This window comes from Lissotriton helveticus, chromosome 1_2, assembly GCF_964261635.1.
Source record: "Lissotriton helveticus chromosome 1_2, aLisHel1.1, whole genome shotgun sequence".
Taxonomy (NCBI): Eukaryota; Metazoa; Chordata; class Amphibia; order Caudata; family Salamandridae; genus Lissotriton; species Lissotriton helveticus.
The window spans coordinates 328,871,225-329,015,403 of record NC_136058.1 but is presented as its reverse complement, the minus strand read 5'-3'; the positions used below and the strand labels follow the sequence as shown (position 1 = coordinate 329,015,403).

The following is a 144,179-nucleotide window of genomic DNA, read 5'->3' as shown; positions in this document are numbered from 1 at the left end:
CCCATTAAGACAACACAATAGCGGACAATAGTAGCATAGCATCAAACCACTGCCGAAAGTCAATACGTTGGTCCAGGAGCTGATGCACTCCCTATTCCTGCTCCATCAGGCCGCCCTCCGCTCCACCGGAGTGTTCCGAATGATCAAATTGTTCCTGTCCAGGGGGCAACGAGTCCAACCAGTCACTAGCAGCTCCAGGATGGTCAAAGAAAAACGTTCTATCATTGTGAACCACACGCAGTCGAGCCGGGAAAAGCATGGCATATTTCATGGCTCTGTCTCTCATTCTCTTCTTCACCCCTTGAAATCCCAGTCGCTGCCTCTGAACCTGTTGGGTGAAGTCCGGGTAGAAGCTGATCGCGGCGTTTTCATATTTCGTAGGGCCCGATGTGCGGGACGCCTGCAGGATCGCATCTCTGTCACGAAAGTTAAAGATCCGCGCAATGATGGGGCGCAGAGAAGCTCCCAGCTTGGGCGGGCCACTCGGGATTCGGTGGGCCCGTTCCATTGCGAAAAACTTGCTCAGGCCCTTGGGCGCTAGGTGATTCAGGACAAGGTCCTCCACCAGTAGGTCTACCGCTGACGAGTCCGTCGTTTCCGGGACACCAACCAACCGGACGTTGTTCCGCCGTGCGCGGCCTTCAAAATCGTCCAAGCGTCGAGAGAGGTAGTCACGGGCGGATCTCAAATTACCGATCTCTGTCTGTAATTCAGAGACGTCGGCGACAAGACTGGACGTCTTCAGGTCAAGGGATTTGACCTTCTCGTTAGTCTTTCCGAGGTCTGCCCTGATCAGATTAACATCTATAGCAACCGTGTCCAGCTTGTGAGTCAGGGCCTCATATTGTTGTCCCAACGCGGCCTTCATCCCAGCAATGGCGCCCATGACGTCCTTCAACGACGGTTCTTCATCCAACAGGGAGTCATCCCCAAAGGTGGCCGGGGGTTTAGTCATACCACTCGGAGAGCCCTTAGTGAGGGTATAGCGATCCATAACGTTGGACTGCACAGGACCTCTGTGGAATTTTAGTTCGTGAACTGAACATCATCTGCGCCATCTTGTCCATTCCTCAGACCCACGTATGAACATACACGATAACCATTTTAGGTACCATGGTCTCCCTGTTCACGATCGATCATCAGCGCACTTCCCTGACCCTGCAAGCCTCCCCCATGCACTCTGGCTGACCCCGCACCCACATGCGCAAGTCATGAACCCTCCTCTTCCACATGACTCTGTCTCTAGGAATCACACCCCGCGCCTGACCAACACCTCCTTTCCTTCCATGAATACCCCTCTTTTGATAAACCCTCCCTCTACGCTCGATTATCCACACTGATCCTTTCTTTCATGAATACCTCTCCTTTGATGACCCCTTCCTCTGAGCCCGATTGTCTGTACGAACCGCTGGTCATCCCTTGGCCTGAGGATACAGTTTATTTATTGCCCACTACTGTATGCACTCAACCCTTTTCAAAGGAGCTACTATTGATCATGACCTCCCCACCCCTTGAGATTCGATCAGGCGCACACATTCCAAAGGAATCGGCGAAACACTCAGCTGCGTGATAGCCCCCTCCTGTTGTATGGGGGGTGAGGAACTCTACTGTAGCCACGTGTTGGAATGAGCCAGAACCGGGAGGGGGGTACCGAGGATGTTATTTTTCACTACTTCACAATGTCTTTATTGTAATAAAGAGTGGTCACATGTCATAAACCAGTGTATAAAAGGCCAGGCCTCAGAAAGGCTGTCAGAGAGCACCTCGAGACGATACCTTGTTGTCTGATCTGATGTGTTCTGCTCCGTCGGAATAAAACGTGTTTCCTGTCTTCCTGTCTCCAGCGCCTGCCTCTTTATTTGATAATCTTCATAAGGTATTAGAGGCGTTTAACGCCGGGCAAAATTACTTAAGAGACATCGACTAAATCGCCTGACCATAGTACTGATCTTCTTCAATTGGCGTCCCCAACGTGGGGCCCATCAGCGACACGTGGATCCGGTGGGAGAGGTCCCAACGACAGAGTGAACGACTGCAACAATCGGAAGAGCTCCTGTCCGATAGACCCTCGTCTGACAGCCGATCATCTGAACTTCACTGGTTCCGAGCAGACCTCTCCCCGAGTGATCTACGGTCCTGACTGGGAACCATCAGGAGTGCCGCGGTAGTAACAGAGAGTGGAGGACGATCGGGCGCTGGAAGCGGAAGACGAGAAACTGTCCATACCGTCCGGGTAAGGTCGTGTAACACGACAAACTAAGAAATATTTGATTGTTTGATTAGAAAATACTAGTATTACTCTCCGAATTGTTGGTTCTCTTGGAGATTCTCTGTCTGCAAACTGAGAGGGATAAAAGTATTCTCTCTTCCTTTGCATGCAGCGGAGGGTAGGTAATGCAGGTTTTTGCCCCCGTTGTAATCCGTCGTGCCTATCTTTTCTCCCCCACTGATTGATTGTTTGCCCGAACATTGTTTGTTCGAGGATTGTTTTTCTCGAGAATTCTCTGTCTACAAACGGGGAAGGGTAAAAAGTATTCTGTCCTCCTTTGCAGATAGTGAAGAAAAGGTAACGCAGGCTTTTGCCCCCGTTGTAACCCGTTGTGCCTATTTCTTTCTCGCCACTGATTGTTTGATTGAACGAACATTAATTGTTCGATATTGGTTCTCTCTTTGGGTATTCCCTATTTGCGAATACTGTAGAATAGAAATATTCTCTCTAGTCTTCGCGAAGTAGTGAAGGATAGGTAGTGCAGACTTTTGTCCCCGTTGTAACCCGTCATGCCTATCTTCTCCCCATTGGTCAGTAGTTGGATCAGCCCGGACCGCTTATTAGAGATGAACCATCCAGCTCCATTGGAAGGCACCCCTAATAAGGACATGTTCACTAAACAAGGACTAGTCGATATAGCTTATAGTAAGTTATGGCATAAATATACGAAAAAGGACCCCGAAAGTCAGTGGCCACTGATAGGTTCCTTTGATGATCATAAAATAAAGGCGCTAGAAGCAGCTGTTAGAATAAATAAGGCAACACCCACTATGCTCGATAGTATCGGCATGTGGCGCAAAGAAGCAGAGCAACGAAGGAAAAGAGAAGAAACAAAAATAGGGAAAGAATTACGAAAGGCAGCCCACCTGGCAGCGAAGGAACTAGATGAAGAGATAAAAAGGAGAGAGGAAGTTAGACAAACGCAAGAATCAGGGTCGACAGGCCAATGCCCTGTTAGGACCCCCTCTACGCTCTACCCAGAGATGCCCTCCAAACAACGGGCAAACGACGAGTTACTGCTAGGTCCTCCGATCATCTACATGCCCCCTCCTTATGCCCCCTGCCAGCCACTGGCACAGCACCTACCAGTTCTGAGTGCGGGCGAGGGTGACCCTAGCGCTAGTGCCCCGGCTCTTACGGCCTCCGCACCAGCCACATTGGTAACAACATCAGATGAACTCGAGACTGGCAAGCAGCCAACAGCCAGACCAAATAGGTTGAGCAAAGACGAGCGGGATGGGATTGATAAGATAGCAAAGACACTGGTAGAACGGAAGGAGAGCGAAGAATATGCGATGGATATGTACAATTCACATGCCGGTAGCCACAGACGGCATTTCATTTTACGGTTCAGCTTCCACACCCTGAACGCATATGAGGATAGGTATCAAACTAAGGGTCCTGCTAAACTGACGGCTCTATATAGAAAGGTCGATGTAGGAGATGGGACTGAGCATGATGTGACGGACCTCTTCATGCAAACGCTTGAGGTCTTCCGCCACCTCACTGAACAGAAACCAGAGGTCAAGATCACAGTCTCTGAAACGGCTGAGCCCCCATTAGAAGTAGCCAACACTATGATGCCTATCAGAGAAGCCGCCCCCTACTGGGTTCCCCCAAGAGGTCAGGGAACAAACGACGATATTAACCACGCAGATGCAAAAGGGAGGGTTGTGTACAACTGGGTTTATCAACCATGGGATCGACAAGATATTTTAACCTTTAGGCAAACCCTGCCCGATTTAAGAAAGAACCCGACAGCATTTTATACCGAACTAAGTACAGCCTTGGGCTCAACCATAATGACTCTAGCGGACATTGATTTGTTTTTTGGGTTATTTCTGCCGGCTGACGTGTGGAAGCAAATCCGGAAGGCCAACCACACAGATCTGTTCGGACATACCTGGAATCAACTCTTTGAACTAGATAGGCAGCGAGAGCCCGGTAAGAAACCTGTAAAAGACATACTGGAACTCCCGGACAAAATAGTGCAGAAGCTAAAGACATTGATCCCAGAGAAAAAGGTAGACTGGTCGATAGTCACGGCTTGCCGTCAGAAACCCCAGGAAGACGAATCAGAATATTTCTCCCGATTTGAGACAGTGTTCTCCGACTACAGTGGCCAAGACATGACCACCGCAACCGGACAACACCTATTCGTGCAAAACTACATAAAGGGGCTATTACAAGAGGTCTCCCAGAAGTTACAGACAAGCGAGAGTAGTTGGGGGGCCTCCAAACCTGCAGCTATCCTTCAGATGGCTCAGTATTACGAACACCAAAAGAACGAGAACGAGAGGGCGACTGAGAGAAAGAAAAAGGACTTAAAAGAACGAGTGATGATTGCTCAATTACAGGGAGTGACTAGAGGAAGGGAACAGTATAGGGGAAACTACCAGTCGAATGCCCCTAGAAATCCACCCCCTAGAGACCGCACACCCACACCCGGCGCTCCACGAACAGACCTCGATGAGAACCAGTGTGCGTTTTGCAAAGGATTTGGCCACTGGAAGTCTCAATGCCCGGTCCTCCGAGAAACGATTAAGAATAACGAGACAAGGGACATGGCAAATGGCCCCAGGACAAGAGGGCAGGGACGAGGGCACACCCACGACACCAACAGTAACCGACCTGGCAGACCGAACACATTTGACCGCCCCCGACAGAATCAGTGCCAACAGTCCGGCTGCGACAATACTCACGACTTTGCATAGGACTGCCAAGGGTGAGGGAGGGATCCAGTCGAGCTCTGTGTTGACCAGCAAGGTCCTTACATCACCGCTAAGGTCCTGGGTACAAAGTCTCCATTTTTGGTAGACACTGGAGCGACACGTAGTGTATTATCAAAGCGACTGATTCCAAGGGCACCCTTGTCTGGCTCACACATTACATCGATAGGTTTCGATGGAACGCCCTCCACTAATCCCCTGTCTGTACCTATCTCCTTTGACCTAGGAAACAACCCCACGGACACAACATTTCTGCTCTCCTCCAACTCCCCTGACGCCATTATGGGTATTGATCTACTAAAACATTTCCGAGCTACTATTAGGTGTTCCCCAGATGGAGTCCGAGTCATCCTGTACGACAACCCGAGCATGTCCAGATCCTGCCCCGCACGACATATGTACTCTATCACTGATGCTGACCTAACCTTGCTCGACACCCTACCCCTGTACCTGTGGGCCAGAAACGACTCGGATGTAGGACGAATGATGATCGATCCTGTGCACATAACTGTTCGACCAGACGCCATACTCCCGAAACTCCCACAGTACCGGATATCGCCCGAAGGCGAGAAGGCATTGGTAGCGATTATTCAGTCCCTGGTAGATGCAGGAGTGGTAGAGGAAGTGGTTAGTAATGTTTGCAACAGCCCTATCCTACCCATTGTTAAGAAGCAAGGTGAGGGAGATGAGAAAGCGTACCGCTTCATCATCGACCTGCGAGAAGTCAACAAAGTGGTAGTGCCACAGTACCCCGTAGTCTCAGACATCACCACCATTCTGACCCTCATCCCGTCCACTGCCACCACCTTCACAGTTATTGAGCTCAAGAATGCATTTTTCTCTATCCCCATCCATCCAGACAGCCGTTATCTCTTCGGCTTCACCTTAAAAAAAACGTTCGTACCGATTTTGTAGAGCTCCTCAGGGCTACACTGAAAGTCCCAGCATCTACAGCCAGGCCCTCAAAAGACAGCTGGACGCCGTCCAGCTACCAGATGGAGTGGTGTTGATCCAATATGTCGATGATATCCTTTTGGCGGCCGACACCACTCCACTTGCAATCACGGCCACTATCCAACTCTTGCACTTTCTTGCGGAGAATGGCCACAAAGTCTCCAAAAAGAAACTGCAGTTCTGTCAACCTCAAGTGACATACCTAGGCCATCTCCTGTCCAAAGAAGGGAGAAAACTTACACCCGACCGAATCCAAACCATCCTAGACACCCCCATCCCAAAAACACAGAAGCAAGTCCGTTCATTGGTGGGCCTTACCTCTTTTTGCCGACAATGGTTACCAAATTTCGCCATAAAACCCCTACTTTCCCTGTTGGCCAAAGATGTTCCCTTCCCACTCCCTTGGACCCCCGTATGCCAAGCGTCCTTTAAGGAGTTGCGAGACGCCCTTTGCTCGGCACCCCTCCTAGGAACCCCAGATTACTCCAAGCCCTTCTCTCTCTTCACTCACGAAAGGGAGGGATGCGCATTGTCTGTTCTAACTCAGCCCATCGGCTCCAAACAACGCCCTTGTGCCTACTTCTCTGCCCCTCTTGACCCAGTCGCCAGAGCTTTACCTGCCTGCCTTCGAGCAGTAGCCGCTGCTGCTGTCTCTATCCGTCAGAGTGAGGGAATTGTACTTTCAAACTCTCTCACGGTGTTAGTACCCCACGCAGTTGACACCCTTTTGAACCAGACCAAGACTCAACACCTGACTAGTGCACGACTGACGGGATACGAATTGACTCTACTTGCACCCCATATCACTCTTAAGAGATGCACGACTTTGAATCCTGCTACACTGTTGCCCTTGCCTGAAAATGACCCCGATGTGCCCCCTATACACGACTGTGTGACCCTCACGGACGAACAGACCAGGAGTAGAATTGACCTTCGAGACATTGCTTTTACAGACCCTGATGGAGAACTATGGGTAGACGGTTCTTGTATCAAACTCCCAGACGGCACCACCTCAGCTGCCTATGCGGTGACGACAGCCCGAACAGTAGTTGAAACAGCCCGTATCACGCAACGATCCGCACAGGCGGCAGAACTAATTGCTCTCACACGAGCATGTATCATAGCAGCAGGAACCACAGCGAACATTTACACGGATAGCCAGTATGCCTTCGGGGTGGTTCATCATTTTGGGCTCTTGTGGAGGGAAATGGGATTCCTGACGTCCCACGGCACACCCATTCTCCACGGAGATCTAGTCTCCGCCCTAATTGAAGCAGTTCTCTTCCCCGAACGATTAGCAGTGATCAAATGCCAGGCACACAAGAAGGTGACGGACTTAGTTGGACAGGGAAACGCACTGGCCGACATCACTGCCCGAACCACAGCTGAGAATAGGACGACGACACATATGTATGTGACCAGGTCACAAGCAGAAAAATGGACTGACGCTAGGGAAACGATTAGGGACATCCAGTCGGCCAGCACACCTCACGAACTGACTGAGTGGGCATGGGTGGGTTTAAAGGACGACGAAGGCTGCTGGCGGACAAAAGACACAAACAAGTGGTTGCTGCCTGACTCATACTTGATCCCCATACTGACTATGGCACACTCCCCTGCACACATAGGTTCTGCCCCCATGAGTGAACTCATTTCCAAAGTCTGGCACAACAACAAAATCCCCAACTCAGCCAAACGCCTGGTCCAGCAGTGCCTTATCTGCCTACAACACAACCCCGGGAAAGGAACTGTGGTACCCCGGGGAGGGTTTGGGACCCCCGACCACCCCTTTGAAGTCCTTCAGATGGATTACATCCAGCTGGAGAGATGCCAAGGCTTGAAGTATGTACTAGTCATTGTATGCGCCTTCAGCAAATGGGTGGAAGCCTATCCAACCCGTGATAACACTGCCATGACTACTGCCAAAGTACTACTGAAAGAGTTTTTCCCTCGCTACGGCCTTTGTCGAATTTTATGGAGCGACAATGGCCCCCACTTCATAGCTGAAGTTATCCAACTAATCTTGAAGGGGCTGGGGGTAAAGCAAAGGTTCCATGCGGTCTTCCATCCCCAATCCGCTGGCCTAGTTGAGCGACACAATGCTACACTGAAACTGAAACTGTCAAAAATAGTGGCCACCACAGGACTCAAGTGGCCAGATGCCCTCCCACTGGCATTGCTATCGATGCGCTCCACTCCCACTAAGCACCACTTGACCCCCTACGAGGTGGTGTTTGGGCGACCAATGAACCTCTGGACTGCCCCCAAACCAACCTCCATTCACGACGTCCCCGACGTCCTGCTGTCAGATTATTTGTGCAAATTAACTAAAACGTTGTCTGTCATTCATCAACAGGTGCAGCAGGCCATCCCCGATGCTTCCAGGGGCCCCGGTCACGATATCCAACCAGGAGATTATGTTCTAGTCCGGAACTTTCAACGGGCGAAGAGTCTGGAACCCCGGTGGACGGGCCCCTGGCAAGTACTGATCACCACTCGGACGGCTCTTCGAGTGGAGGGAAAAAGGCACTGGCTGCACGCCCACCATTGCAAGAAAGTCTCCTCGACCCTGGCCACGACAGAAAACGTCGACACCCAAGAAGAGCTCCTGAACAAAGACCGGCCATCACTGAACTGCTATCCTGATACCGAGGCACTTGAACTTACAAAATTCTCTGATCCCACTGTGCCATCCCGGGAAGGGTATTTCCTGCGTCGAAAGGGGGGAGCTTCGGCTAAGTAGACCACGGACTAAGTTAAAATCTCAGAACGGTGGCCTAAAACAACCAAGGGTCACCCGGAGAGAAGCTAAACAAAGTCTGTGGTTCTGCCCACTACCGAGCACCTTGAAGATGATGGAAGCGCCAGACAAGAAAATGATGGAAGCGCCAGATAAGAAGATGATGGACGCAACCGGAAATACCCACTATAGGAACCCAAAGGCTGACAATTTGCACAGATCAAAGACAATCGCCTTCTTCATTGTCTTCCTCTTTTGCCTCCTCCTCATGACTTCCTTCTGGATCTTGGAGGACAACACACCCGCTCATCAGATGTTGCCGACCACTGCACAGCCAACCACCATGAAAGAACATCACCTGATCTCCCTTTCGCCTCAGCTCCGAGAAAGGCGTAAGGAGTTCTGGAACAATTCCTTCGTGCAACTGTTGCACCAGCACAACCTTGCTACAAATGCCACGAACTGCTGGATCTGCGGGTTGCTCCCGCATGCCACTGAACACTCCATACCTTTCATCCCTTCTCCTTTCTCAGTACACGGCTCCTGCCTCACCTGGTTGATCCTCTTGCAGGAGAGCCACAAGGACAACGCCGCTTCTGGTCAGACAGTGTCACACTTCTACTATGGGTTCTGGCTGAACAAAACAGGAGGAACGTCTGCCCCCTTTTGTCCTGTGGCCTCAGGTTCCGCCTTCCTTATGAACATCCCTGCCAAAGAAAGAGTCGAAATGCAAGTGCTCCACAATCCAGCCAGACCCACCTTCTCCCACCTGCGGAAGCAAACGGCTGCCACCCTGACCGTGGCCCTGTCTGTCATCAATGTCACAGGACTCGTGTGCCTCAAAGGCCAGGGAACGCAGCTGGTGGGTCACAGTTCCTGCCACATCACCAGAACATTGGTCTCAGTTGACCCCCCTTCCTTTGTTGCTTCTCCGAATATGTACTTTGTTTGTGGCACCAAAGCTTACACCTGGCTCCCGAAAGGTTGGAGGGGTACGTGCTACATCGCCTTCATTCTTCCTCCCACGTATGTGGCCTCAGCCTACCATCACCGGCAAAAGCGCGCCGGAGACGTTGGACAAGCCGACTCCACCGGAGCACAGTTCCTGGATGCAGCAAAGGGACTTGTTCCTCTGTGGGGACCAATGGCAAACAGCCGCGCTATCCGACACCTGACTCAGGCAGTAGAAACAACCATTAACATCACGGATGGCATCCTCGCTAACAACACGGCTGAGCTTCAGGCAGTCCGCCTGGTGGCTCTCCAAAACCGCCTTGTTCTAGATGTGATTCTGGCCGACCGTGGAGGAGCATGCCGCATCATCTGCTCCAGCTGTTGCACCTACGTGCCAGATAACTCGCCTTCAGTCTACAAAGCAATTGAACACCTCCACAGACTATCCTCAGAGGATCACCAAGAGCAAGAAGGATGGTCGCTTGGAAGCTGGTTTTGGGACACTTTGAAGGACTGGGGATGGAGGTTGTTTACATTTATATTGATACCAGTCGTGGTACTGTGTGGGTGCTGCTTAGGTATTCAATGTCTGCCACCTTTGTGTTCACTCATTTCTAACTGTATGTGCCCTAAGACTTTGGACTTTAGAACTGAACACATGAGTCCCCTCTATGAGATAGAAAAACGGGGTCTTATGGGGATAGATCCGAATTGACCAGCTGGCGAGACATGTTAAAAGGGAGGACTGTGGAATTTTAGTTCGTGAACTGAACATCATCTGCGCCATCTTGTCCATTCCTCAGACCCACGTATGAACATACACGATAACCATTTTAGGTACCATGGTCTCCCTGTTCACGATCGATCATCAGCGCACTTCCCTGACCCAGCAAGCCTCCCCCATGCACTCTGGCTGACCCCGCACCCACATGCGCAAGTCATGAACCCTCCTCTTCCACATGACTCTGTCTCTAGGAATCACACCCCGCGCCTGACCAACACCTCCTTTCCTTCCATGAATACCCCTCTTTTGATAAACCCTCCCTCTACGCTCGATTATCCACACTGATCCTTTCTTTCATGAATACCTCTCCTTTGATGACCCCTTCCTCTGAGCCCGATTGTCTGTACGAACCGCTGGTCATCCCTTGGCCTGAGGATACAGTTTATTGCCCACTACTGTATGCACTCGACCCTTTTCAAAGGAGCTACTATTGATCATGACCTCCCCACCCCTTGAGATTCGATCAGGCGCACACATTCCAAAGGAATCGGCAAAACACTCAGCTGCGTGATAGCCCCATCCTGTTGTATGGGGGGTGAGGACCTCTACTGTAGCCACGTGTTGGAATGAGCCAGAACCGGGGCGGGGGGGGGTACCGAGGATGTCATTTTTCACTACTTCACAATGTCTTTATTGTAATAAAGAGTGGTCACATGTCATAAACCAGTGTATAAAAGGCCAGGCCTCAGAAAGGCTGTCAGAGAGCACCTCGAGACGATACCTTGTTGTCTGATCTGATGTGTTCTGCTCCGTCGGAATAAAACGTGTTTCCTGTCTTCCTGTCTCCAGCGCCTGCCTCTTTATTTGATATTCTTCATAAGGTATTAGAGGCGTTTAACGCCGGGCAAAATTACTTAAGAGACATCGACTAAATCGCCTGACCATAGTACTGATCTTCTTCACCTCCCCGAGTTGCCGGTCTGGTCTTGCGCCTCTCCGCCTCGGGCTTGGTAGTCATTTTAGGTCGTGCGCCCCGGAGGGTATTCTGAGACCTAGTAAAAATGGTGACACTCTATACGCCCGGATCAATTCGGAGAATAGGTGGAGGGCCAGCCACTGATCAAAGAGCAGCGAAAGTCCAGATCACCAAACGATGACGTGGTAGTGAAAGAAACAAGTGACCAGGGCGACCAAGGCAAAGTCAATGAGGCCAGACCACAGGAATCGAAACTGAAAGTAGAAGACCGGGCATGGGAGCCTCGCCTGGGCCATTGTTATTCGATTACCACCCGGCTGGCAGAGAAGGCAAGCCCGGGGCAGTACCATGGAGCAGGCCAGAAATGTTCAAAAGTCCTTATCTTCGGTTCCCGGGGACCAAATCGCAATCTGAAAACGGATAAATGATCAGCCAGGTCACGACCACAAAAGCCCGTCGTCTAAATCAGGATAAGATACAGGATGATCGGCGGAGGTGGCGAAGGTCCGGGAGCTCTGAGCTCACGCGACCATCTTGGGTGCGCGCTAAGCTCCTCCCCGACCCCCCGCATTTTTAGCTATGCAGATGCCACATATGGTGACCTTAAAGGCCACCCATACTGTTGAATAGTGCAGGACCGAGTTATCGTTTCGGGGGAAGAAGTATGATATTTCTTGTTCAAGTTCTTCTTTGAAAACAGTATTTAATAATGTTTGAGGATTGAGACGCCTGGAGATGTAGGGTGGGTCTTCATGAGGTGGTTCGAGAATAAGGAGTACAGGAGAATGGTCTGAATATGTGTGGGGGAGGTGAGACGCGTATGACATCCAGGTGGCCACAGCCCTGTCCACCAACCAAGTGTCTATGCGAGACCAGGATGAGTGAGCAGTGGAGTAGCATGTACCTTCACGGGTTTGTGGGTGGAGGGTTCTCCAAGCGTCTATGAGGTCATGTCCATCTACAATGTTTTGGAGGGCATTCTGTGTGTTAGAGTAGTGGTGAGTCTATGGGTGCAACCTGTCTAGAGTCGATTTTAAAGTAACATTGAAGTCTCCTCCCCATACCAGATGCGTTGAACCTATGTCCTTATTTTGCCCCATAGGATCCGGAAGAATTCTGGGTCGTCAGTGTTGGGTCCAAAGCAGGAGACCATGGTAATGGATTGTGCGGATAAGCTACCCCAAAGGATGCTTTATCGGCTCTGTGGGTCTCCATAAGAACCAATGGGGGTGTAGGGAGCATGCGTTTAACCAAAATAAGGATTCCCCGAGCGGATGTATGACGTTACAATGCATACTTTTACGTCGCATGCCTTTACAACGCGGTTTTTACATCGCATACCTATACAACGCATAGCGCTTTGGGGTGCTGGATAGTGAATAGTTTAATTTACTATTCCATCTCCAGTCCCCGTGGACACTAGGGATGGTGTTGGACAGTAAATTAAACGTATTCCCTATCCTAGAGCGCCCCCCAGCGCAATGCGTTGTAATGGTTTGCGTTGTAAAAGTTGCGTCGTAAAGGCACTGCGTGGTAAAAGTTGCGTTGTAAAGGATGTTTCCCTCCCCGAGCATATGTAGAATAGGACGAGAAACATCTGCTGATCACCCAGCGGGCTGCGAAAGTCGGGGATGAGGTGGGAGCAAGATGCGTTTCTTGAAGCATGGCATAGTGAATACTATGACGGTCCAAATAGGAAAGGATGTGGCGCCGTTTACGAGGATCCCCCAATCATCGTACGTTCCATGTAAAAAAATTATATTGAAGGGGGCTGCGTTGTGATTATATTGCGTCGGTATAGAATAGTGCGGATGCAGAGTGTTTAGTGTGTACTTCGGGTTCTCAGCATCAATATGCATGTGCAAAGTAGTACGATAAAAAGTGGCATGAAAACAATCCCCAAGTCCTTCCCCTCCCACAACAGCAATCAATCTCGCAGTGACCTGTCCCTCCCTCTCTCCCTGTGTCCCCATCCCCATTGTCTCAACTGGGGACAGTGGGTTCAACATTTTAACCATGTATTTTATATAATCTTTAGGGTTCACCTGTTGGGTGGAATCTAGAGGGCGACCAGTCTCTCCTCATCTGGGCGAGGGCGCTCGGGTGGTATTGTATAGATTCATCTCGTTACTGTGTCACAATTCTTTATTTGTAAGATTCTGGCAATGAAGATGTTGTAGAGCTTGCATGGTGTTTTAGGCGACAGGTTCGACTTCAGGACAGCTAGCCATTACAGAGGTCAGGTTTTGATTGTCTATTAATATCAGGCACCTCATGAGAGGGGCATAGGAGTCTTGTAGGATGACAGTTGAATGACTGGTGAGTGTGTGTGGTCTACCTCATTCCGGTATACGAGTTGTCCATGATCACTCAGGTTTCTGTGCGAAGCGTATGTCCCGGGTACCGCTTGCTGTCGAGCCTGTATAGTATGGGCAGGGTTATGTGGGCGAGTTCGATGTCTGCCGCGTTCCTAGGAGAATGAGCGTGTTTGCAGGTGTTCAGTGCATATCCCTGCAATGTCGGGGTTAGTCCTCCCATGGTTTACTCGACATTGGATGTGTCGCCATGTCCTTCAGGGTGATGTGTAGAGGGTGCCTGGCTGGCAGATGTTTTGAGGAAGTCTTGAGCATGTTGTGAATTTGTAAAGAAATGTTGTTTTCATTGGTGCGTTACCTTGAGGTGGGGAGGGAACAGCATAGCGTATGGCATGTTTAGTTGTAATTTTTGCTTTACCTGGAGGAACTTTTGTTTTTGGGCTTGGACGGCCATGGTGAAGTCGGGGTACAGTGATATCTCCGTTCCCTCATGCTTAAGGGGTCCTTTTTCTCTCGAGAGGGGGAGGGCATTGTCCCTGTCCCTATAATTAAGTAGCTTGCTATTATCGGCCGGGGAGGGGTTCGATGTGCTCACTCGAGAACGAAGACCGGCAAGAAAGCCTCTCTGCCGAATAGTGTTATGAGGAGACGTTCAACGTAGTCTTCCATCTTACCGGTGGCTGTCGATTCCGGCACCCAAAGAATTTGCAGATTATTTCTCCGAGAGCGGGATTCTAAATCTTCGTTTTTGGCAGCTATCACCATCAGAACCCTCTCCATCTCAAGTGTGCGGCTAGTGGTGGCGCTGGACGTGTCTTCCAGGTCCGAAATTCGTCTTCCGCCTCAGTCAGGCGATTGTCGTGCTTGTCCACCCTGTGCGTAGGACCATCCAACCTTGCGTTCATGGAGTCCATTTTCGATTCAATGAATGTCAGGCTCGACTGCATCACTAACAGTAATTCCTTTAGATCTGCGGTAGAGGTGGCCGGTGTAGGAGAGTAGGGTCTGCTTCCCTTGGTCACCCCCACTTTTTGCTGTGATTCTCTGGTTTTTCGACTTTAATGTGGCTGTGGGCCTGCTAATCAGACCCACAGCCCAGCTGTTCTCTCTCTAAATTGATACCATGTACTTTAGGTACATACCAGATTGGTTACTGGGTCACTCCTGTGAGCCCCTGTAGAGTGTACCATAGGTACCCAGGGCATAGGTGCACCCTAGGCCTACCAGGGGCTGCAGCATGTATTGTGCCACCCCTGGTTTGCCTTCCAAACCGACACCACAGGCCTGTTCACACAGCCTGGGTAAGGTGGTGTAATCACCCCTTACTTAGATATAGTATACCTATATCTACCTTTACATATAGACACATATGCACCTATAAGCCACTCCTAGGGTAGGCCTCGACAATCCTGGAGGCAGAGTGCTTGGTTTTATGTGAGAGGGTGCCCTAGCATGAGCTGAGCCTCTCTGCAGCTTTCGGAACCATCTCCTTATAGCTGTTCTATGATATAGCCATACCATATACTCTTAAGTGCATTATAATCCTCGCGGTTAATGCTAACTTTGGTTTGGCTTTATCAAAACATGTCGTGTAAGGTGTCAAACACTTTGGAATACTACCCCCAGCCAATTCTGGTGGTGGGGGTAGCATTCCACCATTCTAGAGGGAAAGGACATGTATGTTACTGCTTTACCCGGTTAAAGTTAAACAGAGCCTCAGCATCACAAAATGGATGCTGCTGCCACAGACACGAGTCTGACCACAAGGTGCTGGGGGAAACTCCAGCAAGGGCAGCCTGGACAATAGGTTTCCTGTCTAGGGAGGTGCCAGCACCTCCCCAGACAGGGGTTTAGTGTATTGGGGCAGGGAGGGCTCAATTCAGAGAATGCATCTAGACACTGCCTGGGGCACACAAGGAGCTCCATGTATAGCCTGGTTCAAACCAGTTGCTGGGGCACTCCAGTCCCAGCTCTGCCGCAAAACTGGACAAAGGGAAAGGGGTGTAACCACCCCCTTCTGAGGTCCAACCATAGGAGGGACCTAGGCAGGTAATCCAGCCCCCATCCTTAGTATAAGTATATGAGCTGTGTCCCCAGGACTTTAGATTATCCTGGAACAAAACTTTGATACAGAACTCTTGGACCTTCAACATCCTATTCTGACTAGAAGATGGAAGACATCTCCCTTGTGGTCAAGGAGTGACTACTCTGTTCAAACAGGCACCAACAGCAACTTTGCCGGTCTGCAGTTCAAGGCTCCCGCCGGAACCCGAAGACTCTGTGACTCAAGAACTGGACTTCCTGACTTCTCTGTCCCCGACCCAGATCCACAGCAAAGCTGAGACCCGTGGCGGACACGAGAGACGTGGGACCGGACATCTTGGACATCTTGCATTTTGCTACCTGCACTCCTTTCCTGAAGCCTCAGTAAGTTGTGCATTGGGGTACGAGAAGCCCCAGTCCCGAGCATCATTTGACCTGAAGCCCAGGCCCCCACACTCCGCGAGTGTCCCATGGGCCCTGCCTTTACATTTGTGCTCGACGCGTCTTCCCGGCTCCTTGCCCGTTGGCTAGTGAGCCCCCTGAAGTAGCCATCTTGAATCTGACTTGCGATCCTGGTTGCTCCAGGCTCGCCCCAGCTTCCCTACAAAGGAGATGCGCCACAGACCTTGCTGGTCTGCAACAGAGCCAATCCCGACATCCTGCGTGGGTTGCGGTTGCCAAGGCTTGTTGGGTCCAATCCTGATACCGACGCCGCAGTCATCTAGATCCATCGTGGGACAGCTCGAATCCAGCTCCTGGTCATCGTCGATGCCTCCTGGACCTCGTGGCTGAAGAGACAAACTCACCTTCACCTTAAAGCACCCATCGCCTGGTTCCTTCCTGGTTCCTTCCTGGTCACTGGCTAGTGACCCAGACTCTGCTCCCTCTGCTTTCAGGTTCTTCACATCTCCGATCCACCCTTGGATCCACCCGGACACTTTTTCTCTGATCGCCTGCAGCACTTCTTTGCAGCTCTCCATAGAAAACGACGACGAAACCCGACATCAAAAGACATCTATGCACCCGGCTTCTGTGGGTGAGGTAACAAGAGTACTCTGGTAGTCTCGAGGGTATTGGCCCTCCTAGTGTCTAAGTCTGAAAGGGTTCTGTACTAGTCCATCCGGACGTGTCCTTAACTTGTAACTTTGTAACTTTTACGAACTCCATAGAAAGTCAATGGGAACCTGCGCCTGTGTTTAGACACTGCACGCGGCTTCCGTGGGTCTCCTACTTCCTAACCTTTGGTCATTTAGTGTAGCCCCAGTGATTCTACAGGTCCTAGGCCTGCTCTCTAACTCTCACGTGGTACTTATACCACTTTCTTAGTATATGGTTAGTGAGGCCCCTAGGGCATAACGTATACTGTGCAACTTATTGTGTATTACCTGAGTGACTTGTATTGTATTTTTACCTCTGACCTCCTAAAGAGTGCAGAGGGGTTGTGTTTAGATTAAATACATATATATTTGATATATACCTTGTGTGTTGTCCTTTCATTTGGTATTCAAGGGATTATATATATGGTAAAACAACTTGCTTAATTCGCCTACTGTAGTCTTAGCCTGAAGACTGCTGGTTCAAGCTACAACTAGGATAGCTTTCTATAAGGTTGACTTTACAACCATCATCAATAAGGGTCGATTAGACTGGTGCAACGTGCCCACTAGAACTAGTGGACATCATATGCCAGGCTAACTTCTCAGTCGGCGCATCAGGCTTGTCCTCCTTCAGCTCTGTTTGGGATCAGGCTGTCTTGCGGGTATCGAAATTGAGTTTTGGTTGTCGCCGGTCTGGCTTCCCCATGGTTACGGAGCAGGGAGGCGCAACTGCAGTCGAGGAGGTTCCATTGTGTGTCCTTATGTTTTGCGGCCCATATACCAGGCTTGGCGCAGGGTGATCTGGTAGATATTCCTGTTAGTTGGTGCCAATGGTTATGGTTTGTAGGAGTGGCAGCCGTGACCTCCCGCGATTCACATGGTTTCTAGCTCTAGTCCTGTCCTCTCTAGCTGCGGGGTTACCAAGGTGGGGTAGGTATTGTGGGAATGAGGCAATAGGCAAACAGGGTCAGAGCAGATCGCAGCCTCCAGCAAAAGAACTCAGTTGTATGCCAGGTTGTAGATTCGAGGGTTCATACTGATCCAGGATTGTTGGGAGAGTGACAGATAAATCTGAAACTGGTAGGAACAGGTCCGGTATATTTACGGATCCAAAATCAGCAAACAATCAACTGTAGGTATTGTCTTATGAAAAGCCCCGAGTCCTGACACTTCAGCGGGCGACGGTGACGGTCACTGGTGGGGTCTCCAGGTGTCAGGCTTACAAGTACATAGACTCCTTTAAAAACAGCTGCTTTACTCACATTAAATTCAGTTTTCGTTTCCGTTTTAGATGTTTAATCTTTTGTAAATTCCATTTTCAGTTCAACATCCTTCAACACAGCACATGTAGGTTCTTCCGGATCGTCGCCATATGTAATAAGATGATTTTATGAAGAACTGGAAGATGACGAGGTGTAGAGGTTGTAGGTTTCTTTATTAAGTAGATGGTAAGTATTTAGGTGAGAACCCCACCAGGAGCAGCCCACTTGCTGCTCAGCCCGCTCACAACTCAAGCTCACGCTCACACACTCAAACACAGCATTCTAACCACTCACCAACATTCCACTCATTCTACTCTGGCTGAGCAGCAAGACCAACTATGTTTACATACTACAAAAGGGCAGTGCTGCTATGTTCCCTTTTTGATGTATGGCCGGTTTGCAGAGCTGTAGGCTGCCAGGCGTGGTGGTTGCCAGGCGTTACTATATCGTGCGAGGCAATGGACGCCGAACGGGGTGGCTCTCAAAGGATTCCAGCAGATGCGGTATGGCCCAGGAATGTTTTTCCACACTTCCCCTTGATTTCCAGTGTCCAGAGTGGAGGTCAAGCGCTTAGAGGGGATCAATTAGGACTACTCCCGTTGTGTTATGCACTATTGTGCTGCGGTGTAGAATTTGAAGTGGGGGGATCATCTTTGCTTCACTCAGTAATTGCCAATTGCTCCATTTCTCCCAGGCTCAGTAGGGGGGAAAACCGCAGAGGTCGGACGAGACCGATACGTGGTGGTGTGGGCGACCCTAGTAGCAGCCAAGCGTTGTGACAATCATTGCCCTCTCCTCACCTCGCACCGGACTTTGAGGCCGCAGCGGGTGATGCACTCAGCCGCACAGTCCCCCGCACGGCCCACCAGGCCCTGGGTATGTGTTCTTGGGAAGAAGGTGCGGCACCAACCCCTGTAAGGCCAGAGAAAGCACACAAGTCCAGCAAGGGTCCAGCGGCGCAGGATCGGCAACGCGGCCGACAGTCGCTTTAGCTTTGAGAGCGGTGATTCAGCTCCGAATGGCTCAGGGGCAGCTCGGCTCGATCATCGGGAACTCGCAGCCGCCATATTGTCAGCTCCGCCAGGTGGAAGAGAAGTTCACTTATCTCCGGTTCTAGGCATAAGTGCGAGAGGCAAAGCGGGGTATTGGGTGCTCCGAGGAGGTAGCAGTTATATGGAACCGTTTATTCAGAAGTTGAAGAGGATAATCAGTGGATGGGCTCCCGAGCAGCAAGAGCCTCACGTAAGTGTGGCCATCTTGCTTTGCGCCCTCTAGCGCCCCCCCCCCAGAGAATGCTTAGTATTGAGTATTATTTGCCAGAGCAATGTTTGGGCATTTCTAGCTTCTTTCAGATGTAAAAGCTAAGCTGTCAGTATCCTATGAAATATGCTGCTTGGATGCCATGCTCTGAAGCCAGGTTTAATTATCTGCTGAAATGTGATACTGAAAAGGGGATAATGCATAAATGGGTCCGTCCTCTGACTGCTCTACCAACAATGTGCTCACAGCAAAACAGAATCTGGGGAAAAATATTGTTTAACTGTTTTGTTCATATTTCATTTTAGGTACCTACATCAACAGTAACCACACATCTAAATGAAGGATGATCAACCGTACAAGTTACAGAAATTGTTGAGAAATGCATTCCTTACATTAACATTATGAAACCCCAATTGGTTAATGCAATCACTGAAGATGTTTTGCGTGTACCCAGAGAAAAACCTATATTTTCCATGTTGGCACAATGAGGGATAGTGACTTCTACATCATAGTGCTACAAGGTACACTGTTTTAAAATTGTATTGCATACACTATAAGACAGGCTGCCACAAAATATGCAGATATTTAGTGTCAATTATGAAGCAGGTGTTAACCTTCCATTTCAGGGGTTTTGCAGCAGTTTTAATATATTTTTAAGGCTCATTTCTCAACTTGCCACTCTTGAAATGATCATAACTGAGCACATGGTAGGACCCGTACAAGTTGGCCGGCGCAGAACGCAGCTCCTGATCCTGGTCCAGTTTTCTTTTTCTTTCTCCTACCAGAATTGCTGTCAGTCTCATGCTATTAAGGCATGGCATTAATGATGATGAGAGGGCTCGGATGGTGAGTGACATTTAATGAAATGAACGCCCTTTCAACCATCAATTACATTCTACAGTTTTCTGTTGGCTGAGGATATCTCGGCTTTCCCGCCAAACTCGTGCTGACTAGAAATTCAGTTTTTCATTTCCTCATCATTTATATTGCAGCATCAGCTGTTTTGGGCCTTTCATCTAATGTTTTTTTCTTTCTCTGCTTGGCATTTGTGGAGAATGTTTTTTTTTATTTTTTACTCAGAGCCATTTCAATTTGTTAATATATGATTTTGACTGGTATTTTCTTTCCTTAATTTTTGCCTCACGAATTTTACCTATGGAGCACTCGTTCTCTCAGATTTATTGCTTTGTCTATGTTGTCCCTTGCCATTGATCCCCTTATTATCATGACTGAGAGTGGTACTTCACCTAAGAATGGTTCTCACCACAATGCCTCTTCAGTCACTCGTAAGGAAACCATGGAGAGTGAAGTAAGAGACTTAAGAAGGACGCTGCTTCTCCCAGGAAATCACCCCTTCCCATTTCAATAGAAGACCTAATGGATGAACTCAAAATGTTAAAACCATTCATTTTGGAAACCACCACTACTCTTCAACACCTTGACGATAAGTGGTAATTTCTTGAATCTAGAGTTTCTGATCTCGAGCACACTTCTATTGAATTTTGAGATACTCCTGTCAAAGTGAACATTATGGCTCTTAAAAGACAAACAGAAGATTTAGAAAATCCTAATCAGCGAAATAATCTTGTTTACGGAATTCCGGAGGGGGGTGCGGGTGGTGACATGCTCACCTTTCTTCAGATGAACTTACCCAAGATAGTGGGTATTATGAGCAGCTCTCACCTTAACATCCGAAGAGCTCTCTGCCTTGGTTCAAAACTCTCTAGTGCCAACTCTTCTTCCAAACCTTGAGGAATTATCATCCTACTTTCTACAATACAGTGACCTTATGCAAGTTCTTCTGCTTGTAAACAGCGCAAACAGATAATTTGGTCAGGTCACAGGATGTTTCTTTCTCAGGACGTATTATCGGTCACTGCAGCCTGCCTCAAAGAATTCCTGACTCTACATCCATCCTTACGAGAAATGGGTGCCAGATATGGGTTTCTACACCCCTGTACATTTAAGGTCATTTATAAAGAAAGAACCACCTCTTTCCACTCTCCAGCACTACTTAAGGGGCTTTATTCATAAAAAAAGAGGCCACAGACAATATTCGAACATGAATTTATTATTGTTTATTAGTCAAATAAAACCATAAACCTGAGACAATACCAAACAATAAAAGAAAGATATACAAAAGCATCATTGGGCTACTTCAACCATAAAACCTCATGTGGATGGGCCTTTACCTTTTTCTTCAGTCCTTCTTTTCAATTGTAATCAAAGTGCCCAATACAAAAACAAAAAGTCTCGCAATGACTTATTCAGGGCTGGCATTCCCGATGGGCTCACAAATTGCGAGAGGCTCATTAATATTAATGAGCCTCGCAATTTGCAGCCCCATTGGTAATCGCAAAAAGTGTTAAACACACTGTTGTACATTGCGAGGCGCTAAATAAATTGGTCATATATCTGGCCCATAGTATCTTTCATTAAGCAGTACCATTGATGTTTCTTTAATGAATGTTCTGTGATTACTTTGAGGCAGGAACCAGAGCAGTAGGGAACAGACCCTTGCGGACATCTATCGCAATAAGAATATCTGGTCTCAAAATCTTAAACTGGGCAGGTTTATTTCTGAAATTACGTACTCATTATTGAGGGAGAATCCAACACCATTGAGTGAAAAACTTAAGTTGTGTCATGCAATATAGTCTTTGGGACCCAGCGGGGAGTCATTGGCACATTGATCCTTAATCTTGAGGGCACATCCTACATATAGTTGAACCAAACACAGCGTTTCACAACCCCCTACAAAGTAAGTAATCTCCTTTCAGTCAGAAAGTCCGGGCGGGAAGTCTGGGTTTCCTAGAACAGGGGGAGTAGTAGGTCGTAAATCCTTCGTCTGGACTGCTTTATGCCAGTCCTGTTGGGTCACTGCTGTGGTCCATGGGTAAATCCAATAGGCCTGGATAACTCTATGTAGTTTGCTAAACTAAAAGATTTCAAACTAGGCCCAAAGTGGACTTGCCAAGTGCGTTGGCCAGGTACGACCAGTCCATGCGATCTAAAGCCTTCTCTCCATCAATAGAAAAGAGTGTCAGTAAAGGTGGCTTTGTCAACCACATTAAGGGCCAATTACCCATATGTCTATTCTTGACCAAGCTAGATTAGTAGGGAGAAACCAACCGAGGTCAGACACCTATCAGCCGAAAAGCCAGTACTTCAGAGAAAATCTTCACTTCGCTATTGAGGAGTGCAATCAGGCGATTCCATCATCGTCTGAGTAACCTCCAGAGAGTCCAAGAGTGAGGTGTACTCTTTCGTCAGGTAGGGATCTATGTACTGATACTGACACCAATGCATGGTCTGACCAAACGTGAGTGGCGATTGCCAAAAGAGCCAACTCAAGGGTAGACAGTCAGGGAAACAAAAAACATATATTTGATCCTGGAATGCAACCAGTGAATGTTAGAATAAAAAGTAGAATCCTTTCCCGTGCATGTTGAGCATGCAAGACGTCTACGAATCTCAAATCATCTAGGCCAAGAGACAGGGAAGGTGGGGGATTTATTGTTTGCCAAGTGGGGTGTAATCTATCAATACTGGGCTCGAGGCCACCCTTAAATCTCCCCCAAACACGAGCTTGACAGTGTTGTGTCATGTACAAAAACAACCCACTTATTAGCTTGAGTACAGGAGATGGCAACTCCACCCGGTGTCACACAGCCATAGGCCCATGAGGAAAGGAACTGCAAAGACCGCCAACAGCAAACATGGTCCCGTGCCATCCCCTGACACTTCGCTCTACCAGCTCCGCGAACCCACATGGGCAAATGTGCCCTCTCCACGGGTCACAGAACTACTGGAGTTATGGTGACAGCAGCCATGTTGTTATGATCCACCTTTGGCCGGAAGGAGATTCATCTTCAGGAGTCTTGTAGCAGAATTAGGGGGTGTCCGGGCCCATGCCAATTGCACCTTCAAGTGCAGGAACATCTACTGTGTGCAGACTGTTGGTCTTAGAGGCTCACCTTTGAACCTTTGAACCTGACTGACCAACAGTGTTACAAAAGGATATTCATACCGAAGAAGACCCTAGACATTCATTTCAAGTGTTCTCCATTCACAAATAAGAAAATCACAGAACAGTATACAGAAATTGAGTTAATGAATCAATATTTGAGAATTTATTGTACATTAATGCAGATTTCATGAAAGTGTTACATAAATAGTACGGATAAATACATCAATGACAAAAATGCAAATTAACATTAGTTAATCAATTCATAATTCATTCATAGTAGTAGGGAAACAAGGAACTGCTGCACCAAAAGTATAACTTGCATCTAATATCTAAAAACTACCTTAAAGGATCCATAGTTTAAAAGACCAATGGTTAAATTAAAGTTGCAGAAAAATGTACCAGCAGCTTCCCCCAACCTATGGATGACATGATTTTTTAGGCTAATTACGTCAATTTATAACTTAAAACTCACATACTTGACCAATTCCTCTCTAGTTTATGTACGTTTCATACTTTCGGCCAATTATTACAGAACACACAGGTCATGTGATATTAGGAGGAGGTTATTACATATTTACAGCTTCTCACATTAGCTTTTTAAAAATTATTATTTTCACTTTAAGGGCAAAAATACATTGATAAAAGCAGCTTGGTTAATTGAAATTCTGTTTTCCTTTTTTTGTTTCCTTGAAGTCACACAACTATGTGCACCTCCTTATTCTGCACGTACACACTGTAAGCAAGGGACAGATTTCTTATTAATCAACTAACCAAGACAATTCTCAGTGAACCCAGCCATGTCACACAGACAAGTAGCCATGTGACTACGAAGAAAAAAGCTAATTACCCATGGTAACGATCTTTCTGGTGCATACTCTCATCTGCCTGCAGATTCCTCACCAGCAGAATAATCTCAGGTGCCAATCTGGATCCAGAAACTTCAAGGTTATCACATAGTCGGTAGGAGGCACCTCCAGTGGCAAGAGAAATGAGTGGTGTAGTTGAAAGTTCCACCTCAAATATTTCCCTTTGGCTCCCATCAACAGATACTGGAGGGCACAGAACTGCTGATGTGCATTTTTGAAGAGGCAGAAAAGTCCACATGAGGAGTATCCCACTGGTGAATGTGTCCTGGATTACCTCCAGCGGAATAGGCCACGCATGATTGGCAGGATAAAGTTGCCTGATGCTGTTGGCATTTAGAGACCCCGCTACATGGCTGGTGGTGAGCCAAATCCCGTGGCAGTGTGTCCATGATAAATCTCAATGCTTGGAGGCAAAGGAGATGAGACCCTACTCTACCTTTCTTATTGACATATCACATCGCTGTTGAGTTGACCATCAAGATCTGGATTGACCGACCTTGGATGGAGGGAAGGATGGCACCAGCACCAGCCAAAGAGCATCAACATTCAGATTTGAGTTATCTCTATGAAACACTCTGGCGTTATTCACAGCAGGCCCCATGTGTCATGGGCATGTTCCATCATAACATCATAGGATTATGCCTCAACATACTACAATCACGGGATGTACCTTAACAACTGTTTATGCTATGAATGTATAACTGTCTAAATGTATTACAATCAAATGTACTGGCTATATCTTAATAACCTTGAGTTATTCATAAATTGTGCCTATTATTGCCTGATATGCATCACTATGTCTCATATCCGTGGAAGCTACAAAGATACCGGATCCAATTACACAATACAATGTAGACTCCGGGTTAGTCTTTTTTCACTTGCTCCTCACCAGAGCTCCACCGGCGTACACGAGCGCAACGGTTGAACGTGCAACATCATGTAGATATGAGTAATCGGTATGACACACCTTGGCAAAATCCACACAGGGGCCTTTTGTGACATTACCACATCGTAAGATTATGTTCTAACTACATCACGATCTGTACCGGAATAATTGCTCACACAATGTAATAATATATTACAACCATAATTAATTTTAATAATATTGCTTCATGGGCTGTGCTTAACAATGTGTGTTATTAAACATTATGTCCTTTGAAGCTGCATATACACAGGTCCTTTTAATACAATGCTGACTCCAGGGTAGGATTTTTTCACTTGCTCCCCATCGGAGCTTCACCGGCGTACACGCACGCAAGAGCAACGTTTTATTAACGCCCTCGCTACTTCACACGGTCCTTGACTTGTGTTGGACGCGAAGTGACAACGCCATTTTCCCAGGTGAGAGGCCTCCCCAGAATCAGTGCCAACGATAGATACCGAACATAGGCACCTAATTGAAGTAGGACCTTCTAACTCAGACCTCTCTTTCAGCAGTGACCCCGTTGGCACACGCAAGGAAGAGAATTCATCCTTCCAGCTGGGGTAAGTGATCGCATCTAGCACCATGTCACCCCTACCCCCACTTTACCCGTGACCAGACTCTAATGGCAGTTCTTGTCACCCCAGATGAGACCGCCGCTATCCCGACTGAATCCTTTGCACTAACCGCCAACTGGCAGTGATCACGCGAGTACCTAATCAGGAGAGGATCACTCCCTTCCCTATAGGGTAAGTGTTAATGTCCATAGTACATCCTTGTCCAATTAGTCCGAACTGTGTAGTCTACTAGACTTTAATGACAGCCGCTCCCCATACAGATTAGGAAGCCCCTACTGACCAACATGTGGGATCCAGCTAACTCCATGAGAAATCTTTGGATACATATGACGATGCCCTGCATCGGTTATTGATTACCCTGACTGCCTTGACCTACATAAAGGTAAGTCACTGACAGTGCTATACCAGCACAGTTTTGCTCATTAATTGTTTTAATCTGTGCACTACCCTGACACACTATTGTTTACACCTAGGAGTCTGATAACACCTTGGTACTGAGGTGGTCCTCCCATCCTGAAGAAGACCCGAAGGCTGAGGCCCCCACTTACCACTAGCAATAAGCTGGGTCAAAACATCGACGCTCCCATTAACCCCTCTTGGACCACGAATAACCCTGATTTGTAAAAACGTGCTAAACAGGATTGTATAATTCGTGACATTAGTGATTTATAACTATGTTTAAATACTAAATGTGGCCAAGAAAAAGCGACTGGAAACAGTGAACCAGTCTGTATTGCTCTATGTTTTTTTTTTAAAAATCACAAACCTTTGCTCTTTTCACCCACCTTTCAATTCTCGAGCACTTCTCTCTTGCACGTTCTTAGGAGTGCCCTCCTTATGTACCAAAAGTGTCCAAGTATTAAATTAACCTTTAACTTATTGTTTAAATTTGGTGGAATAAAATATATTATTCCCCAACAAGTTTGTCGGGGTTGTTGCATAATCTGTTGATTGATTGCATTTATTACAGTGAGCAATTGGTGTTCAAGCTCAAGAAAAGGAATTAACGATTATAGGCTTGCTTTGTTCAATACAAATTTAGGTCTAGGACCATTGTTTTCTATAACGAATCATACCCAGGTCCAGTACCATTTTGGGTCACCCCATTCTTTATAATGGCCACCCTGAATTAGAAGCATCTATTACTACCGTAGCCACAGCTCAACGGGGAGCAAAAGCCATCCTGCAACTCAGGTTCATCTTGTTTCCCCACCAAACCACTTCTGCTGCAGAGCTGGGGGAGATTATGATGGGGAGAGACAGGTTTTTCACATCCTAAAGCCACTGCCTGCAGAGGAACCACTGCAGGGCTCTCATGAGCCAAAGTGCACGTGGGACTAGGAGAAAGCAGGAACCCATCAGCCCGGGATTCAGAGGCCCTTCAGAACTGGGATTCATGTGCTGAGTTGGAGAGAAGGAACACATTTTAGAATGTCGGCAATCCGCTGAGGTGGAGAAAAGGAGTGGAGAAGAGTGATGTCCTGTACTGACCCTATGAACTAAAGTTGTTAGGAGGGCTCCAGATCGATTAAGGCAGAAAAAAACAGGCAGCACAGCAGGGCTACTCTTGACTGTACATGGTGAGATACTGCCTCTGGCGATTCAACTTTAATTAGCCCGTCAAACGGGTTGGAGGAAACTGGTATGCCTGACCTTTGCAGATGGGCTGCAACCACTGCCATCTTTGAGGAAACTCTAGGTGACGATGTCAACTTAAACGGGAGCACCACAAACAGGTAGCGCGCAAAACCAACTAAACATGCAGATACCTCAGATGGGACGGCAAGATCAGAACGTGGAAGTGGGCATCCTGCAGTCATATGACACCATTCAATCTCGATTTTCCAACACCAGTAACACTTCAGCTATTGTCTGTCCATTGAACTTTTTTGTTTTTGAGGCAGAAGTTCACTTCTCTGAGGTCCAGGATCATATGCAGAAAGCCATCCATTCATCTCTGACACTTGCACCATAGCTCCTTTCTGTAGGAGTACTGCCTCCTCTTACTGAGAATGGAAAGATACATCCAGGTGGAGTGGGGTGGGGGGGACAGACAAGTGACATGAGGTTGTAGCCTTGTTGTATGAGTTGGAGGACTTACTGATCCAAAGTAACAGCCTTCTGGGCCAGGCGGAAGGAGGACACCCCCATTCACTCATGCTGTGAGTGTGTAAAGATAAGTGAACTAGATCTGCTATCCTGCTGGTGTAGGTGAGGACTCCGACTCTGCCTGTATACTGTTTGACCAGAGGATGTTGCTGCTGCTGGAATTGGAGCTGGTTAGGGTTGACATGGAGAAAAGAGAAATTCCCTCAACAAGCCATGGAAATGCTAAAATTGGTAATAATCTCTTGTCGGAGGTGGCAGTTGAAGTCTCAAGAAGTGGGCTGTAGCTTTGATGGCTTTGAACATCTCTAATGTCAAATCCAAACAGGCATAAACCTGTCAAACGGGAGGTCCATGAGCTTGTCATGGACATAGCATTCCAGCAACAGACGTCATCTTATGATGCCTCAGAATGCTGCATCAGTGGCATCTGTGGCCCGAGGAAGTCTCATATTCATCACAGACTTTCACCCTTTGCTCACGAGGCAGCACATACTTTATAAAAAACATTACTTCACCAGAGGCGTTTATATAAAAGAGGGTTCCTTTATGCTCGGAAACACAAGCCTGGAATAATTCTTGTTCCTTATGTTATGTATCCAGATTTCTTTTCCATAACCAAGGCTCCAGAAATGTGAAACTGTGAGTCGATGAGTCTTAATTCTAGCTCCTAACAGCAGCAATTCTTAACTGCTCAATATTCAATCTTTACTTAACTGTCAAAGCTTCAGAAACCTATTAAGAGCTAAACTTTTCAACATCTCTTTCTCATAGCGAGAATTTTGCCATCATGCACGAATTCTGCCCTTTCAACAATTAGGATTTGATTGAATGATGCTCTGCAAATAAGAAACTCACGAAATATATTTACATAGAATTAATCTAACTGTGACTCATACATAGTTAGTGATGAGCTAGCAAATCTCCCAAGGATCCAGCTCGATGTCGGACATGTGGAGAAGTGCCACTATAGTGGCATCATTTACAGAAACATGCGACGATGGAAAAGAGTATAAATTCTTCTGCATCGGGGATTGTGGAGAAGGGGAGCGGGTGCCATGCACTGCAAACAACTCAAAGTGACAGCTCACCTTTTCTTACTTTCAATTCTACTTTTGGATACAGTTCTCTGGCCGTTGTCACTGAACCAGCAATGTTGCAGAAAATGACCAAACACCACAGTCAGCTGTGACTATACACCAGTGGGCGATTGTTTAATTGTCTGGAGTGCATAGGGATTGTAGGTTTTAGCACTAATCCCTAAAGTTAGTTAAAAACTCCTCACTGGTTCAAGCATTGTTCATAGAGTCTATTTCAGCAAATACAAACCAACACTGTGTCTATTATTTTAGTCCACACTGTTCTAAAAAGTAATGCGCAATCACTGAGAACAAACATTTTTATAATTCAAGAAATAGTTTTTTCTTCTTTTTTGGGAAGTTGGGTCTAAGTTAATCAACTTTTCATCCTCTGGAATTAGAAAGTCCCACATAATTGCAATTTTATCATCTTCTGTAATTCGCTGATGGCTTTGTAGGCATGCTAATCGACTACAGCTCTTCACATATTCACTGCTCCTGATTTGCATTTCTCTGTGCGTGTTTGCTTATGTCTTTGGAGATCTGATAACTGACAAAAGCTTTTCACACATTCATTGCAATGGTATTGCTTTTCCTCTGTATGTGTTCGCTGATGTCTTTGGAGATGTGATAACCTACTAAAGCTCTTTACACAGTCATTGCAATGGTATGGTTTTTCCCCTGTGTGTGTTGGCTGATGTACTTGGAGGTGAGATAACGGACTAAAGCTCTTCACACATTCATTGCAATGGTATGGTTTTTCCTGTGTGTGTGTTCGCTGATGTACTTGGAGGTGGGATAACCTACTAAAGCTCTTCACACATTCATTGCAATTGTATGGCTTTTCCCCTGTGTGTGCTCGCTGATGTCTTTGGAGGTGTGAGAATCGACTAAATTGCTTTGAACATTCACTACAATTGTATGGTTTTTCCCCTGTGTGTGTTTGATAATGTCTTTCAAGGTGTGTTAACCGAGTAAAGCTCTTCCCACATTCACTACAATTATATGTTTTTTCCCCTGTGTGTGTTCGCCGATGCCTTCGGAGAGCTGGTAACTGGCTAAAGCTCTTCATACATTCACTGCACTTAAACGGTTTTTCTCCTGTGTGTGTTAGCTGATGTCTTTGTAGGACAAATAACTGACAAAAACTCTTCACACATTCATTGCACTTGAATGGTTTTTCCCCTGTGTGAGTTCGTTGATGATTCCTTAATGCTGAAGACTGACTAAAACTATTTCCACAATCACTACAATTATATGGTTTTTCCCCTGTGTGTGTTCGCTGATGACGTTCTAGAGTTGATAACTGGCTAAAGCTCTTCATACATTCACTGCACTTAAACGGTTTTTCCCCTGTGTGTGTTAGCTGATGTCTTTGTAGGACAAATAACTGACAAAAACTCTTCACACATTCATTGCACTTGAATGGTTTTTCCCCTGTGTGAGTTTGTTGATGATTACTTAATGTTGAAGATTTGCTAAAACTACTTCCACAATCACTACAATGATATGGTTTTTCCCCTGTGTGTGTTCGCTGATGTCTTTGGAGGTGTGATAACAGACTAAAGCTCATCATACATTCAGTGCAATGGTATGGTTTTTCTCCAGTGTGTGTTCCCTGATGTCTTCGGAGGTGTGATAAAGAACTAAAGCTCTTCATACATTCAGTGCAATGGGATGGGTTTTCCCTGGTGTGTGTTTGCTGATGTCTTTGGAGGTGTGATAACAGATTAAAACTTTGTACACATTTGCTGCATCTGAATGGCTTTTCCACTGTGTGTGTTTGCTGATGCTCTTTTAGGAGTGCTAAATGACTAAAACTTTGCACACATTCAGTGCAATAAAAAAATTCTTCTCTTGTATGAATTGGCTGATGGTGTTTCAATACAGATGACAAACTAAAGATCTCACTGCATGTGTATGATTCTTCTTTCTTGGTTAGTACATCTGGATCGGGGATATATGTGTTCACTTCCCATGAATGTGCTTCCTGAAGAGCCAACATGGTTGATAAAGCACTTGTGTTATTCTCACATTTCCTGTACGGGTTGGTATTTAGGACATTTGATTTCCAATTTAAAAGTAAAGTGCTTACTGGTAAGTAAAGTGGTTACTAAATATTTGCCACACTCATATAAAGTGTCAGGCTTCTTCGCAAGAGATTGTGTCTTTAGATTGGAAAACAGGTTTTAATGCTTAAAAGTAAATATTGATCTTCCTTCTGGTTGGTACAAATTAAGACTGTACTATATATTTTAGCTAGCAGAAATTCGCTTTCCTTTACCCTTCAGTTGTTTGTCTCCACTCCGTTGTGCTTTTCTTTGGTTGCTGTGGTATAGCCAGGAAGAGTATACAAAACACTAAGAGCACTGATTGATGGTCTGTTATTATTTAGGTATCAGAGCACTGCAGTAACCACATCATACCAATTCCATGATCAAAGCTGATGTTTGATACTGGTTTGTTCAAGTGGTGGTTGGTCAGTGTTGTTGTCTTAATAATCTACAGGTCATTTCTTAGTCTTGTAGTGTGGAGGTGCACAGCTCAGATTCTTACACTCATTGAATTGCTCTTGACTGCTTCTTCCAGATCGGTCAGCTCATGTTCAGATTCCTCGGTCGGTGACTGTACTTTTGTTTTCCTGAATACTGGTGCTTGTTATTTTTGACCGTTGTTTTGCAGAGTTAAAGTATTATCTTCAGTATTGATAATCTTTGTGTGGATTCAAGTCTTTTTTCCTGTTGAATGTAAAGAGATTTCAAATTACTAAATACAATTGTAATGGAATATGAATACAGAGTATTTATCTGGTTGTAAAATACATCTCTTTTTTATCATCTTTGAAACTTAGCGAGGTATATTTCACCATACACAAATATTTAACTAAGAGTTTTAAACACATCACATCTTACTTCAGAAAAGGAGGGGATTTACCAGTGTTCACAGAGTAACTTAGTAAAGAAAGGGCGACCATGATTTAGTTATAGACCATACTGTTGAAAAAGAGGGATCAGGATGTACTGCGGATTCTTCAGTTTCAAGAAGTATATAACAATGGTAACTCTTCAGGAAGAATATAACAAACGTAAATACATTCACATACTTCTGTGCTTTCCTGTCTACTATGTATAAGCTAAAGTGGCAACTTAGGTCTTTACCTTTTTGTTTGTTAAGTAATCTTTGCCACTTTCTCAGCCCCAATGGGGGTGGGTACAAGCATTTCTGGTTCTTTCTAACCTGAAAGTTGGCAGCATTATTGTGCAATGAGGTAGATTTTTATTGTCGGGAATTCTGTCTATCTCCCTTAATCTATTGCAACTTTTTAGGGCCTGGTTCTTGTAGGCACACATTATGCAGTAAAGAGATTCCTTAAACTCTCCCATAGGATAATAAAGTTCAGACCTTGTTGCATTTCAAGATGCAGCTTTTTCCAGGGTTCTTTGTAAAACAGAGTGAGAGGTTTATGGTAATGTCCAGCTTTTACATTACGCGCAGAGATAGGGCAAACAAGCTTTGACTTATAAAGTAATATTCAACGATATTAGTAATTTAGGGCTATATGTATGAAGGCAATTTTGCGATCGCAAATGCCGAAATTCTCTGAATTTGTGATGCCTTAACTGCGATGGATGAGGCCAAAAAAAGTGCTATTTGGCCATAAGGAATCGCAAACTACCACCAACTTCAAGTTAGTGGTAATTTGCGATTTCTTTGAAAAATGCACTTTTTTGCATTTTTCAAAGTGCCATGTGGCACACATACATGCACATGTCCTTTTGACACCCTGGCACCCTTGAAATTGCATTCTCAATTTGCGATTCTCTAATTGAGAATCACAAATTGAGAATGTCTTCCCATTCATCCATAGGAATGAATGGGGAGGGATTCCTTAATTGCGAATTGCAATTTGAGATTCTCAATATAGGAATATGTAGGATTCACAAAATTATTTGCAAATCCTACATACATAGCATTTTGCGATTCTCAAATAGCGATTCTCTAAAAATCGCTATTTGAGAATCGCAAAATGTAACTTTCATACATATGGCCCTAAGTCCTTGTTTCAGAGAATCTATGACTGCCAAGAATTTACTTGACAAATCCCCACAGCCAACAGATGTATGCATATTAATCATTTGTTTCCCTTTTACTAACTTTCCAGGATATCTTACTTAACGTTGTTCATTTGGTACCCAAGAAGCTGCTTTGCGACTGAATGGGGCTTTGCCAGAGTGAGAAGAGATGAACAGGTAGGTGCTTATGAGGTACAAACCAAGGAGGTGCACAGGTAGGTGCCTGTGAGGCACAAAGAGAGGAGGAGCACAAGCATATGCTTATGAGGTACAAGCATAGGTAGGTGCTATGAGGTTAAAACAGAGGAGGTTTACAGGTAGGTGCTTATGAGTTACAAACAGATGAGGTGAACAGGCAGGTGCTTATGAGGTATAAACAAACGCAATACATATGTAGCTGCTTATGAGTTATAAACAGAGGAGGTGCACAGGTAGGTGCTTATGTGGTATAAACAGAGGTGGTGCACAGGTAGGTGCTTGTGGGGCAAAAAGAAAGGAGGAGCACAAGTAGGTGCTCGTGAGGCAAAAACACAGGAGGTGCACAGGTAGGTGGTTGTAAGATATAAACAGAGGAGTTTAGCAGGTAGGTACTCATGACGTACCAAGGAGTGCACAAGGAGATGCTTGTGAGGTATAAACAGAGGAGATGGACATGTAGGTGTGTATGAGGTACCAACAGAGGAGGTGCACTGGTAGGTACAAACGCAGGAGATGCACAGGTAGGTGCTTATGAGGTACAAACAGAGGAAGTGCACAGGTAGGAGCATATGGGGTACAGACACAGGAGGTGCACAGGTAAGTGTTTATGAGGTACAAACTGAAGTGGTGCAGAGGTAGGTGCATAGGAGGTATAAACAGAGGACTAGATCTGTGAAGACCTAAGAAACAAGAAGACAACCCTGTAGGAAACTGCCTTCGCACCAGCCCTACCGGCCTGTCTCAAACTTCTGCAAACCTGCGGCCTGTATTGCAGCCAGCGACCTCTGAAAGCCTTAGGAGGACTGCTGCCTTCGAAAAAGACTCCAATCTCCTGTGGACAGCAGACCTGTCCAGGAGAAACAGATGCCGGGGTTCCAGATGGGACTGCAATCCCTCCCCACTCTGCACCAGACGCCCATGGCCCGAGTTTCAGTGGCTCTCCTGTGCAGTTTAGTCTCCCAGTGATCCTGACTTCATTCTCGGCATTGGCTGACCTCTCCTGACTCCATGCCGGCGCCTACAGTGTGAATCCAGAGGCTCCCCCAACCGCAACCTGCTCCAGAAAGAAGACTCCGAAGTCGAAAGATATCCCTGCACCCGAAGCCCCTGGGCCTTGGTGAACTAAACTGATGGTGCCCCCAAGACCCCCTACATCTTTTCTTACCTTGTTGCTGTTGTTGGTCTACCTCCTGCAACCTCCGGTGCCATGCCTACAACCAGTTTGCCAAAAGAAGAAACTCCATTAAAAAGCGTTGGGCGCCTGACGCTGAATTTGCACCCAGCACCCGGCCGCCCCTGTGCCGCTGGTGGTGTATGTTTGTTGCTATTTCGTAAATATCCCCACCCCCCTATGCTTGCGCTAACCCCCAAAGCTTGGCCCCTGCAACCGATTTACCTACCGGCAAGTAGTGTGGTGCCAGGAACCCTCAGTCTCCACTGAAAAGCATTGGGCCGAACTCGGATTTTTACCTCTGCACCCGATCACCCAAGTGCCGCTGGTAGTGCAGTTTTGGTACTTAACTGCCCCATGCCCCTTGCTGACTTTTGGTCCCGAAGAGTGGAATTGCAAGTGCATTACTTAACTGTTTAACCGCGATATTGTTTTCCGCATAGTATAACATCGAACTGTTCTGAAAAGTTTCTAAGTGTCGATGTTTCAAAGTGAAAAGTATTTTTATTTCAAAATGTACTTATCATATTGCGAAGGTTTTGGTCTTAAAATAAAATACAAACAGTATATTTTTCTAAAATTGGTCTGGAGCTCCCTCTTGAGTCATGTGTCCATTATTGGTCAATGTTGTGCACTAAATGTTTTACACTCCTCCGTGTTAGACCTAAGGCTGCTCGCCCACACTACCACTAACAGAGCACTTTGGGTTTTACATTGAGCCCTGTACACTTTTGGGGAACCTCTGGACTGTGCACAGTATACAACCTAGTGGTAATACCATATACAGAGCCAGCTTTCCTCATTGGTGGCGCAGCAGTAGGGTACAAGACTGACATTTGCTGTAGCACTTGATTAATAATTGATTTCACTTGAGGAAATCCAAAATTGTCTTTAGACAGGATTTTTATCAATTTTCGATTTATCTCCCCAAATTTATTAAAAATAGTGTTAGGTTCTAGGTTAAATCCCCCACTGTTTAGAAACTTAAAAGTCTGTAAAGTAGTTAAGCCTTTGAAGTGCTTACACGTTTTTCTAACCTCTAAGATCCCACTTACTTTAAAAACACCATGACTGATACTGCAGGGACCAGCCAGGAGCTCAACCTATGTTCCTATGAACATCTAAATGTTTCTCAACTTGAAGATTTGTGCAAAGCATGGAAACTTGCCATGGGTCCTAAAGCCACCAAAGCCCATCTCCAGCAGTTGCTGGCAGATAATGACAAGGCCCTGGCAAGTCAAACTTCCACCAATGAGAGAGAAGAGGAGGTGGAGGACATGGATTCCATCATCACTCCCTCAGATAGAAACACCTCTGGTGGAAGTGACCCAGTAATGTCCCAGATGAGGTAGATACTGTAGATGCAGATCTTCAGAAACTGGCCAAGAGGAAAGAGGCTAGAATCTTGGCCACAGAAAAAAGAAGGGAGTTGAGTTGGGCGTAGGACCCATCTCTGTTGGCAGCAAAATAACAAAAATGGAGGTAGACTTTATTGACTCCAAAATTCTCAAAGGGATTGTCCCTAAATACTTTGAGGGTGATAGTATCACTAAGTGCTTCATTGCATTTGAGAGAGCCTGTCTCGGTAGACAGGTCTACAGCAAGCTGTGCAGTGGTATCCTGTGGAAATGTTCTCAGGAAAGTGCATGGATAGACTCCTGACAATCAATGGAAAGGATGCTACATCCTATGACCTCATGACGGTAACCCTGATTGAGGGCTTTAGATTCAGCAGGGAGGACTATAGGATCAGATTCAGGGAGGCTAAGAAAACCCAAGGCCAATCCTGGGTAGATGTGGTAGATTACTCAGTGAAAACACTAGGCGGTTGGTTAAATGGTAACAATGTACCTGAGTTTGAAGGGTAGTATAATTTAATTATGAAGGAGCACTTTTTAAGTAATTGCCACCAAGAGAAAGTACATCAAGTCCTGGTAGACCTATGTCCACTTTCTACTTCAAGAATTGGGGATGAAAACAGACCATGGGGTCAAGACAAGGATCCCCAAAACTAACACTGGTGGGGGAGACTAAAAGAAAGAGGCCAAAACCCACCCCCACTCCCCCTCCCAAGGGAAAGAGAGTAACCCTAAAAATAATCAAGAGTATTCTACAGGCTTCCCAAAACATGCTCAGTAGGGTGGCCCAGAGTCTGTACACAGTCTAAGGGTGGCTGCCAGGGGAAGAACTGGGATCCCAACAAGGCTTGGTGTCATGATTGAACAGCACTAGGACACCGAACTGGAGACCTAGCTGTTAAACTAAGTAAAATGCCTCTAATCCACCTGCAGTACCTGTAGTTGCTAACATCCAGATAGGATCTCAGGAGTGGCCTGACCATGTCAGTAGCCCGAGAGGCAGGCTCAGTTTGTGAAGCCTGGCCAGCTCATATGAAACAATTCAGGCAGTTCGCCAAGATTAATGGGTCCAGATTAAAGGCCTTGAGGGATACTTGGGTTAGTATCACCATGGTGACTCAGCAACTAATGCACTCAGATCAGTACCTGATTGGAAGATCCTATTCAGTCACCAATGCTGAGTATCACCACAGTCCATCCCATGACTATGGTCAATTTGGACAGGGGCGGCGGTGGAGGGGGGTAGTTGGACAAAAAGAAGTAGATGTGGCCCCCACTGTCCCTGTAGATTGTCTGCTTGGAAATGATTTGGAGATTTCCCTTTGGGCTGAAGTGTAACTGAGGACCCATGGCAGCATGAAGGGCAGAGCTGTCAGTGAAAAAGAGGCGCTGGATACTGGAAGAATGGCAAACACAACAAGATGATGGGTGGAGTGCTGAAACCTTTCAACCACTCACCCCCAGTCACAGATCTGGGTTTAATCCATCATTCTTTTGCTCACTATGCTACCTCAGTTTGGACCCAGCCATACGCACATCAGTCTTGACCCTGTTCCTTATGGGGACAGTCCAGCCTGAGCTGCAAGTTCAGGCCCTCCCGGGACCAGAAACAAGCATCTTGACACCCGTTCCGGTGTATTACCCTAGGAGGTGTGTCTACCGCTGCCAACTCCACCACTAAGGTGGGGGAGGCGAGGTGAAGCAGATCTTTTAGTCCCTGCCCTCTTGACGATTGGGAGATCCATCCAATCAGGGACAAGTCTAAGCCCCCTCCCATAGGAGGGTAGTATAATAATGGGTGTGTCACCCTAGGTAAGGTGCCAATTGGCCCTACCTACATATAGTATTTAGGTGGCTCTCCCAGACTTAGAAACGACAACTGCGGCAACCTAAGAAACAAGAAGACCTCCCTGCAGAGAAGACGATGACTGACTTGGCCCCAGCCCTACCGGCCTGCCTCCAGCTTCTGCGAACCTGCGACCTGTCTTGCAACCAGCGACCTCTGAAAACCCTGGGAGGACTGCTGCCTTTGAATAAGAATCCAACCTCCCGTGGATAGCGGACCTTTCCAGAAGAAACTGACTCCAAGGTGGGGGGCGTGGCCAACTAGCCAGCATGGCGGACGTGTCCTGCTAGAGCTCCGACACTGAACCCCTTAGTTATTCTGAATTTTATCCTAAAAAGCGTCACTGTGCCTGTAAAACATCGAGCGGGCGCGGGAGGCGATGCGGAGCCTGGGAAGACCTGAAATCTGAAGCTACAGAGGCAACACTCGGCGGAGTGCAGCAGAGGTGCGGCTTCGCCCACGGAGAGGCGCAAAATTGTCCCGGGGCCCGGCGACCGTTGGGCGGCTGAGAGCTGACGCCGCTGTGCATTGAGGTGTTGGGCATCGCTTTCAGCACGGGTAAAAAGCCTCGCTGTGCTGGGCAAGGAGTGTCGATTGGCAAGTTACTGGGCTCCGAGACCCAGCGCTGCTGGCAACTGCCGACGGAGCGAGAAACCCGGAGAGAGGACTGAAGCGGGGCCTGGGATAGAGCGGCTGTGACCGGAGCGGCGGCGGACCAGAGCCGGTACCGGTGAGAGGGCGGACCGGAGGTGGGGCGGCCCCCGGAGCGCTGTCCCCCGACATATGCGACCTGTGGGGCTCTGAGGGCTCGCCGGTTCGCACTGCTACGGACCTGAGTGCAACGGAGGGCTGCAGCGTCAGACACGACTACTGGCCGGTGAGGAGCGGGACCCGGGGCGGATCGGGGAGCCCCGTGGCGGTGCTGGTGCGTGAGGGCACGAGAGCAGCTTAGTGACGCCAAGAGCGGCAGCAGAGGAGTTGTGAGGCTTGCGGAGATGAGACGGGTGGTGGAGAGCGGAGGCCTGCCGGGATGTTGCTGCAGGGTGAGGGGGCGCCCTCGGAGCTCTGCCTGCTACTGTACAACCGCAGGTAGGTCTGCCTACCTGGAGATCACACACGGACAGGAACACTGCACCATGGGGCATCTGTAATGGGAGAGTAGGCCCGCCAGCGACTGGGCACGACCATCATCACCCTCTGAGGCACTTTCAAGGCAACACGGTTGGCAACTCACTCACGAGCGGGTATTGGAGTCCGCGCTAACACCGATAGCATGGGCTGGTGAAGGGATTGGACTGACACGGAGATCTGGGCCCGCGCCGGAGAAGCGCGACTCAGCACGGCAGAGGGCACGAGAGAGGCAACTGGGCCTGTCTGCACTGGCAATCGTTGGTACACCTTTCCAGGCCTCGAGTGGGTGGCTACTGGATGACTGACTGGTTGAGCTGTTGCACCCAACCAAGTGAGGTGGGAGAGGTGGAAACGGGCTGCGGACGGTGCCAGACGGCTGAGACCTGCTCCGTCGACTCCTGGGCGCCGCAACGCGAGGGCTGCGACACCAAGTCCGTGGCTGCCGAGGACCGGGCGCCATCTTGCGACACGGGTTGTCGCCCCTGCCTTGCAGTTGAGAAAACCCCCTCGAGCAGCGCGGTCTGAGCCGTATGTAACGGAGACACCAGAAGCCTGTGCCCTGAACTGGGCTATCATATCTGAGAAACCGCGGCCGCACTGCACAGAATTGCTGACTTGGAGAGATTGCAGTTAGCTGGCGCGGAGGCCTGCGAAAGGTGGCCCCAGAAGCAAGTGTTCAGAAAGTCCACCCTTTGCGGCAAAGAGGCGAAGCGGAGCTGCCATGAGAGACGCCCGCTGTGCTGACAGGAGGCGTTGGACGCCTGGACCCTGCTGCGCGGCCGCCCGGCGGAGATAAGTGCCATCCCGCTGCGGTCGGAGCTATAATGGGCCGAGTGAGGAGGCCTCCTTCCTAACCCTCGAGCAGTGACCGGTCACAAGGGAGCGGACTGTTGGCGATAAGTGCGGATGCCTACCGCGCAACAACTGGTAATGGGCAGGCTCAGAGACAAATCCAAACAATGACAACAAGCGGCTGAATATCCCGACTCGCCCCACGGGCACCAGAGCGGCAGCATGGGGCCGACTGCTACCATAGCTGGTAAGATGGATACTGTGCTGGCGGTAGTGGAACAAATCGGAAGCACTCTGGAGCAAACTAAAGCTTCGCTGGAGGCCCGGATCGATAAGGTCACCTCAGACTTTACCCTCTTGCACGCCGACCACCGCAAGCTATTGGAGTCGGTTGCCACGCAGCGGCAGTCACTCCAAGATCTGCAACCGCTGGTGCAAACTCATACCTCTGCACTTCAGGATATCATGGACAGGATGCATGTACTGGAGGACCGCATCAAGGATGCGGAAGTGCGCTCCCGGCGCAACAATGTGCGGGTGGTTGGCCTGCCGGAGGGCGAAGAAGGGAAGGACCCGGAGCGGTTCACCGAGAGTTGGTTGCAGGAGATCTTACCCCCTGGGGTGCTGTCCCCACACTTTGTGGTCGAGAGCGCACACAGGGTGCCAGCGCAGGTGCCCAAACCCGGTGCCCGGCCACACCCGTTCCTCTTTAAGCTCCTAAATTATCACGACCAAGATGTGGTGCTGCGTGAGACTAGAAAGCTAGAAGAACACAGTGCGCAACAGTCGCATGATGCTCTTTCCGGATTACACGGCAGCAGTACAGAGGCGGAGGAACACGTACATGGCAGTGAAAAAGACACTGAGGGAACTTGGGCTGCCTTACTCCTTACTATTCCCCTCTCGTCTCCGAGTGATCTCTACGGATGGAGCCCGATTCTTTGATGCCCCATCGGATGTCTGGGACTGGCTGGAAGCGACTGGTCAATGGGCGGGGGAGCGGCCTATGGGCTCAGAAGACGGCGGGTGGCAGGAGCAGCGCTCGAGGAGGCGCAGGAGGAAAGGGGGCCGCCGCGGCCCGGGTCGCGCTGCACCTAGCCCGGATAAACTGAGACTGGAACGACAAGGCGCACTAGACGCGGTTGCCACACTAGGAAAGATGAACGATGCCGGCCGCATGGACTCCCAGCTGCGCAGAATTCTGGAAACTAGTGGCTCCTCATCCCCGTCCACAGTACTCTCCGAGGACATGAACATGCCTGTAGTGACACCCCAAACGGCTGACCAACTCATGTAACTATCTGGTGCCTCACAAAGGCCCAATAGGGGCCCCTGCCCCTGAGCACACTGCTTATTGTATCCTTTATGTACTGGCAAAGTGCCTGGTGTTACGTCAGCAGTGGGAAAGGGGTGGGGTCCTGCCATGTATGCACATGCTGTTAAGAGTTGGAACCTAGTCTGGCACATGTGGGAACGGCAGCTGGCCTGCAACGGACGGAGTTGGGCGTTGGCTCCGCTCCCGGGCTCTGCTACCGCTGTCCCGTACCGGCCCTATGCGCTTACCCGCGCTAGACTCCTCTTGCGCTGTTAGATCACCCAGGGGTTTGTGACTGGGGCGGGAGCTACTTGGGCTGTTGGCGACACACTCACCCAGACAGTCACTGCGCTGACATGCCACCTTCCTTGAGGGGGGATCTTGTTGAAGTTTGGACGTACCCCCACCGGGGCCTCGCCCTTTTAGTTGTAATGTTCTTTTTCATTGTTTCCTGTTTAACATGCGGCACATGCACCTCCCCTCCCCTAGATGCTGTCCTCTTCCCCCCCCTGGAAGTGCTCCCCTGGCAACACGAGGGCGCAACATATGCAAACACATGACACACACCAATATACTGACTTGGAATATCCGCGGTATGCACACACCGTCACGGCGCTACTCAGTCTTCTCCTATCTACAACGCCACGGGGTGGGGATCACCCTTCTTCAAGAGACACACATGACGCAGGTTGAACTTGACAAGCTCCGCAGGCGCTGACGGGGACAAATTCATGGCACCGCCTTCTCTGCGCACGCGCGCGGCACGCTGATATGGGTGAGAGCAGGTGTCCCATTCATTTGCAAGGACGTGAAAGTGGATCCAGAAGGAAGGTATTGCTTACTGCGGGGAAGGTTAAATGGTCAGGAAGTCCTGCTGGGATCCCTTTATGCCCCAAACACGGACCAGCCCTCTTTCCTAGCGGCTCTGAACCAGGTCCTCCATCCATATATTGGCCTCCCCTTGTTATTAGGAGGGGACTTCAACATGGTGCTAGACGTAAGGCTGGATCGTTCCTTTCCCCCACTCCGAGCTGCGGCGGTGACGTCCAATGCGCAAGCTCGAGCGCTGGGAGGTGCAACACCCCACGGACAGAGTGGATTCCTTTTACTCCTCAGTGCATGACCTACATGCCAGGTTAGACCGGATAGTTGGCACCCATTGCTGCTCCCTCTGCTTGCCGACTCGGAATACCTGGGGAGAACACACTCCGATCATAACCCCCTATGGTTTGGACTTAATTGGGAGGCAGACCGCTCACCTGTGCCTACGTGGAGGCTGCAACCTGCTGCACTCGAGGATCCAGAGTTTCGCTCCTCGTTGGGCACAGCTGTCCTTGATTACTTTGAGGTTAACGAGTGGTCTGCAAGTAGCGCTGCAGTGGAATGGGACGCACACAAAATAGCCATCCGGGGACACTGCATGGGAGCCTCATGGAACATATGCAAACAATTGTCCACTTCCCTCACATGCCTGGAAAACACGCTCCTACAGTACGAGAGGGAGGGCGAAGGGACCGGGGACCACGCACACATGCTGAGCGACCTGCGCGCTAAACATGCAACCCTTATGGAACAACTACGGTGCCATAACTATGCGGCAGACACAGCTAGAACGCACGCCAAAGCGGATAGGGCCAGCCGACTCGTGGCCTGGTTGATACAAAGAGAGGGTCGGGGTGCCCCAATTGGAGCTCTGCACATTGCGGCGGGGGAGCTGGTATACACGCAGCGCGAGATTCATCGGGCTTTGATTGGACACTACACGCAGCTGTATAGAGCGCGCGGCACTGGCCCCAGGCATGCGTTAGGAAACTTTCTAGATGAAGTCACCTTACCTATGGTCTCGGACGAGCAACAGGGTGATCTCAATACGCCCCTCACGCTGGAGGAGGTGGGTGATGCGGTCCAGGCTCTCGCGACTGGGAAGACACTGGGCCGGATGGCCTGCCTGCCGAGTGGTATAAGGTCTACAGAGACACCCTGGCGCCCTTCCTCCTTCGCATGTATAACGCAGCAATTGATGAGGGCTCACTCCCCCTGTCCATGCGGGAGGCTTTCCTGGTATCGCTGCCTAAGCCGTATAGAGAACCAACGGCACTGGGTTCATACAGACCACTGGCAATGCTCAATGTCGATTACAAAATGTTGGCAAAGATGCTTGCTGAAAGGCTAGCACTGGTGGTTCCGCATCTTATACATACTGATCAAAACGGGTTTGTGCCGGCGCGGTCCATATCCTTGAACCTAAGGCAGTTCTTTAGAATAGCGACTGAGGCACCAAAGGAATGGCCCAGAGTGGGCTGCCTAATGCTCGACCTTGAAAAGGCTTTTGACTGCCTGGAATGGGGGTATCTGGCCGAAGTACTGTTACGTTACAGGTTTGAAGCGGACTTCCTGCAAATGGTTGGCCTCCTCTACAAAAACCCTATAGTACGCGTGCGACTGGGCCCTTACATCTCCGAAGCGGTGGGCAGAGGCACCAGGCAAGGTTGCCCCCTGTCGCCCCTGCTATTTGCATTGGCGATAGAGCCTCTGGCGGCGGCAATGCGACAGACCTTAGATGCCTGAATCCCTCTGGGAGACGCAACACACCAGGTTTCGCTTTATGCTGATGACTTGCTGTTATTTGTGCGAGACGTGAATTGTATGCCGGAGCAGCTAGCCCAACTGCTGAGTGAGTTCGCAGAAGTCTCGGGACTTCGGGTAAACGTAGCCAAGTCCTGTTTATATGCGTTCGATAATGGGGTGGAGGACCCGGAGTACTGCCTGGGGGGCACGAGAGTTCAATGGAGGGCTGGTACCTTTAAGTATCTGGGGATACAGATCTATCACCAGCCAGCTGACCTGTTCGAAGGCAACCTGGGGCGGGCGGTGACGGCGCTCAGGTCTCAGATAGGCTTTTGGTCCACGCTTCCGTTGACGAACACGGGCAGAGTAGTCCTGGCCAAAATGGTCATGCTCCCCAGGCTCCTGTACTACTTTGTAAATCGGCCAGTATTCATTCCGGCCCCCTTCTTCTCAAAACTCAACGCGGTCCTGAGAGACTTCATCTGGGGCACGTCCCGGCACCGGCTAGCGATGACGAAACTGTTTCTGCCAACGGACAAGGGAGGACTAGCCGCCCCTTGTTTTGAGCACTACTACCTGGCCGCACAGCTACAATGGGTTGCCCGCTGGCTGACAGATAAGGGTAGGGAAGACACTGCTACGATCGAGCCACCGTGCTCCCTGTGCCGTGTCACCAAGCACTTCCACCCGTTGACAGCGCCTGAGAAGCCCAAACCGCTGCTACTGGCGATAGCATACACAAATGCTTTCGTAGAGCCCTGTTCCTCACACGTAAGGTGCCCCCGTACGCGCCTGCTATACCCTTGAAGGGCTCCCGAGGAGGTGAGGGGCTATTAGGCGCCGCATGGAGGGAAGCCGATGTCCAGACGCTGGGAGATCTTTTCAGAGATGGAGCACTAGTGGCTTATGAGGCACTGGCATTTAAACACCATTTCAGTAAATAATTAAGACACAACACATAATAAAAATCAAACACCAATTTATAAAATGACACCAAAATGACAAAAATCCAATGTAGGGAACCGGAGATATGAATTTTCAAAGATTTAATAAACTATAGCACTTAGAAGATTATAGCACCATATTGTGATACCTACTCGCGATAGACCGGGGCAAAGTCAAAGTTTCAGGCTGGGCGCGATGGAGCCCTGAGCAGCTACAGCCCCCGGCAGGCCCAGGTCCAAGTTTCTACCTTCACACTTCGAAACTTTTCTGGAGCTTTTTCTCTCGAGGCCCCTTGAAGCTCCCAGGCAATCCGGATCCGGTGAGGGTTCGCCGGCTTGACTTGTGACGAGGTCCCAGTGAACTTCCCTGGAGCTGAATTAGAAAATATTTCAAGTTTGCTGCAGCGGGCCAAACCAGGAATCCAGGCCCACACGCGATGGAAGGCAGGCTGCTTGGCTCTCGCTGTTGCTCCCGGTCGACTTTTCTACGAGCGGACTTCGAAGCTTTTCTGGAGCTTTTTCTCACGGGGTCTCCCGATGCTCCTAATGTAGCCGGATCTGATGAGGGTTCGCCGGCTTCAGAATTTCTCTAGTCCCGGTCAGTCTCTGGAAGTCAATTCTATGGACCTTTTAGCGGGACAAACCTGGTTGGCTCGGCCGGCTCGTGGTTGAAGGCAGGCGGCCTGGCTGGCCAGGTTGAGTCGGTCCCTCTATGGAGCTTTTTTTCAAAGTTAGTCCAAACTTCTTCCTGAAGCTCCTCAAGAGGTTCCAAAGTGTCTCAAACGTACCCCAAGGGTCTGGAAGCTCCAAGATGGGCCTTAAAAGTAGAGGACTTCAGTTCCAACAATCCACTGGTCCAAAACCTTTGCAAATCCACTGATGAGTCTCCAAGGTGTAGATTTAGATGGTGATGTTCCAGTTGAGCTTCTTTTAACTTTAGCTTTCAGGGAGTCCACTCTTTAGTTCTTTTCCAGCGAGATAATCTACACAGTTGCAGTTTCAGATGGTGCAGTCTTCATAGGTCAGGCCTTAGATTTCCTTGCACAGCAAAATCTTCTCAGCAAGGCACTTCTTGCTTCATTCAGTTTCAAGCAGCAGATCTGGAGGGCTCTGCTCCTCTGAGATACTTATTCAAAATGATCTGGGTCAACCAACAGGTTACTTCTGACCAATGAGAGCAGGGTAACTACTCATAGTTATAACCACATCCTGTGGAGTGTGGCATTATTTTGTCGCAGAGTGCATCAAATCTTCCAAATCAATAATGGCTGATTTTCCAGCGAGGAGGTAAGAGCTGGCTGAACACACCACCTAGGATGGCTTATTTCCATGAACTCCCCCCCTACCATCTGCACATACCTTCCTTAAGCCTAGCACTGACTCTGGGTAAAGAGTGTAATGGTGAAACTGAAACCCAGGCCTCCCCCCTGCCTTTAAAGAGCATGGTTTATGACTCCACCCCCTGGCCTGGCATTCCTACAGACCACCACACTGCCCTCCTAGCAGAGTTGTTAACCCCAGGGGTTCTTTATCACCTTTTCAAAGCAGCCTGGCTAATCCACTTAACTCTGACCAAACAGGGCAGACCACTGGAAGGCTGAATATGAACTTACAAACAAGAAAGTCTTATAACTTCTTTTATGTACACTTAAGGAGAAACTCAACAATATTCTATTGTTGGATTTACTACTACCATTCTGGGAAGTCTTTGAATGATCTGGCTAGTCCTCTCCTATCAATATTTATTAATCAATAACTTCCCACCATGTTAACCGATGGGCCATGGGGTTTGCAATGAGAAAAATTACTTGGGCCAGTTTTCTAGTACCCGGGCTTACACATTATAATAATATATTTGCCTAATTTCTACAAGACCCCCACATCCTGTGCAACTAGGGGAGACTTTAGGGGTTCTGAATCTGCAGAAATATTGCAGATCCTCCTTACCCAGCACTCCTAGCATCAAAGTCAAATTTGAGCAGCACTTTAACACAATGTGGGGAGTGAAATGTGAAATTTCACTTTACCCAGGCATATAAAAACTCTATTTATAAGGGTGTACCTTATTTATAACTAACCCCCACCCCTGGGATACCTGTGGGAGACCCTGGCGGTCCCTAATATGCCAAAACATTGTAGGTTTTCTATTTTTAAGTGGCCTGCCACCTAAGTTGAGTTTGGGCACAATTTACTGTTTAAAAGCAGTTCTGGAAGGGGGCATGGCCAAGATGGCGGGATGAGCGGTCGCACTCTCCGCGAGCTCCCGTAAACCTGGGCCCCTGAACCACTAATCTCTGCAGATCTCCCCCCACAACGGCTAGAGATCTGCGACGGAAGTTGGGAAACACCCAGCGACGCTGCCCGGAGCGCTGATCGATCCCGTGGCTGCAGCGGCGGAGCCCCAGGAGTGCAGCCGGAGGCAGAGACGGCACGGTGAGACGGCCGGGAACCGAGGCCCGTGAGGGTCGCGGTGACATAGAACCGAGCCGGAGGCGTCTCAGAGCGGTACGGTCCGCCCAGCAGTGGAGGTCGACCCTGCCCGAATCTCCGGCAAGGCCCAGCAGTGTGGGAACACCCGGTGTCCGGGAGCGGAGGAACCGGAGCGGAGGCCTCGGCGTGGGCCGCTACGCAACGCCGGGGACGCGGCCTATCAGTGAGGCCCCAGCTGCGCGGACCTCCCCCCGTCTGCCGATGTTCGATGTCGAAAGGTGCGGACACACTGAACGGATCACCCAACGCACCAGGGGACCCCTGACCCGCAGTGACGGAGCCCTGGGAGAGCAGCTGAGGGTAGCGGCGGCACTGGGGTGAGGCCCAGATTTGGCGGGACGCGGTGGTCGAGTCCTGGGGCGGAGCAGATCGCCCTGCAGCGGGAACGTGACCCTGCTGCAGCCCCCGGTGGACTCTGCGGCGAGCGGACAGCTGAGGGTGGGGATCAGACGAACCAAGCACAGGACCCAGCGTTGGACCTACACGCAGGGCCAAGGACGGGGCCTACCAGCAGCGCGGCCCCGGCTCCAGAGCGTGGCGAGAAGGCAGCGAGCCTCGCTGGGGGTGTAAGTGGGGGCACACAGCCGGGACGAGGAGGCCTACGGAGGGCAGGCGGGCCTCGGGCGCGGCTCCGGTACGCCACCGGGCGGACGCATCGGGCCCGGATCGATTGCACTGGGCGAGCCCGGCCCCTCGACAATCGGCCTAGGGACGGCCGATCACCACGGCAGAGACCCCGGGGGTGCACCGGGCCCCACCATAACCGGCTGAGGAAACCTGGTGGACGGTGAGCGTGGAGGCGACTAACCAACCGAACCTGAGGCCTAGGAGTGGAGCGCAACGGACATCGGAAGTGGTGGCGCAGCGGCCCAAACTGGACAGAGGGACCTGGGGGTCAGCTGATGACGGGAACGGCCCGGGGATAACTGAGGCCGGGAAGGGGAGCACTCAAGAGCCGGAGTCGGGTCTGCCTGCCGGTGGTAGACGCTTGATGCACCAGGTGCCTGCAGAGACGGCGCAAACAGCACGTGTTGAGAGGACGGCGGTGGGGCACGAGTGTGCTCACTGGAGGAATCTTGCTGCGGCCGCCCTGGAGTTGGTGCCAACCGCTTCCCTACGTCTGGGAACCAGGAGCGGACAAAGGGCCCAGAGACGGAGGTGAGCGGACCACTGGGACCCTTGGGAGTATCGCGCCGGACCCGGGCTCCATTGGGGGTCGGCTCCCCAGACAGGTGGTGGCCCCGGAACTGTATTGATCAACGCGGCTGCCCAACAGCGCGGTGAGCCACTTGGCGTGAAACCCCCGCTTCTGGAATGGCTGGCAACAGAGGGGGCAATAAAGGAGAACGGACATTGCCGGAAATGCTGAATAGAGGCCCCCCGAAACAAGATAAGGGACAGCACTCACCGGGCCCCTCGAGCAGCTCCCAGGGGGCGAACGGGGGGGGGAACCTCCGGTCACCAGATCTTTCCTGGAGTCTCTTTTCAGTTCACTTAGGGAAGATTTCCACACGCTGAAGCAGGAAGTGGCCAGAGAGGTTCGGGAGGTGCGGAGAGACGTCGATAGCCTTGGCGAGAGGGTGGCTACTGTGGAGGAAGCAGGGCACACTCGGGACGAGGAGATCGCACAGCTGCCACAGGAGGTGCTACGATTAAGGGACCAACAACTTGACCTTCAAGCACACAATGAAGACCTCGAGAATCGGTCCCGACGAAACAACATCCGGGTCCGAGGAATTCCATCTAAGGAAGAAGGTGAGGACGTTGCTGGGTACCTGAGAGACCTGTTCAGGGAGATACTGGGCGAACCGGACGATTTCCCTCTCAGAATTGACAGAGCACACAGCGTAGGCCTGGCACGTCGAGCCTCGGCGCCACCCCCCCGATATCCTGGCCTTCCTGCCGGACTTCCCTTTGAAGGAGCGGATCCTCCGTGAGGCGCGAAAGCAGCAGTCATTGCGTTTCCGGGGGCACCAAGTTGCTCTTTTTCAGGATCTCTCGGCAATCACGCTCCAGAAACGCAAAGCATTAAAAATAGCAACAGACTTCCTGAGAGAACATGGTACGCAGTACTCCTGGGGCCACCCTTTCCGCCTCATCTTCTGATGGAACGGGACTCTGCACCAGCTTCGCCCACCCCAGGATACCTGCGGAGTCCTAGGGATCACCACGACGGATGAAGATGCGCCCACTCCTTGCCGACGACGCATTACTAGGGATGGCTGGCAGACGGTCCCTGAACGGCGATCCTCTACATCGTCCGCACGACCAGACTCACCCACTATCTGAGCGGAAATGGACAACGCGGTGCGGGAGGTGGCCAGAGACACGGCATCTAGTGATATTGCTCTGACGGCCTGAGTGAACTCCGGGGGGAGATCGACATAGCTTCCTCAACAATGCAGGTTCGGGGGTCCTGGGGAGGGGGGGCGGCGGGTGGGTGCGTAGTGGCTGGACGTCCACTTAAGTAACTTACCACAGACTTGTCCGCTGAGGACTGGACTGGGACAATGGGGTTTCGGGCTCCGTTGGAGGGACGGGTTGGAGGGGAGGGGGGCAGTTGGGGTAGTTTCGAGTTGGGGTTGAGGGGGGGCGGTTAAAGGGGGAGGTTGAGGGAGTTCTGGTTGGGAGGAGGGGAACCGGGCGGGGAGGGTGGGGCGTCCAGTGTGCTATGCCGAGTAAAAGCTTTTAGAGGGGAGGATGGGTTGTCCAGTGCAACATGAAGGTTTCACTCATTCCAGCTGCGTTTCTGCACCTCGCTCCACTCAGGTGGAGATTCTGCGCCTTCACTTCCACTATGTCTCATGCCTCCCACAACTCTTAAGGTGGTAACCCTCAATGTCAGGGGCCTAAACAACCCGGTCAAGAGACGAGCGGTGTTGTCTCTCCTAGAGAGCACCCGCGCAGATATCTGTCTTCTTCAAGAGACCCACTTGCTGGCCCCCGACTCCCATGGGCTGCACTTCCATAAATTCCTGACACAATTATTTTCCACTAGCACACTAAGACAGCGGGGGTAGCAATCCTAGTGGCCCGACACTTCAAGGGAGAAGTCCTTCACAAACATGTAGAACACAAAGGCAGGCTATTGGCCTATAGGTCTTGGGTTGGGGGGGTTACTTTTACGATTAGGTCCTTGTACAGCCCTAATGACCAGCAGGACCGTTTCTTAAGATCAGCCATGGTAGACGTTACCGCGACGTTACCGCGTCACAAGATAGGCACATTATTATTGGGGGAGACTTCAACATGGTCTTCGACTCGGCCCTTGATAGGTCCGCCCAACGCTCCCCGCAGGTCGGGGAGTTCTCAGCCGGGAGTAAGGCGCTGTTGTCGGAAGTGGATCTCCACGATCTCTGGCGTTCCATGCATCCCGCTGATCGGGGGTATTCTTACTACTCCTGTGGTAAATAAATAAATAATTACCGGTACTATTTTTCTATGCATTAACTGAAAAGGATAGCTCAATAAATAAGAGGCAGAATCCGTGGTATCTGAGTCATACGGGCTTTAATTAAGTGGCTCGAGCCAAAGGACCATCGGGTTCCATCACCTGCTAAGGCTCAGGAAGGGACAATCTCAGGAAAAGAGGGGACAGCTAATATTTCATTAACATCATACAATATATATAGTAAAACAGTACAGTTGCATTGAATACAGTAGGCGTAACAAGTGACAAACGGAAGATAAGAACATATGGGCGTGAAAAGAAGGCGTGCACAGGGCGTGCACAGAAGCATGTGATGTAGACGTCACAGAAGTGTCATAAGTGGGTGGACACATGGAGGGGGCTACCTGGGCAGCTGGAACCTTTAACCTACTGGTGCGCGCAAACGGGTCATGACGTGTAACTGGGGAGAGCTGGGGGCTCTGACTTCTAGCACTAGAAGAGGAGACTAAAGTCTGGGATGTCAGAACGACCTGTACCTATAGCATATCTGATATCTTGTGTTTGGAGTACATGTTGCTTGAATCTAAAAGTCATCAGGGCAAAGGCTACTTGTCACTAAGGCTAGTGCATGCATATATTTCGTCATGTATTGCGTGTGCTATGGAATCTTCTATGGATACTAATTCAGTAATTCTCTTGCCTGGAGACAGAAAGACTAGACTATAGATGAAGATGTTTATGCAGTTCGTTAGCTAGGAATGTGAAGCCGGGGAGCTGAACTGATAACTAGAGGCATAACATATTCTTGGCAGACAGGCAGGCAGGCCAGGCCGGGCACCGCGCTGTTTGGCAGAAAGTAAGTGAAGGGTCAGGGATGCGGGAGGGGCTGCATCGCTCCTCGGAGTGGTTCAGGAGACTTGAGGCTCGAATCTGGTGTCCGGGCCCTGTGAGGCCTAGAAACGGGGACAACTCGATGATTTAACGTGCACAATGTAAAGACGTTGGCAACATAGGCCTAATACTTGTTGCTTTCAGGAGGACTGGATAACTGGCATACTGATGTTGGACACAACTATAATTGCGTCTTTATTCGGTCAAGGGGGTGAATATGCATATTAATCATGCACATATAACATACGATGGGGAACACGTAGGGACACATGACAGGGCAAAATTCAATTTTCCTCATTCCCTCCTTGTTCCCTATGTTTCCCTCAGGAAACATCAATATTCATGATACCATCTATCTGTTCATACAGCATCATTTGCTCATCTCTTATCTTCTGGGAATAGGACTTTGGACTTGGAATACAAGAGGTAGCGCACAAGCCGCAAATCGCAGGGCCACATTGTAAACAGAGACAACAACTGAATATGATCATTACTCCTACACCCAGGAATGACAGTACTTTCCATCCCCAGGCAGATATTATACTCCAGAGCCAACCGGACCATGTCCAGGTGCCTGGATTCTGGTGTAGCTGGTGGGCTATTTTATGAAGTCTTGTTATTGCTGAATGTACAGACGGTGCGTTATTAGGAATGAAAACGCAACAACTAGATCCGATGACTCTACAAGCTCCGCCCCTATCGGCCAGTATGACGTCAAGAACAAGGCGGTTCTGAAGAACGACAAATCTCATAGCAGATTGCTCTTCTGTTAAGTTACCTAGGGCGGAAGTAGTCTCATTCACTACTGCTTCAAGGGTTCGGGTTAACCTACGTATTAGCTTACTATTCTGGATAGGTCCTATAAAGAAAAAGAAACCTTTATTGAAATCGGTATACTGTTCTAATGCAGTTTCAGTCTGATCGACAATTGGGGACTCGATCTCCCTTCTATGTCTGATGTGTACTAGATGTGTATTTCTGTGATAATCGGATGGGGCTAGGAAAACTGGTGGCAGTAGGAAGGCAATGTAACATGTTCCATCCCAATCTAGGGGCAGACGTACATATGCGGTCTGACCACATACAAAATATGAATGACGTGAGGCTTTGAAAGTAGATTTCCCACTGTCACTATACTCGACCACAGTAGTACAATCACTGTGTCCTAGATGTACTGAACCATTCTTTTTAACACATAATTCGCCTTTCACTGGTAGAACTGTTATAGCAGGCAAGTCTGGAGTAGTCTCGGACTGAACATTCAAAACCATGAAATTGGAGGAGAAATTACCTAGATCGTATACTTCATTTTCTAGATCTAACCCTGTCCTATGGGAAAGACCTTCCTTGTCTGGGACACATGTTCTATTCAAAAGGGACTTATCGTCTAAGGATGATGTTAACGTAAACCATGCTCCACACGAACCATTGTGTGAAAACGGATAGGGAAAGAGTGGCAGAACTCCCTTCGGTGTCTGGAAAGGGGGCAGTCGACCACACACCCAACAATTAGTGGCATTGCTGGTCTGGTGTGAATAGTGTAACATACGTATAAAAGTATTGTTACGCATGGCAAGTCGGTAGGATAACTCGTGAGGGGGTAGTTCACTAAATGTGTGCTCTACTGTATCATTAGAGGAAAGATGTACATGCGAATCAAGAGGAGGAAAAAATACATGTAAAACATAACTTATACATGTGATCGTAAGACTCAGAAATAACATAAACAATAGTGTAACAACACATCTGCTTCGCAGATTCTTACAGTAACGTATTTTCTTGGAGTTTCGTCTAACTCTCTCACTATGTGGGTCTATCTCATACATGTCAGGAACCTGTCTAACCGCTTCACCCGAGAGGGACTTAAACAATTAAACTGTCTGACTTGCTAGACCTTAATTTGAGTTTATACTCCTGCTGCGGAGTTTTCTCTAACAGGGAAAGTTTAGAGTCAGTATCGGGGCAGTCCTTGAAAAAAGTCTTTGGACGGAGTCCATGGAAACGCTTGATGTGGCTGGAGTGTAGCCAACCCTTCCTGCCTTCCAGCTTTACGGCGGTCCTTGTGGTCATCAGAACAAGTTTCGGCTCCTTCCAGCGGGGCTCCAGCGGGCTTGAACGATCGAAATTCCTGACGAGGACGAGGTCGCCTGGAACGACCTCGTGCGGTGTCACCTGTGTGTTGTCTGGAAAGGCAGCCGCGACCTGTGAACGACAAGAGAGTAGTGCAGACATCAAGGAAGCTAGGTAATCTGTCAGCATATTACTGTCAACATCGGTAATTTTACGTGGCATAGGTGTACCCCACATGTTTGGGGGACGACCAAACACTACTTCATACGGTGACAGACCCGAACGGGAGTGAGCGACCATTCTCATATAGAAAAGGGCAACCGGCAGGGCTACCATCCAATCTACACCTTTCTCTGCACAAACCTTCGCAATACGTATTTTCAGAGTTTGATTGTGTCTCTCGACGAGGCCAGCTGCCTCGGGGTGTCGTACACAGTGGAACTTCCACTGGTACCCTAACAGAAGTGATACTTGTTTCATGAGTTCGGATGAGAATGGCTGTCCGTTATCTGAATACACGACCCGAGGTAAACCATAGCGAGGGAAGAACTCACGAACCAGCTGCTTGGCAGTGGTCGCGGCAGTGTAATCTGGGACTGGATATGCTTCTGTCCACCTGGACAAAGCGCATACAACTACGAGGACATACTTGAAACCTCGGCATCGATCCATCTGGATATAATCCATCTGGAGGACTTCAAAAGGGTGGTCAGGAGGATGAAATCCACCTTGTTCCACGGGGACACCTTTACCTGGATTGAACTGACAACAGATCATGCAGGTACGCACTTTCTGCTTCGCTGCTGCTCGTAAATGCTTGTTAAACCAGAGGTTCTGGATGCTGTCTAACATGGCTTTTTCTCCTAAATGTGCTGGACTATGTGCTGTATTAATAATGACTTGAACCATAGAGTCGGGGAGAAACCATGTGGCTTTTCCCTTCGTCAACCATCCCTGATCTGTCTGGACCCCTCCTTGTTCAGACCATTTCTTGATTTTGTCTGGGGTAGCATGCGTCTGTATGTCTAGTACGTCTTGTGTAGGGTCCTTAACTGTCATACAAGTCGTCTGGACTGGAACGTCTGTCTTTGTCGTGTCAGCTGGAATGTCTGGAGTCTGAGCTGTAAGCTTGGCTGTTCGATCTGCCAGATCGTTACCCTGGGAAATGGTGTCAGTAGCTTTCGTATGTGCCTTGCACTTCATAATGGCAATAGCTGTCGGTAAATGTATTGCTTCTAATAGAGCTTGAATGAGGGGGCCATGCTGAATCTTGGCTCCATGAGAGGTCATGAAACCTCTTTCTTGCCAAAGGACTCCAAAGTCGTGTACGACTCCGAATGCATAACGTGAATCTGTATATATGTTTACTTTCAGGTTCTTAGCTCGTATGCAGGCTTGGGTCAGAGCGATGAGCTCTGCTGCTTGAGCAGACAGGGTGTCAATACGATGTGTTTCTATAACTTCAGTTTCAGTAGTCACTGCATACGCGGCTACTAACTCTCCTGTACTTGTTCTCATACATGACCCATCCACGTAAAGTGTCAGGTCTGGGTCAGGTAATGCAATATCCGTCAAGTCTTGTCTTGGCTTTGTCATGGTGTTAATAACTTCCACACAGTCATGTGTGGCAGGATTCGATGTAATCGAGGGTAACAATGTAGCAGGATTTAATATGTTGCAGCGTCTGATTTCTATGTGTGGCTGAAACAGGGTCAGTTTATATCCTGTTAAACGCGCAATTGTCAAGTGCTGAGTCTGTGTTCGGTTTAAAAGAACTTCCACGGAGTGTGGAACTTGTACTGTCAGGGAGTGTCCTACACTATGGAATCACTTTGTCTGATAGCTAGAGCTGTGGCTGCAACTGACTTGAGGCACGCAGGCAGAGCCTGGGCTACTGGATCTAATGTGCTAGAAAAATAAGCACAAGGCTTGTGTTGTCCTGCTTGATCTTGCGTGAGAACAGATAATGCTGTACCATCACGTTCAGTAACAAAAAGTGTAAAAGACTTACTGTAGTTCGGTGTCGCTAGCACAGGTGCATTACATAAAGCTTTCTTTAACTCATTGAAAACAAGTGTATGTTCCTGGGTCCAAGGGAGGAGCGTCGATGTGGCTGCCTCCTGTGTTGTCAACTGTATCAGTGGTTTGGCTAGATATGCGTACTGAGGGATCCATTGTCTGCAGTAAGAAGTGAGGCCGATAAAAGCTCGTACCTCCTTCTGTGTCTTGGGCTGTGGAAGATGTGCAATTAACTGGATACGGTCAGGTGTCAACTGTCTACCCCTCTTGGACAGCAAGTGTCCTAGGTATACCACTTGCTGGACACAGAATTGCAGTTTCGAAGGGGACACCTTGTGCCCCATTTCCGCCAGGAAATACAAGACTGTCAGTGACGCACGTTCGCAGTCACGTTCTGTACGGGCTGTGATCAATAGATCGTCGACGTACTGGAGCAGGGCAGTGTCAGTTGGCATGTGAATACTGTCTAGTTGTCTTTTAAGTGCTTGACTGTAAATACTAGGACTTTCTGTGAAACCTTGAGGTGCACGTGTGAATTCATAGCTTCTTCGATTTAAACAGAATCCGAAAAGGAACTGGCTGTCTGGATGAATGGGAACACTAAAGAATGCGTTCTTGAGATCAATAACAGTAAAGAACGTAGCTTCAGAATCAATGGCAGTCAATAGGGAAGAGATATCTGGAACCACTGGGTACTGAGGTATGATACATTTATTGAGTTCTCGAAGGTCAATCACTAATCGATAAACAGGAGGTGCATTTGGGTCAGTACGTTTAAGAATCGGAATGATAGGAGAATTACATACATTGGAGTCAGTTTCTACAACTACTCCTTGAGCAATGAGCTCGTCAATAATTTTCGATAAGGCTGCTACAGCCTCAGGTGGCAATTTGTACTGTCGGATTCGTGGTAATACAACACCTTGTTTCAGAGTAACACGATATGGTGTAATGTGCATACAACCTACATCAGTTGGACCTTGCGCCCATAAATGCTGTGGTACATTCAATAATCTTGGATCAAAATCTCTTAACACATAATGTCCTTTAAAATCACGTAAAAACAATCTCACTCCTTCCGGAGAACAACAGATTACTGCACCTAATTCTTTCAATGTTTTAATACCAAGTAAGTTTTCAGGACATGATTTCGTAAGTAATAAGTCTGTAGTTCGGGACAATGGACCAACTTCTAAGGAAACTGGTTTCGATATTTCGTTAACAATAGGCTTTCCTGAAAATCCCAGGGAAACATTTCTTGAGCCTGAGAGTGGAGCCCCTGGAACCTCGTCATGACTGATGGTAGTCCTACTTGCCCCTGTATCAATCTGAAACTTTCTGTCTTTCCCTAATACTTGACTGTGTACATAGGGACCCTCTTGATCTACAGGAACCTCGATGAGAGGCAAGCCAACCTCCCTCTCTAGGCTGTTTCATGAATACTGCTGATATTCTGGATAATCTGACTGTGCGTACTGGTACATCTGCTGTGTAACGTGTTGTGTGGCAGCTATAGGCTGCGGTACTGTAACTGTCTGCTGTGCGTTCTGCGGTGGCTGCGTATTCTGCGGAACATGTTCCTGTCTAGGAGGACGCGGTCTCTCTTTCGTCTTACCAGTAGCTATGTTGTGTTTCAGAACAGCACATTCGTTTATATAGTGACCTGGCTGTTTACAATAATTGCATGTCCCTTTAACGGGAGCTGCAGAATGACTAGTTTGATTCGTACCCTTCTTCTGACTATCTGCTGGAACAGACTGTGCAACTAGTACTTTCATTTTCGTATCTTTCATACGTCTCCTTTCGTGTTCTTGCTCTTCCCTGATTCGGTTCGGGTGGTATTGCAACATCTGTAGCATTTGGGACGGGGTATTAGCTTGCCAGGTACTCTCAACTTTCAGTACTCGATTTTTAACTTGTGGTAAAGAATTCTCAACTAGTTTGGTAACAAAGAGATGTGGATACGACTCACTACTTGTTTTCAAGCCGCTATTAATAATGAAACATTTCTCAAATCTGGAATAAAAATCACTAGTGTCTTCGTCTTGTTTCTGTTTGCAGGCTGAGATGGCATCCCAGTCTTCCTTTTTCGTGGCTAGTAATCTTGGCAAGACTTGTATTAATAACTCGGGCAACGCTTTGGCTTTTTCCCCGAGACCGGTACCAGGAACTCGTGTATTATCTTCGTTCTCTAATGCTGTCCAGTCAATCTTTTTCTCTCCCACCTCCCATTCTTTTTCTTTGAGTTTTTCATATATGCCCGCAGGCAACAGTACCTTTAACATTTTAATGATATCGGGATACGTGTATTCTCCCATACGGAGCATGTCTTTTAATTCACGGTGGAACCCTGCTGGATCTTTATCGTGACAGGGCACTAACTTTTTCATTTCTAGTAGTTCTATTTTTGTTAAAGGGGTGTAAACAAATACTCGTTCGAGCTCACCCCCCGTTCCCTTAACAGGATGCACTTCTCGCAAAGGATTCTGTCTATCTATGTAGAATGGGGGTGGAACAGGAACAAAATGTGGAGTCAGGAACGTTCTGTATTTATGACGTTGTTCTAAGATGACATTAATCAAATCGGTACCTAGACCTTTCCATCGGTTTAGGAGTAACTCGTCCAATACATTATATAAAGGACCTGGATCTGAGTGTTGATTCTCGTACAGTGTAATGAGATGCTGGGTCATGTACATACCCACCAATCGCTGTTGATCTGGGGACAGTTTTAGAAACATTTGGGCCACTATTTCGTCTGGAAACGTGATAGAATCACTAGTCCATTGGACTGCTGACCGGGCTAGTTCCTGTTCATGCATGGTACTAAGCTCACTGTAACCTATTCGTAGTTTCAGAATTCTATCTGTAGCTTGGAATAATTGTTCAAGAGAACACTGTTCTGGTACGGGAGGAGGAAAAGCTTTCTTGTAGTCTAGGCGTGTGTGTCTATCAGAAGGTCTCGTCCTACCTACATACGCTATTCTGGTGGGATTCTCGTTGTCTACATCTTCGTCTGAAGAGTCATTCTCTTTCTCTGCTATTATTCTTGCTTTCTCCCTCTCGTGTATGCCTATAATTTCTTTACGAATCTTTCTGTACATGGTTTCTATACAATTTTGCTTACTGTGTTTTCCTTCTGCTATATTGTCACTCCACCTTGTCAGGACCTTCATCTCGTCTTTGTCTTTATCAGGATGATCTTGTTCTCTTATTAAACAATTTATCAAAAACTGCAAAATCATACTTTGAATCTCGACTTTCCTGTGTGTCATAGCCTCGTGAATACTTTCCGGTTTCTCCCCTGTTCGGATGAAATGATATATTCTGTCTAGATGTTCCTTCATATCTGGCATGGTAGTCAAAAAGTTTGCAACTCGTCGTAAACGTACGGAATATAATATCATGTGATCTTCGCCTGGCACTGGATCATATCTACAATCAGTAAGGTACTTTCTGAGGGCTTCGTACGTAGCCACTTTTGGCGTACGCTGTAATGCTGCGTCTCTCAGCGTCATTCGTTTTGTTTGAGGCGGGGTGACAGGAATACCTCCCCCTGCTCCTCCTGAACTAGAATCGTCAATTAATACTGAATGTGCAGCTGCTGGTAAAGTGACTGGTAAAGTAGGCATACGTAATGTGGGTTGGTCCTGGGGTACTGGCGGATTAGAAGGATTCCCGGGTCCAATGACTGGAGGAACAGTAATTACGTTATTAACAGGGTGCGGAGGTTGAACAGGCGGAGTAGGATTCGGATTTGCATATTCTGGGACAGTGTCGTCTAAATAGGAAGAAAGGAAAATTTCAGCTGCGGTCGGTTTATGACGTAGCTTAGTCGGGACCAATGGTGGCGGTAAATTACAGGGTGTTTCCGGGGTCGCCTTCGGCAAACCCTCGGCGAGAAGGGGATACATACCTTTAATAAGGGCATTTCTTTGTCTGTCTGACTGTTCTGCTCTAACTCGTTCACCTTCTTCTAGTAGTTCCCTTTCTTGGGCTTTTTCTGAGGATTCCCTACTTAATTCTGCTTTTCTGAATTCTTTTTCTGTTCTTTTTTGCGATTCTTTACGCCACAATTCTATGGCATCTTTCTGGGATTGTCTGGCTTTCTTTTTCCATAATGCTTCCTCTACTCTCATGATGCACTCGGCATCCCAAGTTCCTGAAACAGGCCATCTATATTTCTCTTCGAGATCCTTGGTATAATCTACCCATAAGTCTAAGTACAGTATGGCATCTAAGCCATGTTTATGATACATGAAATGTCCGGGACTGTCCCTAGGAGGGACAGGAACTGATTCTTCGAGTAATGCTTTTCTCGTTCCTATCTGACGTAACTTCGAAAACAAAGGCATATTTGAACGTACTTGAACTTGAACACAATACACAATGAACACAGTAGTGAAACAGCGAACAAATCACTCATACCACGACATCAATACACATTAATAACAGTTCGAACAGATACTACCTAGTACATTGAAAACATAATACTTCGAAAACATAATACTGGAACTTCTCGAGAGGCTATACCAGAGAACAGACTTACTAGAATTACTGGATGCACTGCTAAAACAGTACAGAACATACCGGTCTCCTAAAGAGACACGTCATACCGTATCCACCTAGGTGAACACGTCGGACCGGATCTGTGTACCCAAACCCGTCGGACCGGGCACAAATTAATGAACCCGTCTAGATGCGTTCCCAGCAATGGTACTCACCGGGAAGCAAAACTGAAGGCCTCGGACTGGACTGGACTGCTACGACGTCTGGTTACTGCTACGCACTACGCATGCGTCTCGGGCTTCGGAAACAGGTGGGCCTCAGGATACCTCGGACCTTGCTCTCTCGGCTTGGGCTCTGGTCGGGACGTTCCGCTTTCCTCACCGCCTCGTCTGGATGCCAGACCGCAGTCTCCGTCTCCTCCGTGGGCCTGAGGGAGATTTGAAGCAGGAAAACCTGCAGGTGCACAGTAGGGGTCCGTCACGGCTGTAGAAGGGTCAGGGGGCCTGCGTTACATCGCCGGCGCGTGGGGAAGGGGCTAGTCCCTATTCGGGCGCCATTATGTGGTAAATAAATAAATAATTACCGGTACTATTTTTCTATGCATTAACTGAAAAGGATAGCTCAATAAATAAGAGGCAGAATCCGTGGTATCTGAGTCATACGGGCTTTAATTAAGTGGCTCGAGCCAAAGGACCATCGGGTTCCATCACCTGCTAAGGCTCAGGAAGGGACAATCTCAGGAAAAGAGGGGACAGCTAATATTTCATTAACATCATACAATATATATAGTAAAACAGTACAGTTGCATTGAATACAGTAGGCGTAACAAGTGACAAACGGAAGATAAGAACATATGGGCGTGAAAAGAAGGCGTGCACAGGGCGTGCACAGAAGCATGTGATGTAGACGTCACAGAAGTGTCATAAGTGGGTGGACACATGGAGGGGGCTACCTGGGCAGCTGGAACCTTTAACCTACTGGTGCGCGCAAACGGGTCATGACGTGTAACTGGGGAGAGCTGGGGGCTCTGACTTCTAGCACTAGAAGAGGAGACTAAAGTCTGGGATGTCAGAACGACCTGTACCTATAGCATATCTGATATCTTGTGTTTGGAGTACATGTTGCTTGAATCTAAAAGTCATCAGGGCAAAGGCTACTTGTCACTAAGGCTAGTGCATGCATATATTTCGTCATGTATTGCGTGTGCTATGGAATCTTCTATGGATACTAATTCAGTAATTCTCTTGCCTGGAGACAGAAAGACTAGACTATAGATGAAGATGTTTATGCAGTTCGTTAGCTAGGAATGTGAAGCCGGGGAGCTGAACTGATAACTAGAGGCATAACATATTCTTGGCAGACAGGCAGGCAGGCCAGGCCGGGCACCGCGCTGTTTGGCAGAAAGTAAGTGAAGGGTCAGGGATGCGGGAGGGGCTGCATCGCTCCTCGGAGTGGTTCAGGAGACTTGAGGCTCGAATCTGGTGTCCGGGCCCTGTGAGGCCTAGAAACGGGGACAACTCGATGATTTAACATGCACAATGTAAAGACGTTGGCAACATAGGCCGAATACTTGTTGCTTTCAGGAGGACTGGATAACTGGCATACTGATGTTGGACACAACTATAATTGCGTCTTTATTCGGTCAAGGGGGTGAATATGCATATTAATCATGCACATATAACATACGATGGGGAACACGTAGGGACACATGACAGGGCAAAATTCAATTTTCCTCACTCCCACGCACATAAAACATACGCGAGGCTAGACCATCTTCTGGTCACGACCCCGGTACGTGCGCTGGTCTCTTCATCCGAAGTGATATCCTTATCGGACAATGCCCCGGTCATCGCCACGCTTTGTCTGCCGCCGGTGTCCTGCCCCCCCAGAGTCTGGCGCCTTAGGGATACCCTACTGCACAAGAAAGTGGTTAAGCGCATAGAAGATGCGATCCGGGATTATCTATCACACAATGATAATCCCGATACCTCCCTGGCGACACAGTGGGCGGCCTTGAAGGCAGTCCTCCGGGGAGAGTTTTTGGCCATCTCCTCAGCCGACAATAAAGAACGACAGGATAAGAGGGAGGAACTCACTCAGCGGGTCCGCAAGCTCGAACAGATACACCACCGGACGGGGGACCCCCGGATTTGGAAGCAGCTTAGAGAGGCGAGGAAACTCCTAACGGCCCTGGACAGGGACCGAGCGGAGTATGCTGCGCTTCGTCTGGGGGGGACCGCTGTGGCCGACTGCTAGCCAACAGGCTCCGAGTGACGCACCAGCATCAGATGGTGAAGGAGATCTCTGACCCCACAGGGTCGATGGTCAAGGAGGTTACCCATATTGCCAAAACTTTTCGCAGATTTTATGCGGATCTCTACGCCGGGAATCCTCCGGATGAGTCCTCGACATCGGCATATCTGGACTCGGTCACCCTCCCGTCCCTTACCCCCCCACAGGCGGAACACATGGAAAGGGACATTCGGATTGAGGAGGTGATCTCCGCCATCGCCAAACTTAAGCATGGCAAGGCTCCGGGACCGGACGGATATACATCTCTCTTTTATAAAACGTTCTGCGCCCCGCTGGCCTCGCTCCTCACCCGCTTATTTAACTCGTTCGCCGCCCCAGAGGCCATCCCACCTGACCTTCTGAGGGCCTCTCTCACGGTCATTCCCAAGCCGGGGAAGGACCGATCGCACTGCGGCTCCTACAGACCGATATCTCTTTTGAATGTCGATCTTAAGCTGTACACCGGGATCCTCGCGGCCCGATTAGCCCCCCACCTACCGGGACCTATAGACCCTGACCAGGCGGGATTTGTCCCTGGGCGACAGACGGTGGATAACACCAAGAGGATTGTCCACCTCATAGAGAAGGCCTCCCGAATCCCTGGAGAGAGGATGATGCTAGCGGTTGATGCCGAAAAGGCGTTTGACCGAGACCACTGGCCCTATCTTGAACAAGTTCTGATGAAAGTGGGTATAGGAGAGAAATTTCGATCCATGATCCTCAATTGTTATAAGTTCCCGACCGCAGTGGTACGGGTGAAAGGTTACAATTCACAGAGCTTCGACATTGAGAGGGGTACTAGACAGGGGTGCCCGCTTTTACCCCTGCTCTTCGCCCTCTATATGGAGCCCTTCGCCCAACGGATACGTACCAACCAGGCGGCGACGGGGGTGAGGTTCGGGGGCTTTATTCACACCATAAGCCTCTACGCGGACGATATTATATTGTCGTTGGATGAACCCCGGTCTGCTCTCCCGGCGTGCATTGAGGAGCTGGACTCCTTTGCTGCGGTTGCAGGCTTTAGAATGAACATGGGGATATCGGTAGCCCTGGACGTTTCCCTTGCGCCGGCCACTAGATCTTACCTGCAGGGCAGGTTCCCAATGCTCTGGTCATCGGATTTGGTACCCTACTTGGGGATCCAGCTGGCTCCCACCTTGCCAGCCATGGTGACGGCCAACTACACCGCGCTGGGCAAGAAGATCCGGGAGGAACTGGGGAGGTGGAATCGTGGCACCCTTTCCTGGTTGGGCAGAATAGCGGCGGTAAAAATGACGATCCTGCCCCAGGTTCGGTACCTGTTCAGGGCTTTACCACTTCAACCGCCCACTGGGTGGATCCGACAGACACAAGTTTCTAACTCTTACTGACTTCCATTCCATCGCTATTCTACGCTTAGTGAGGCCCAGAGCGAGGTCTATCAGTCGGTTCCCAACCTTTTTTTAAAAAAAAGTTAAAAAAAACCTTTATTGGCGTCAAAATGGTTTAATACACAGCATGTTGCCTACATCCCAGGCGGGCCGGCAATGCGTGGTGATGTTTATGTTTAACGCAGAAGAGGTGGGAGGGGAGATACACTGCAAGCCGCCTACAACTGCATCGGGCAGCCACGCCAGGTGGGGGATTATCATAGTTGGCCACAGTAAAGGTCCCGAACATTTTATGCTCTTAAATAACAAGACCAAATAACATAACATTAATGCCACTAGTCACCAATGTTGGATAGTTAAAATGTTCACATTCAATAGTTTCTGCCCCACAGTTTCGTGTATATAAGGTGTGTTCCATGTCCCATAGCTACATTTCAGTCGTCATGTCCGATCTTTTCAGATGTCCTCCATTCATTAATGCTCATCCCCGTCCTGTGTCATTCCCAGCAGCACGAGACTCCATGGGTGCATCACTGGTTGTGTTGTGCTCCAGTAAGTAAGTCTGAAGGGGGGCCCAGATATCGCGTAGGCGAGAAGAGGGTGGTAGCAGTTCGGCATAGATATTGAACTGCCCTTGACAATATATCAGGTCGTGGAGCCAATCCTTAAATTTAGGGGCCCGTCCCCTGCCTTATCTACAGGCGATTTGTCGCTTAGCTAAAAGAAGCGCCAATGAAGCATATCACTGTACTTTAGCAGGCAGCAGTTCAGTGTACCCTAAGAGGGCGGTGAGGGGGTCTTCCGGCACGTGTGTTCCTGTCATTTGATCTAAAGCTGGCATTACTTCCCACCAGTCTTGGCGGACAGTCCCAAGCCAAGTGTTTGAAATACGCTCCCTTCTCCCCACATCGATCGCATTGATCGTTATCCCACAAGTGTAGGCGATGTAGACACTCAGGCGTAAAATATAACCGTGAACATATTTGTAGTGTATTATGCGCAGCCTGCTACTGGCGGAGACTTCCCCGTTTGGCGACAACAGAAGGACCATTGTTCTTACCTAAGGGGATGTCCTAGCTCTACACAAGACTACAGAGTGGAGAGGGGCCCGAGGGGAATTATTGTTATAGACCTAACAGCATCTTGTCCCCCAACTTTACATACTAAACACTCTGAAGATGCCACAGGTCTTTAGCAGAATCCAGACATTCTAAGGAATCTATAAAGTATTCCGCAGGAGGAGCTGGAGTGACAGGATAGATAAAGAGATACAAAGAGTGAAAAAAGTACCCATCAGCCCACTCAATAGTGGAAGCTCGTCATTTGGGATTTCAAGTTTGAAAATTAGGTGTCCAACAGGCACTTCCTCAAGTGAACATTGAGGCTAACCTTGGACCCAATGGTTGAACCCTCAACCAGAGCAAATGATAGCGTATGAGGCCGATAGGACTTAGTTGCAGTGCTCAAAGAAATAAGAATATGTGGAAAAGAAGGAAAATGATCCAAGTGATTTAAAAATGCCTATCTTGACGTCAACAAGGAAACTTTATTGAGTGTGCCCATCAAGATGGTATGGTTAAAACAGAGTGATAGTAGCAAGAAGGATGGTTTGCTAATTACCATAGATGTTCTCTGGTCAACATGTTTCAGCCTTAAGAGGCTTTCGTCAGGACCTATGAATCACTACTGCAACACTTACTTCATGTATTGTGAAAAAAGAAATACCAATATTTTCGTGGGTGGTGTATCCCCTCCCAACTTTGTGGGATCAGGAACCTCACCTCACCTGGCGACAGCTCAGGCTAAAGGAGGCCACGCACTCTCCGTCGTTACCTCTGGCTTACACTCCCCCTCGGCTCAGTGTAAGCCAGAGGTAACGACAGAGAGTGCATGGCCTCCTTTAGCCTGAGCTGTCGCCAGGTGAGGTGAGGTTCCTGATCCCACAAAGTTGGGAGGGGATACACCACCCACGAAAATATTGGTATTTCTTTTTTCACAATACATGAAGTAAGTGTTGCAGTAGTGATTCATAGGTCCTGACGAAAGCCTCTTAAGGCTGAAACATGTTGACCAGAGAACATCTATGGTAATTAGCAAACCATCCTTCTTGCTACTATCACTCTGTTTTAACCATACCATCTTGATGGGCACACTCAATAAAGTTTCCTTGTTGACGTCAAGATAGGCATTTTTAAATCACTTGGATAATTTTCCCTCTTTTCCACATATTCTTATTTCTTTGAGCACTGCAACTAAGTCCTATCGGCCTCATACGCTATCATTTGCTCTGGTTGAGGGTTCAACCATTGGGTCCAAGGTTAGCCTCAATGTTCACTTGAGGAAGGGCCTGTTGGACACCAAATTTTCAAATTTGAAATCCCAAATGACGAGCTTCCACTATTGAGTGGGCTGATGGGTACTTTTTTCACTCTTTGTATCTCTTTATCTATCCTGTCACTCCAGCTCCATCTGCGGAATACTTTATAGATTCCTTAGAATGTCTGGATTCTGCTAAAGACCTGTGATGTCCTAGCTCTCCCTCCCATTTGTCCTTAGCTGGTGGGGGGTCACACTCGCATTCATTTTGAGAGATGCGATACAGAAGTGACACTACATGTGTAGGGGTGGTTTGTTGTAAAAGGGCGTGAAGGGGGTGCATGATGGGAGGTTCCTGTAGAAAGCATGGGGTGAGGGTCCGCATATCCTGCCTAAGCGTAACATAATAGAACCGCTCTAGAGGGTTGGGGAGAGGAGGAATCGAAGAATTCCTTGCTATCGCGGAATTTCCCTTTCATATAGAGTTGCCCTCAAGTGAGACTGGACAGCTTGTGTAGTAAGCGGCGGCAACCCCCTTCTTGTGTAACCAGGAGATCAAGTCTCCCTTTGAGGGGTAGTAAAGGTGAATACATTAGGGGACAGAGGGTCCTTCGGGCCAGGTCTTTCCAAGCGCTGGTAGTGCATTGAACAGTCGTGGAGGCTGAATGTCTGGGGCCCGCGTGGGCGCTCACGTATGCTGAACATGTTGTGGGGGTCATGTAGCCATCCTCTATTGCGAAGTGGGGCATGTAGGGGGGGATTAATCCAGTAGGCAGCTAAGTGAGCCTGAGCGCATATGAAATAAAGTTCCAAATCGGGTATTTCGAAACCTCCAGCCGCGAAGAGTCGCATGAGAATGTCCCAGCATAACCTGGCTTGCTTTCCGCCCCATACAAGACGAATCATTTGGGTTTTAATATCTTTTTTAAAAAATTACGGCTAGGGGCGTAAGGCATATTCATAGAGATGTTTATTCCGAGGTATGTAAGTGTGTCTTCACACCACTTGAGTAGATAGTCCGGCTCGAACTGTGTGGTGGCGTCCGTAAGCGGGTATATCTGGGATTTCCCCCAATTGGTGTTAACACTATAGATGTGGCCAAACCGGATGAGTAGTCGAAGGATGGGGTTAAGGCTTTCGTCTGGATTGCGCAGATACAGCGTAAGGTCATCAGCATATAGGGAGATTAAAATTTGGCGTTCTGGATAGACCAGCGCGTGGTCCCGATAATGTTGCCTGATTTTGGCCACCAGAGGTTCAATCGCTATGGCGAAGAGCAGGGGAGAGAGGAGGCATCCTTGACAGGTGCCCCTAGCTATTATGAAGGGAGAGGATTGGACACCATTGACCATGACTCTAGCCTGCAGGTCAGTGTATAACAAGTCTATCCATGCCAGGAAGGGAGCAAGAAACCCCATGCGCTGCAAGACAAAAGCTAGGTAATCCCACTCTAATGAGTCGAAAGCCTTGGTGGCGTCAAGAAATATTGCCGCAGCGTTCATATCGGGATCAATGTCCTGCAGTACCGCAAAGAAAGTACGAAGATTATGAGACGTGGTTCTATTTGGCACGAAGCCCGATTGATCTGAGAGTAGAACGGCAGTCATAAGAGGGCTGATGCGGTTAGCGATCAATTTTGCTAGTATTTTGGCATCTACGTTAATTAATGAGAGGGGTCTAATGAGTCGCAGTATAGTGTAAGTTTGCCTGGTTTGGGCTATTGATTATGAGCCCCTCGCGCATTGTGGGGGGTAGTATGCCTGTTTTACGTGCCTCTTCAAATACATGTCGCAGTACAGGGATAAGTAAGTGGTGGAACGTTTTATAAAAGGCGGCTGGGAGGGCCTCCGGCCCCAGGTCCTTGCCTGATTGGAGTTGCATTATGGCGGAGATGATCTCCTCATCTTCGTGGTGTGCTAAGAGAAATTCCCTCTGTCCATTTCCTAAAAAGGTTATTGCGGTGTCCTCAAAGAAGGGGGTCAAATCCACCGGGTGAGTTCTTTGGGTTTTCTATAGGGCTTTGTAGAAGCTGCGAAAAGTTCCCACAATCTCAGAGGTGTTTCTATGTAGTTGACGGTTTTCGTCTTCGATTTCAAGGACCATATTAGAGAAGCGGGGAGGGCGAATCAGAGAGGTGAGCGCCTTCCCCAGTCGTTCGCCTTCTCCAGATCAGCGTGCCTAGTGGTATTTCCCTCTAAATTTACATTCACTCTCAGCTGTCTCCTGATATTCGGTAAGTAAGTTTCTCAACTGAGCCTGTAGTTCTGGAGTGGGGGCGTCCTGCATCATAGTTTCCTTACGCTTGAGCTGTCTCCAGTTTGCAGAGCGTGGAGCGGATATCCTTCAGAAATCCCCGCTTTTTGCAATACAACTCCCTTGAATGGTGACTTTGAATGTCTCCCATATTGAGGAGTATTGCTCGACCAAGTTTTCGTTTTGGGGAAAGAAGTCAGTTATTTCTTGTTCTAGTTTCTGTTTAAAAACTGGGTCCAGTAGGTTTTTTGGGTTCAGGTGCCAGGACATAAAGGGTGAGTTGTTACGGGGGAGGGGAGTAAGGGTGATAAGTGCTGGGGAGTGGTCGGAATATGTGCGGGGAAGTTATGAAGCGTGTATCACCAAGGAGTGAGACACCTGGTGAGGAGCCACCCATCTATTCTTTGACCAAGAAGCACGCGCTGTGGTGTAATATGACCCCTTCCGAAGCCGCGGGTGGAAATGTCACCAAGCATCGATCGGTTCATATTCCCAGACTATCGTTTTATGGGTATAGTGTGCCTTGGAACAGTGATGCGGTTGTGGGTGTGAGCGATCTAGTATGGGATCTAAGGTGACATTGAAATCTCTACCCCATTTCACATGCGTAGACCCGGTATCTATGATCTTCCCCCGGAGCACCCGAAAGAACTCTTGGTCATCAGTGTTTGGTACGTAGCAGGAGACAAAGTGATAGACTCTGGGGAGTGGTGTGGCGCCGCAGCCAGGGCGACTGATGCTGGACACTGGGGATCACGGTTCGATCCCCAGCTCTGGCAGCAGGGGTCTGCACAGCACCATGCGACTCTGGGCAATAGCTCGCTTAATCTTCCCAACGGCCCCCAGCACTGAGATACCCCTTCGGGGGTGATTTGTGCCCTATACAAGTACTGGATATACATTTACATTTTACCAGCCGGCCCCAGAGGATGTTGTAGCAGCATTTCAAGTCTTCATAGGACCCTATAGGGGTGTAGGGGAGAGGGCGTTTCACCAGTATAGCTGTTCCTCGGGCGTAAGAGAAATATGAAGAAAATCGTGTATAATTTGCAGATTGGAATGCGAATGTGGTGGAAGCGTTGGGGCTAAAGTGCGTTTCTTGGAGCATCGCACAGTGAATATTATGACGGACCATCAGCGATCGATGTGCCCTCTCAACAAGGACCGGCGAAAAGGCCTCCCTTCCAAACAGTGTTATGAGGAGGCGCTCAACATATTCTTCCATCTTACGGTGGCTGTCTATTCCGGCACGCCTAGTATACGTAGATTATTCCGCCGTGAGCGTGATTCTAAATCTTCGTTTTTGGTCGCTACCACTTTTAGGACCCACTCCATTTCGAGCGTGCGATTTGCCGTGGTAGTGAAGGTGTCTTCGAAATCAGAGACACGCCGATCCGCCTCCGTCAAGCGATCATCATGTTTCTCAACTCTGTGAGTAAGTCCGTCCAGCCTGGCCTTCATGGAGTCCATTATTGATTCAATTGAGGTCAGGCCAGGCTGCATCACTAATAACAGTTCTTTTAGATCCTCTGTAGAGTTAGTCGGGCGTCCGGTTGGTCCTCCTAAGGCTCCGCTTGAGAGTGGGCAGACTTGCGCGTGTCGAAGTAAATTTTCGGTTGGTGTCAGTCTGGTTTCCCCATGATGGTGGATTGGCAAGTTCGATAGAGTGATTAAGGTCCCAGAGGGGCTACCTGGTGATTGCAGTATTTGTTTCTGGCACTCAGTGGCTTCAGGGAATGGAATGACGTTGTGGTAGTCCTCCAATTTATTGACTCCAGTAGGGTGATATCAGTGTGCAGCGGGTCCTCCCCTGGTTCAGCGGGGTCCCGATTGTCTAACGTGTGCGAGGGTTGCGGGTAGCGCGTTGATTTCAAGTGTTTCGCACTTTAGACGTGATCCAGATGGGGCACAGCCGTGCAGGGAATACTTTTCAGTGGGGCCAGGTGTAGTATCGTGGTTTATTACTGAGCTCCCTCCGCGCTCCTGCGACGAGAGGCAGGGCAGGATGGCGTCCTCTTCTCAAGTTGCCAAAAACATAGTCAGCAGGGTATGGCGGTGAGTCTTCAGTTGAGCCCTTGGTGATGGCCTCACACTGCTGATTCCATGCTTCAACACGCCGTATGCGAACGGTAGGAGAGCCGGTTCTGTGTATCCTATTTTCCACGCCTCAATGGCGTCAGTTGCAACAGTCTCCCGGGCCCTGCCAGAAAGCCCTCCGGCGGCATGCGCGTGTCCTAAGTGGGGGTGGGTCCTCTGCAAGACAAGGAAGGTACGAGGATGGCGCGGACCCGCGGGAGCACAATGACGGGTCCTCTCTACCTTCAGGATGGTTATTGAGGGTGTGCGCTATTGTAGTGGGCCTCAATACTAAATCCTCACCGCAGCGTAGCTGTGTTGCAGTGGTCTCCCCAGCCCTCGGCGGTGCAGGCAGCGGGGGTGGGGTGGGGGGGAAATCAGGCCACCTAGTCCACAACGCAATGTCAGGGTGCCCGGCAAAGTTGTCTCTCGTCACAGAGCATGGAAGATTTCCCGCAGTGGGCCCCCCCGCCTCCGCGCTAGTCAGCAGGTGAGTGTGGAGCGGGGTGTTATAGCTGCAGCGTGTGCCCAGCGCCCAGTCAGGCCTCGCACGGCCGTCGGGGGCAGCACTTCACTTACTGGTGGGTCCGGATGGTAGTCTCAAGGTTTCGCTCACGGCAGCCAGGGAGTCCGGGAGAGCACCAGGGGTGGCGCTGCTCATCTACTGCTCCCCGCCGCTGCAGCGTCACAGGGGGCTTCGGCGACCTGGCTCCTTCTTCTCTATAGGCTGCTCCGAAGGGTCAGCAGGGCCGCAGCGTCTCACACGGGGAAAGCAGTGATCAGACGGGGATCGGCTTTACTGCAGCCAATCTCTTACTCTGCTCCTCAGGCAATCCCAGTGGTATCGCAGTCGCGGGCAAGGATTTCGATCTGCTTGCAGCAGCGCCATCTTGCCCAGTTCATCGCCATTCTGCGAAGCCCAGCCGCGGGAGCTGAATCTTGATAGTAGCGCTCTCCAGGCGACCCGCCAGAAGCCAGAAGTTGGCTGATGGCTCAGCGACTTCTGCAGTGCAGTTGTGTTGTACAGCGCTAGATAGAGCGTGAGATGAGGAGGATATTAGGCGGATGAAGGTCCGAGCTGCAAGAGCCTCACACAAGTGTGGCCATCTTGCTTGGTGCCCTCTAGCACCCCCGCCCCCAGTCAGTTCTCAACCTTACGTTTACGTGGTCTGGGGAGGAGGCCAATCAAGCACACCTGTACCGTGAATGTCAAAACCCTGTACAGCACACTTTGAATTTTGTCCAAAACAGCCCCCCCGGAATAGCCGTATAGTGTGACAACCCCAGACCATGTGCCGGAAGTCCGCATCAGGGTGATTCCATCTGGGACAATGCATAACCTCTCCTCCATATGTCACATTGAGACGGTGTGGTGTTAAGTAAGACATGTGTATGTAGATAAACTGGATATATTTTAAGCATGTGTTCCTAGAGATCTTTCTGGGGGACAGCAAGGTCTTACGCCACTCCACATATGTGAGCTAATTTCCGATAAGTCTTTCCCCCTTTTCCTGATGCCCACTCAGGGGGTCAAGGGATGCTGCTATTAGCATAGCATAAAACCACTTTACGAGATGCCTTGACGTGCCTAGGGTAAATAATGCATGTAACACTGGGTGCATCTCTGGTTCCTCCCTCCTGTTGTACCGAACCCGCTAAAAGTACAAGACATTGCCTCATATTGCAGGAACTGACCTTGGGTGAGCCCACAATCTTCCACCAGATCCTGAAACTGGACCAATGCCTTATACGAGTAACAGTTCCCCACATTTTCCAGCCCTGCGGCCGCCCAATGTGCCAATTGTTCGCTTGTGAATACAGATTGGGGATCACCATGCGGCAGTCCCACTAATGGTAGCACAGTGTATTTAGCAGCGCAAGGAATCTTATTCTGACACCTTTTCCAGGCCTGTAAGGGGGTGCATTGTAATAATGAGCAGTATGGTTTATTCGTTGTCGATATGAGCAGTTTGGCCATCAATATATTGGGGGGAGAGTCTGGGTCGGATAACCATGTGCCCTCCTTATTTACTCCCTCCACCCACAGTGACAACCACTGTAGTTGGACCGCCAGCATATAGTAGTCAAAATTCGGGACTTCCAGTCCCCCTTCCGCCATAGGACACTGCAGTGTCTTCAGGGACGCATTCTGGCAATTATTTAACCCTGCATTCTCCTAAGTCTTCCGATAAAAATGGTACCTCACTGATGTGGGTAGGCCCAGTGCCCACAACAGGAAATGGGCAAAAACCCAATGTGGACACACCACATTTTTACAGTGAAAACTGACCCTTGTTTTCAAAGTGCCTAGCTGTAGATTTTTAACCCTAGCTCTGCCGGCACCTAGGGAACCCCAGCAAACCTATACATTTTTTAAACCCCCGGGGAATCCAGGAGGGGGTGACTTGTGTGGCTCTCACCAGGTTCTGTTACCCAGAATCCCTTGCAAACCTCAAACTTTGTAAAAAAAAAAACACATTTTCCCCACATTTCTGTGATGGAAAGTTCTGGAATCTGAGTGGGTCCACAAACTTCCACCCAACCCGTATTCTCAAAAGTCTCCCGATAAGAATAGTACCTACATTTGTGGTTGGCCAAGTGCCCGCAGCAGGGAAGTGCCCAAAACTGATAGTGGAGACATCAAAATTACCTATCACAAAACAACTTGATTTTGCAAAGGGGCTTCCTAGGTTTTTGGTCCTGGGGGCGGTGGCCAGTTAGGGAAACCTACCAAACCGAGACATTTCTGAGAACTAGAAACCCTGGGGAGTCCAGGGAGGGTTGGCTTGTGTGGATCCCCCACGTTTTTGGCACTTTAATATCACTATTACCATGAACAGGGCTGGTTAAAGCATCACAAGACCCATGCATAAAAGGGCAGTACAATTGCCCAAGGGGACAGATCCTATTCTGCTTTGGATCTCAATATAGTTTTTGAGTCCCAAAATGATTCTTCTCACTATAAACCTAATCAATTTTAATCCATTGAATCCTTATTTCTTTCCATAACTTTCTCCATTCACGCAAAGGCCGCATGTTACCCAGTTTTTTCAGATGCTACGGATATGCCTTTTTCTGTAGCACATGGCATACATAATTCATCTTGGGCATACAGCTGCCCAAGATAAATTATGTATCCCACGTGCTCCAGAAATAGGCGTTGCTAGGCGCCACTTCATTCCAAAGGTTGTGAAGTCACTCACTCGTCCTCTTGGGGCAAGGCACAATGCCTTCCTTATGAGCATGCTGCAAAATTGGACTGTTAACTAGATAGGTGTGCATTCTGTCACTATACATGAATTTTTAATGGATTTTGCCCAGCAGATTGTTTTTACCAAGGACAATTACATGGATTAAAAGGAGAAAGAAAAGAAACAATATCACGGAAAAGGCTGCTTAGGAAAATCAAAATTCATGAGAGGAAGTCTAGTTCTCTTTTTTAGAAAACTGCTAAAAAATCTTTTGCTGAAGGATTTAAAATGTTTAACATGTTTAAACATTGTGTACATTTGTTGTACAAATGACATCTGGCATATGAAATCCCATAAAAATATCAGATTTTACTATAAATACTACATGTAAATGTTTGGATTTAAGTAGAAATGGTAGGTTTTCAATGGTAGGTTTTCAATGCAAGACACGCAATGCTTATTGGCACTTGAAGTTTTAGTAGGTTTGATTTTGCAATTCGTAATAAGAATCAGGTGATTGTTTGGAAGGTATGCAGCGGGTTGGTTTAATTGTGATCACGAGGTAGTATTTAGTCGGTTTAGCACTCGCACAGTGATGCAGCGTAGAGGAGAGGAGCCGGTTACATTGCTAGGAATAGCATTTAGCATGTGCAGGTAAAATTAATAAAGATTGGCTTGAGGAGGTTATCGCACTATGCGAGTTCAGGTTAATGCACATTGTGGGGTGTTTAGTTGCACAAGAGAAGAATTTGGTTGATTTTGCTCAATTTGGTTATAATTTGTATGTTCATTGTTTACCAAAGATAATGGGCTGTATGTGTTCATGCACTATATTTTTTCTACTAAATAAGAATGGATTACAGCTTGTATTATGGGTTAAGACATCACAGCTTATGTCTGATGCAGAATATTGTAATATACTAATAGCGGTAATTATCTCAATTCATAGCTTCCCCTCATGAAGAGCTGTCCAGCCCAAAATGGATTAGGTTAAAGCCAATACAGCTGCCCAGGATGAATTATGTATCCCACATGCTACAGGAAAAGGCCCGGATTGGCATATCTATAGCATCTGAAAAATGTGGGTAACAAGCAGCCTTTACGTGAATGGAGAACGTAAAGTAAAAGTTATGGATTATTCAATTTAAAATGGAGTCTCTGGAATATATTTTGAATTGGCTGTGCGATTGGTGGATGGAGGGTCACGTCGCTCCAAAGGTTATGAAGTCACTCACTCATGCTCTTGAGGCAAGGCACAGCGCCAGTCTGCACGCAACTATAGCTGCCTATGAGCATGTTGCAAAAATTCGACTGTTAACTAGATAAATGTACATTCTGTCACTTTCCAAGACATTTAAAATGAACCTTTTGCCAGGCCCAAACCTTCCCTTTTTAGGTCGAGCGACCTATCTCAATGCGCATGCGCATTGAGCGGGAGCGAGATATATAGGGGCTTATCGAGAGTTTACCCAACTGGCGATTCCACTGGCGATCGCATGCAGTGCATGTGCTTTTTAGGTCATTGCGCAAGCGCAAGCCATAAAAAGCGCGTGCACAATGCCACCAGCCGCCTGCCTGCCTGCCTCGCATTACCACATCAAAGGCAGCCCTCCCAGCGCATTTCTCCCCTCCTAATTATTCACGGCCGGTCGGCCGTACTTTCAGTTTCACGGCCGCGTCTCAAGCATGCCAAGTTACAAGCTTCATTTCTTTGTCTGCAATTTCACATTTATTTTCATTTATAGTTTTTTTTTCTTCAATGTGGCTATTTATGTGCATTTTTATTTTATCAGCAAGTTTACATTGTTTAATTTTCAAGGACCCCCTGAGTAGGTGCTGCGGACCCCACTTTAAAAATCGATTTTACATTAAGCAAATGATGCTCGAAATTCCCAAATCTAAAATAACCCAAAGCAAAAAAGTAAACCATTTCTTTTCTCTCCTACTCTGTGGATCTAATGTCCCCATCTCCGGGTGACACATTGCTTTGAAATGTTATAATCTCAAATATCTGTTTTTCTCTGTAAAATCCATCACTACATTAATCTCCTTAAGCCTCGCGTTCCTTTTCTTCTTTGCCGTCAGATTTATCCCTCTGACCACTTGTAATTTTACAAATCAGCCGATCGATTGCAAACAGTGTTGGAGAGAAGGGTTATGTGGCGGATATTTCTGGCTCAGTAAAACATGCTGAATTCTTCTGGTGCCGTTTTCGGACGCTGGGACATCATTCAGCAGTGCCGGCATTTGTCTGTATTAACCTGTGTGGAAGGGAGGGGGCTTTATTTTAACATCCAGCTGGGCAGAAACAAAGGCCTGATTTAAAAGACCATCAGCCCGTCTTTTGTTCAAGCCATCTGAGCCTAACACCTAGATGCCAGTGCAATGGAAGAAAGCAGAGGCAGACAGCTAATTACTTCACACATACTTAAGCAAAACCTTTGGAGCCAGTTGTTTTAACTTTGTTTAACTCCCTACGAAAGAGATGTGCTTACACATTTTTTATCTTGCCTCCCAAAGCTTAAGATACCACGCCCCCTCATGTGAGACCTTCACACCCTCATCGCCGCTCTCCCCGCTCCGCCCCATCCCCTGCCCGCCGTGTCGCATTTCTCCTCCCCCCCAGCAATGCCCTCCGTCTTGTTCTCCTCCGTCGCTTGTTCCTTACCCCAGTTTCCCTTCCTCCTCGCCTCTCCTATTTCTTTATCTAAGCCCCTCGTATTCACTATAATACCGTCCACGTTGATTGAGCACAGGGTCAAAGAAAGGATTATTGTCATTATAATGGAAATGAAAACAAGGCATGCGCAACCCACCATCTACAACCCTTACATTAACATCGGTCAGTGATTGGTACAAAATAAGTACCCCTCTGTATATAATAAAATTGTCATGCCACATCCACCACCACATCCACCACCACATCCACCACCACATCCACCACCACATCCACCACCACATCCACCACCACATCCACCACCACCACATCCACCGCATCCACCACAACCACATCCACCGCATCCACCACCGCATCCACCACCGCATCCACCACCACATCCACCATCACCACCACATCCACCATCACCTCCACATCCACCATGACATCCACCGCCACATCCACCACCCCATCCACCACCACCACCACCGCATCCACCACCACCACATCCACCACCGCATCCGCCACCTCATCCACCACCACATCCACCACCACATCCACCATCACCACCACATCCACCACCACATCCACCATCACCTCCACATCCACCATGACATCCACCGCCACATCCACCACACCCACCACCACCACATCCACCACCACATCCACCACCACATCCACCACACCCACCACCACATCCACCACCACATCCACATCTACCACCACATCCACCACCACATCCAACACATCCACCACCACTTCCACCACCACCGCATCCACCACCACCACCGCATCCACCACCACGTCCACCACATCCACCATCACCTCCACATCCACCATGACATCCACCACCACATGCACCACCACATCCACCGCATCCACCACCACCACATCCACCACATCCACCACCACATCCACTGCATCCACCACCACCACCACCACCGCATCCACCATCACCTCCACATCCACCATGACATCCACCACCACATCCACCACATGCACCATCACCGCATCCACCACCACATCCACCACCACATCCACCACCACATCCACCGCATCCACCACCACCACATCCACCACCACCACATCCACCACCACCGCATCCACCACCACCACTGCATCCACCACCACCGCATCCACCACCATCACTTCCACCACCATCACTTCCACCACCATATCCACCACCACATCCACCACCACATCCACCACCACCACATCCACCACCACATCCACCACCACCTCCACCACCACCTCCACCACCTCAACCACCACATCTACCACCACATCCACCCCCACATCCACCCACACATCCACCACATCACCACCACATCTACCACCACCATATCCCCCAGATCCACCACCACCACATCTATGTGTGTGTGTGTGTGTGTGTGTGTGTGTGGCTGTGTGTGTGTGTAGGTGCAAATGCAATGTTCTTGGATTTTCGTCACAATAAAATACACTGAACATAATCTTCACAAAAGTTATTTACAAACGTTTAAGCTATTGCCATTATAAATTACACTAAAAAAGCCATTGTTATTTGCAATATCAATACATCTAAGTCACGTAAATACAACACACATTGCATTACAAATGCTATAGGTGTCACATTTGCGAAAGTTAAAACTATTGACATTGTAACTGACAAAGCTATTACTTTTGCTATTTTCAAAACCAACACATAAATAAAAAAAGTGTCATTTACAATACCAATTGCTCAAACTTTCCTAATGCGAGACCTATTGCATTTCCAATGCTTGTTATACATATAAGTCGCCCCTAAGGTAGGGCATGGACAACACAGAGTGAACGGTGCAATAAAAGGTAGGAAATGTACTTCTAAGTTTGACATGTTCTTGTAGTGAAAACCTCTCAAATTCATTTTTCGCTGCTGAAAGGCCTAGGTGTCCCTTAGGATAACATTGCGATAACTGTTTTACATTTTATACACGTAATGGCATACGTTTCCACTTTCTCAGCGAGAACTGTGCATTTGTTGGACAACACAAACGTTGAAATTGTGCCAGATTGATTCCCTGCATGCCCTCAGGATATGTTGACCTATAATCCTGCTAGCTCACAGTGCAACCATAAGTACCCCTAAACCTAAGCTAACAAATGGATTGTGCAACGTCAGAACATGACAACCCTTACTCCCCAAGGTATTGTGGTAACAGATCTAGAACTTTTTCACTCAGTCACTCGTGCATACGTAAAGAAATATACGAGATATATATGCGCAGCAATGATTATTAGACAGAAATAGGTGTGGGGAATTAGCATCACAAAAACAGTGAAAAGGCATAAACAATTTCACCATTGTGCTAAAGCAGTATATATGTGCTGCGTATAGGTTACTCCTACTTTGCGCTCTCTAGCCTAGTTACCTATGGCAGGTGATTTGTCAAAAATCTCTACTGAATGATCTAACTCCCCATTACCTGAGAGTAAGTGTCTTCAGGGGCACGTCTTGGTCAAAAGTGGGACATCCCTCCTCGCAGAGGGTAAATAGAAATCGGTTGGACTGGAATTCCGGTAAGCAGTGACCTCTCAGCAACAGCAGAGTGCTCCTCTCATTTGAATACAGAATTGGTTGTGTATAGCATCCATGCTACCATGCTGCGTCCCCAGTCAGGCTGTCATTGTTTAACCTCTTATGATAAATATGTCGACTAATGGACGATCAACAAAAAAGATATTTCCAACGTGAACTTTATCCCTTGTACTAATTGTTCAAGGTATCGTGATAGTGTGCCTACGAAGTTGAAAAGTAAGCAAATGTTGTTTCTAAGAACCATATCCTGCACACTCATGCAAGCAAATGTGTGTCAAAAGCCAATGTGTAAGAAAGAAGGCCACTTAAGAAACATGTGCATATTAAGTGGCAGAGTTTCTTCCCGGGCCTAACCCAGCCAAGCGACAGTAATCTCCAACTGGGAAGGGATAAACCCTTCAAGTCTGGTGTCTCAGGAATCACAATTTAAAGTCATATGTATGGTGAAGTCAGATTTTGAATTGCAATTCTGGAAAAAACACTTTTAGAAAGTTGACATTTTCTTACCTTAGCCATTTGGTGTCTGATGTCTGTCTCTGATCACATACCTAGGTGTAGTTGGCAGTTGAGATTTGTGTATTCCTCCTAGACGGCCACATATAATAAGAGCTTAGGTGTGTCTCAATGGTCCACCTCTGGCAGAATGGGAGCGAGGAGGCGGGCACAGCCCCACTTACACCTGAATAAGCTGCTTCCTGTCCCCACACAAATGGCTGCATACCCCCTGTAGTAAGTCTGGAGCCAGGGGTGGAAAGGAGGACAACTGTGCACTTTAGAGGCATTTCTTTGAAATCTCCCCTACTTCAAATGCAACACTGGGTATAAGTACTGGACCTCTGGCTCCATCACTTCAGTACACTTCTGGACCTGTGGATACTCTGCCAGGAAGGACTGCTGTGCTGCTGAAGGAATGTCAACTCTGCTGGACTCCTGCTTTGCTAATCTAATGCCTGCTGCCCTCTTGCCTAGGTGAGAAGGACTAGACCCTAGACCCGCATCTCTTGAACCCAGAACCGAGAGTGACTACAAGGGCTAGTTGGCTAACCTACTTGCTGGAATGCTGCATCACAGCTTCACTGCTCATCAGAACCCACAAATCGCCTCGACTGTGCATCGCATCCACGACATCTGACTATGTATTGCAAGCCCTGTCGATGGGATCCACGTCATAGACACAACAGGACCTCGCACTGCCGTCTCGCCATCTCTGGGAATCAACATATCGCTTTGGCTGAGCAACGCACATTTGATGCGGATTCATGCAACACAATCAGAATTTAAAGTACTTTGTTCAGCGGGCCTAGCTGGGTCCCTATAGCTGGCCCGTGCTCCATCGTAGTCGTCCCTAACTTGTGAATTTGTTCCGGTCCGGCACAACCAGATATCCTCAATAGCGCTTTGTGTTTTTTGGTGCTATTTTTCACTACAAACTTTAAAAATCAATCCATCCAGTTCTACTCATTGGATTTTTGTTGTTTTGGTCTTGTTTTATTTATTAAACTTAGTAATATTTTCTATCCTGGAGTGGAATGTTTTGTTGTGGTGTTTTCACTGTTTTGAAGTGTTACAGAAATACTTTACACACTGCCTCTCATTTAAGCCTGGCTGCTCTGTGCGCACAGGTCAATTTGGTACCTTACACTGAGTAGGATTGCGATTGTTGCTTGACCATGTAGGAAGGTGGAATCTGACTGCATGGTTACCCCCAATTTTTTCCTGGCGTTTTGTCTAGTCTGACTGGGATCCTGCTAATCAGGACCCTAGTTTATCTGCTTTCTCTCTAAATTGGTTGTGCATGCACTTTAGGTACACTCCAGATTGATTTCTGGGGTACCCTTATAAGTCTCTAGTATACAGTACACCATGTGCCAAGGGCATAGGTACCCCAGAGGCCTCTCAGGGGCTGAAGCATGTATTGTGCCACCCCTGAGAGACCATTCAAGATGACAGCACAGGTCTGCTACTGCAGCCTGTGTAAGGAGATGTATGCACCCCTTACTTAGATATAGGTTACCTATATCTAGTCTAAATCACTGCACATATAAGACTCAGAGTCATCCCTATGGCAGGCCTTAACAATCCTGATGGCAGGGTGCTGGGATTTATGTGAGAGTGTGCCCCTGCATGAGCAGAGCTCCTCTGCAGCCTTCGGAACCTATTTACCGGGGTTGTCTGTGATGCAGCCAACCATATATACTTAAGTGCATTATAAACTTCGCGGTAAATTCTAACTTTAAAACGGCTGATTAGAAACATGTTGTGTTTGGTGTCAAACACCTTGGAATCATACCTCCCCGCCAGTAACTGGAGGGGAAGGTATTATTCCACCCTACTAGAGGGGTTTATGTGAAACACTGGTACAACCGGTACCAGCTTTCTCGACCTGGGCATCGCAAAATGGATGCTGGCAGCCACAGACATAAGTCTGTCCTCCTGCTGCTGAGCCAAGCTCGAGCAGAGGAAGGCCTGACAATAAGTTTCCTGTCACAGAGAGGTGTGACCACCTCCCAGACAGGCTTTAGTGTATTGGGGCTGGGTGTGTGCACTCTTAGAGTGCCAGAAAGTCTGCACTGGGGGCACATTTGGTGTTCCCATGCATAGTCAAGCTCAAACCGGTTGCAGGAGCCATTTGCTCCTGCTCTGTTGCAAAACTGGACAAAGGACACGGGTGTAGCCACCCCTCTGTCCTGTTCCTCCCATAGGTGGGTCCCCAGAGTTAGTCCAACCCCTTCCCTGGGTATAAAGTGGGAAACCTGACTACAGTACTTTGGATTTTACCTGGACTAAATTCTGCAAGCAGAAACCAAGTACTTCGATGATCTACACTTCGCTGGACAACAGAAGAATCTCCCTTGGCGTACAGGAGTTACTCCCCTGCTGAAGCAGGCACCTTAACGCATCTGACCAGTTTGCATCTCCGGAGCTCCTGAGGACTGCGCAGATTTCTGCAACACAGGAGGTGGGTTCCCGAGCGTCTCTGGGGCCGATCTGCTCTCTCAGCAATTCTGAGACCAATATTCCTCGTGGGGACCATGCAACCCGAACCCCTGTGCACCGTGTACTTTTGCAGCAGCATATGCTTTTTGGCGATCCCTGAGGCTGTGCTTTGGGCTACGTGTATGATCAACAAAACAAAATGCCAGTACTGCTGAATGTTTTCACTAATTTCGCAGAGCAATGAGAAGACAACTGTCCTGCATGGACCACTATTTCAGTCCTGATTTAATCTCAAAAATTTTATTTATTTATTATATTTTAGTTTCTTTTCAAAAATCAGATGCGTTTGACAATTATTTATAATCAAACAATTAGAACCATAATCTTACAAGGGGAGCTCTTATTTACAAAATCTATGTGAGAGTATGTACAAGAACAGTGAAATAAGAATAAAGTATTTTACATAAGAGAAAGACAAGACATGCATTTAATTTTAATCCATAACACTAACATACTGTGTCGCATTCATAACAAACATATATGATACAATATAGAAAAAGAAGAAAGAAAAGAGAAGAAATCAATGTGTAGGTGTCCCTCGCCTATTAGTTTTGTTTTTTGGTCAGGCGGGGCAACTATCGCATAGTTGATTGTCAATGTATCTAATTATCAGACATTAGGTCATCAGAAATTCTTTCAAAATACAAAATCATATGAATGATTGGCCTAGAGAAAATAAAACAAACAAAGGGGTCGACGCGTTTCTAATCCCATCAGATAGGGGGATTATCCTCAGGACCACATGGAGAATGAATCTGGAAAACAAGAATGACCATTCTTACTGTCAAAATCTACCAAGCGACCTTCAACTTCACATTCAGTCACTGACACCACTCATTCGTTACCTGTCAATCTTCAAGAGCTATTTTCTGTTATAGTTCTGTGGGATTTAACAGGGAAAATCAATGAGAATCAATGAAAAAGCGCCTCCATTTGGGTGGGCGGTACTCTACATGAGTCAATTTGAAGAGATATTCGTATATGAGAATAATCCATTCAAACAGTGGATAGGTGGATGGATCCGCTTCATTGACGATGTCTTTTTCACCTGGACGGGTGATGAAGAGGAACTCACTGCATTCCACGAGTGGTTGAATAATCGTACACAAGACATTAAGTTCAGCCTACAACACTCTAGAGAAAAAATTGCTTTTTTGGATGTAGAGGTCTACTGTTCAAATGGAGAATTAGTCACCACACTCTTCAAAAAGAAATCAGACAGGAACAAAGCACTACATTACACCAGCAACCACCCGAGGAGCTTAAAAGAAAATTTACCGCTAGGACAGTTCCTTCGAATTCGAAGGAACTGCAAATTTCGGAAAATAAGTTCTTCCGACTCATTACTAGCCTCCCTAAAGGTACTCCTCTGTTGCCGCTTAGGTTTGATTTGGGCAGGAAGGCTGTAACTGATTTAGCAAGGTTGCGTCCAATCATGTACTGGCGTAGACTCTGGACTACACCTGAACTTTTACATTATGCTGAGGGATTCAAGGATATAATCAATGCAGATGTGTTCCACAAAATAGGATGGCTGAAAGAACTTAGAAAAATGTTGGGTGTCCTCGGCCTCCACACGCTATGGGAAAATCCAGAAGGAGCCTCATTTCCATCAAAATCTACTCTCAAAGAGATCTATTGGGGAAAGGTGGCCGAAAGGACCTGGAACGAAACTAGCTCAGAGACTATGGCTGGAAGATTCCTGGAAGTGAAGTTCCTCCCCACCCTCGAACTTTACTGGGATGTTATCACTAGCCAGAGGGATAGGAAGTTGCGTTTCCAGATTAGAGCAGGTGCTCTTCCCCTCAGATCTCTGACAGGCAGATGGGGTGGCCCATCGAATAGTTCTTGCCCATCCTGTGGAGCGCATGACGAAACAGCTGGACACTTTTTATTAGCATGTAAGTCCTATGCAGAGCCCAGACGCATCTGGCTTACCCCTACGTGTAAGAACCTAGGTACGACTAGCAGTGTGGTGGCTTTAAGAATTATACGTACCAGTTCTTCACTGCCTATAGTAACAGCTACTGCTAAATTCTTTGGCTGGTCATGGTCCATCAGACAAAAGATTCTAGATAGATGATTACAGATGAAGTATTGTCAGAGTGTTTGTATTGTATTTTATCTGAAAAATTTTATCCGACAATGCAATTGTTGTATTTTTATTCACTTTTAGCCTTATTTTTAAACACAAATGTTTTTAACGGTTTTATCATTGTTTATAAATGCTTTTTTGAGTTAACCTCGAATAAAGCTAATTTGAACTTGAACTGGAACTGCGCTTTCAAGGACAAATATATGGAACATGCCAATGCCCTCAAAGAGAGGTTACTACACAGAGGCTATCCCTCAAAACTCCTTAAACATGCAATAAAAAGAGCTTGGTGGACACCACGCGAAGAATTGCTGTAAAAAAAAAAGAACGAAAAACACAAAACCGCATAGTTTGCGTCTCAACATATTGCCCTACATTTAATTTTTTTTTTTAAGTAATCCATCAAAATTGGCACTTAATCAAAGATGTAGATACGCAGTTCACAGAAGCACCTCTGTTCACCTTTAAAAAAGATAAAAGCATTGCGAACCAGATCGTAAGAGCTGCATTCCCTAACACTAAGAACTCCACTCAGAGATTATGTGAACTTGCCCCCAATTGTAGGACATCACAAATGTGGTACATGCTTATGCTGCCCCTCAACTATAGAAGGATTCCTTTTCCAACACGATGGCATATCTTAGAAACATGAACGGTTCACCAACTGCAAAACAAAAAACGTTGTCTATGGAATCACATGACCTTGTAAAAAACTTTACATTGGCAAAACAAATCAAGAAATTAGAAAACGCATCTCCCAACATACATCAAGGATTCGGAGGAATGTCTTGACAGCCCTATTAGTACAGCATTGGATTGACTGTTCACACAATGAAACTGATCTAAAATGGACAGCGATCTCTAAAGTCGAGCCTGACCCGAGGGGTGGAGACCTGGAGGCCAAATTATCAAAAAGGGAGGCATTACTAATTTTGAAATATAACACAGCGACAAATGGACTCAATGAAATGTCTGAATTATACCATCTGTAAAACACAATAGCGTGGAAAACAATGCTGGATAGACATTAGCATAATGGATCACTGTAAACTAAAGAAAATTAGACAGAAACGCAACCCATTGCTATTTTCACTCCTACATTCAGAAATCAGCTCAATGTTCAACTATACTCATTGGGAAAAAGAAGGTTAGAGGGAGTCACAATCCAACAATTAGATAACCAGCTTAGCTGATCGAATCTTAATTTTCATTGGCCACGCAGTCCTGAAACCAAGTGAATTAAGAAATTCAGCTGACAATTAAAAGAACACACTTTTACCATCTGTCATCGCAGTCACGCGCATTTTAATATTGATTAAAATTATTAGAAGCATGCCAAATTTAATACTGGCCATCACGCAGCAATTTTTGTAAATTTATTCTGTAAAAGTGTACACACTGGAATGCACTACCCACAATTCTTATTTCCATCAGGAAGCTCTTGATAATTATGGATTCACGCTTATAATCAATCGAAACAGCGGATACATTAGACCAAATTCGCTAATCAGTTCACACGTTTTACTCTCACTACCGTGCATTCGGAACTACGAAACCGAGACTGCAAACAATCGAGTGCAACCATTGAACTACATTACCCAACAACCCCCCTCGCGTCATCACGTATTAATCCACAACAATGCGATCGGAAGCAACATGGCAGACAGAGAATGAAGACGCTGCCATTAGGAGACTCCGTCTACATTTGAAAGGTAAGGAAGGAAAACCGCTTCACTCCTGCCTTTTGGATTTTTAAGTAAACGCACAGATAACGCGCGTACTCCACGTATAGTCCAATATCAAAATGCGCTAATACATGTCTCTTTAGTCCCCCTGAAACTACTTTGTCATATGAAACCTTGGTCTGATTAACTTGAGAGATTTACAGTGAACAGCATTGTGAGAAGTTGGCCTGATATATGATGTTTCCAATTCTGGAACCACCTTGTATCAGTCCAAACTATCCCTTATGGTGTCTGGTTGTAAGTCAACCTTGTAGACAAGCTATCTTAATGGTAGCATAGACTAAGCAGCCTTAAAGGCTAAACTCAAGAGGTCGTGTTAAGCGAGCTGCTTTACCAATCACAGTCCTGTAATATCAAATGAAAGGACACCACACACGTATATATATTATAAAAATATATGTGTTTATTTCTAAAAATAATCCCCAGTACTCTTTATGAACAAAGGGGCACAAGCGTTAAATCAAAAGCACAGTATAACATACAAAGTTGCACAATTATGGATGAGGGCGGGTGGCCACTCAGACCATATATTAAGAAAGTGGTATAAGAGATACCAATCGAACAGTGGTTAGGCCTAGGGCCTAGGGAATCGCTGGGAGCAGTCGGGACAAGCAATGCTGAAGTCGGGAAAAGCCCGCGGGATTCGGGTGCAGCGCTTAAAGCACACGCATGCACCAATGTTAAGTCAATGGTGCGTAAAAGTTACACAAATAGAGTTTTAGGATACTTCCGATGAACCTAGAAGGACAAAACTTTAGACACAGACCCTAGAGGTGTGTACCAGTGTGGGAACACCGGCGTTGCAATGTTACCTCACCCACAGGAAGCGGGTGCATAGGGTCGAAGTGGCGTCGGGTTTCGTCACGCAGGTTCTGGGTGCTTGAAGCTGAAGATGTTGCAGGCGATGTGAAGGAGAAGTGTCCGGTGTGATCCAAGGGTGGATCAGAGTAGGAAAGTACCTGAAAGCAGAGGGGACAGAGTCTGGGTCACTCAGCAGTGACCAGGGTGGAACCAGGACGGAACCAGGCAATGTCGGGCGCAATCAGGTGGTTGTCGAGGAGCTTCTCTCCGCTGCCACGTGGGCTCTGGGGCCTCTTCGACGTCCAGGAGCGGGTCACGAGCTGTCCCACGTAGGCTCTCACCGTCGGCGCTGTCGGCTTCAAGATCGGAGCAAACAACACTTGGCAAGAGCAATCCACGCGGAACTGGAAGATTGCTTCTCACTCGGACCAGGAGGGTCAGAGCGGGTGCTCCTTTTCAGAGGAGCGGGTGCAAATCTGGAGCAGTTAATCAACAAAGAGGGATGAGGATTTTGTGTGTTTGTTTCTTTCCCCAAAGTAATGAATTTTTAATCAACAAAATTGGACACTTGTAACACTGCTCAACCTTTGGTTCAGTGTAAATAAGGAAACCCTCAGAGAAGTCAATGTTTGAATGGAAATTGCGGTATATTGTTTAATCCGCCCCACATTGACAATCACGCAGTTATCATAGGGTTATTCCTATTAGTGTGTACTGCTTGCCTCATCCAGAGGCACCTCCAGTCTCGAGTGCAGTGTCCAGAGACAAAAGGACTTTCCCACAAAAAATTGTTAAAAATGAAAATGTACGCCAAAAAAGGTTTATTGCAGGGCAAATTTCCATTAGTTAAAAAAGTAGTGAATACTTAGTTTAGGCCGAGTTACTAGGCCGTATAGTATTGCAGGGATAAGGTTGTCGACATGTTTCAGCTCTATTGGGCCAGGAGGTCTGTAGAGCTTTCGTCAGGACTTACATAACAAAATAAACAAACATGAAATTGTATACACATATAAAACTACTCACACATACTTGTGCGGTAATCCCATACTCATAGCATTATATGAGGGTTGTGTTCTTCACGATCTATGGAAGAATGTACATTAAGGCCAAATCTGGAGCAACCAGAATCACAAGTCGTATTTAGGTTTTCGCCGGCACAGGGGCCACAAGCCAGCTGGCAAGTGACCGGGCCAACGCGTTGAGCCAAAGAAAGCAAAAGGGCCCCACGCAGCACTCGTCGAGTGTAGAGGGGTGAGCTTCGGTGCAAAAGTGGCTCAGGGTTGGGGCTTCTCAAACCCCGGTGTACAGCTTCGAGGGTCACTCGTGGGCTGCACGGTCAGCGTCTCGTGGTCTTGTCAAGATGGCGTGCCCCACGCTTCCGGTCGCCTCCACGGGTCTCAGCTCTGCAGGGACTGTGGATCGGGCTGTAAGAAGGCAGGCAAGCTTGATCTCGTCGATCTCTGTCGCTCGAGTTCCGGCGGGAACTGCAACAAAGCAGACGTCGAGGTGCTGGATGGTGCCTGTTTGCACAGGGTGGTCACTCCTTGACCACAAGGGAGATTCTTCAGTCTTCTACGTCGAGTAGGATGTCGAAGGGTCCAGAGTTTCGTTTCTTATGTTGATCAGGATAATCTAAAGTGCATTGGCACTGCTCCCATTCTTATACCAATCTAGGGGGCTGGATTACCTGCTAGGTCCCCTCCTATGGGTGGGACCCAGGAAGGGGGTGGATACACCCCTTTCCTTTGATCCAGGCCACGCTGGGACAGAAGCTGGTGGGCCCCAGAACCGGTTTGGCCGGATTATGCAAGGGGCAGCCTTGTGCTCCCCAGGCAGTGTCTGTTTTCTTTCAAACCTCCCTGCTACAATCCACTATCTCCTGTCTGGGGGGGTGTGACACCTCCCTGTGACAGGAAATCCTTTGTCCAGGCCTCCTTGGCTGAGTTTCGGTCAGCTGCAGGAGATCAGATTTGTGTCTGTGGCAGAGGCATCCATTTTGTGGATCTGAGGCTCTTTTAAAAATCAACCGCATTTCAGTAAAGTAACATGTCATCTCCCTCTAGAGGGGTGGAATGCTATCCCCGTCGCCAGGACTGGCGAGGGGATAGTATTCCAAATCATATGACACCTTACACGACATGTTTTGATAAAGCCAAACCAAAGTTGCCATATAACCGCGAGGATTATAATGCACTTAATAGTATATGGTATGGTATTATCCCGGAACAGCTTAGGGAGTTGTTCCCGACAGCTGCAGACAGGCTCAGCTCATGCTAGAGCTCCATCTCACATTAAACCACGCACTCTGCCTCCAGGATTGATAAGGCCTTCCATAGGAGTGGCTCACAGGTTTATATGTGTCCAGATATAGGTTTAGATATAGGTATACTATATCTAAGCAAGAGGTGATTACACCATCTTGCCCCAGCTGAGTGATCAGCCAGTTGTGTCAATTTAAGAACCAGCCAGGGGTGGCAAAAGATATGCTGCAGCCCCTGGTAGGCCTTGGGGGCACCTATGCCCTGAGCACCTATAGTGCATAGTACAGGGGCTGACAAGGAGTCCATTTCCAATTGTGGTATGTACCTATAGCACATGTATTACTAATTTAGAGAGAGAACAGCAGGCTGGGGGTCTGATTAGCAGGCCCACAGCCTCAGTAAGTCGAAAACCAGTGAAGCAAAAAGCAAAAATTTGGGGTGACCATAGGATAGCAGACCCTACTCTCCTACAGGCATCATTAAGCCAGCGCAAAAACTATTCGTACTACGATCCAGCCATGCATACAGCGGCTTTCACTTTAACTTGACTACTATGCCCTGCCTCTCTCACCTACCTGAATACACATGTGAAAACAAATCAATTCTGCAAGCTTAGAATACCATCTCAAATCGTGTCTCTGTCCTCCTGCTTCCTTCTAGGTTCTTGATCAATTTTTCCAACGCGGAAAGAACTCAAGGTAAACAACCAACATATTTGAGTACCTTCATTGTATTCGCAATGACAATGGCTTTTCGAATCATGCATCTGCCTATATATATTTTTTCAGTTGGTGCTTAAAGTACGAATACACGGCACTACAATAAAGCCCCACGCTCCCCACTTGCACTATCAAGTGAGCATTAAGAAATTGCAATCAGTATTGCTCTTGCCCACCCAAATGGAGGCGCTTTTTCATTGATTCTCATTGATTTTCCCTGTTAAATCCCACAGAACTATAACAGAAAATAGCTCTTGAAGATTGACAGGTAACAAATGAGTGGTGTCAGTGACTGAATGTGAAGTTGAATGTCGCTTTGTAGATTTTGACAGTAAGAACGGTCATTCTTGTTTTTCAGATTCTTTCTCCATGTGGTCCTGAGGATAATCCTCCTATCTGATGGGATTTGAAACGCGTCGACTCCTTTGTTTGTTTTATTTTCTCCAGGCCAATCATTCATATGATTTTTTATTTTGAAAGAATTTATGATGGCCTAATGTCTGCTAATTAGATACATTGACTATTAGCTATGCGATAGGTGCCCCGCGTGACCAAAAAACAGAACTAATAGGCGAGGGACACCTACACATTGATTTCTTCTCTTTTCTTTCTTCTTTTTCCTATATTGTATCATATTATTGTGTTTCTATCTAGGAACCTAATTCGATATTTCTATTTTATGCCCTTGTACGGTTATAATAAATAATATCCTTATAAAGGCATAAGAATCATATCCATATTTGGTCGTAGCCCATGCAGTCCACATTAAGCAAGGCTACTTCCCCGGACTCCTAGAAAGCACAACGAGTTCTCTACAGAAACCAAACCTCCAGCAACCTGGGAAATCCCCATTGCTTTTGTTTTGATTTCGTCCTAGAACTCCTTTGAGCACTGTAAGAACGGCCAGTTCTTAGTGACATCTTTATTGACGTCTTATGTCCAACCTTACGTCAAACCCGACACCTTTCAGGTATAAATATACCAACGTTGCCTTAAGCAAATACACAGTGGTTTGGAGCAGAGCGGCTATCTACTTGCCCGAGAGCCCAGCTGATGCGAGAGCCCACGGACGCCGCTTCTCCCCTTTGACGCACTGAGAGAGACACTGTCTTTTCTCCTGCCGAGAAATCCAGCTCCGGTGTTTCCAGATACCCTCGCGGGTTACTGGGATATCGAGTCCTGAAAGAGAGATACAAGACCTCCTGCTTTCTATTACCCATGTACGGAGCTGACTAAACCCTTAAAGAGAATTCTTGATTCAGATTCTTGGCAAAACCAACTTAACCTAAACTGCTACTTACTTACTCCTTCCCACGTATTAGGCTTAGGTCAGGTACACCGGGGTAGGGTGTATTTAGAAGCACCAGTTGAGTACGTTAGTCAATGTATATATGTATGTAAATATTTTATCTATTTTAAAGTATCATATGGCTAAGAAACCATATCAATGCTTTTACAGTATTATTTCATAATACTCTTTTTACTGTACGCACTTTACTTTACTATGAGTATTGCAATTGTGGCAATTCATTTCTCTTGATCAGAAAGAAGACTGCTCAATAAATAACACCTTTTATTGAAAACGCCCGTCTCTCTTTTCTCTGCACTCTGGTGAAACTAAGCATGCACACTTGACTGAGTGAAATAGCTGTCTATTGTTTTCACACGACTCTAGAGATGCACTCTTATTCTGAGGGAGCAAAGTTGTCATGTTTTATGGTTGTCAGAAGCTAATCCCTTCTTGTCTATCCAGGGAGGTTAAACTCCTCCTCGTTTATTTGAGAAAGTTTCTAGTGACCTCTGAGCTAGCTGGCAAACCTTAAGTCTAATATAGTCAGTAGAGACCTAGATGAACTCAGTCCTACGTCTACACTGCTGTTTATATTATTCCAATGCGCAGAGCCTATTGGGAATATAGGAACTACACTACATGGCGCCCAACGTTTGGTAAGGCGATAAATCTAACGCAAGACGTTAGAGTAACTCAGTCGTGCTTTTTCACACAGACCCCTTTTCCCGTAAATACTCCAAAAGACGCCTGGAGTGGGTAAAAGGTTCAAATCCGCCAGAACTTAGTAGGAAGAGATTCCTATGTATAGTTTTTGGTTTAGTCAACGTTGAAAGATACAGTGTTCCAAAATATTGTGCACCTAATCTTTGTTTCCTTGAAACTTGATCTGCAAGAAAAAAGTTTTCTGTCAGTAAAATGCCTGAAGGAAACGAAGAAAGAGATGCTACAGCGTCTCACCAGTTGTTGGAGGACACAACTATCCAACAGAATGACCCGGATGCTATTTACATTCCGGCAAATATAAGAAGAACTATAACTATTAAACTTATAGAAAATGGATTGACATCACGAGGTGGTGCAGTCATATTCGTGGTAGGGGCCCATGAATATCGGCAGACAGAGGTATTCTATTCATGGATACACTTTCCAGCAGCAAATGCTGTGACACACGACTTCCACTATTACAAAATAGAGGAACCTCCGGATATATACACTCCTTTCGAGGAGGTTGAAATCCCATGAAATTACCAAAAGCACCTGCTCTGGTTTAAAGGCGCCCTAAAACATAATAATCACATCACCAGGCTCGGTCCACTAGGTAGACCAGGAGCTACGTAGCCGGTTCTAGCCAGCTACACACCACATCCCGACATTGAAAAAATGTCAGACCTGGAACTTTTAGCTCAGATAAAAATACTAATTAAAATACATAGACAATTAGTCCAATATGTAATGCGGACATCAACAGTCCAACCAGCTATTAACATTCCACAGCTGACCCCCCATCAAGGGAACACAAACAAAATTACACCACAGAACATACAATCGTGTCTTGGTAAAGTACCCTCAAAACGGGAACAAATTCCATTCTGGTTAGCACAAAAAATAACTCAAATAGAGGCAGTATTCCCCGATACTACACCTACTGAGAAACACAGAATTCTGACTATCTGTCTTCCAATGGGGATCGCACCACATGTGGAGGATTGTGACACTTGGGGCACAGTCTTTGCTTCCATCTATACAAAAACACATGGTGTTCCGTCTATGGCGATAATACCAGATGTACTAAGACAGATTCAAAATGAATACGGACAAGAACCTGCTTTAACTCTGGGTATGAAATTACTGAAAGACTTCAAGCAGGTCTCGGCTATATTATTAGCCAACATAAAAGGAGAAGCAGCTTCTGTGGCGATCCGCCAGAAATTGAAAGAAACAGATATAGCAGAACAACCATTTGAACTTGCCAGAATCTTAGAAAAATCCTATGAAGAACTAGGTAGAGATAGTTTGGGTGGGAAACCAGTAAAGCCCCAACTAACTGAAAATCCTGAAAAGATATTTATTAAAAATAATCTAAACACTCCAAAAAAGAGCTGGGATGGAAATAAACAATCCACTCCCAAAGAAAAAAGATTCCAGTACAGAGGAAGCTCTCCTCAACGAAGAGAAAGATCTCCTGACCGAGTAAACAAGTCTCCCCAGAGGGAGCCCTCTGAGAAAAGATACAACCTTAGAGATAGGGATAAAATAAGAAAACCTGATAGATATCAAGATATTGATACACGTCCCTCTCGATCTTTTCAGACTTCCTCACAGAAATCGGAAAGAAGAGGATGGTCAGAACACAGGGAAGAGCACGTCAAGTCCAAAGACAAGGAACCTGCTCATCAAAGTAAAAAATTACAATTTCCAAGAAAGAAGGTAGCCAGTATTAAAATAATTAAACATGCCGAGGATACTGAGGACACAACTGAAAAACGGAGAGTGGGCCCAGACAATGCTAGACAGCGCAGCAGAAGTGACCATAGCTCACAAGATCCTGATGAATCTCCTGGAGACAGTGAACACAAATGAATACATTCAGGTGGAAACTGCAGATACCAGAGTTAGCAAACCTCATAAAATATACGAAATAACATTGCGTATAGAGGGAGATAAGACTTAGAAAGTAAGGGGTCTCTTTTGGGATAACCTTTCGAAAGGCTATGACATCCTTTTAGCTGAGAAAGACTGGCCACCAGAGTTTGTCAGGGAGTGCCCTCATGGCGAATAAATGATTATGCCTGCCTTCTCAAATCATATTCCAATTCATAGAAAATATACTTATGCAAGAAAATGGGCAGTAGCCCAAGCTCCTGCATTATACAAAAATCATGTAGGATGGGATGAGGACTCTCCTCCTCACAAAATCCAGTTAAAATGTCAACCCACTGCACAAAGGCAGTACCCAATTAAACAAGAAGCTAAAAAGCAAGTCAGGGAGATCTTAGATCAACTTGAATACCAAGGGTTGATTGAAACATGCACCTTTCAAATGAACAATCCTTTGTTTCCTGTCTCCAAGCCAGACGATTCATATCGTCTAGTTTTGGACTACAGACACCTTAACTCATGTTGCAAGACATTTGCAGTACAAAACTCACACAGTGCAGCACTAATGAATAACATCGTGCGCAAAAAATACAAACAACATTAGACATCTCTAATGGATTCTTTTGTCAAAACATTGCACCTGAAAGCAGGTATTTGACCGCTTTCTCAATAATGGGGTCACAGGAAAATTTCTGTCGACTCCCACATGGATTCAAGAATAGCCCAGGATTATTCTCAGCAAGGGTAACAGAGTTACTACAAATATATGATGATGAAGCATTATCGTATGTCGATGACATCTTTCTAACAGATGATGACCTGGATACTCACTTGAAAAGAGTGAACACCATAATACTTGGGTTCGCAGCAGAGGGTTACAAATTCAACTTTAAAAAATCAAGAATTACCCATCTAACTGTCCTATTTTTAGGATATGAATTATCAAGTGAAGGCAAAAGCCTAGCAGACAACTTCTTAGAGAAGTGCGCTGTACTCCAAGCACCTAAAACGCTGAAGAACTTACAATCAATACCAGGTTTCCTGAATTTCGGAAGAACATACATTCTAAATTATGCAGAGAGGGTTAAACCTCTCTATGAATTAATAAAACCTGATTTCAAACCAATCAATTGGACTCAGAAACACACAGAAATTTTAAGATCATTGCAAACAGACATGTTAGCTAAAACTAAATTACAAACACGCGAAAACATACGCAACCTTGTAATCCGAGTCATCCCAGGAAGATGCGGATTCACTTACGTAACCTCTAATGAGGGAGAAACGGTACCAATAGCTTACAGATCACACTTGTACACACAAGCTGAAATGAAATTCAGTCTTACTGAAAATATTGTAAATGCGGTTCAAACTGCTGTAGCAAAAGAAAGAGCCCAAGCCCAAGGCAGAAGGATAACTGTTTTAACAGCTGAATCAGCCTTTGAGGCATTAACAAGCCCACGCAATTTGACTGCCTTGGCATTAGATCCAAAATGGATACAATAGGAAAATTCTCTTGCTGCAGAAGACGTGAAATACTATTTTGACCCGAAAATAAAAAACTAGAAAATCTAGAATATGAAGAAGAATATCCTCTGCCAATCGAAATGTTGCCTCTCGAACAGTACACATGTGTAATCTACATGGACAGATTTGCACAACATTACGACGTAGATGAAAAATCCTACAACGCAGCGTGTGCGATTGTTAAAGGTCGCTGGCGCTTTGGTAAATTCAGACCAATAGTCACAAAAACTGAATCACTCAGAAATTGCTCAACTCGGCGAGCTGAAATAAGATCTTTAAAGATGGCGCTTGAAAATGCTGATCGCGAATTCCCCACACTAATAGTGTGCGATTCGCATTACTGCGTCAAATCTTACAATAATGACTTGCTGAACTGGATTCAAAATGATTACAAAGATGACACAGGTGCCACAATAAAGCATAAAAATCTTTGGGAACAAGTAGTTCTTTTACAGAAAGAACTACAAAAGACTCACGTGATACATACACTGAGTCATCAACGTGATGGCGTTCACGTTGCAGGGAATTCATTGGCTGACACAGCCACAGCGGAAGCAACTAATCCGGCTTCCGTAGCCACAAAAAAGCGTTCAGAAAAATACATAGACGGGGAAACCATGCAGGCAGTAAAAACATCTTTGCAAAGTAACTGTGCAGCCTTACCTGTGAACTATCCACTCAATTATACATACATAATTGATGCTAACTCCGTTCCTTTTGCTCGAATCCCTGGAGTGGGGGATAGAGTGATTCCAAACACGAACAGGAGAGTCTTTTTAATAGCAGACGCACATATGGGATTGGGTCTAAGGCACCAAGAGATCAAGGAATCTCTGAAAGAATTACAATCAGAATACTGGTGGCCGGGGATGAGCCTGCATAACTACAAATTTGCAATGGGCTGTCCAAACTGCAATAGAGATCGCAGTGGCGAACCGACCGGAGTATTGCCAGGACCCTTCTTTTAGATAGCTTAAGGCTATCTATACGCAGAGATCCAATAGGAGAAATGCATCCCATTAATGTTTAAGACCAGAATCACTTAAAATGTAGACACCAACACTCGGCTGACGCCAGAACTGTTATAAAAGATTTGCGAGTCCGTATCGGCACATACGCAATTGCCATGCTACATTCTGACCAGGGTCCTGCTTTTAGCTCTCGGGTTTACAAGGAGGCCATTACCAGCATGGGCATTGAATTGCGGTACTCGTCCCTTCCATCCTGAGGGAAATGCGGTAGTGGAAAGAAAAAACCAGGACATAAAGCAATCTATAACGGCGAGGGTATTAGGTTCGGGTGATGGGTGGGTCCAACATTTAACAAGTGTCCAACATAGTCTTAATAATCTGCCAAGAAATTCTCTAAAAGGTTTCAGTCCGTACGAACTATTGTTCGGGACTAGAATGCATATTCAGGACCTTGTTATTCAGACTTCAGTGGTAGAAGAAAAATGCTTTGATATCAAAGATCGTTTGGCTATTTTACAGGACTTAAATGAAACAAGAAAAGGCCTGAGCAACATAAATTTAAAACAGCAGCCGACAGCCACTGAAGATAAACCACCTGTCCCAGCAAGGCCTGTCTGGATTCCAAAGATTGGGGATCTGGTCAAGGAGAAGATCGCGGTGAAGAAGGAATTTGGGCCTTCTTACAGAAAAGCAGTACCTGTCTTAGCTGTCAGCGGAACAAGATCAGTTGTACTACCGCCCCTTGCTGGTAAAAAGGAGAACCGAGTTGTATCCATCGACCTGGTAAAACCACAATCATGTGGCCAATAATAAGTAGTAGGCCCAGTGGACTCCCAAGAAATAGCAGAGTACCAAAATTTGCTACAATAAAAGAGGTTCAAACTGAGAGACTAATCACATTTGATAAACCTGAAGTGAATAAAAAAGGACTATGCAACAAAGCCATGGAACTTATGCCTCTTGAAACCCAAATTGCAACAGTTCGTCAAGAAACACCTGTCTACAACGATGTAGCCTCAGACTATGCTAATGAAACAAAAAATGCAAAAGCAACTGAAAATCCGGAAGCAATTCCAACAATTGACAGAACTGCATCTGGCTACTTCATCAATTTCGATAACTTTTCTGAAGATCCAAGCGAACCGGAAGAAACGCCAGCAATAAAAACTTTTAAAGACAAAATAACTGAATTCTTTCATCAACTCGAATAAATCTACCTGATTTCTTCATGGATTGGATTTTGGATTGTGTTAGGTGTACTTTTCCTCCTGCTTTGGCTCATCATGGTTCTTTGTTTGGGAAAATACATTGAGGGAAAATACAGTACAATGGACACAGCAAGTCAGAACATCAACTTGGTCCTAAAGCCTCACAAGTCATCTCACATCGAGAAAAGAAAACTATCATCAGTGAATGTCACAGCCAATCCAATACCCGGTGGGGTAGCATGGGACAAAACGGATTATGAAATCTATGGCCCGGTTGAGCTCTTGAAATATCCACATCAGTTCAAGGTTTCATTAAGTGACTTTGTAAAACCGAGTACATTCTCTGATGATTGGGACTTTGAAAGTATTAATGATATAATGTCATTTACAGAACATGATTACTTACAGGGTTCATCAAATTATGAAGAAATGTATTGTTATAATCACTTTGCACATTACTATTTGCATAAATCTGCTCAACCTAGAAATGTTTTTAATTATAATCAATGGGAACATTGTGCAACTCCACCTAAAAGCAGTTCGAAAACATTTTACGAGAAATTCCCATACTTCTCAGGGTTTAACACAAGTGATGCAGAAACGTTTTATTCCAAACTGTTAAATAAGACAGGGGTAAAAACAATGCTGACAAATACTAAATTGATCTATTCGGAAACATTTTATGAAAAATGAATACGTTTGGTTTTGATTTCTGGAAAAACAACATTGAAACATAAACCATCTGGGGTACCAAAGATTGGCAGGTCCAAGGTTTAGAAGCATTATTTAGAGCCTGCATGATCCCAGAACAAATAATATTCTTGAATGATACCATTCAACAGACTACTTGTCTTGGCCTAGCCAAGATAAAAGATTTAAACAAACCGTCTATTCCAAAGCCAACACCTGACAGTAATAGCACTACAGATATTGAGATAGACGTATCCCATATTTTTAACCAAAACAGAACACATCCTGATTGGAAAAAATGGTTGATCTGGCCCACAGACACAAATAACTGTCAAGATAGATTCCTGAACAAAACACAGGGGTTAAAAATGACCAGGCCAGACCCTAGATACTCCCAGAGACACCATCCAGGGATAGTTACAACATACAGTGTAGGGAAACTCTGCCTCGATTGGCTACAAAAATCCACACTGGCTGAAATTAAGCAACACTTGACTTTACTTAAAGACAGTGCTGACTTGCGTGATTTCATAATGGGACCACGCAAACAGCGTCAAAAACGTTTCATAGCGGCCGGTATATACGCTGCGTACAACGAAGCTTGGAAAGTAATGCAAATTGAAACAGCAGAGAAAATACGAGAAATTGATCGTATTAATTTGGAAAAATCACTTTCTGTTGTGGACAATGGGTTAACGACTGTCTTCCAGAATATATTCACTGGACAGTATTGTATCATCTGCTATTGATATAATAGAGCAAGACTTACTAATGTTACAACATGGTCAGTCCCAATTACGTTCTATTGTACATCTTGGCTGGACGTTGCAAAATCTGCGTTCAGGCTACGTGCCCTGGCGTTTAATCAACACAACGTCATTATTCTCTATCTTTAACCTTACTGATAAACAAATCAGTTTGGCACAAAAAGGAGCAGACTATACGATTCTGAGCATTGAAAATCTTGAGAGATTACCATTGACAATGTCAGAAAGATCTGTCATTGAATGGATAATACACGGAATAATTACAATTCCGATAACAACTTTCCAATTTAAATACTGCCAAGAGTATATACCAGCGGGCCAGTATGAAAGGTTGGGTAAGGGTACATCAAGTCAACATGGAAACTACCTTATACACACACATGTTATAGTGAAAAGAAACAGAATGTATTTCTTAGTGGTAAGAATAGTAAAAGATCACTAAGCGCTATACTTCTGTGTCAAGGTATTAACTTGCATGGGGCCTGTGAAGGGACTTCAAATAACCTTTCATGTCACCAGCATGGCACACCTGCAACACAGATAGAGCCATTCTTTAGACGGCTTTCTAACGGGAGCTATATTCTAATAGTGGACCACAGCTGTTGTGGCATGGTGCCAGGAAAAGCCTATCTCGTTAGCGTGAGTTCCATGGTCACTTGCTGTATGCAAGTATTATTATTATTATTATTATTATGCGTTCTTATATAGCGCTCGATTACCCGTAGGCATCTCGGCGCTTGCCTTGGGAACCCGTCCTGGCTTTTCTCTGTGAGATACCCGTACTGGGCATCCCCAGGGTGAAAGCCAGGCATCCCGCCGCGGGAGGGCCGTAGTGGAGATTAAGCAGGCTAATGCCCAGAGCTGCAGAGTGTGAACCCGTGATTCGAGTAGGCACCGAAACGAGAATTATCGAGTCCGTGGATATTTGGGCTCAGGACCCTGCCGCGTCGGGAATTGAACCCTGGTCCCGGGTCTGACCTCTGCTTCAGGTCTGCCTCCTCTAACCAGTGAGCCACACTTCTCCACTTCTAAGTATTGTATCCAAACAGCACTCCAGATACGGAGGCAACAATTTGGCCTTCTTTGAATATCTCTTCTATTCGAATTGATACTTTAAGCAGAATAAAGTCTGTTCTTTTACAGACAACTGTGCCCTTAACGTCATCAAAAGAAACGTATGATCTGCAAGTTGCAAGGACAACGGCAGAGATACATACCCTTTTATCAACAAATTGCCCCGTGCATTTCGCAGAAATGCTAAGCCAAATCCTAAATATGTCAGATACCAGTGGCATCCCACATGTATTTAAGACAATTTTTTCGGGACTGTTAACACCCTTCAAAACAGTTCTGGGCATTTTTCCTAATTTTGTCCATTCTGTCTTTGGCGGCCTACCACTTCTTTTGGGACTCGTAGCAGGAATTTTATTTTTGATCCTTCTGCTCCGATATGGCAAGCCAAGTCACAGACAAGACTCCAGCAACGTGGGAAGAAACGATCCTAGCTATACGCTATCGGGACCCCATAACTAAAGTCCTTGGATTAGCCCGGCTAAGAGATCTGAATATGACCTGGTTTCTTTCATTCAGACCCATCTGGCAGAATTGCATCTTACCTGTGCTTCGATGTATGTTTGAGGAGAAGAATGCGTGTTCGACGTCTGTCTTACACTACCATCAGCAGTACCATTGGATACAGATACTTTGCTAAGTCCTGTAACGGCTCATGCATCGTGTTGTTCCCAGCGGCTACCGATTCTGATTACGGCATTCGTTGAGACTTCATCACTACGATTATGTGGCAGTGAAGTACGAGATGAGAGCAGCATCACCCAAGTACGACCTTCTGTGAGCATTGCTGATCCTGACATTGATGATAGCAATCATTCTCACGACTGTACTGTTGCGGCATTTTCAAACTTGGTCGAACTTTCACCTGAAGCCGTAGACCACTTTTTTGAAAGTCTGTCTGAAATGATGTTCTCCCTTGAACAGAAAGAATAACTTTTTTAAGCAACGAGCACACAGCGTTCCCTGAATTCTGAATTCGGCCTTCAGCTTTGATAAACAAAAGCTACTGAAAATATTTAGAACTGTTATTCCCCTGAAAATATATATATTTTTTTTCCTATTTCAAAATATTTACCTTTTTCTGGCACATGTACTCTGCTTAAAGTAGAACTATTCTTAGAGAACAGAGCTTCTATTTTAGTAACTCTAGAGACAATATATTACCTCAGCCTCTAGCACATGTACAAGCATTTGTATTATTATGTGATCGAATGGTCTCGACCTTCTCTTCTGTATTAAGAGCCATTTCATGTGTAATTTTCGCAAATCATTCAGCTGATAATTATTTGCAATCCTTTTTTCTGAATGATAACACTGCTTAAAAAACGTACAGTACCAATAATCATTTTCGTGTATTTACCATATACCATTTCAAATGCAAAGTATGTATTTTGGGGTGGGTTGGAAAACACATGCACTTTTATATGTTTACTATTGCTTTGTTTTAGTAATGATGGACATTAGATCGTGGAGTGGGTATTGTGTTTCTATCTAGGAACCTAAATCGATATTTCTATGTTATGCCCTTGTACGGTTATAATAAATAATATCCTTATAAAGGCATAAGAATCATATCCCTATTTGGTCGTAGCCCATGCAGTCCACATTAAGCAAGGCTACTTCCCCGGACTCCTAGAAAGCACAACGAGTTCTCTAAACAAACCAAACCTCCAGCAACCTGGGAAATCCCCATTGCTTTTGTTTTGATTTCGTCCTAGAACTCCTGTGAGCACTGTAAGAATGGCCAGTTCTTAGTGACATCTTTATTGACGTCTTATGTCCAACCTTACGTCAAACCCGGCACCTTTCAGGTATAAATATACCAACGTTGCCTTAAGCAAACACACGGTGGTTTGGAGCAGAGCGGCTATCTACTTGCCCGAGAGCCCAGCTGATGCGAGAGCCCACGGACGCCGCCCCTCCCCTTTGACGCACTGAGAGAGACGCTGTCTTTTCTCCTGCCGAGAAATCCAGCTCCGGTGTTTCCAGATACCCTCGCGGGTTACTGGGATATCAAGTCCTGAAAGAGAGATACAAGACCTCCTGCTTTCTATTACCCAGGTACGGAGCTGACTAAACCCTTAAAGAGAATTCTTGATTCAGATTCTTGGCAAAACCAACTTAACTTAAACTGCTACTTACTTACTCCTTCCCACGTATTAGGCTTAGGTCAGGTACACTGGGGTAGGCGTATTTAGAAGCACCAGTTGAGTACGTTAGTCAATGTATATATGTATGTAAATATTTTAATCTATTTTAAAGTATCATATGGCTAAGAAACCATATCAATGCTTTTACAGTATTATTTCATAATACTCCTTTTATTGTACGCACTTTACTTTACTATGAGTATTGCAATTGTGGCAATTCATTTCTCTTGCATGAGAAAGAAGACTGCTCAATAAATAACACCTTTTATTGAAAATGCCCGTCTCTCTTTTCTCTGCACTCTGGTGAAACTAAGTATGCACACTTGACTGAGTGAAATAGCGGTCTATTGTTTTCACACGACTCTAGAGATACACTCTTATTCTGAGGGAGCAAAGTTGTCATGTTTTATGGTTGTCAGAAGCTAATCCCTTCTTGTCTATCCAGGGAGGTTAAACTCCTCCTCGTTTATTCGAGAAAGTTTCTAGTGACCTCTGAGCTAGCTGGCAAACCTTAAGTCTAATATAGTCAGTAGAGACCTAGATGAACTCAGTCCTACGTCTACACTGCTGTTTATATTATTCCAATGCGCAGAGCCTATTGGGAATATAGGAACTACACTACAATATATGTTTGTTATGAATGCGACACAGTATGTTAGTGTTATGGATTAAAATTGAATGCATGTCTTGTCTTTCTCTTATGTAAAATACTTTATTCTTATTTCACTGTTCTTGTACATACTCTCACATAGATTTTGTAAATAAGAGCTCCCCTTGTAAGATTATGGTTCTAATTGTTTGATTATAAATAATTGTCAAACGCATCTGATTTTTGAAAGGAAACTAAAATATAATAAATAAATAACATTTTTGATATTAAATCAGGACTGAAAGAGTGGTCCATGCAGTCTTCTCATTGCTCTGCGAAATTAGTGAAAACATTGAGCAGTACTGGCATTTTGTTTTGTTGATCATTATAGTGGCGTAGCCTTACTGCGCTAAAGCCAAACCCTTGTTTTTTAGTGGTTGGGCTACGTGTAGTCCTGACCCTGAGCAGTATTTCTCTTGAAGATTTCTGGCCTCCACTCCACGAGTGCGCCGTGGGCCTGTACCTCGTGTTTCAGCTCGATGTCCATTTGCGATCCCTGGTCTGTTGACCTGTGGGCCCTGTGAAGGTAACTTTGATTTCCCTTGGGCTTTCCTGGTTGCTCCAGACGTGCCCTGACTCCCCAGAGCTTGGTGAGTCTCCAGGACCTTGCTGGTCTTCACTGTAACTGGATTCCTCTGCCCGCGTGGGTTGCATTTGCCAAAGCTTGTTGATGCTCAATCCGGACACTGACCCCTTAGCACTCGACATCCTTCGCGGAACAGTTCACCTCTGGACTTTGGTCATCGTCGACGTCTCCTGGTCCTCGTGGCTGCAGAGTCAAGCATCCAATCTTCACACCTGACATCGGTGGGCATTCGTCTACCGAGCCCCTGGTCACCCTGAAGTGACCTAGACTCTGTCCCCTCTGCTCTCAAGTTCTTCTCACCTCGGATCCAGGCTTGGATTCCACCGGACACTTTTCATCTTCCCGGCAGCAGCACTTCTTTGAGTCACACCATTGAAAACGACAAAGGTTTCCGTCACCACTTGACCCCTATGCACCCGGCTCCTCTGGGATAGGTAACAAGGGTACCTCGGTACTCACGAGGGTGGTGGCTTTAGAACCTTCTATGTTCTAAAGGGTTTGGTTGAAATCTTCTCCGAAGTGTCCTGAAACTATAATTTTCCAACCGCGACTTTCCCATAGAGTTGTACGGAACTAGCGTCTGCGTTCACACACTGCGCCGGTCCTTCGTGGGCTTCCTGCGTCACTACTTTGGGTGGTTCCTTGGGGTCCCAGCGACTCTACGTGCTCTAGGCACTGTGTCTTGTGAAGTCGCTGTTGTTAAACCATTTTATTAGTATATGGTTCGGTCTCCCCCTGGAGCCTGCTGTGTATTGTGCTGTTTACTGTCGTTCTATTGATTAAGTATTGTGTGCCTTGTGCTCTAATATCTTAAAGAGGTTAGTAGAGAGTGTTAAGTAATAAATACATAGATTTTATATATCTCTAGTGTGGTTCTCCTTTCATTTGATTATTCAGGAGGTTCTGATCTGGTCAAACAAGCTGCTTTACATTGCTTCGAGACTTAGCCTGAAGGCTGCTCTCCACAACTACTGTATTGTATTGTAGGGGTTATTTATAGAGCGCACTGTGACCAAAGATGGTATTCTGGCGGTGAACTACTGTTTAAGATATAGCAGATGGAAAGCTAAACAGTGGCCACTAGTGGGGAAATAACCAGGTCTTCAGTGCCTTCCTGAATTTTTGTAAATGAATTTGAGAAGGTAGGGAGGCTGGAAGTCTATTCCATAGCCGGGCCACATTAACCGTGAAGATGCGTCCTCCTTGTCTAATTATCTTATACCTGATCTCCTGGGCATAGTTCCCATTAGTAGAGCGAAGGTTCCTGCCGGGGTGTACTTTTTTATTTTACTTTGAAGAAGTATTGGCCCTTTGTTATGTAATGCCCTATGAGCAATACATAGAGATTTGAAAACTATTCTCTGCTTGACAGGTAGCCAATAAAGCTCCTTCGAGCCTTCTGTGGCGGATGAATATCGGGGTTTGTTCAGTGTCAATTTGGCAGTAATGGTCTGAATACGTTCTAACTTTCTTAGAAGGTAACTAGGGGCTCCTAGCAACAGGGCGTTGCAGTAGTCCAGCCTACTTAGTATTATCCCTCGGGAGATCAATGACCTTGCAGGTATGTCGAGTACAGGGTATAGCTTCCTAAGAGCACGTATCAGAGCAAAACAGGTTCCGGCGATTTTGTTCACTTGGTTTTCTAAAGATAGTCCTTGGTTGATGGTCACACCCAGGTTTCGTACTGCCACAGGTTTGCCCGAAGGCTTTTCCATGGGTAGCGCCCAGAAATTCGATGGTAGGGACACCAGAATTTTGTTGGAGGGGCAGCAGAGAAATTCTGTTTTCTTTAGAACAAAAAGGGGGGGGAGACGGCTTGATAGCGGTTATACATGCATGACTTTAGCCAGTTTAGCATTGGTCCTCCCACACCCGCTGCTGAGAGCCTGGATATAAGAATGGGATGGTTAACCGCGTTGAACGTAGCTGATAGATCTAGGAGGACAAAGACGGCCGATTGTCCGTTATCTGTGGTCCTCCGTAGTTCATCGGCTGCGCAGATAAGGGCAGTCTCGGTTCCATGACCAGGACAAAATCCAAATTGCTCCTCCTCAAGCCATGCACAGTCTTCTAGATGTTGTGACAATAGTGAACTTATGTGCATTTCCAAGATCTTTATAGGGAAAGGAAGAAGGGAGATAGGTCTAAAATTAGTCAGGTCGGCGGGGTCAGAGAGAGCTTTTTTCAACAATGGTTTTATTATTGCTTTCTTCCAGCAGTCAGGTACCTTCTGGGTTTCCAGAGAATGATTGCAGAGTTGTCGAAGGGGGCCTGCCAACTCTTCTTTCCATACTAGCCACTGCTTTGGAGGCATGGGGTCCAGCGGGGATCCTGATTTAATAGCTCTATACAAGGTTTTAAAGGCTTCACTGGAGATAGGGTCCAATCTAGTGTGGTAACTCAGCTGGGAGAAGATCTAAGGAGGAAGGGGCAAGAGATAGTTTTGGTTGAACAGGGCTGTGGGAATGTGCATTCGAGTTTTTAACTGCTGGTAAGTTATTGATCCCTTCCAAAATGGTTATGATTTTACTGTCGAAATATTCCGACAGGTTGTCACACAGTGTCTGTGACGGTGTGATCACTTGAATGAGGCGGGATGGATTGGTGATTTCAAAGGTTTTCCTCACTTTGTTATGGGGCCCGCGATGATCTGCCCATAGATGTAATTTTCTCTAACCTTCTTTAGTTTGTTTTTATATTCGTTCAATGTATTTCTAAAATGAGCTTATCTCCCCCAAGGTAATAGCGTCTCCATTTCCTTTCCAATTGCCTACATTTAAGTGAGGCATTTTTCAACGAAAGGTCGTACCAAGGGGCTGAGGGCTTTTTTGATTTCTTCTGGGTAGTCAGGGGTATCGTTTTGTCAAGACTTTTTATAATTACCCTTTTGAATCTATTATAATTCACCTCCGCCGAGTCTGTTGATGAAAAGTATGAGGTCTTAATAAATGAAATGAAATGAAAGGAATCTTATAATGCGCGACTAAGCCCGAAGGCATCAAGGCGCCTAACAAAAAACCATAAGAGCAAATAAACAGTAACTACGGGTACGCCCTAGCAAACAGCCAAGTTTTCAAGGCTTTCCGAAAAAGCAGAGCGGAGGGCTGAGATTTAATTTCGCAAGGAAGAGTATTCCATAGCTTAGGGGCGATTGAAGAAAAAGCCCTGCCACCCCACTTATTCCTGCGGAAACGGGGTACCACCAGCAGGTTCTTTGAAGAAGAGCGTAAGTCTCTACCCAATACATAGGGTAGCAACAGCTTCTTGACACCCCCAGCACCCTTACCAGAGAGTGCACTGTAGGTGAGGCAGAGTTTTTTTAAGGTAATCCTCGATTCAATAGGAAGCCAGTGTAAGGTCTTCCTGGCTGCTGTTGCTGACGCTAATCTGGGAGCGTCCAGAACAAATTTGGCGGTCGCATTTTGGGCAGTCTGAAGACGCTGTACAGACTCTTATTCATGCCGGTGTATAAGGCGTTACAGTAATCAAGTCGCGAAGCGACAAGTGCTGCCACATCTTGCTTCCGCGCCTGAAGAGACAGATAATATTTTATTTTTCGGAGTATTTTAATAATACCCTAGCAGGTAGCAACCGTTCTATTAACCTGCAAAGTCATGGAGAGAGCGGGGTCAATCAGCACTCCCAAGTTCCGTGCCGACTCCGTAGGCGTAGGACAGGCTCCCAAAGAGGGCGGCCACCAGTCAGGCGACCAGATGTTCTTGTTAGGGCCAAACACCAAGATCTCAGTCTTCTCACCGTTCAGCTTTAGTGAATTGTGAATCATCCACAAGGAAACTGCTTCCATGCAGTTCCTAAAGCTGAACGGTGACAAGTTACCCAGATGGGAAAGGGACACCAAGATCTGTGTGTCGTCAGCATAAGAGACTACCTCCATCCCAAAAGATCTAACAAGCCTGGCAAGCGGGGTCACGTAGATGTTAAACAGGGTCGGACTTAATGCAGACCCCTGTGGGACCCCGCATTGCACCGGTAGGGATGGAGATAGGATTTATTTTTGATTTCAGGGAGTTCATTCCAAGCTCTACCTTCTACTGAGTTTACTGCTGGCTTGGCGAGGGAACACGTTTTGGCCAAGTGCAGATAAAAAGTAATCAGTGATTGGTCAGTCCAACAGAAAGGGGTGATTTCCTCTAACGAGGTAAGATTTTCAGGGGAAAATATAAGGTCCAGGGTATGGCCTGCTAAGTGTGTAGGGCCAATGTCGTGCTGTTTAAGGCCGATAGTTTTACAGGTACTGCGCAATTCCTTGTATGTTACCGACAGACTTTCTTCTGTCCAGAAGTTAAAGTCTCCCAACAGAAAGAGATCATTGTGCGTGATCCACAGGTTGGAGATATTATTGAGGAAAGATGGAAGGGCAGAGGTTGCAGCCGTAGGTGGTCTGTAACAGAGTACTCCTGTGGCCATCTTTTCTTTCCTGGCCTTTAACTGAAACCCAAGCAGTTCTATTCCCTCTACTTCGTCTATGGGGTAAATGTTAAAGTCCAAGTAGTCCCTGTGGAGGATACCTAAACCCCCGCCCTTTTTACCAACTCAGGGTTTAAGGAACCCTTTAAACCCGTCTGGGCAGGCTCCATCTAGGTCAGAGTGTGAGCCTTCTGTGGACCAAGTTTCAGTGATGAACAGTGCATCAAACTTCCCAGTGTCAAGCAGTATGTTAACTTCTAATGCGTGTTTGGCAAGAGATCTAGCATTCAAAAGGCCACAGATAAATCTAGCTTTACAGCCATGGTTGCTATTATGGTTCTCAGTAGAGCTATCATGATTTGGATTGATCTGCATTCCGACTAGTAAGTAGTTTGGGTACACCCAAAGAGATACTCCTATTAAACATTGGTGATTATTAAACAGTGCTGACCACTGTTCCCATGACCAGGCGATGACACAACGGATGGCTAGTGACAGCTGTTTATAGCTCTTTGTACTTGAAACACAGTGGGGAGACTGCCTCCTGGCTTGTGTGGTAAATCTATGTAGGATGTCATAGCCAGGTTCTTGCTAAGTTAACAAGAGGTGGCTGGGTCTCTTAATTAAACGTATGTAGCCCCTAAAGTTGTAGGGTTTTGTAGAGTTGGTGGTGATCAGAGTTGACTGTCTCAGCTCTCCTTTAATGTTCCCCTGCGCTGCTCGATTCAGCTCCTTAGATTCCCTACTGCCTAAGCACTCCTCCTTCAATTTAACCCTCCCTCTGTAACTCTTTGTTAGGTTAAATGTGTGGCTTGAATCATCACAAGGGAGGCAGGACTTTTAGTTGCAATGGACTGAAACCAAACAGTTTAAGCAGATGAGCGTGTAACCTGGCCAGAGCAACACCTGAACAAGGACTGTGGGTTTAAGCCAAAGCGAACTCCCTCTAAGTAGGATACATTAATTAAGCATACACTAAGGTACAAAGGTAAGCACGATTTACCACCCCAGTACACACAGTCCTACCATGAAAAGTAAATGTTAAATTAAGCACAGACTGCCTGGCACAGCAGAGAACATCGATCCCTCTGCAGATAAGAGCCTGGGATCTTGTAGATTAAATCATACCTCCCTGGAAGCCTAGCCACCCTCCTCTGTAAGCCCCCATTGAGTTCCCTGTGGAACAGACCTTGAAAGCAATGGATGTCAGCAATGCACAAACTTCACTTGAGGTCACCTAACCTCCAAGTGAGTTTCGGTTAAACTGGGCCCAAAAACTTAAATCAACCAACGGAGAATAAGCACAGGCACTGGATTACTGGAAGAATATGTTTTGTACTTCTTATAACCCTAACACTAGTAAAAGTCATACAAAAGTATCTATTAAATCAAATAAGCATACACGAGGGGTACAAAGTCTAGTACAATTTACAACTGCACTAGTGCACATCATAGACGGCCATAGACACAGATCTCTGGATGATGGCCAGGCCTGCCTCTTAGTCCTCCTGAACCTCTTGGCTGCTACTATCAACCATGACATCCTATCATACATCCTCTCTCAGAGTGCAGGCATCAATGGAATGATCCTTCAGTGGTTCACTTCTTTCCTGAACCAACGCTCACAGCTAATCAACCTAAACAACTCAACCTCACAAACCATGCCAGTCTTGCAAGGATTCCCCAAGGGTCAATCCTGTCTCCTGCCCTATTCAACCTGTATATAGAATATCTGGCAATAATCCTGAAACAAGACAAAACTGCCTATCATCTCTACGCAGAGGACACCCAACTCTACATGAAAATCTCCTCACCCACCCCCACAACAACCTACCTCAACTTTCTCAGACTGTATATTGTCCATCTGTGCTACTGTCCGTTATAAATGTATGCAAAAAATTACTATTAGTATGTTATTTACTCCACATGTAGCTCATGCAATTGCTGTTGAGCTAACTCTGCAAAACCCCGTATATTTCCTACTGGTGGTCATCAGTAGGTAGTTATACTTAGGACCAAAGTGTCCATAGGAAAAGCGTTTTTTGTTTTGCCAATAACTTTGCAAACACTTGATAAATCTCCTCGAAATTTTCACAAAACATCCCCCTTTTGATTAAGCTGCTGTGTTGAAAGTCTTGGGGTGATCTGCCATGCCCACGAGTGGTCCAAACCCTGGGGGCATGAAGAAGGGGTGCCCCATTGAAGAAGGGAGGCCCATGGGGCCCCCTTTCAGGCTTATAAAAAAGACCCAGGGACCGCCACCTCCTCAGGGCTGCAAACAATAAAATAGGTGTGGCTCGCTCTGCCCCCCGCAGCCTTGAGGACCGCTACCCCTCGGTCACACTGGTTTTTAAATGAAATGTGGTGGAGGCCGTATGGCCCCAGGGACTGCCACCTCCCCGAGGCATATATGTATATATATTTTTTTATGCGGGAGAGGCACTACAGCACCTACAGCACTACGGCCCCACCTCCCGCCCCAGGAATCGCCACATAACCGGGGCACAAACACAACAATGAAGGTGAACCCTAGCTCCCCGGAGCCAAAGTTAACATTGGAGTGGGGTTGCGCAAGCCACCTCTTGGAGCCCTAGATGGTCCTGGGGACAGCCACCTCCTAGGGACGGATCCAGCAATATCCCTGTGTGCCCACCCCCTAAGACATTGCTGCCGCCAAGCTATAGCAAACAAGTGTTCTGATTTCAACAAGAAAGACCAGAGAATGCTCTTGTTTGCTGAAAGCAGAGCAAGTGTCTTTTTCCCTGTCCACTGTCAAGCGAGCAGGAAAACAGACATTGCTTTGAGATCCAGGGAGCTGCATGGTAGCAGCTCCCTGGGTCTCAAAGCAATACTGGCTCTCGCAGGAGTGGCCAGGCCAGGCCCCACGGGATGGGGTCCCCAGGGCAATATCGGTCTGGGGAGGGTGGCCGGGTGGGCTCCCTTCTCCATTTAAAAAAAAAAAATATGAAGGCCTGGATCCCAGGTAATGGGGTCCCAGGGGTCGAAATCAGCCTGGGGAGGGGGGCTGCATGACCTTCTCCCCTTTTTTTAAAACATATATAAAGGCTTGAGGTCATCAGTGATGTCACTGACCATGTATTGAGAGATATGCTTTCACCTTGTATTATATTTATTCCAAATGCAACCCCTTCTAAATTGCTGCCAAGCAAACTCTTTGAAGAGCTCCGATACCTTCGGGTCAAGTTTGCACTATACAAAACTGTCAATAAATAAAATAAAATACAGCCTGTCTGGAAGAGCATGGTGCATCCTTCTCTCTGTAACCTAGAGCCCAGGATCTTGCAGACTAAATCATACCTCCCTGGAAGCCTAGCCACCCTTCTCTTTAATCCTTTCATGAGGGAGTTCATACACCATAACACCATGGTGTCCCAATGGAAGAGAGGCGGATAAGCTGTGCAATAATAGTTCAGTATGGAGTTGACTCTTGGACGGAGGATAACTTCCCTACAACTGATGATGATGGGAAATGGAGAGGTGGTCCAGGACAAAGAACAGCCCTAATTAATGTCAGACATTCATTCACTCATCCATAACATGAACAACTATTTCACTACGGAGTCTCTCATTTTATATACCCTCTTCCCTAACTAAAACACAGATCCACAGAGTACTTGAAGACCATTCATTCCTTCCCAGCCTATCAAGCATTCCAATCCTACCAAGGGAGAAACAGGGACATTGCAAGGTGGACAGCCTGATAGAAATTATGGAGATTTCGCCAGAGTTCAAGGAATCAGTTAGGTGCACATACTGAGTTAGAGTTGCACTATGTACCGCAGTCTCAACACAAACCCACCAAGCTATTCTTTGCCTAAGTGGTGTTTTCAGGTTCCTGTCAGCAGTCCAATTAAACAAGTTCAGGGACACAGTGGTAATCAAAATGTTGGGTTCGTCTTGCAGACAACACACTCAAACATTGCACTAAGAAATCGGGACTTGTAGTTTAAAAAGTATGCTGTAAAGGTCTTGATTTTGTGCAGATAAAATGAACGGTAACAACACAGAATGAGAATGTAATGGCAGTTAAAATAGTTACTACTAATGAGAACAATAAAGACATGTCAATGTAAGAAGCTGGACAGGAATTTGTAGAAATAAGTAGTTTATTGACAGCACAGCATCAGGTACAGGTACAGCAATGTTCAAGCAGCAACTGACAGAAAATGGTAGAATGCTACATTAGCAAAACTCTGTCAGGAACACAGAATGCTAAGCACGATCTGCACAGCACATGCAGTTAAAGGAACAGTGCAGATTATAACACATCTCCCCTTTTAACAAAACAAAAACAAAAAGAGAAATGCATTACACAAAATCCTGAAAATAATTAGGTCTCCTTCTGATACGCGAATCATCTTTGACCCTGGAAGCCACAGACTCAGGGACAGAGAAAGAACAGGAATAAACAATAGAATCATCACCCTGAACATTTTGCAAAGGACATTTAGCAACCTTCCTAATATTCCAGACCTTACCATCTTGGGTGATGACTGAGTTACTAAAAACCCTTTTAACTTGAATGGGTCTGCCAAACTTACTCAAACCCTTGCTGACAAAGAAAGGTTTCTGAACTCTGACCCAATCTCCCACGCACAGACCATGCTCTTTAGTCCTCCATCTACGGTTGTACCACTCAGCAGATTTGGTTTGTTTGTCAACCACTTTATCTGCCACTTCCTGAATATCAACTACATCTTCACGCACACTTTTGCACTTCTCCTTAAGCCACCAGGGACACACAGATGACGCAGGATCCCTGCCTTTGAGCAACCTAAAGGGACTTACTTCTGTAGTAGTATGAGGAGTGATGCGATACATCCACAACTTTTCTCTTAACGCATTCAACCAATTACCCTTTTCCTTAACAGCATCAACCACAAAACCCTTTAAAACTCGATTAAAACGCTCAACCTGTCCATTCTCATGTGGCTCATACAAGGAAGTGCGAATATGTTTGATATTGCAGGAGTGCAAGAAAGACTGCATCTCAGATGAAACTAGCTGCACCCCATTATCTGACACTAGAACAGCAGGAAAACCTTCCCTAGCAAAAACTTCTTGGAAAAATGAAATAACAACCTCAGACGTAACCTTGGCGACAAATCTTACCTCTGGCCATTTAGAATGATAATCTATCATTACTAATGCAAAACGTGAGGTCGCTGGAAGAATGTGGAAAGGACCTGAGATATCAAAAGCTAATTTGCTCCATGGCAACACAGGCCATTCAACAGATTTAAGGGGAGGAACATGCAGCTTTAACATTTTGTCCTTGGCACAACAATCAGGACAGTCCCTAACAGTTCGGTCAATGAAACGGTCCATCCCTGGCCACCAAAAATTCAGCCTAATCAAACGCTTCATGCTAGAAATACCAGGATGCGCTTTGTGTGCCAACTTTAAAATAAGCTCTTGAACACCAGAGGGTGGAATACATTTGTCAGATTTAAACACAAACTTCCCTTCAACATGCAACTCATCAGCAACATTGAAAAATGGGAGTAAATCATCTCTGATCTTGGTTTTGTTTGGCCAGCCCTCCAACATAAATTTACCAAGTAATACAAACCTCTCATCCTTAGCTTGACATTCCAACCAAAACTGTTCAGAAATATCCTGATATTGAGAAGAAACAACATCAGCTAAACTTAGTACAAAATCTAACTCCTTCAAAACATTGACCGTGTCCTCTTTATTGTCACACGGAAGACGTGACAGACAGTCAGCCGTAACATTTTTTTTTCCAGGAATATACTCAACTGTAAAATTATACTCTTGCAACCTGGAAGCTAACCGTGCAATCCTAGCTGTGGCATTCCAACCACCCCCAACCGATAAAATATTTACAAGCGGCTTATGATCTGTTCTGAGAACAAATTTGCTTCCCCAAATATAAATTCTGAAATGTTCTATGGCCCAAACACAAGACAACAACTCCCGCTCTATAACTGCATATCTTCATTCTGTTTCACTCAAAGTCCTTGAGGAAAATGCCACATTCCATTCAAGCACACCATCAGACTGAGATAATACACAACCTAAGCCATACAAGCTTGCATCTGTTGTGATAATGCAAACCTTACCCATCCTAAATGGTTTCAGAGTGGGCGAATTAACAATATCATTTTTGATGTCAACAAAAGCTTTTTCTTGCTCAGAATCCCAAAGAAATTCATTGTTTCGCCTTAGCAATTTTCTTAACGGCTCCATCTTTGTGGCAAAATTGACCACGAACTTACTATAGTACTCACACATGCCAGAAAAAGAAAGGAGTTGTTCTTTGTTGGCTGGAGAAGGAGCATTGAGGATAGCTTCAACATTGGATTTTTTGGGAACCAACCCTTCCCCTGACAATGTGTGTCCCAAATATTCAACTGATTTTTTGAATACATTGCACTTGTGTGCTTTAAGAGTGAGACCAAACTCTTCCAGTTTACTACATACTACCTCCAAATGTGAAACATGCTCAACTTCATCCTTAGAAAACACCAAAATGTCATCTTGAAAGCATTTTACAAATACATCACAGTCTTTAAAAATATGAAACATTACACGTTGGAAAACTGAGGCCGCGGATGCTAATCCGAACGGCATCCTCCTGTATTGAAATAAACCCATAGGAGTGATGAAAGCTGTGTATTTCCTAGAATCTTCGGTTAACTCAATTTGATGGTACGCAGACCTTAGATCAAAAGTGGAAAAGATTTGCGCACCATCAAACAACGAAACCAGCTCATTAATATTGGGCCATGGATGACAATCCACAATAATATTAGAATTGAGCGCCCTTAAATCCACACAGACTCTCAAGGATTGATCAGGTTTTCGCACCAAAACAATAGGCGAAACCCATTCTGCAGATTCAATAGGCTCAATGATATTGTCTCTAAGCAAATCATCAAGCATTTTCTTAAGCTCATCCCTGACATTTAACGGAACCCCTCTTAGCTTTTGTTTAACTGGAATGGCCCCTTCCTTCAATTTTATCTGATGCTCGAAATTTTTTAACTTACCCAACTGATCACTGAATACCTTATCAAATTTCTTGCTCCAAAACGAAATGTTACTGCACTCCCCCAAACTAGGACAAATGGACCCAATCATTTCCTGATCGGTACACAACGAAATAGGATGCTTTGCCCGTTGATTTAGTTTAATACCAAGTTCCCATTGATCTTGCCAACCTAAAACATTTATACCCTTCACAGCAATGTATAATTTAATTTGAGCCACTCTGCCTCTGAACGTTAACGGAACGTTGAGGAAGCCTTCTATATCAATCAAATATCCACTAAAGCCTTCTGCTAAAATGTCTGATTGTTGCAAATTAATCAAATCACAAACATTGCTTAACTTCTCATTAAAGTAGGCTTTAGTAATGATGGTCCAGGGAGAGCCAGAATCCACCATAAGCTCAATTGCAATAGAGAAAACATGAAAAATACACTTAGGGGATTTCTTTCTTGTTATTAGATCACAACCACTTTGAATAACAGACACAACGAAGCCCCTTTCAGGAGCCTGTTTTTCTTCCTCCACCTCATTGAGAGAGGAAATTTTTGAGGGTGTAATGCTGCTGGAGGGCGGACGTGATGATGGACCAGTGCGCCATTGTGCATTGTAACGTCTTTCCCTACAGACACTGCTATAATGCCCCACTCTACCACAGACATTACATGTTTTGTTTATGGCTGGGCAACCTTGAAATGACGCAATATGAGACCTGCTACCACATCTAAAACATTGCCATGTATTATTTGCAACATCAGGCCTCCTATTGCTAGTGTTTATGGTACTCTTATTCTTTGGTTGATTGGATATAGTATTTCTTTCATTCCATTTAGCTCTAACAACACATACTTCCTCTTCAGAAATGGTTTTACTGGGATTAGAACTCTGTTTATCCACAATGCCCATCCACTTTTCAGACATTTCAGTTGACTTAGCAATAGAAATAGTTTCCTCTAAATTGGGATCACCAATACACCATAATTTATCTTGAATTTTTTTGTTTCTAATAGGCACAATGATCTGATCACGAATCATTTCATCAGCCATTGCACCGAAATTGCAGTGCAATGTTAGAGATCTTAAGGCAGTGAGAAAATCGTCAAATGATTCTTCTTGCTTTTGTGCCCTGGTATAGAACTTAAAACGATTTAATGCAATATTGGCTGTAGGCTTAAATCTTTTTTCCAACCTACTGAGAGCTTCTGTATATACATTTAAGGAATCACCGCTCCCTGAAGCAACAGTAATTTGTGGCAAGGTCCTAAAAACTTCTTGGCCTTCCGAGCCAAGGCAATGTAATAAAATACTTTTTTTTCTTTCAGAACCCATCCGTTCCCCATCAATATCTCTCATATAGTTAAAGAATTCCTCTTTCCATCTAGACCAAGGCATAGGAGGGTCACCTTTAACCTGTAAAAACTTGGCAGGTGGATCAAACTGCATCTCAAAATAGTAATGCACTAGTTACTGTATAGATATCAGTAGAAAACTGTAGAAAACTGAATTCAAAATTAATTATAAAGTGAACTTGCAATACATATAATAATAATATAATTGATAAACACAGATTTCCTTCACTTATGTAAACATCATAAAAGCTGTGAATATGAGTCTTAGGAATTGTTGTGAAACAGTACTTGTTCCCCAAATTCCAACCGTAGAAGCAGAAGTATAGTTATCCGACACGATGAAATGGCACATTAATAAATGTATTGCGTGTCTCGAAAACGCTTGCAGAATAAAGTATAAAATATTAACTGCGTTTCCAAAGTTACCGCTTTCTTTATGGCTGCCGTCTGAAATAAGTGAATTTCCACACTCGAAGAAAGTGCTTTCCTTGTGGTAGCCGATTGAACGCTTAGCCGTGTGTTGGTTGCTAGGTAACTCTGACAACAAAATGGTGGCACGCCACGTCAGCGTCAAGCGCAATGACGTAGGTGCGTCCACACGCGATGACGCTATGGAGCGTTCAGATGTAGGAGCGCAGATGCAGGAGACTTAGAGGCGGCGTTCCGAAGACAGAAATCGTGAGGCAGACGGATTCCACAACACGCGTCAGCAGCTGGAACCCAGGTGAGGCGTAGTGACGTGTACAACAGCGCTTGAACTGCTCGAGCCACAACTTGAAATATGCCAAAACAAAACAAAATTCTCAAAAAGTCGCTCCGAACGCTCTGAAACTCGGGCGTTCAGCAGGATTAGAGTTCACATGAAGCTGACCACGATATAGGTCAGAAGTGGCAATCCGGTAGAATTCAAAAATCCAACAAATGCCGAAATATCCATGAAAGTATCCAAAAACTCCGCTCCTGTGCTGTAGATGGCTGGAGTGGCTTTATCCTTGTCGCCAATTTGTAAGAAGCTGGACAGGAATTTGTAGAAATAAGTAGTTTATTGACAGCACAGCATCAGGTACAGGTACAGCAATGTTCAAGCAGCAACTGACAGAAAATGGTAGAATGCTACATTAGCAAAACTCTGTCAGGAACACAGAATGCTAAGCACGATCTGCACAGCACATGCAGTTAAAGGAACAGTGCAGATTATAACAGTCAAGCATGTTTGCTTTGAGTTATCTGCACTTGTGCCTCGTTCTTGCCTCCTCCATACAGGTATTGAGTGATACTGATTGAGTTATTCGCACCTGGGCCTGTTCTTGCCTCCTCCGTACAGCTATGGCCCGTCACTGAGACTACTTTGAGTTACCCACACCTTTGCCTCATTCTTGCCTCCTCCATTAGGCTTTTGGAACTGTAGAGACAGATGTAGGTAGGTGGAATCTGACTACATGGTTGCCCTCACTTTTTTCCTGGTGTTTTGATGGTTTTTGATTTAGTTTGGCTGGGATCCTGCTATTCAGGGCCCCAGCCTATCTTCTTTCTCTTCTAACATGATTCCATGTACTTTAGGTACACACCAGTTTGGTTACTGGGGTACTCTTATGAGTCCCTAGTATATAGTACCTTGGGTACCATGGGCATAGGTACCCCAGAGGCCCACCAGGGGCTGAAGCAGGTATTATGCCACCCCTGGGAAGCCTTGCAAAATGACACCACTGGTCTGCCACTGCAGCCTGTGTAAGGTGGTGTATGCACCCCTTACTTAGATATAGGTTCCCTTTATCGAACTTATATAACTCCACATATAAACCTATCAGTCAACCCCATGGCAGGCCTTATCAATCCTGAAGGCAGGGTGCTGGGTTTTGTGTGGGAGGGTGCCCATACATGAGCAGGGCCCCTCTGCTGCCTTCAGAATCTATTCTCCGGGGTTGTTTTGTGATGCAGCCAGACCATATATTCTTAAGTCATTGGTTTCCAAACTGTGCGCCGCGGCCAGGGGCGCCGCACGCGATGTGGGAAAAGATAGCATGTGGCCATGTGCTGAGGAAGCTTGGGATCATGTTGTTGTGAGAATGTGGGCCAGTAAAAAATTATGCATCTTTTGACACTCTACCTTTCAGCCTGAAGCCTGCAAGTAAAGCTTATTCCAACCGCAGCACTAAACAGGGGGGAGTTACAAATGCCTCTTGCATAATCTGGGAACATGGTTTGGCCAAAGAGCGCACTGCCGCCATATACGCGTATGTGCTTTCACGCGCAGTAGCCTCAGGATATGCAGCAATGATTGACGAGCGTTATTTCTGCCCGTGTTCTGCCGCGCCTCTGGGGAGTCTCATCACTACAAGTAGGTAAAAGGGCTGACACTGCTCGCTCATTGACTCATTTATTTTCATATGTCGAGTTTGAAAGGAACATAAATTAACGGTTACTGTTTGAAAATGTGCAGTGGTCTGCAGTCTTGCCAAACAGGACAGCATCCTTCGTGAACACGGCGGCTTGCAGAAAAAATTATGCAAACAGGTACATATATGTGACATTTCTGGTGCAGTAAAGCTTCCTGGGGAACAAGAGTCATGTAGGGGGGGAAACACAGACTTGTGACATTTTCATCTATATAAAGATTGCTGACTGTTGTTCCCGCACTTTATTCATATGAAGAAATGCGCACTGGATTTTATAAGCCAGAATTTCAGTGGGCAAACTCGCTTTGGAAATAGGCCGCATTGCAGCCAGGATTAATTGCCCGGCCCCAGTGTCACCCTCGAGTAGCAGGTCATAAAAATTAAATAACCCGTTTCCTTTTCAGCCTCAGTGAAGCCGTTTCTCATTCTTCCCTCCGTATATTTCTCCAGGTTAGTGACAATTGGAGACTGTAGTCACCAGCTCCAAGACGAGACTGCTCCTCTGTGCTGATCTTCAGTTAAAGAAAATTATTTTTTAATCCCTCCTCATTGCTTAAGGAAGGCTGAACTTCAAAGCTCTATTTTATATCTCAAAACTCTGTGATGTTTGAAGCTGTTTACTCCGATTAGCTGCTAGCTGTTCAAATAATTATTCAGAGAGATTGTGCTACTCATGTGCTACTCATGTCAATATATACTCATTTATCTTTCTTGTTAGCCATGCAGCATAAAAGATGAACATATTGCATTCCCATCCAATAAGATTAAAATAGTTGCAAAAAGTAGTAGTGCTCTTGTGACAGTCTTATAGCTCAACACTTTCTTGGTGCAGGTATGGTGTACAAGAGGCCTCCCAAATTAAATGAGTCCCCAGACACAGCCCAAAGGTGACCTAATAATATCTTCTGTTGTGACACAATCCAGACATTTTTAAAGTTATCACATTATCACTCACTCACTCCTCACAATACAAAAAACCAGCTCCGCAGTAGTTCTGGCGTCTAAGCACACCGGGGAGGCATTCGGCCTCTACCAGTGGGGCCCAATGATGAAGCATGTCATCACCCAGGTTGGTGAGTGAGGGCCTTCTATATAAATCTAAACAAGATTTATGTATCTTTGTCCATGCTCCCCTCTTTTTTTCTCCTTTTTTATGCTGTCTGCAGTAGTCACACTTTTGTTGTTTATACTAAATTCATTATGTGACTTTTATGTTAGGATTTTTTACCAACTTCCTTGAGAGCAATACGCATTGGATTTTAGAAAATTGTGGATTTTATAGTTATATTTATTATTTATGGGTGATCTAGGGATCTTTTATATACATATTTATTGGTTACATATATTAATATTTAAGCATATTTTATCTACTATAGATTGTATTACATTGCTTATATAATATTTATTATTTATGTATTCAATTATGTATGTGGGTAGGGCTCAAGGTCTATCCATTGATATCATGGGAATATTTTATCTCCACTCTTTGATAATGACCACAAATACCATTACCATCTTACATTTTCTATATTAAAGCTTTCCTGGTATTCATACCGATATTCTAATCAGTTGCTACCTTTACTTGTGGTACATATCTATTTACTATTTTTATGAGACCATTACACTACATACTATTGCACTTGCACTTTATTGAATCCTTTGAGCCTATTATGTTTGAGCTAAGGATTACTGGAGCTCCAGTAACCCACATATCTCTAATATTGCTTACGTTATTTGACAGTAACAATGTGTATTTACACAGGTATTAACGGCGACTTAATGCCCATATGAATCTCCTTTTTGGCGTTACTGCTCGCTAAGAAAACATTCTGTATATATTTTAAATTCATTTTGCACTTATTTTCCACAAATAATTGTCTTTTGCACATTGGCTTATCTATTGAGATGTCTATAGAGTGAGCACACCATTGATGGTGTACAAATTAAAATTTTAAATTTTATGTTACACTTTTAAAATTTCATTAACAGAGGCTTTGGTGTAATTTTTAGAAAATCGAACTTTACATGTGATGATGAGGATTGAAACGAGACCTGTAGTTCGTAGGAAGTCTGTTTTTTAAATCAACTGACTTTGTATGCCTCCAACACCAATGATTACCTCAACATGCTTTACTATTTAAACTAATGTGTATGTTTGCACTGTGTCATGTGATCAAGGCCCGTGGGAAGGGCTGAAAGGCGTCATGGCAACCTCTTGCACAAAATAAACTTTGTACCAAAATTGAGGTCTGTATCCGTTTTCTGTTCAAGAAACTACACGCGATAGAAGCGGAGTACCTGGAGATAGATAGGTAGACATGTATATATAATTGCAGCTCACTCTCTCTATGCAAGTTTAGGATTGTTTCAATAAATATATTGTGAACTTTATTTGTATCTTCCTTGTGTCTATCTTACATGCACAAGTAACCAACGAAAGGGGTAAGAGCTCTTTCCATGATTCCCTTTGGAATCCGAGTGTCATGTTTGAGGTTGCCATAATCACCTGCGATCCCAGAAGGATTAGGTGTTCAGGTGAGGCACTGTGAGCTAGTCAGGAATCTGGCCAACAGTCTCTGATGGTGTAGATGGACTCAGTCCCTACATTCTGATGTCCTGTTGTCCTAATACGCAGTCCTATCTTTTCTAAGTGGGAGCTGTATAACATGTTAGGCCTCTGCAATTTGGCCACCATACTTAAGCTGGGTCAGAATGGTATCCTTCAGCCATCACCCTGATCAGATCTCTGTATACAAATTTTTATCTACATAGATGAGCTAGAAAGGATGTTAGGAGAGGGACACCAAATGAGAGAGCCTATACCGAGGAACAGCCTTCTTAGGAGGGTGAATAGCTATGAGCAGTCTGTGTGGTACATTAGTATGACCTTATATAGTACCAGAAGTAAGTCTTGCTGAGCCCGACAACTGAGAAGATTAATTGCTCTGACCTATGCTACATTATCTTCCCTGTGTAGTGTAGTGCAGACTTACTAGCTGCTATAAACACTCCTCTTGGTGTAGTGAAAAGCAGAGCACTGAGCATCAATTTCTGCTTTCATGGTAGAGTTAAAAGCAGTGCAGTGTGCCCAGATTTCTTCTGTCAATCCCCCAAAAAGTGCAGTAAAAAGCAGTGCTGTGTCCACAGATTCCTCACAGTGCAGAAAGGTACTGAGTAGCGTACTCAGATTACTCATAGTACAGCAAGATGAACTGCAGGGTGCACATATTGCTCACAGTGCAGAAAGGTGCAGTGCAGTGTGCTCAGATTCCTCTCTGCACAGTAAGATGCAGTGTATCGTGCAAATATCCCTCAGTGCAGTAAGATGCAGTGCACACAGATTTCTCACAGTACAATAAGACGCAGCGCAGCAGGCACACATTCCTCATACTACATTACGATGCAGTGCACTGACATATTTCTCACAGTATAAGACACAGTGCACAGATTTCTCAAAGTGCAGTAATATGCAATGCAGTGCACATATCCCTTATAGTGCAGTATGAAGCAGTGCAGTGTGCACAGATTCCCCATAGTGTGGTAAGATGCAGTGCAACAGCACATATTTCTCACAGTGCAGTAAGATGAAATGTGCACAGATTCCTTATAGTGCAGTATGAAGCAGTGTGCGAAGATACCTCATTGTGCAGAGAGATGCAGTGCAACAGCACATATTTCTCATAGTGCAGTAAGATGCAATGCAGTGCACAGATCCCCTCTTTAACACAAATGATGACCACAAACACCCCCATGGCCGGGAGGAAAGCCCCCACAGAGGTCCCCGGATGGAAGCGCCCAGCTCAGCCCGGCTCCTGGCTGGGATTTCCGGCAATTATTCACACAGCAGAAGGTGCAGACACTCTCCTACCTGAGCAGACACTTCCAGGCGCTCTCCTCCTCCTGGGGCCGGTGCAGATTTGAGGTCTGGGGGAGGGCTGCGAAGGTCTGAAAATGAAGGGAACAGCACAGCGAGGCTGAAGATCCTTCCACCTCTGTAGAAGGCCGGTGGACATACAAAGAAAGCCGGTAAGTGATGTCCGCAACCACCGCTGTCTCTACCGCCGCTGACCCGGAAAAGGAAATCCTTCGCTCGCTCATACAATGTGCTTGGTGGATTTCATCATCAGACGCCGAGCGCCCTCGTGTGGCCGCTGACAGACCCTCTGGCTCCAGTCTCCAGGCCCTCGTGGGGCTCGCATTGGTCTCTATGAATTGGAACTGACAGGACTTGTGTTCCATTAAATATATGACGACGTAGACAGCTGCTCAAAGTAAACTAAACTGGACAGCATTTTTCTAGTTTTCCTGTTTCTGTGGGTAATTCTTCAATATAGCAGCGTTTCTTCAAACAGCATGCCGAAGCTTTACCACAAATGAAGTTTTGCATTTGTCTGCTGCTTTGTTGACCACCTCCAGCCCTACAAAGGTTCACTAATAAAACAAAGAAAGAAGTAGATTGTAGTCACAATAAATTCATACGGCAGAACAATCAGGTTTCACCCACACAGAGATTTCTTACTCAGAGGAAGATATGATGAAAATGAGTGAAGTGTGCTGGGTCTGAAGAACGGAAGAATTATTTCCCCACAAGAAAGTGTTGGACTCCTTCCTATAGGTTCTTGTCGGGGTTACAACCTTTTGGTCATGTTTTAAGAATTTGTAATGGCCCGGACATGATTCTTCAAGAAGACTTTGTATAAAATTGTTTGTGTGAGAAAGTGATCCTTTTTGCCCAGTGGCTTAGCAAGGTCAGGTGGTACCCAGTGCGGAAAATCTCTTGCAACCGCGGCCCTTGGAAGGAGTTCGGTGGGGCAGAGAGGCGGGGCGGGGGAGGGGCAGGGTGGTGGGTACTTGGCAAAATGCGATGCAGGGCGCGCTACGAAATTCGTTTTATTTATTAAATTGTTTACTTACCTCCAAGTATCCATATTCCGGTTTTTAGCACCCCCTACCTTTCCCCTCCCCCGCCCCACCTCTCTGCCCCACTGAACTCCCTCCACGGGCCGCGGCTGATCTCTTGTCACCCCCGGCTTGACAAAATGGCAAAATATGTATTTAAACACCACCACAACCCCCTTCCTACGCCAGTGTTTTTGCACTGATCACCCCCATTTTTTGACTGATACCGGTGTTACTGACTCCGACTATGCCCTGGGCTCTGCTAACCAAAAGGTATATGGTAAGTAGGGGTAATTACAATTGCCATTGACAACCTACCTGTAAGTCCCTAGTATATAGTAGGGCATGTAGGTTTAGATGCCTTGCAGTTTTGAGGCACTTAAGTGTGCACGGCTCAGCCCTGCCAAGTACCACGCATCAGGGGTTAGTTAGACTAATGCATTTTAGGGCTGGTATCCTCATCACCGCACTGTAATGCATTAGTCATGCATTATAGCACCCCTCGGCTACCCCAAGGTGCGCTAGGAGTAGCTGCAGCGAACATACAGCTGGTAAAATGAATATAGAGACAGGGTATCCGTGTTCAAGTTAGCAAAAGTGCAATATAAATTAACTCTGGCACCTAGGGAAAATTATTAAATCACCCACTACCAACTACATGCTGCAGGAACGTTTTCTGAGGAAAAAACATAGTTATCTTATCTGGTGTCTTGTCCCACCCCCTATTGTTCAACTCCGCCCTGATAAAGGTGTAGCCCCGGCTGGGACAACACACCGAAATGCGCGTTGGCGTTGTTCGTGAGGTGGCAGCTGGATTGTACCTACCCCTACCCCCACCATCATGTTGGTTTGCTCCATTCTGTCTCCTAACCATCTTGTGGCATTTTTGTACAGTTTTGAATTTTGAGTGTGCTGTGAAGTGTGTGATTGACGGATGGGTCTGCTTGATGAATTTTGGGAATACTTGAACATATGAATGGGATGTATGAAACAGGAGTGTGGGACTTGATATATTGGAGCTTGTATTATTGAATTTTGATATGTTATTCAATACAATTCTGAGTATCTATTTATTGTTGAAATGTTTGTTAAAAAATCAATAAAATCATTATATTTTTTGTACATTTCTATGTGACTGACTATCCTTACACTTGACCTGCTCCGGTGATAGTGTTTCTATTCAAGGACCCCGTCCTGGGGCCTCATTTGAAGATTTGGGGGCAGGTACCCATTTTAGCCTTTGGTGTTACTCTATTCCCCTGCATACCTGCCTCCATCCCATCAGGGGTCCCCCTTCTTAGTAGCGCTCGGTGGTCATAAACAATAAAAGACAGGCTGTCCGAAGCCACTTTTGGATAAGTGTGGGTATGCCGCTTTGCTTATTGATCCAAAAACTCTGGCGCTGTACAGGTAAACCAGTTCCCATCAGTGTGTGACAGTAATCCACGTGGATGCGGGGATGTTGCCTGACAAGGCACCTGCCCCACTGCACTGCCCACGCATACCCAGAGGCAGACAATAAGGTGGGGGCAGCTTTGCTTTTACTTGTCAGTGTCCCACGCCACCAGAGTGGTGCCTTTTTGATCTTTCGCGATGAGGAGGTAACACTCACTGACTGATAGGGTTGGTCCTGACAATTGCTCAGACTCCGAGCGGGCCACGCCGGAGGGCACAGATGTTGTTTACCAGTGCCAGGGAGAACAATGTGATTGCTTTCTACAGTCCCTGCCAGCCTGCATTGAATCCATATATCTGCAGCAAAATGTATTATTTGACTATTCACATACTAGTGTGAGTGAGAAAACGAGAAGAGAGCTGAAGCCTGTGTCACGCTGTCGGGTAGGACACAAGCTTACTGTCGCCTGCTGCTGCAGCCGTTAGCCCCCTGAAGAACTTGAGCCCCTAGGTGTGTCTCAGCTGAAGATAAAGCTAGCAGGTGAAGGGCTCAAGCTGGAAGACGCAGCAGTCTGGCGAGTCAGGCACTCTCGGTCTAATGACTGCTCGGTCTTCATCTGCTGTCTACAGCATTTGCTTAAGCCTACTAGGCCATAATTCCTAATAGTTACAATGCACAGAGGCATGTTTTTCCAGTGACGGCAGAGAAAAGTGGTGGGGCATGAGGGCAGCATGGGAGGGGGAACGCAGGAAAGAGAATTTAATAATTAGATTTTTTTTTTAAAGGAAAACTTATCTGCAGCTGCCGGCCGCCTACCGCGTTGTGCTTCTGTCTTCCTGGTCCCAACAGCCACTGGGACTACGTCACAGTCAGCTTGTGCAATCCCCACGCTGCTCTGCTCTATGAGAGGAGCGCGGGGATTTGCCTCAGCAGGCTGGAAAGACGCTCCACTCAGGTCAGGGAGTCTGTGGGGTTTCTCCAGCCTGGATGTTCATTGCAGCCGGGTTGGAGAAACCCAAGTGCGCATGTGCATTTGGCCAGCCTGAGACGGCCGGCCAAAAACACATGTGCACTTAGAAGTGCACATAGCACTCCTCCCAAGGCCCAGGCCCCACCCCTCCCCTCCCTACTGCACGCTGGCTCAGTCAGCAGCTGAAAAATAAATCAATGACATGATATCGCCATTGTGGTTGAGCCGCCCCTGTGTTTTTCTTTATTTATATTTCATGCTGGGAGCAGAGAAATGCCAAGGGATGAATGCAGGTGGGTGGGTATTTGTGTGTGTCATACAGAGAATGATTAGTATTTTTTAAAAAAAAACCTTTATTAAAGGTAGAGCAAGTCATCCAAAGCATAATACCTACATCCCTGGAAGGGCCGGTATTGCGATGTGATATGTCAAAAGGTGTTAGAGGCGGGAAGGGATTACACAGCAAGTCGCCTACAACCACATCGGCCGGCCGCGTCAGTTGGAACAGGGAATCTTTTAAGAAGCATATAATTATCTGTGAACATGTGACTTCAAACAATAACTTATGAAAGATTACATTGCCACTATCATATTATGTGTACATTAGGCATGTCTGCATATTTTGCTGTATTCGGATCCTTAGAATGTAAAGTGGTGTAGCGTGGTGACCCATCGTCTCCTGTGCTTTGTGTGTTTCATACAGGGTCGGGGTTCCCTCTGTTTCAGTTTACTTCACTCCGTTGGGATGTTGTGGGGGAGGAGTCGTGGTGTAGTGTAGTTCCTAAATCCCTAATAGGCTCTACGCATTGGAATAATATACACTATAGTTTTGACATAGGACTGAGGTCAGTATGTCTCTATCGAGTACATTAAACTTAATTACTTGTGTGTGCCAGCTAACTCAGAAGTCACTGGAAACTTTCTCGAATGAACAAGAAGGGATTAGTATCTGACAACCGCATAAACATGACAACTTTGTTTCCCTTAGAGTCGGAACAATATCTTCAGAGTCGTGGAAACAATAGATAACTGTTTCACTCAGTCAATCATGCATGCTTCGTTTCTACAGAGTTTGCACAGCAATAGATAGACGGGCGTTTCAATAAAAAGGGGTTTATTGAACAGTCTTATTTCTCATGCAAGAGATATGAACTACTATATTCATAAGACAGAATGCGAAGTATAATGCGTACAGCGTAAACAGTAATATAAAATAATACTGTAATAGCATGGTCTGTAGTTTTGACATTTATAAAAATACATACATAAATAACACAGGCTAAAATACTCAACTGGTGCTTCTAAAATAATCCTACCCCAGTGTACCTAACCTAAGTCTAGTACGAGGGAAAAGTAGGTGCTGATTTAGCTATAGTTTAGTTTAGTTGAGACAAGAATTTCCAAAGGTTTCTCTAGGTACTAATCAGCTCCATACCTTAGAATGAGAGAGGTTGGGATCTCTTTCCCGGGATTTGATCTCTAACACCCCGCAAAGGGAATCAGAAACACTGGAGCTGGATTCTCGGCAAGGAGGATGGCAGCATCTGGTCAGTGCAGCAGTTGGGGACGTGACTTCCTTCGGGACTTGCTGTGGCGAGCAGCATTGTGCAAGTAGGTAGTCGAACCGGACATAGATGTTCATGCATAATCAATGAGTTCTTGGAAAAATCACTATCCAAGCAAGGGGAAGTCCTAAAGGCTTAAGAGTATGGTTTTTCAAGAACTTGTAATGACGAAGATGAACGGATGTAAGTAGCCATGCCTGCATTTGGGCTGGGTGGACTTTGCCTAAATAAGGACTGGATTTCTAAGCCTATATAAGGGCAATGTGAATTGTACCTATATATGGGAATGAATCGGGAAATTCATGCGGAATGTAAATCGATACACAACAGTGGAATCTGTGGTGGTGATGTGTTCCAGTAAGTAAGCTTGTAGGGGTGCCCATATGGCCCGTGGTCGGGAGGAGGGTGGTAGGAGCTCCGCATAAGTGTGCATTTGTTCTTTGCAATAGACAAGGTCCTGAAGCCAATCCTTAAATGTTGGCGCTCTCAGTCTCCCCCATCTACAAGCGACTCTACTTTTAGCAAGGAGGAGTGCAAGGGATGTGTATCTGCAGATTTTGGACAACAGAAGCTCAGTGTATCCTAAGAGTGCGGTCAGGGGGTCGTCGGGAATATGCAGTCCTGTCATCTGGTCCAATGCTGCAACTACCTCCGTCCAGAAGCAGCGAATGGGCGGTCAATTCCAGGCTAAGTGTTGAAAGTCAGCGCCCTCACTACTGCAGCGGTCACATCTGTCCTATCGCGAAGTTGCAGGTGATTTAGTCGCGCAAGTGTGTAGTAGAGGCGGTGAATATATGCAGAATGAATGATTCGAAATTTGCTGTTAGCGGAGATATCTCCTGTTTGTCTACAACAAAAGGACCATTGTTTGTCAGTTCAAGGGTATCCCAGTTCTTCTTCCCATCTGCTCTTGGCTAGGGGGGGTGCATACTCTCTGTCTTTTTGTACTGTGCGATATAGTACTGATATCACGTGGGAGGGGGTGGTTTGTTGCAGAAGGGCGTGTAGGGGGACATGATGGGGGGTTCCTGCGGGAAGCAGAGGCTTTCACGTCTTGACGCAGCCTGACGTACTGAAAGCGCTCCAGGGGGGAGGGGATGGTGGAGCCAAAGAATTCTTCGCTAATGCAGAATTTGCCCCCAGTGTACAGTTGTCCCTATGTTTGTATGGATAGCTTTCGGAGGAGTTTGCGACATCCACCTTCTTGTGTAACTGGGATGTCCTGTCTGCTGGATAGCGGCTGAAGAGGGAATATAGCATAGAGCATTGTGTGACATTTGCGAGGTCTTGCCATGCGCTGGTGGTGCATTGTACAGTTGTGGAGGCAAGGTGCCTTGGGACTGCGGGGGTGCTCAGGTAGGCGGTGCATGGAGCTGGGGTCATATATCCATCTTCAATTGCAAGGTGTGGCATGTGGTGGGGTTCATCCAATATGAGGCAAAGTGGGTTTGGGCTCAGCTAAAGTATAGCTCTAGGTCCGGTATTTCGAATCCCCCATGGTGGAAGTGCCGCGTAAGAATATCCCAAAGTACCATGGCTTGTTCCCCGCCCCCAAGTGAGTCTAATAAGTTGACTTTTGATGGCCGAGAAAAAGTGTCGGCTAGGCGCGTAGGGGATATTAACAAATAAATATAATAGTTTGGGCATTATTACCATTTTTATAAGAGCTTTTTGAAAACAACAAGGGAACCCAAAGAAGTCGGCAAGGGAGCTTGGGAGTCAATATTATTAAGGCAACAGTGGTCCCTTACAAATAATAATGCTTAATCAATAAATATAGACAAAGTTGTTGCTATATTTGAAAACTTCCTCCCATTAGGCAAATGAGGCTGCTTTACTATTAGGCATACATTAAATGTCCTGATGAGATCCGTAGAATGTGTTAAACGGATCAAAACACCGTTGACAACTATGAGCACCTTACACACATGGAATGATTTATTTGTCCTTTAAAAGTGTGAAGGTGTCAATATTATTCTGTTTTACAATCAAAACTGTGCGATTAACAAGTTTACAGAACGTTAAGCTCTTGCCTAAGCCCTTTTGTTTGTTCCCTTTACCTGTTCCCTGTCCTGATATTTCTTGTGTGATTGACTGGGTACAGGCTTGTGCCCTGTCTTGTATATTGTGTGTTATTCATGTTTTACATTGACTGAAAAGTAAATACCTAGACCTCTGCCCGGCTGGGCATGTCGTTTTCAAATATAGCAAAGACTTCGTTTATATTTATTGATTAAGCATTATTATTTGTAAGGGACCACTGTTGCCTTAATAATATTTTTATAAGAGCGGCTCTGCCGACCATAGAAATGGGCAGCGCGATCCACCTCGTGATTTTTTCAGTTATTGAAGCTAGTGTGCGCCCATAGTTTGCTCTCTTTAATTCCTCGCGGTTGCGGGAGATGACTATATCGAGGTAGGTGAGTGTATCATCGCACCATTTATGGGGATAGTCTGGGCTGAACTTGGGGTTGAGGTCAGTGAGGGGATAGATTTGAGTTTTGCCCCAATTAATATTGACCCCAGAGAGCTGACCGAAGAGGATAAACAGTCTGAGGCTGGGGTTCAGGCTTTCAGCAGGATCTCGTAAATAGAGGGTGAGGTTATCCCCATATAAAGAAATTAGTATTTGTCATTCTGGCTATATAATGGCGCGTTTTCGAAAGTGTTGGCGGACTTTGGCAGCAAGGGGTTCGATAGCAAGGGCAAACAAAAGGGGAGATAGGGGGCATCCCTGTCTGGTGTCTTGTGCTATTGTAAAGGTGGGTGATTGCTTGCTATTGACCAATACTGTGGCTTGCAGGCCAGTGTACAGTAGATTTATCCAGGCTAGGAATGGGGGGGGGATCCCATACGATGTAATACAAAGGCTAAATAGTCCCACTCCAGGGAGTCAAATGCCTTAGTGGCGTTTAAAAAAATTAGCAGCAGCGTTCATGTTGGAATATCCCAACATAGCCTGTCTTGTCCTCCCCCCCCCCCCCAGTGAGTCTAATAAGTTGACTTTTGATGGCCGAGAAAAAGCGTCGGCTAGGCGCGTAGGGAATATTAACAAATAAATATAATAGTTTGGGCATTATTACCATTTTTATAAGAGCGGTGTGGGAGCGCAGGTTTGATAAACAGGCGTTTAGGCTGCAATATAGGTTTAGAAAGGGGTTTATTGATAACAGAATGAGATGAAACCGGTTGGTCAAGAGTTTGTTCTTCTTCCTCAGATGTTTCTTGAGATGAGCTGGAAGCAAGGTGGGGTAGAGATGTTTGTTTTCCTGCTTGCTCTTCCGGACTGGGTTGGTCTCTCCGGAGGCTCATAGAAGAATGAAAGAGATAATAGGGGAACCGTCAGAATGATGTTTCAATATGCTAAGAGTCTGAGTTTCTTTCCCATCACCACACCATTGTGACTTCTTTGAATTTACCAGCTTTTCAACAGTGATAGCGTTGTCGAGAATTCTAATAGTGATAGGGTTGTCGGGAATTATACTAGTGATAGGGTTGTCAGGAATATGCCGTTGTTTTCAGTGACTACATCTGGTACATAATAGGTATTCACGTGCAGGGGTTTATCAAGTATGCAAAAACCGTGCAGGGAACAGGATGCCCGATAATTCAGTGCTACCCTCCCGTTATGGTGCACTCCAACCCCCTCCCTTTCTTACAATAGTGTCCCCGAGCCAGTTACACTCACCAGCTCCCGCCGTAACTCTCCTGAGTCACGGCCACCTTCCAGCCTCCTCCGGACACCACCAGTCCTCCGACCAGCTTTCTTCCTCGTCCTCAGGTCTGGAGTCCTCCGAACCGGGTCCCGCGTCTTCAGGCAAACCGGGTCCCGCGTCTTCAGGCCAACCGGGTCCCGCGTCTTCAGGCCAACCGGGTCCCGCGTCTTCAGTCCTACCGGGTCCCGTGTCTTCTCCTCCTTCATCCTCGGTGCTTCGGCGTCCTGCTCCTCCTTCCGCACTCACACACCATGAATGCTGACCCCACGCGCCTTTGATTGGTCCGTGCTCGTCTCTTCCGGGGTACGGGGGCAGTACTTCCGGGTCTTGCTGGTGTACAGCGCCCTCCCCCGCATCGGGCTCTCGTCTTTCTTCCGTGTCCAGCCTGCTCTGTAGTCTGTCCTGTGAAAATACTGGCGGTAAATAGGGAGGTGATGGCTGTATTCCCCCTTGTTTCCTGGTAAGTACGGGGTCCTTCTCACAAGCGGCTTTGCCCAAATTAATATTGACCTGAGAGAGCTGCCCGAAGAAGATAAACAGTCCGAGCATGGGGTTCAGGCTTTCAGCAGGATCTCGTAATTAGAGGGTGAGGTCATCCCCATATAAAGAAATTAGTATTTGTCATTCTGGCTATATAATGGCGTGATTGCGAAAGTGTGGCGGACTTTGGCAGCAAGGGGTACGATGGCCAGGGCAAATAAAAGGGGAGATATGGGGCATCTCTGTCTGGTGCCTTGTGCTATTGTAAAGGTGGATGATCGCTTGCTATTGACCAATACGCCCGTGTACAGTAGATTTATCTAGGCTAGGAATGGGGGGGAATCCCATACGATGTAATACAAAGGCTAAATAGTCCCACTCCAGGGAGTCAAATGCCTTAGTGGCGTCTAAAATAAATAGCAGCAGCGTTCATGTCGGGGTTGATGTCATGGAGGAGCGCGAGGAGGGTACGCAAGTTATGGGAAGTGCCCCTGGACGGCACGAAGCCCGATTGGTCAGAGAGGACCAACACAGGCAGAAGAGGACTGATGCGATTCGCAATTTATTTAGCTAGAATTTTGGCATCAACGTTAATAAGAGATAGGGGCCTGTATGAATCAACTTGCGTAGTCGGTTCCCCCGGTTTAGGTAGGGAGATAATTAGTGCTTCGCACATTGATTGAGGCAAAATAACAGTCTCTCGAGCATCCTCAAATACATGGCGCAGCACCAGAACGAGCAAATCACAGAATGTCTTGTAAAATTCATCCGGGAGGCCATCCAGCCCGGGGCTTTACCAGATTGTAGTTGCGATAATCTCATCTTCGTGATCTGCAAAGAGGAACTCTCTCTGCCCGTCACCCAGCCAGGCGATAGCAGTATCTTCGAAGAATGGGATAAAATCTACTGATTGTTTTCTGTGCGTTTTGTATAGTTGTTTGTAGAATCTTTTGAAGATATCTACTATATCGGAGGAGTTTCTATGTATCTGACCATCTTCGTCCTCGGTCTCCAGTACAGTATTGGCAAATCGGGGGGAGGGGGGTGACGAAATGTAGATGCCAATGCTCTGTCTGGCCTTTTTCCCTCTCCATAACAGCGCGCCTGATGGTATTTTCCTCTAAATTTACACTCTCTTTCAGCTGTAGCTTGGTACTCAGTGAGGAGGTAGCGTAGGTGCACTTTCGATTCAGGGGTGGGGGAAGTTTGAATAGAGAGTTCCGTTTGTTTGATATCTAGTTCTAACTTCCGTAGTGTGGTGCAGATATCTTTTAAGACCCCCTACACTTTTAGCTATGCAGATGCCACATATGGTGACCTTAAAGGCCACCCATACTGTTGAATAGTGCGGGACCGAGTTATCGTTTCGGGGAAAGAAGTCTGATATTTCTTGTTCAAGTTCTTCTTTGAAAACGGTATTTAATAATGTTTGAGGATTGAGACGCCAGGAGATGTAGAGTGAGTCTTCATGAGGTGGTTCGAGAATAAGGAGTACGGGAGAATGGTCTGAATATGTGTGGGGGAGGTGAGACGCGCATGACATCCAGGTGGCCACACCCCTGTCCACCAACCAAGTGTCTATGCGAGACCAGGATGGTTTGTGGGTGGAGGGTTCTCCAAGCATCTATGAGGTCATATCCGTCTATAATGTTTTTGAGGGCATTCTGTGTGTGGTAGAGTAGTGGTGAGTCTGTGGGTGCAACCTGTCTAAAGTCATTTTAAAGTAACATTGAAGTCTCCTCCCCATACCAGATGCGTTGAACTTATGTCGCTTATTTTGCCCCATAGGATCCGGAAGAATTCTGGGTCGTCAGTGTTGGGTCCATAGCAGGAGACAAGGGTAATGGATTGTGCGGATAACTTACCCCAAAGGATGCTTTTTCGGCACTGTGGGTCTCCATAAGATCCAATGGGGGTGTAGGGGAGCGTGCGTTTAACCAAAATGAGGGTTCCCCGAGCATATGTAGAATAGGACGAGAAACATCTGCTGATCGCCCAGTGGGCTGCGAAAGTCGGGGATGAGGTGGGAGCAAGATGTGTTTCTTGAAGCATGGCGCAGTGAATGTTATGACGGTCCAAATAGGAAAGGATGTGGTGCCGTTTACGAGGATCCCCCAATCATCGTACGTTCCATGTAAAAAAATTATATTGAAGGGGGCTGCGTTGTGATTATATTGCGTGGGTATAGAATAGTGCGGATGTGGAGTGTTTAGTGTGTACTTCGGATTCTCAGCATCAATATGCATGTGCAAAGTAGTACGATAAAAAGTGGCATGAAAACAATCCCCAAGTCCTCCCCCTCCCACAACAGCAACCAATCTCGCTGTGGCCTGTCCCTCCCCCTCCCCCTGCGTCCCCATCCCCATTGTCTCAACTGGGGACAGTGGGTTCAACATTTTAACCATGTATGTTATACAATCCTTAGGGTTCACCTGTTGGGTGGAATCTAGAGGGCGACCAGTCTCTCCTCGTCTGGGCGAGGGCGCTCGGGTGGTATTGTATAGAGTCATCTCGTTACTGTGTCACAATTCTTTATTTGTAAGATTCTGGCCATGAAGATGTTGTGGAGCTTGCATGGCGTTTCAGGCGGCAGGTTCGACTTCAGGACAGCCAGCCATTACAGAGGTCAGGTTTCAATTGTCTATTAATATCGGGCACCTCATGAAAGGGGCATAGGAGTCTTGTAGGATGACCGTTGAATGACTGGTGAGTGTGGTATGCCTCATTCCGGTATACGAGTTGATCGTGATCACTCAGGCTTCTGTGCGAAGCGTATGTACCGGGCTCCGCTTGCTGTCCAGCCTGTATAGTATGGGCAGGGTTATGTGGGTGAGTTTGATGTCTGCCGCGTTCCTTGGAGAATGAGCGTGTTTGCAGGGGTTCAGTGCATATCCCTACAATGTCGGGGTTAGTCCTCCCATGGTTTTCTCGACATCGGATGGGTCGCCATGTCCTTCAGGGTGATGTGTAGGGGGTGCCTGGCTGGCAGATGTTTTGAGGAAGTCTTGAGCATGTTTTGGATTTGTAAAGAATTTGTTTTTCCCTTGGTGCATTACCTTGAGGTGGGCAGGGAACAGCATAGCGTATGGCATGTTTAGTTGTTGTAATTTTTGCTTTACCTGGAGGAACTTTCGTCTTTGGTCTTGGACGGCCATGGTGAAATCGGGGTAAAGTGATATCTCCGTTCCCTCGTGCTTAAGTGGTCCTTTTTCTCTCGAGAGGGGGAGGGCAGTGTCCCTGTCCCGATAATTAAGTAGCTTGCTATTATCGGCCGGGGAGGGGTTCCGGGCGCAGGCCGGTTTGCCAGTGAACGATGTGCTCACTCGAGAACAAAGACCGGCAAGAAAGCCTCTCTGCCGAAAAGTGTTATGAGGAGACGTTCAACATAGTCTTCCATTTTGCCGGTGGCTGTCGATTCCGGCACCCAAAGAATTCGCAGATTATTTCTCCAAGAGCGGGATTCTAAATGTTCGTTTTTGGCAGCTATCACCTTCAGAACCCTCTCCATCTCAAGTGTGCGGCTCATGGTGGCGCTGGACGTGTCTTTCAGGTACGAAATTAGTCTTCCGCCTCAGTCAGGCGGTTGTCGTGCTTCCCCACCCGTGCGTTCATGGAGTCCATTTTCGATTCAATGGATGTCAGGCTCGACTGCATCACTAACAGTAATTCCTTCAGATCCACGGTAGAGGTGGTCGGTGTAGGAGAGTAGGGTCTGCTTCCTATGGTCACCCCCACTTTTTGCTGTGATTCTCTGGTTTTTCGACTTTAATGTGGATGTGGGCCTCCTAATCAGACCCACAGCCCAGCTTTTCTCTCTCTAAATTTATACCATGTACTTTAGGTACATACCAGATTGGTTACTGGGTAACTCTTGTGAGCCCCTGTAGAGTGTACCATTGGTACCCAGGGCATAGGTGTACCCTAGGCCTACCAGGGGCTGCAGCATGTATTGTGCCACCCCTGATTTGCCTTCCAAACTGACACCACCGCTCTGTTCACACAGCCTGGGTAAGGTGGTGTAATCACCCCTTACTTAGATATAGTATACCTTTACATACAGACACATGTACACCTATAAGCCACTCCTAGGGTAGGCCTCGACAATCCTGGAGGCAGAGTGCTTGGTTTTATGTGAGAGGCTGCCCTAGCATGAGCTGAGCCCCTCTGCAGCTTTCGGAACCATCTCCTTATAGCTGTTCTATGATATAGCCATACCATAAGTGCATTATAATCCTCACAGTTAATGCTAACTTTGGGTTGGCTTTATCAAAACATGTCATGTAAGGTGTCAAACACTTTGGAGTACTACCCCCCGCCAATTCTGGCAGTGGGGGTAGCATTCCACCATTCTAGAGGGAAAAGACATGTATGTTACTGTTTTACTCGGTTAAAGTTAAACAGAGCCTCAGCATCACAAAATGGATGCTGCTGCCACAGACACGAGTCTGACCACCTGGTGCTGGGGGAAACTCCTGCAAGGGCGGCCTGGACAATAGGTTTCCTGTCCAGGGAGGTGCCAGCACCTCCCCAGACAGGGGTTTTGTGTATTGGGGCAGGGAGGGCTGCATTCAGTGAATGCATCTAGACACTGCCTGGGGCACACAAGGTGCTCCATGCATAGCCCGGTTCAAACCACTTGCTGGGGCACTCCAGCCCCAGCTCTGGCGCGAAACTGGACAAAGAGAAAGGGGTGTACCCACCCCCTTCTCAGGTCCACCCATAGGCGGGACCTAGGCAGGTAATCCAGCCCCCATCCTTAGTATAAATATAGGAGTTGTGTCCCGAGGAGTTGAGATTATCCTGGAACGAAACTTTGATACAGAACTCTTGGACCTTCGACATTCTATTCTGACTATAAAACGGAAGACATCTCCCTTGTGGTCAAGGAGTGGCCACCCTGTTCAAACAGGCACCAACAGCAATTTTGCCAGTCTGCAGTTTCAAGGCTCCCGCCAGAACACGAAGACTCTGCGACTCAAGAACTGGACTTCCAGACTTCTCTGACACCGACCCACATCCACAGCAAAGCTGAGACCCGTGGCGGACAAGAGAGAGACGTGGTACCGGACATCTTGGACATCCTGCATTTTGCTACCTGCACTCCTTTCCTGAAGCCTCAGTAAGTTTTGCATTGGGGTACGAGAAGCCCCAGCCCCGAGCATCATTTGACCTGAAGCCCAGGCCCCCACACTCCTCGAGTGTCCCGTGGGCCCCGCCTTTACATTTGTGCTCGACGTGTCTTCCCGGCTCCTTGCCCGTTGGCTAGTGAGCCCCCTGAAGTCATGTTTAAGGGTTTACCTGAAAAGCTTAGGCGAAGATGGGACATCCTACTGCCCTGCCTTTTGTTTGCCTACAGAGAGGTCCCACAGAAGGAGGTTGGCTACAGCCCTTTTGAACTTCTGTTTGAGCATCCTGTAAGCGGACCCCTGTGTCTGGTGAAGGAGGGATGGGAGTTACCTCTCAAACCTCCCAAACAGGACATTGTGGATTATGTACTTGGTCTCTGCTTCAGGATGGCCGAGTACATGAAAAAGGCATCCAAAAACCTTGAGGCTAGCCAGAAATTGCAAAAGGCCTGGCATGACCAAAAGGCTGTGCTGACTGTTTACCAGCCAGGACAGAAAGTGTGGGTGTTGGAGCCTGTGGCCCCAGCAGCTCTCCAAGACAAGTGGAGTGGACCCCACACTATTGTTGAGCAGATGGGAGAAGTCACCTATTTGGTTGACCTTGGAACTCCCAGGAGCCCCCACAGGGTGCTTCATGTCAACAGATTGAAACCATATGTTGACAGGGCAGACATGGGCTTGCTCATGGCTACAGATGAGGGACAGGAGGAGGAGAGTGACCCTCTCCCAGACCTGCTTTCTCAGAACCCTGATGATGGTTCAGTTGATGGTGTAGCAGGCAGCCTCACTGACCAACAGCAACAGGACTGCAGACACGTTCTACAGTCCTACAGACATATGTTTTCTCTGACTCAGACCACCTGGTGCACTCATGAAGTGGACACTGGGGACAGTCTGCCTGTTACAATTAAGATTTACAGGCAACCTGATCTTTTTATTTATTTATTTATTTATTTTAAGGTTTTATAGAGCGCGAACATGACCCGTGAGGGTATCAGAGCGCTTTACAGATACAGTAGAATAATACAGGGACATATCACACGATAAATGATGAAAACTAGGTACAAAGGAGGGCTTACAGAGAGTCAAGGGATGAAGGTGGGACAGGGTAGCAGAGGGTACTGTACCTGGGGGATGTGAGAAGCTATACAACAAGGATAAGTAAAGTACAATGAATATAATACAAATAATACAAAAAGTCAAATACAGTGGTGTGCAATGGCGCAGGATAGGGCAACATTCTCTCAGGTGGCTGACGGAATGAATTTAGCCAAGGAATTTACCCATGAGAAAGGACTTGGCCTCCTTTTTGAAGCGAGCAAAGGAAGGGATTTTTCTAATGTCAGGAGGGAGGGAGTTCCATATTCTTGGTGCAGCTCCAGTGAAAGCCCTATTGTAGGTTGTTATTTTCCTAAAGCGTACAGGCCGGAGTAGGAGGGCCTTGGTCGATCTTGAGTGTCTGTTTCCACCAGATAGCACAAGCTTCTGAGCAAGATACGCAGGGGATTTAGAGTAAAGGGCCTTGTGCGTGATGCATGCCAGCTTGAAGTGGATCCTCGCCTCGAAGGGGAGCCAGTTTAACGCTTTCAAGTGAGGAGTGATGTGATCGAATTTTTTTGAGCCTGTAAGTATTCTGGCGGCTGCGTTGAGGCAGGCTTTTACGGGAGCCAGCGAGATCTTAGGTAAGTCAGAGAGGGTGGAGCAACCGTATTCCAGTCGAGAGATGACTAATGATTGAACAGCAAGTTTGAGGTCCGGAGCGTCTAGAAAGGGTTTCAATTTCCATAGGTAGCTCAGGTGGAATCTGGCCGATTTCGCCATTGTGTTGATGTGGTCTTGCATGTTTAGGTTATAATCCAAGGTGATTCCCAGAGATTTGGCAGATTTCACAATGGTCGGGGAACAGTTTAAGGCTGTGATGGCTTTAATCCATGTCTGGATGTCAGGGTTGTTCTTGGGTGGGGAGATTAGAAGGAACTCAGTTTTCTTGGCATTAAGTTTTAGTTGATTGGAGGAGAGCCATCTGACAGTCAGCTTCAGGGTTTCATTCAGGGTGAGGATCTCTGCCAGAGATGAGATTTTTATATGGATCTGAGTGTCATCAGCGTACATATGAAAGGAGATATTTGCATTGCGCAGGACTTCGGCCAGGGGTTCCAGATAGAGATTGAAGAGGGCAGGGGACAATGTTGATCCCTGAGGGACTCCCACCGAGACATCGGAAGGAGCGGACAGTTCGCCATTGACTAAAAAACTCTGAGATCGGTTTTGGAGGTAGGATTTGAACCAGTCGAGGACTATGCCATCTAGTCCCATCCTGAGTTTGAGGCGTTCGAGTAGCATCGCATGGTTGACCGTGTCGAAGGCCGATGAAAGATCAAGGAGGATCAGGAGACAGGTTTTGTCTTGGTCAAGGGCTTGAAGAGCGTCATCAACGATGTGGAGCATGGTGGTTTCGGTGCTGTGACCGGGTCGGAAACCTGAGTGACAGTCGTCCAGTAGATGGTATTTGTTGATGTGGTGACTAAGCTGTAGTTGAACACACTTTTCCAGCACTTTCGCCAGGAGCGGGATGTTTGAAATTGGTCTGAAGTTGTCTGGGGAGGCTGGGTCCAGCGACGGTTTTTTCAGAATGGGTATGACTTGGCCTGTTTTCAGCGAGGTCGGTATTGAGCCCTGTCGTAGGGAGGCATTAATGATTGCAGTCCAGCTAGGGATGATGGATTTGGTAACGGTCGCGAGACAGTTTGAAGGGAGCGGACATTAAACTGGTTGTTAGGGTTCAGGGAGGCCAGGATTTTCGCGACAGAGATTTCGTCATAGGATGCAAACTCAGACCAGTGAGCTAAATTCTTTGGTAAGAGTCGTGGTGGCAAGGAAGGAGGAGGCAAAGGGTCAAAGTTCAGGGGGGGAAGGAGGCAGCCTTAAGTTCAGTATCTAAGGTTTTGATTTTGTTTGTGAAAAAAGTGGAGAAAGCCTCAGAGGAGATGAGAGACTTGGGGTTTTCTTTCACTGTTTTGGATAGTTTGTTCGATTGAAGTTTAACCATCTCAAAGAGTTTGCGCGGTCTATTCTGGGCGTTTCCTAGTTCCGCTCTGAAGAATTCTTTTTTAGAGTTGGCGATGTTCTTGTTGTAGATATTTCTGGCCTGGCGAAGGAGTTTTAGGTGGTCTGTTGAGGGGTGCTGTCTCCAGGTTCTTTCATGCTGTCGGAGGGATCTTCTCTCGTTGTTGAGGGAACCAGTGAACCATGGGTTTTTATCTTTGACTTGAGTTCTTTTTAGTTTAAGAGGGGCTAGGTCATCCAGGATGCTTGACATGGTAGTCGAATAGTGATCATTAAGGTCACTGACCGAGGTGATGTGGGAGGGGGGTGGTAGGTCTGTTTTGCAGCGGATCTCAAGCATGTTGATGTCTAGGTTTTTGGTGTCTCTGACCCAGCGCTTTGGGAGTACCTGTTGTGGTGTCTTTGTCTTGCGTGTGCTGGGTAACAGAAAGGTGATGGTATGGTGGTCAGACCAGTCGCAGGGCTCTATCGAGGTGAACTTGACGGTGGTATCCTTGGAGATGATCCAGTCAGGAGTGGCTCCTTTCGAGTGGGTTGGGAGAGGGCAAGCTTGGGTCAAGGCTAGATCGGCCAGGAGGTCTTTAATGGCGTTGACATGGGGATCTTTAAGATCATTCCAGTGCAAGTTGAAGTCGCCGAGGAAGATGTCCTTGGAGTTAGGGGAGTTCTTAGCCGTAATAACTTCCATGAGGTAGTCAGTAAAAAGTTCGTTTGTGCCTGGGGGGTGATAAAAGATGTGTAGGTTACATGTGTGGATGGTGCTACTGAAGACTGAGAGGGCTAGATATTCGCAGGAGTCAGTAGTATTCGTTGCAAGCTCAGTGACAAGGAGGTTAGCGCGATGGATGCAGGCAATTCCGCCTCCTTTTTTGTTGTGTGGTCTGTCGAGCCTGACAATGTTGAAGTTAGGGGGGATTAAGAGGTCGAGGCATGGGGATGAGGAATCACTAAGCCATGATTCTGTAAGAATGGCTATGTCGGTGTTGTTGTTCAGGATGAGTGCGGCGACATCAGCCGATGTCATACATGATCATGTCAAGGACTGTATCAGGACAGAGGTCCAAAAGATGTTGGAATTGGGAGTCATTGAGCCCTCAGAGTGCCCTTGGGCCAGTTCAGTAGTCCTGGTACCTAAACCTCACACCCAAGATGGTAAGATAGAGATGAGGTTTTGCGTGGATTACAGAGGCCTCAATGCTGTCACTAGGACAGATGCCCATCCAATACCAAGGGCAGATGAACTCATTGACAGATTGGCATCTGCCAAGCTTCTGAGTACATTTGACTTGACAGCTGGCTACTGGCAGATCAGACTAGCTGATGATGCAAAAGCCAAAACAGCATTTTCAACCCCAGGAGGACATTATAAGTTTGTGGAAATGCCCTTTGGTTTGAAGAATGCACCTGCCACATTCCAAAGGTTGGTGAACCAAGTCCTCTCAGGTCTGGATGACTACTGTGCAGCTTATCTTGATGATATTGCTGTCTTTAGCTCCACTAAAAGATCACCTGATCCACCTGAAGAATGTTTTGGAGGCCCTGCAAAAGGCAGGCCTAACTATCAAGGCTACCAAGTGCCAGATAGGGCAGAGTCAGGTTGTATACCTGGGCCACCTTGTAGGTGTAGGTCAGGTTCAACCATTGGAGAGCAAGATCCAGAACATAAAGGACTGGACTGCTCCCACCACCCAGACACAAGTCAGAGCTATCTTGGGCCTGACTGGGAACTACAGGAAATTTGTCAAGGGGTATGGTTCCATAATGACACCCCTTAATGACTTAACTTCCAAGAAAATGCCAAAGAAAGTTCAGTGGACAGTAAGCTGTCAAAAGGCATTTGATGACCTGAAGCAGGCCATGTGCACTGCTCCTATTCTGCAAAGTCCATACTACTCTGTAACAAGGGCACGGGGTCTCGCCCAGTACAGGGGCCCCCTTTAACTATGTACGACCCCCCCTTCTTGTCTCAACAGCCTCCGCAAGCACCTGGATGGGCCCCCACCGAAAGGTACAGCTGCGACGAGGAGGATGATGAAGGTTGGAGCCCCTTTAAGTGGACTACTGACCCAATTGCAGAGGCGGAGCCCGAAGGGAGCATAAAAGACGGTAACAACAACCCCCAGGTGTGTTACTACACCGGAGGAGCGGACAGAGTGCAGGAGAGCGGAGAGGCGGGAAGCAGAGAGACGGAGCGGAGCGGAGGAGCGTATTGGCGAGGAGAGGAGGTGTGGCGCGCTGGAGAGAGAGGACTCGAGACGGAGTGGCGAGGTGGTGAGAGCTGGTTCAGCGGAGCGGATCCTGAGGAGGAGGATACGTCGGAGGAAGCGTCCCCGAAGCCAGCGGCCGTGGAACCGGACACCCCGCCCGGAGCGGAGCAAGGAGAAGCGGAAGCCGACAAGCCAGGAGGCCAACCCCGCGAGCCGCCCAGCCGTGCGCCAGGAGGTGTACGGCTAGCAGAGGTACGTGAACGGGTCCGGGGGTGGTGGAGGAAAACGAGCCGCCTACTGCCATAAGCAGTATAGTTAAATCCCGCCCGCGCTTGCCTGCTGAACACTGTAACTTCACCTTCCCCACCAGAGTTTGCTGAGCACCGTGTGTCCCCTTCACTCTCCCCCTCACGTTCCCCTCCCTCTAAATACCTTGATCTGTGTTCACTTGTATTTACGGTTCCTCTCTTCTGTTCCCTTCTCGGTGGCCGGCGAGGGCGAGCACTATGGAGCCTCAGGAGAGCAGCACCAGGAGGAGGAGCCCCGTCAGGAGAAAGGAGGAGGGCGTGATCCGCAAGACCCGACAGGAGAGAAGCCGTTCCCCTAGGAAGAGTCACCTCAGAAAGAAATGTACCGATGACTTGTTAACTCGAATAAAAACCACTGCAACCAAAACACGTTTACTGCCACTTCCTCGTCCCACGATTACAGTGGTGGAGAATGCGGGTAACCCCTCCATCTGTACAGAAAAGATGGAAGCAGTAATACAGGCCCTCGTCCACGGACAAGAACGTTTAGAGAAGATAGCAGAACAGCAACTGCTGGCGGCCGAAGCCGACAGGGAGATCATAAAAGCAGCAGTAGTGGCTCGCTCCATGGAACCCACCGTAAGCCCCGCCGCCGTGTCCTTGGGAGGGGTACCCCAACACATCGGAGGGGTGTCTCTACAAAAATATCAACCAGGGGAGGACCCAGACGCCTTCCTACTCAATTTCGAGAGGGCGGCTCGGGCCTGTGGTTGGCCTGGCGTAAAATGGCCGTTCTTCTTGGCCCCTCTGTTGGTAGGGGAGGCTCAGGCAGCCTACCAAGTGGCCAACCCGAGAGGGGACACCCCGTACGCAGATATCAAAAAAATAATACTGGATCACTTGGGGCTCGATAAGGAGGCATATCGGATAAGATTCCGAAAGGAAAGGGGAGTACCCGGAGAAACCCCAAAGACCCTTTTTGTTCGCCTCAAGATGGCCGCTGATAAATGGCTCAAACCTAACGAGAGCACCAAAGAAGAGATCATGGATCGGATCTATCTTGAACAATTCCTTGAGGCTCTCCCCTTCTCCACACAAAGATGGTTAAAACAACATCACGACCACACCACCGCTCAGGCCGTCGAGATGGCCAATACCTTTTCCCGAGCGCCCCAGAGACCCTCCATGGTAGGGGAAACCGACAAACAGAAGCAGATACATAAGCCAGAAAGAAGACCCATAAAGAGCCAGGAACCAGGGAAACCCCATATGTGGAAACCTGAGCCTCTGCCTCACAGTGGGCCTCAATGTTTTGAGTGCGGGACCTGGGGACATATTGCCCGGCATTGCCCCCGGCGCCGACAAGAAGAAGAACCCATGGAAGTCGGGTATCTACCCCGAACTGTGTTGTACTCGTCGGAGATGGGCAGAGCTTACAGAGTGAGTATGGGTATTAACGGCAATCAAGTACAAGCACTTCTAGACTCCGGATGCCGACAGTCGGTGGTCCAGGCCCACCACGTACGCCCCCACCAGATCGTCCCAAAAGAAACGGTGCATATTAGGTGTGAGCACGGGGACGTGAGGCCCTATCCGGTAGCCAGGATCCCACTGGTTCCCCGAAGTGGTAGCCCCTTCCAAATCAGAGTGGGAGTCTTGTCTTCCCTGCCGGAAGATTTGATAATTGGAACGGACAATCCTTCGTTTCTGGAAATGTTCAACAAAAGCAGCGCCTCTGCAGAAGAGGCCTCACGACCCTCGTCTACCAGGAGACCCTTACCAGCTCTAGCCTCTGCGGACCCCTGGGCGTTGGACCGAAGTTTCCAGTTCGCCCAGGCTAATGATGCCACATTGTTCAATGCCTGGGAGAGTGCCCACCAAACGCAGGATCAACGCCCCATTAGGTATCCACGTCTGTTCATTAAAAACGACCTGCTCTACAGACAAGGAAAGGAAGACGACCCCGAACAGTTGTTGGTACCCGTAAGCCTTGAGGGAACAAGTACTGTTCTATTCTCATTCGCATTTAGTAGCAGGTCATACTGGAGCGGAGAAGACGACGCAAAATTTGCTGAAATGTTTCTACTGGCCCGGTATCTACAAGGACGCTATGGTATATTGCCAGGAGTGCAATATATGCCAAAAAAAGAACATGACACGTCCACCGGCGGTCCCATTACAGCCTCTCCCCGTAATTGGTGTCCCTTTTGAGAGAGTAGGGATGGACCTAATAGGCCCTCTCCCCAAGACAAAAAAAGGGTATCAGTACGTGCTCGTTCTGGTGGATTATTCTACTAGATTTCCGGAGGCCTTCCCGTTGACTACGACTACCACCAAGAACGTAGCGGACAAAATGTTGGAACTGTTTTCACGGGTGGGATTCCCCAAAGAAATCCTGACCGATCAAGGCACCCCTTTTGTATCTCGCCTAATGAAAGAAGTGTGTGCCCTCCTACATATACACCAGATCCGTACAGCCGTGTACCACCCCCAAACCGACGGACTAGTGGAGCGGTATAATCGCACGCTGAAGACGACCCTGCGGAAGATGTTGGAAGTGAGTGGGGCGGAATGGGATCAAATCCTCCCCCTGGCCCTATATGTCATCAGGGGACAAAAACAGAGCAGCTTGGGGTTCTCGTCTTTCGAGCTTCTCTATGGGCGTTAGCCTAGGTCCCTATTAGACATGACCAAGGAAGCATGGGAAAGGGACACACACGAAGAAGTGGTCAACACCCTGGAATACGCCCGCAACTTGAGATCCAAATTGGGGAAGTTACGGGACCTGGCCTTCGCCAACCTGGAGAAAAACCAAACGAGACAAAAAACGGTCTACGACAAAGGCAAGAGA

The 144,179-nt window shown here is 46.9% G+C and overlaps 1 pseudogene across 1 annotated transcript; it reads right to left on the bottom strand.

Moving 5' to 3' along the window:
- Positions 1-23,477: 23,477 nt before the first annotated feature.
- LOC144802910 (uncharacterized) lies at positions 23,478-121,688 on the bottom strand (annotated as a pseudogene). The gene is made up of 2 exons (XR_013605491.1): positions 121,524-121,688; positions 23,478-31,582 (listed from the first exon to the last, which is right to left on the bottom strand). The product of XR_013605491.1 is annotated as an uncharacterized LOC144802910 (transcript).
- Between the last annotated feature and the right edge of the window lie 22,491 nt (positions 121,689-144,179).